This window comes from Sinohyriopsis cumingii, chromosome 17, assembly GCF_028554795.1.
Source record: "Sinohyriopsis cumingii isolate HCF-2022 chromosome 17, ASM2855479v2, whole genome shotgun sequence".
In the NCBI taxonomy this organism is placed as follows: domain Eukaryota; kingdom Metazoa; phylum Mollusca; class Bivalvia; order Unionida; family Unionidae; genus Sinohyriopsis; species Sinohyriopsis cumingii.
The window spans coordinates 115,247,090-115,391,268 of NC_142977.1; the positions used below are offsets into that span (position 1 = coordinate 115,247,090).

General features: G+C 40.1%; 1 protein-coding gene across 1 annotated transcript; it reads left to right on the forward strand.

The window, feature by feature from the left end:
- Positions 1–370: 370 nt before the first annotated feature.
- On the forward strand, positions 371–61,565 carry LOC149779709 (solute carrier organic anion transporter family member 2A1-like). Its single transcript, XM_089940562.1, has 10 exons — positions 371–608; positions 3,540–4,404; positions 5,225–5,311; positions 6,711–6,911; positions 28,531–28,695; positions 31,173–31,368; positions 31,694–31,841; positions 32,255–32,412; positions 33,835–33,899; positions 60,884–61,565. The coding sequence occupies exons 2-10, from the start codon at positions 3,663–3,665 to the stop codon at positions 61,240–61,242; spliced, it is 2,121 nt and encodes a 706-aa protein (XP_089796688.1). The 5' UTR covers positions 371–608; positions 3,540–3,662; the 3' UTR covers positions 61,243–61,565.
- Positions 61,566–144,179: the final 82,614 nt, after the last annotated feature.

Sequence of the window (144,179 nt, forward strand, 5' to 3'; positions counted from 1 at the left end):
TCATTTTAAATTCATACAAAATGCGTGAAAGGTTTCACCGATTATTGCTAATTATGGCGGCCTTGTAAAAGCCACCTGCCTTAAGTATTAATGAGGCTAAAAGGCGACACAAGAATATATCGACGTATATCTATCAAGATGCAATGCAATGCTAACTACTAATATCACGACAATGACCCCACCCACCCTACCCAGAGTATAGAATTACAGGCACAACAGCGGTACCCACATTCGGGTATTCCCAATCTCACTAAGAGAACACACATAAATTATGACCTGACAGACACGTGATTTGTTAACATGCATAAACAGTGTCTCTTATCATAATAACACTGCCCTAGGTCCCCTGGTGCCTAAAGGGTAAAATATGGTTCTATGTATAATGTCATTGCCCCGAAAGATTAGATTTCATTTAAGCCGTTCATCGGTAAGATTTGTTCTATCTGCGGATAGCTTTCGTGGAGTATGTTGATTGTATAATCGTAAGAAGCTAATGTAGTCGACAGCGTAACTAGCACTCGTGTTCAACAATTATTTTTCTTGCACATATGCACTTGTGCAGAAGGATTGAAGCTGCCCAACGTTGAAACAGTACAAATACCGGAAGGGTAAGCTCAGAGTACGCAAACCATGTAGATCTCTCTCTCTCTCTCTGTGAATAAGTATATCATCTGTACTTATAGGTTACTGCATGGGAAAATATGAACGAGTTTTTCGGATGGAATACTGCACGACCCATGGAGTGCAGTATATCCATCCGAGAAAACGAGTTCATATTTTCCCATACAAATGCAGTAACCTTTTTATTATATTCTCATTTTCTTATTTTACCTAAGGTTCAATTATATAAACAAATACTCTACAAGAAACAATGTAAATGAATGTATGCCGTATTCAAAACTAAATACACAAGCGCACATTCATCATTACACAGCAACAACATTATTAATGCGCACATAACTCCGTCAAGATAAATTTGAACTTTTCGCGCGCTAGACATACGTTTCGAAAAAAAATGGCTTTTTTTGTCTACTTAAAATTGAAATTTGGAGTCATATTGTGAATGAATGCGCATTGCAACAAGTTTTCCATTTGATCTGGATGAATAGGTTTTTTGTGTTTTTGTCGATTCTACGAAATTTCGTGATTGTGGACTGGATTCATTTGTGCAAATTGTACATGAAATACATCGGATTGAAGCAGCGCTTGAGATGCGTGTTGACATCTGCAAGTGCGTTTGTTCTGTGATTGACTATTTGAACTAATAATGTGGGGAAAATATGAAGTCTTTCAGTTGCAATAATCAAAAAGCCGCTATTGAATTTAATGTTTATTTCATTTTGAGTGCAGTAAGGATGATATAATTGCACTTGGAATATAGTCCAAATTACAGTACAATTTCGAAATGTGTAATTAAGCTCGAGAACTCGTGATATGGTTCATGTAATTCGGATTTGCAGAACTAAGAAAGTACATTTTGAGGAAATTCAGGATGTAAAATTGTAAGCATTTTTTTTTTGTCATTCTTATTACCAGCTAAAGAAGACAAGTTTATGCCTTGTCACTTGTATGTTATTTGTAAGGACCCTGTCTTGCGTCTACTGTATACCTAGCTTAAATCCGAAACATTGTATCAAAAAATTTAACGCGGAATCTTCCAAAGCAGCTGGTATGTGGCAGTCCACGAAACATCTGCTTTACTCCATTCAGAAAAAAGTTTCATTAAACAAAACGTAAAGCACCTACTACGCGAGTGTACATGATTTGTTTACAAATTAAAAGTGCTGGCTTCTGCGTCCTTCTTTTTGTGTACAAGAGAAAGTAGCTCCTTTATGCACGTGAATGCAGTATGGAGGTATGCAATATCGTAAAATACTGAACGATTCTGATAATGTAAAGCTAACAGAGAAAAAAATGAGCATAAAATAAGTAAAAATTTTACCTCTCTTTATCCCTCATACATGTTCAACTAGATTTATTTTCACGTATGTTACATGTCTTACCAACGTCAAGAATCTGATTTTGTAAAGTAGCCTTGGGTCGAAAAGTCCAAGCTGTTAAACTAAAGCCCAAGCACGACAATATTGTAGAAAACTAAACGGAGTCATTATTGTGCGCTAGAATAGAACTAAAAAAACTATTGGTAATTTTGACATGACGTCATCCCTAGCATTCAACCAATCAAAGACCGCTAGGTGACTCGCTCGAGTACGTGATTGACTCAGTTTTTATCCTTTTTAGTCCCTTGTCCATGAAAGCGAAGAAATTCCTTCTAGTCTGCTATTTGTTTTAAACTAAATATTTTATCCAATAACATGGTGAAATGTATTCTCAAGATTTTCCAAGATACACTTTAAGAAACTATATGATGACGAAATTAGACATTCGTAAGGCAAGATAAAGGATAAGACCTGAATAAACCAAATGTTTTCCCCTACCGGAACCGGGCGTCAAGACTGTTGTAGCGCATATGTCGAAATTATCAGTTCATGTGTATTCAGTATCCTACAACATGAATAGAGGAAAAAATATAGAATTTAGTCTTAAAAATGCAGAGGAAGGACAAGTCGATAGAGATTTGTTATTGTGTCTCTTTATGTTTTACCTTTTACCATTTGTCAAAGAATTGGTTATAAGAAGCAGCTAGCTAGTGGGGGCTCAGTAAAAATACAATTTTTTTAAAAAGATTGTGGGTAGTTGACTGAATTAAAAATGCGAGAAAATTGTATGACAGGAAGTGCTATCACCCCACCCCCAGCCCTTATGCTAAAGCTTTTCATAGAGTTGGAAGTGAAGGTGATTTGTAGGAATAAATTTTTATTATAATTTTTTTTATGGCGACCCCTTTTACCGATTTACCCTATTAAGCGGACGGGTTCTTTATCATAGTTAAGAATGTCGGATGGATAAAACAAAATGTGCTGAAAACTTTCATGATTAGAACAAAAAATGTTAAACTGAAAATGTATATCGACATCCTGCGCATGTGTTGATTTTATTTTAAGATATCTCTATTATTTAAGATAATGCGAGCAGGATCACAGATATATCATAGAAATGATAGATAACACGATATGTGTGCTTCTAGTATCATTACTTTTGTTGATTTCCTTTAAATGTGATATTTCTTTCCTAACTGTGGAATAAAATAATGCCACGCTTTTGCGCAAAATCTGTAATGAACCCGTATCCCCTCTGCCAGAAATAATTAAAATGTCTACTTTTTATATCTGTTTACAAATGACCTGAACAAACGCAAAACAACTCTCGTTGGAAAGGATGATTTAGAACTACTGAAGGTACATGTTTAATTCATATTTCTCTTCGTACAATTTACCATTCTGTTCAGTCAACTAAAGGATGTATTGGACGACAGTCGTCATTAGCCCCCTCCCCTTTGTGGCTATGCGCAAGAATTCTTGACAAATTTGTTATTGTGTTCAGTAACTGAGGTAAATGCATTCACTAAAGAGAACAGTTTCCATATTTGACATGTTACAAAGAGTTATCTTCTCTTAATATAAACTACTTCATTTCAGAGATGTAATATTCTACTGAAACAACTATCAACAATCAAGCTGGACACATAATCAAAAGGTAGAAACGTCTTTGTTTGTGGAGCAAATTCTCAAAACAAACTACAAGGGAAGACTGGCTTGTTGATGGATCGTCCAAACATTGAGATGATTTATGAAGAGAATGAAGAAGATACTAGATGCGGGATCGGAGGATGCAGACCAAAATGCCTCCAGATTTTTGCCAAGATGGCCGCCTTTGTTGGGGTGTACAGCATTTCAAGTCTCCTGACCTCTACACTCAATATTTATATCGCCTCGCAGATCACTACGCTGGAGAAGCAGTTTGGATTAAACAGTGCTCAGACTGGTTTCCTTCTAAGCTGTAACGATATCGGCTACCTTTCTACAACACTTTTTGCCAGTTATCTAGCCAGAAGAGTCCATATTCCCAGGATACTTTTTGCAAGTACTGTGTTCTACGGTGTCGCTGGAATTGTGGCGTCTACCGCATATTTCGTTTCAAAAGGCTCTTTGAGGAGAAATATTAGGTCATCTCCGAGTTCAGAATTTTTCAACATCTCTTTAAATAACAGTTATGCATCTACAAACACTTTCCAAAATGATAGTAAGACACCAGAGAAAGGTATGAATTTTCTCCCATTTCCTGTACCGATGTGTTCCAGCGACCCAATGAATTCCGGACTAAACTGTACCGAAAACATTGGGAAATTCTCCATCGGACTCCCTAATGAGTACACCCTGACAGTCACGGTCCTTATAGGTGTCGGAATGATACTACAAGGGGTAGGAAAGGCCCCCAGATACCCACTGATAGCCTCATACATAGACGACAATGTCAAGCAAACGAAGACGCCAATGTTTGTCGGTGAGTTTCGTTGCCAAGGTATTGTTCTTGATACGGAACTGTGATGGGAATGTGGAAGTAAACTTAAGTGGGCATAACATTTTTATATCAATCTGTCTGACGTAAAATGGCCACGAATTAAAATAAATTGTTGTTTTGCATAACGAGAAACGTATTTTGACTTGGATATGAAACGTGGAAAAATAATCACGAGTCCACGAAGCACTGGCTGACTTCTCTTGATAATTATCACATAAACTAGTATTCCGTTTCATTTCATTTTGATAACATTCTGGTGGTTACAATACAATCTTGATGTTAAAATCCGGAAAGTGATTGGTTGATTAATTTTCTGACTGGCCCAAGAATAAATAATGTATTTAGAATATACAATATAGACTGGTCCAAGAATAACTAATGTAATTATAATATACAAGTATGGATGCATTTGGATCTTACGCCACGTCATAACACTACGGGCATGGGGTGTCAGATTTGGATCTTACGCAACGTCATAACACTATGGGCATGGAGTGTCAGTTGCAACTAAAGAGATATCATGGTAGAAAGTTGGGAGGAATCTTATATTTTCATGATATAATTTAATCTAAATATTACATGACATTCTGGGTGATTGAAGGATCAATTAATTTGTCTGCTTATCAATATATTGATTTCATCTACTTGATAATTAGCAACTGTAATTTAATCCGTATTCAGTCAAAAAATCAACGCTTTGAGATCAGAACATTCCGGTTTTACCATAATACGTACCTTGTCGATTGATTGATTGATTATTGATTGATTGATTGATTTGCGCCTATACTTTTATATTTAACAGGAATCACAACAGGAATTGGCATATTTGGTCCCGCAATAGCTTTTGCTTGTGGTGGCCTTTTCAGCAACATCTATGTCACATTGGAGGGTATATACGTACACAAAATCTCTCTCTTTGTCTCACTGTCTCTCCCACTCTCTCTCTCTATCTGTATACGTACACTAAATCTCTCTCTCTTTCTCTGTCTCTGTCTGTCTGTCTGTCTGTCTCTATCTCTATGTCTCTCTCTGTGTCTCTCTCTCTGTTTGTCTCTGTCTCTGTCTCTCTCTATCTCTCTCTGTGTCTCTCTCTCTGTCTGTCTCTGTCTCTCTCTGTCTCTCTCTATCTCTCTGTCTCTCTCTGTGTCTCTGTCTGTCTGTCTTTGTCTGTCTCTCTGTCTCTCTGTCTATCTCTCTGTCTGTCTCTCTCTGTGTCTCTGTCTCTGTCTCTCTGTCTCTGTCTCTCTGTCTCTGTCTCTCTCTATATATATATCTCTGTCTCTCTCTCTATTTGTCTCTGTCTCTGTCTCTCTCTATCTCTCTCTGTGTCTCTGTCTGTGTCTCTGTCTCTGCCTCTCTCTCTCTCTCTCTCTCTCTCTCTCTCTCTCAGTGACGTTATGTCCACGAGCCTCTTGTTTCTTTGTCAATATCATATACTATATTGGAACTATTTATCAGCATGATTGGAATTCTACAAGGTAAAGCAAATGCAATAAATGTGATGATACATTTGCCATTGCAAAATAAAATAGACATAATATCATCACCTTCGATCATATGTATTTTGCTTGCACAAATAAAAAAAATACTGCAAGCTCGATATTCCAGTTTGACTTGTCGGTTGTATTGAGGTATTCGGTGTCGCAGACAAGATAATACACTATGCCAGGACACAGCAGACATTTTGAGCTATAGCTAATATTTGCACGATTCTTGTTTGAATTAACTGTGATGAAAACGTAGACAAGAAGAAGAATTTATACGGTTCGTTGTGTTGATATGTATATTGTGATCTTACTTTCTTTTGCAATGAAAGCTGGACTTTTCATTTCACAGCTGAAAACACATATACATATTTATGTTTTGACCTCTTGACTTTTTGATTAAATATATCCTTTATTTATGTTTTATATCTGAAGGCCACACATTTACAGTCAAACATTTATTTTCCGACCTAAATTACCGCTGTTTGCAATTCCTGAACTTTAACCTATGTATTTCTTGACATTGCAATTCCTGACCTTTAACCTATGTATTCACTGAAATCACAATTCCTGACCTTTAGCCTACATATTCCCTGACAATGGAATTCCTGAACTTTAGACTACGTATTCCCTGACAATGCAACTCCTGAACTTTAGACTACGTATTCCCTGACATTGCAATTCCTGACCTTTAACTTACGTATTCCATGACATTGCAATTCCTGACCTTTAACTTACGTATTCCATGACATTGCAATAAAAGTTTCACTATGCACATATTACCGTCAAATTGATTTACAATAGATACTGGAATGACACCTACCCACCCTGAATGGATAGGGGCCTGGTGGCTGGGTTTCATGGTTTTTGGCGTGCTATCCTTAATATCAGCCATACCTCTACTCTTCTTCCCGAGGAGGATGAAAAGGACTTCCCCACTCAAAGAATGGCAAAAACCACAGAGAGAAAAGGCAAAACCATTTAATTTTAAAGATACAGTGAAAGGTAAACAGCGTCAGCAAACGCATTATGATGAGACATTATCCTCGCGTCATTTCGTGATAGAATGCAAAGATCGTTCATGTTCGACGTTAGATATATTTCGATTAAAACGTTACACAGACATTATCCTCACGTCAGTTCGTGATAGAATGCAAAGAGCGTTCATGTTCGACGTTAGATATATTTCGATTAAAACGTTACACAGACATTATCCTCACGTCAGTTCGTGATAGAATGCAAAGAGCGTTCATGTTCGACGTTAGATATATTTCGATTAAAACGTTACACAGACATTATCCTCGCACGTCAGTTCGTGATAGAATGCAAAGAGCATTCATGATCGACGTTAGATATATTTTGATTAAAACGTTACACAGACTTTATCCTCATGTCAGTTCATGATAGAATGGAAAGGAAGTTCATGTTCGATATTAGATATATTTCGATTAAAACGTTACACAGACATTGTTTTCACCCTGTAGTTCATGGTATAGTGCAATATGGGTTCACATTTAACATTAGATGTTATTCAATTAAAACGCTAACAAGTGAATCACTATTTTATATAATTTTATTATAAATTTATAAATTTATTTTACAAAGGTCATCCAGTCATTCAACAGGAGTGAGTCACTGATAACAGTCTCAAGTCACGTGTTCTACATTCTCGACTTGACTTCTTTTTGTAATATGTTGTTTTATGAGACGTGAATTCTTTGTGTTTTATGAAATCTACCTAGAGTTCTTCAGCTGAGACTACAAAAAATTAATTGTAATGTTTAACATCAATCACGTGATCATAGCAGTAGTATAGGGGGTAGGATTAGCGTCAATGGGAATTAGCATTAAAAACACCCTTGGGTCACTTTAGCGTCAAGGGAAATTTAACATGGAGAAAAATCGTGGGTCTGATTAACGTCAAGGGAAATTAACATGGAGAAAAAATCTTGGGTCGGATTAGCGTCAAGGGAAATTGAACAAGGGATTTTTTTTGATTTTTTTTTTAAAAATTTTTTAAATTTAAAAATTTAAATTTAAATTTTTAAAAAAAGGGGTAGGCAATGGAAAGGCTATCTCTTTTCGAGAAATATGGGGGCCCTGAAAAGGGCCTTTGGGTTTTCTTCTTCTAATTTCTTCTTTTTCTCCACCAAGTTCTTATTTTATCTCCTACACTCTTCTTCCCTTTTTTTTTTCTTCTCCTCCTCTTCTTTCTTCTTCTCTTCCTCCTCTTCTTTCTTCCTCTTTTCATTTTCTTCTTCTTTTTCAATTTTTTCGTTCCATGTTCTTATTCTTATCTTTTCCTCTTCATCCTCCTTCTCCTCCTTTATTTCCTTCATCACACCACTGATCATGTGCTTTGCTTTTCTTAAGTTGTTAATTTCCATTTTTACACGATGGGGACTATAGGAATAATGGTCTTCAACCAGTCTTATTAGCATCTGTTCCATTATTCCTAAGTTGTCTAAAACGTCTTGCAAGGTTTGTATTTTGTCCATTTGGTTTGACGCCATCTTCTTTTTATTCTTTGCAGAATGGTTTGAACGACGAACACTGTGGGTTCTTATAGTGAAAGCGCGTACGTGAAGGAAAACATCCCCCTAAAACATAAAATGGATCTTACCTAGATCATGACCCAACAACGCGCGGACGTGAAGGAAAACATCCCCCTACTATATCATTTCATATAATATAACCCTAACTATACTCTCTACATGCACTAAGAATCAATAAATAAACCCTTAATCTACTATTCACACGAACTTAATTCAGCATTTACAAACACCAACACAAACACACAAACTTACTTCAGCATTTACAAACACAAACACTCAAACACATACACTTCCACTATTCATAAAGAGTTAGTGTTTATTTTCACACTACTCTACCTACACACATTGGCAAATGGATCGTTATTTCTTTTCTAGAGTATTGGGTAGCCCTTAAAAGGGCTGGTTTTTTTTGAACTCCTGATGCACCTATCTAATGGTTGCACCTTCCTGGCCTGGCGCCACACACGCATCTTCTTCCCCAGTCTTCTTTTACCTTTCTTCTGGGGAGCGCAGAGGGAGGATGATTCGCTTCAACACCCCAATCCTCTGTCTCGGGAATATTGAACGACATCCTCTCTTCTCTTTTCTTTTCCTCTTCTTCCCTCTCTCTTCTCTCCTCCTCTTCTTTTTTCATTCTTGCTTCTTCTATGATAGCCTCCGCTGATAGTTCGTTTACTATGCGCCTGGCATATTCCAGGTGCATCTGGAGTTCTAACAGTTTCACTATTCTGCTATTCATTCTTCTGGCTGTGTTGATCAATCAACAAGGGTAGCTAGACTGCCCAGCGAGTTTCAAGTTATAGTGAAAGCGCGGACGTGATGGAAAACATCCCCCTAATAACATAAAATTGATCTTACCTAGATCATGACCCAAAACAACGCGCGGACCTAAAAGAAACACTCACTCACTTTTTTTTTGCTACCCATCACTATTGTAAAATTTTTATAAATCACTTCAATAGACTATCCACATACGCAAAGCAATCCAATCTAACCCAAATTATACACCTCTAACAGCCAAAAAAACAAACATCATTTTAATCTACTATCCATACCAACTTACTTAACCACTTACTAACACAAACACACAAACACATACACTTCCACTATTAATAAAGAGTTATTGTTTATTTTCACACTACTCTACCTACACACATTGGCAAATGGATCGTTATTTCTTTTCTAGAGTATTGGGTAGCCCTGAAAAGGGCTGTTTTTTTGTTTGCTATGGCATTCTTTTTTAGTTTCTAAGAATGCGATGTCCTCTGAGGATAGACTTTCTGGCGATAGGTCTGCTTCTTCGGAAAGAGAAGAAGAACTCTTTGGTGTCGATACGACAATCGACAAAGCCTCTGTCAGCTTCAGGTTGCTGCTGCTGCTGCTGTTGTTGCTGTTGTTGCTGCTGTTGCTGCTGTCTCTGAAGTCTGTACTTCTCTGTCCATTCTTCTTTTTCCCCGTTCATTTCTTCTCTGAAGAGCTCTTCTATCAGGTCTTCAGTGATTTTTAACATTCTCACATTTTCTATTTCTTCTGGCTTCGGTATCAGACTGTGTCTGACCCTATGCAAATTCACGTAGGCTTCGTTTAGCTTAGCTAGTTTGGAGCACATCTTCGTAGGAGGATGAGTCGACAATGGATGGTTAGACTGGGAACAAACCGGTTCTTAAAGTCAAAGCGCGGACGTGAAGGAAAACATCCCCCACACGGTTTTTCGAGCCGCAACGTTCATGAGAGGGATAGTAAGAAATGAAAGAGCATCAATCCAACATTCTTATAGCTAAACAAAAGACAAAAGCATTTTTTTCAAAACACAACATTTTTTATTCAAAAATCACTTAACACTAAACAACAACAACTCTAACATTTTTAACAATAATCCAACACTATAACATCAAACAATTTTTTTCAAATCACAAACATTCTTTCTCAATGGACAATCTACTTTAAACAGGGCTGACAACGTTGTGAATGAAATTGTGATTTCCACTGTTGGAAATCATTAGGCCATTGATTGACACTACGTTTCCTAGCTTGAGACAAAAGATAAGCATAATGGTCACAAAACCATCGATCTACTTTCACATCGTTTCTAGCAGAAGAACGAGGATCGAAATGAGTCACTAAATGTTCTAAGGAATAGCCCAGGCTGCGATGATGCAGAAAATACACACAGTACTGTCCACACACCAAGGAATCTGTGCCTTGTAATTTCACATTATTGAATCGGGTGGTTTGAGCATTTCTTCTCATAAAGTCGATGATATCGTCTTCCAAAGGGGGCAATCCGTACGAATCGAAATATTCCACACATCCTTCTTGAGGAAAGTAGACGGCTACCCAGTGGGTTCCTGGGAGATGACTGTCGTCCGTGTTGATCACGTAAGCTTGATGGTCTTTAGGTTTGCGATGAGGGAGTTCATCTTTAGCACAGACGACAGGATTCCAAGAAGCCGTATACGAACTGTGGTTCAAAAGGTAATAAAGTTCCCAGGTATCCATTGTTTTGTGTTTTTTCTTCTTCACAGGTAATAATAAGTCGTCAATTCGATCCTGACTTTTTGCTTGAAAATGTCTGACGAATAAACGGTTATTCGTTCTGTTTCCTCACTCTGATTCAGGAGAGCTTCGATACGATGGATCTCTTGAGTGGTTAATGGTGGACAAGAATGTTCACGCAAGTCTTTATACCACTGATGCAACACGTCTTTGTTCGAGATGAGACTCCAAGCTTCGTCCAGATACTCGTCCAATTTTTCTTCTTGACTCAACATCAGGCATTTATCGTGTTGAATTTGACTGGGATGATCGTTTTGACATCCATAACAATTTTTCTTGATCAATTCCGTCATTTTATCGACCAAGTGTTTGGCAAAACAGGAGACTAAATGGGCTTCTTGTTCTGGCCATCTTGATTTCATCATGATCACTTCTTCTTCTTTTTCTACGGTCTCCTCACATTTCATGTCCAAAGTGTCTCCACTAGGTAAAGAGGGATAACAGTCTTCCATGGCTTCTAGTAATCTAGAATGACTTCTCTCAAACTGTTGATTTCTATCGTATTATCGAATTCTGCATACAGGATGACGTTCACTGTGTTATCTGCACGTAAAGCTTCTGCAAACTGAATTTCCACACGAATCTGGCCAGATTTTATAGGGTGGAAATGTCCCTCGTCGCTGCCTTGGTCTGGAGTGAAATCGAAAGCCCACAAAGTGTAGCCTCCGTCATAATCGTTGTACTCAATGCCGTGACTGGTGTTGGTCCCTAACTGACCGGTGGCTTCGTACAGGGACAAGTACGATCTCAAGTAATTTCTGTCAGCAAAGTTAGGCTCGAAAGGTCGGGTACACAAATTCTTGCCGTCGCGACTGACTTCGATCTTGGACACATTGTAATGTTTAAACTCAAAAGGATTTTGATCGTAGGCTCCGTTGAAGGCTGAATTCTTGATGATACCAACAATCAAACGTTTGGGTAACTGTCCTTGGAACAGATGATCTTGGATCATGGATCGCTGTCCAGCAGGAATGGTGAAGGTTTTCACTTCCACGCGTCGTATGGGATACTTGGCGGTCGTTCTGCTCAACGTTTGACTGATGTCGTTTCCCACTTTAGGCAACACTTCCACACGACGCACGTAGAGTCTGGCTTCTTGAATGATAGTTTTGTAAGAAGGGATATCATCACCAATATGAGCCATCAAATGGAAAGTGGCACTGCTACGATTCAGTCTCAGATGGATATCCACGCCGTTCAGCAAATACTTTTCTTGTAACCACATGTCCAAATGCAAACGATCCATCAGTTCTAAACTTCGCCCTTGCAGAATTTTAGTTCTACGTGTGTTAAACCCCACATTGTGAGCATTCGCATTTTCTGTCAGGGCTGTGTCGTTAAACGTGTTTGCACCGGCCGTGTCAGGTTTCCATACCACGCAAGCATCCAGATGAGTATTCTTGGCTTCTTTTCCGTACGTCTTGAGATTTTCCAAGTAGGCACGATACGGGTAAGTATCCATGCTGCTGCTGACTAGTTTGTTATTCAAGTACAAGTCCACTTCACTGAACAAGGAATGCATGAAATTGTTGACAGGAGCTACTCTAGCATCGACTGCAGGATTAGTGTTGTCCGCCACTTTGACCACTTTCACTTTCAAATACAAGTAACTGCTATTCAGATCGATGTAATCTTCGGGCTGTCCTTTGATTTCAAACTCGATGGGAGCGGAATCAGTCAAAGAGGAGATAGGAAGAAATTCCACCCATTGGGATTCTTGCATGGTCATCATGGTGGGGGGCATGGCAAACAGATCCAGTTCCGTCTTGGAACAAGCACATGACTCTCGGTGCATCATTTTTTTTCTGTTCTTTCTCACTAATCGAAAACGTCTAAGTCTCGAACGGTTCTTCTTTTCTTGGCCTTTCTAGCTTGAAGTCTGGTGAAAGGGTGTTTTCTTCTTCGTCGTCTCTTTCTGCCTTGTCCTTGCTGAATGCCTGATTCGGTAGCGTGCAGGGCATTTATAGGTGTGTCTCGTCGGCCCAAAATGTCTTTACCCGTTTGCAGCAAGACATTTTTGCCTGCCCTCATGAAGGCTTCTTTAGGGTTTTGTTTGTCGATGATGACATTTTGGAGAAATTCTTTGCCTTGCGTCAGTGCCGCATCTTTCAAGGCGTGCAATCCGCGTGTCACCATCGGTTTCAACACAGGGGCCACCGAACGAAAGGCCGATTTTAACATGTCTCCTAAACCGTGTCCTCGTTGTCGAGCCACCCCTCGGTACACTGGATACATGACTTGCTTACGAGTCGTGAGAGAACCGTTTTCGAAAATGGAGCTTCACCGTGACTTTTCCTTTGGTGAATGCAATATTTTGTCCCAAATCTCCTTTTATAGTAATGTTGACCGTGTCCAAATACGACTTGCTGACAGGTAAATAGTGAGGATGGACAAATTCGCGGTGGACGTGATAAGTGTTTCCACCTTCCTCGTCAGCGTTTGTGGCAGAATCCACTTTGAAAGGAATGACACGCAGTAACGGCACGGAGGTGTGTCCCACCACGTTGTATTCCACCACATCGGAATACACAAAGATCAAATTCAGTCCTTGGTTCAGTTCTACCGGGGTACGAAAATACTTGGCAAAAGATTCGTTGTCATAAATGACTGGTAATTCGGGGGATTTTTTTTGTTCTCCTTTCTTCGTCATCTCCGTGTCACCGCCCAATATGTCAAACAATTCAGGACAAAATAAGAAAGACATGAATTTTTTGGACCCCTCAGAAAATTTCATCAGAAAGCGACGAGCTATTTTGTGGTATTCCAGGGTGACACTTTTTTGGACATTCCCCAAAGCTTTATGGAACACGCCATTAAACTTGGAGGCTATGGCGCTGACCAAATGATGACCACTGAAATAATAGCCTGGGAGAATGAACAAGTTGTAGGTCCACGTTTTAGTTTTCTCATCATAGGTTCTATTGCTATATGTGCCAATCTTATCCAACTCATCTTGCAATTGTTTGTCATGAACTTCCACCTTAAAATAATTTTGATTGGGAATGACATTGTGGACTTGGGTTGGGTGAATCATTTCCACTAAAGCCACTTCCCAATGGGCTTCGTGATCTAAGGGGATGGCTTGAGGTAATTTGGCCGTGTAACAGCACAACGTGTTGTTGGGAAACACCTCCATGGAACTGTCACTGGGTAAGGTTAAGTAAAATTGGTTTTGGTGACTCATAATTCTAGAGTTCTGTGGCTGTCCGAGGGGATATTAATGGACGTCAGAGGCGTGTCTCCGCCCAAAATGGGTTTCTGATTCTGGTTGGACTGGTGACTGGCACTGACACTGGCACTGGACACAACGTTCCCGTTCGAGGAGAATTTCAGGGAGGGATTGGGAAGCAGGTAACCGATGCAACTGCTGAATAAAATGGTCCACAATTGTTTGTCTCCTTGTTGCAAACTCAAATTGGCGATGGCTGCCCCGATGACACAATACACCACGAAGATTTGGCAGAAAAAGACGATTTGCGTTTTAGGCACACATTCTCCACACCACACCCACAAGGGTTGTTTTTGTAAATCTTGCACAGAAGAACTAGGTGAAGAAGGACTGGTCGACGTAGCTGCGTCTGCTGTGTGAAAGGGCATGATGGTCACTTCTTCTTTTTATAGTCGATGACTTGCGAAGCGTCGATCCAAGAATCGAAACTGGGTGGATATCCTTTCCAACGTACTTTGACTTCTTTGACACGTCGTTTGCCCACTTTACGGGTTCTGCGTTCGAGAATGCTTTCGATGTCGTACACGTCGTCTTCTTTTTTGGTGACACGTTGTAACTCGGGCAAATAAAACGTTCCTTTGAGTACTTCTCCGTTCATGTCTTCCAATTTATAGACGGTAGGATGACGGCCATGCACTCGTCCAGTGACGCGAAACAATTCGGTCGTCCAGTTAGGTAAGTAACCTTTGTCGAAAGTGCGTTTGGTTTTGCCAATGCGCACCCAATCTCCTACGGCCAACTCTCCACTTTTCTTGGGGACAGCCCTCGTCGGGGACGTACCAAACAGACGCTCAAACACCAGCACTTCGTTGTCGGGAGTCACGTCTTGCGGGTCACGTCCGATGCTTCGATGGTAAGATTGGTTGTACGCTTGCACCAGGTGCGGTAAGATGTCGATGTACTTCAGAGTGTGGTGATGCGTAAAATATTTCCACATGCGTTCTTTCAAAGTGCGTTGAAAACGTTCCACGATGCTGGCTTTGGTTTCGGGATTCTCGGTGGTAAAAAAATGAATGTCACGTTTCTTTAATTCTTTTTGGAAAGCTTGGTTCAGAAATTCGGTGCCTTTGTCCGTTTGCCATCGAAGAGGGCGACGACCGCTTTGTTTCAACACCCGTTGCAGGGCTCGCACTAACTCGTTGCTCGATTTGGAAGTCAAGGGCACGACCCAGGCAAATTTGGAAAAGACGTCGATGACACAAAACAAATATTTGTAACCACGATTGTAGCTGGCCAAATGAGGGACATCGGCTAAATCGGCTTGCCATTGATGATCGATGCCTTCCACTCGGGTGCGACTTCTGGCAAACTTGCGTCGAATGGGTTTGTGTAAAGTGTAGGTAGCTTGTTCTTGTAACCATCGTTGCACTTGAGGTAAACGGAGACTTTTCAGTCGCGTTTTGGCAGCACGATACAATTTTTGAACTCCTGCGTAACCTGCAGGATGGGAGGGATGGTAGTAAATGCTGGCTAAGACTTTTTCCATTTTTTGTGTGTTAATAAGTCACCCACTCTTCGGTGATGCTACTTTGGGTGGGTCGAAAGGGTGGTTTAGAAACGGATTTACGTGTCCGATGGGCTACGGGAGTAGAAGTCGAAGGTAGTAGTGGTGGTGGTGGTGGAGGTGGCAATGGAATGGCTTTGGTTTTCTTTTCTTTTTTCGCTTCTGGTTTCCCTTCTTTCTTTTTCACTTCTGTCGAAGGAGGCGTGGACATCATCTTTTTAACCCAAGCTTTCATTTCTTCTCGTTGGGGTGTGGGGGACGGGGTCAACAAGGATGCTGCAATCTTACTCGAAATGGGAGCTGCTGACGGTGTTTGAAACACCTCGCGCATCTCTTCTTCCTCAGGTCTTTGTGGGGTAGCATCTCTGGTGACCGTTGGGGATGGTATTGGTGGTGGTGGTAATGATGATGATGATGGTGCTGGACTTTTCATCATGGTCTTAAAATCTTTCAGAGTGGGTAAAGCTGTTTCGTCTAAAGCTTTCTGGTGAAAGAGTTGCAGTCGTTGCAAGAGTTGACCGTACTTTTGCGATTTTTCTGTTTCGGACAAATCTTGGCGATCCATCAAGGATTGCAATTCGTGTTGTAACTGGGACATCTCGCTCAAATTGGGATTGGGAGGTAAATGCGGGGTGCGTTGTTCTTGCCACCGATGGTATTCCATCCATCATTTGTAAGGCACTAAAGCTAGTTTTCGTCCTTCCATGGGGTTGTCAGGGGTCAATTCTGAGATCTTGGGACTTCCGAGGGCCTTTTTATCTTGCTCCCACCAGTCCTCCCAACATGGTTCCCAAGACTCCTTTCAGTATGGGGCCTAACAAGAGAGGTAAAATGCCTCCACGTTGGACCAACATCTTCTTTTTTTGACGAATGGGAATTTTCTTTTGAACCATTTTCCGAAGAACGTGACGATGTTTGCCTAAGCATTGTTTCTGGTGTTTGGACAAAGGGATCGTGCCTTTCAAAACGTTCAAACAACATTCGCACACGGTATCGATGACCTCTTTGGAGGCCGTTTGAATGAGTTTTTTTCGTAGGGGTGGAGAAGCTTTGGACACGACAGATAACATGTCCCCATGTTTGGCTAAACGTGGTGGTAGTCCTTTTCTTTTCTTTCCTTGGGGTTTTCTGGAGGGTGACATCTTTGCTTGTGGGTTCCGGGACATTCACCAAACAGACACTAACGTCGATGACTTAACACACACCCTTTTATCTTTTTTCTGGGACTATCGCTTTGTCATAAAGGTGACAATGTTTTTCCCAAAATCGCCAAGGAATCCTCCCCTTTGTTGACGCCTCTTTTTCTTGGAACGACTGTGTCTTTTTTTGGCTTGGCTAAGCGCTTTGTCGGATGACGCGTCTGCCTTTGTCTCTTTCTTTTGTGGCTTCTTGGAGGTGACATCTTTTACAAGTTCACTGATACCCCGACTTGGTCACAGGTCTTTTTATACTGGAACGCGTCGCCACTGATTGTCTTTACGTCGTATCAGTTTGAGGACAGGCATGACACGTCGTGCAGGGGTACGCAACGGGCTAAATCGAGCCAGTTCTTGCTTGGACAAATCCAGTAAACTTTGTAACATGCCCGATCTTTCATGGACTTTGATTTTGGGAGAAGGTACTTTGTGAGCAGCAGCCACTGCCGCTAAATTGGAGGGTCCTGCCACTGGGGAAGTTCTTTTGGGGGTCATCAACGGAGAAGTTCTTGGTGTGATCAACGTCTCCAAGTACTCTTCAGTTCCTGGTGACATCAACGGAGAAGTGGACAAACGTGAGGCTGCCGGAGACGCAGTCACCGCTGTGGCAGGTCGTGGTTTGCGAGTGTAAGGTTGCGTCCTGGCCGAAGTGCCTCTCTTGCGACTAGTTTTCTTCTGTGGACTTTTCTTTTTCTGAGGACTTTTTCTCTGTTTCTTTTTCTGGGGGCTTCTTTTCTTTTTCCGGGGTGGTGTCTGGTAAGAGGAGGGTCCCGCCACTGGAGAAGTTCTTCTCTTTGGGGACCTGGTCTTTTTCTTTTTCTTCTTGGGGCTTCGTTGGACTTTTGTCTTGGGGACAACTTTGGGGGCATTAGGATCCCATCTTAAGAGTGAGCGAATGATGACCCCTCCTAGAGTACCGCTCCCTCCAGGTTTCAAAATGATTTGTTTTTTGGTTTGAGTGTCGATGCGGGGATCGGCCAGTTGGACCAAAGCGACTTTGTTCCGATCGAAAAAGCGTTTGGTTTGATGAGGAATCTGAATGATTCCTTGGAGTATTTGACGTGCCGTCACCGTGAACCATCGTAAGACTTCTTTGAGACTAGCTTCTAAGACACGAGCTCGTGTTTGTGGATTTTTTTTCTCGACTGATGCCATACAAGGCACGAATCAATTTGACGGGAAGATGCGACTGAAGGGACGTCATGTTCACACTGTGTGAGACAGACGAAAAAGGGTCTGAGGATTTTATAGATTTTTTCATGGGGAGTGAAATGAAGTCGAGGACGGAGACGTGTACAGGACAGGCCCTCCATCTTGGCACCAGTGGTGAAACAAGTGGGTACGAAATCGCAAATCCTCGGGGGTCGTAGGTTTCAAATCGACGAGTAAATAGGCGTGTGGCGTTTGAGTGGCATCGTCGTACGCCTGAGTCAGCCAAGGCGTTCCTAACTGTTTGGCTAAGACTTGCACTTGCGATTTATCTCGAGGGCTTTTAAACAAGACCACGTAATGCGCATTGAGACTGATGGTGCGATGGGCTTTACTTTGTTGAAACAAATTTTGGGTGACGTAAACGACACTGGCATTACGGTGATGCCCTTTGCGCGTGAACCACAATTTAATTTCTTCTTCGTCTTCTCCTAACATGTCGTCGAAAATGACCAAATGGGTTTGACGGGAGTCAGAGACGATGCCGTCGTCTTCTTTAGGAATGCCTTCCACAAACACGATGGAATCGCCTTGACTTTCTCGCAAGAGGCTGTACGCCGATTGCCACTCTTTGTAACACCACACGATCCGTTGAGGGGGCCGATCGATCAAATGATGTTTATGTTCGATCAAACGTTTGACGAATTCGGTTTTGCCTGAACCGCTAGGTCCAGCAATGAGCATGTTAAAGGGATGGCGAAGATACAAAGCCTCCCAACTGGCACGATCTAAGTGTTCGTCGATGACTTTGACAGTAGAGGAAGAGGGAGCAGAGACAGCAGAGGTAGCCATGGTGTGAGAAATGTCACTTGTGACACGAAAACAAACAAGACAAGAGTTTATATACTTTTTCAGAACACGTTTATTGAATGTTTTTTTTAAACATGAATACGAAAGACAAAAATACATAAAAGCCAAATGCTTAAGTACAAGGATAAAAGGCACATGATAACTATGAACGTGGAATAAAAACAAGTGTCTGTACAACATGTTTTGGGTAAAGTTCTAACCAGTTCTATAGTAGGGGGTAAGGTCACACAAGTGTCCTCCCGAAAGGGTCTTTCAGGTCTGTCCACGACAGTCCTGTCCTGGGTGACGGGTTCTTCTGGCACCGTCACTAACACGGGTTGAAAAGTAACTTTTTTCCTTGAACAACTCTCGTGCATACTGGGCCACTTCTTGGGTCCAAGCCTCAAAACCCCATTCTTTCCAGGCACGGACATCTGTCCAATGGGGATGTAAGTCACAAGCTACACACACATCGTCATACACGTCTTGGGTAGCTAAAAGTTGACGAATCTTTTTTTCCTGTTGAGGTCGAGAAGTATCCAGATGAAAACGCAAGGCTTTGAGCAAAAGGAGTTTTTCGTGACCATTTAAGGCCATTGAGGTGGTAAATACTGATCGTAACCATAATCATGAACATGTCGATCATTAGCGACCTCAAAGTTTTGAACAATGTCTGACGATTGAAAGAATTTCTGACGAATCAGTTCTCTTATACCATTCAGGTACCAGTGGTTAAAGATCTGGTGACGTATCGGATGCAATTGTTCTTTACGTTTGACTTGTATTTTGACCAGCTCTCGGTAAATGCATTCTCTCAATTCCACAGGCAAGGCACGAATGTTCTCTAGCAAAGTATCCATGAATAGGTCATACTAAATCCTCTTTGGTCTGACACAAGAAATGTACTGTTTGCACAAACATGGTTTTAATTCATTGTCGAATCTAAATCGTTTCACCACTAATCTACACATTACAATTCGTCCAGAAGTTTCCTCTTTCACCAAGTTCACATTGCATGAAAGATGTTGGTAATTCGTTAACTCTTCCTCTGGAATTCGATGCAGTACGTTTACAATGTAGTAGATAGAATCGTCAATACCAAACCATTCCTTTTTATAACCAGGAGGTCGTTGATCAATGTCTGTCCAATGGAACAGTTTCAGCTCAATCAGTCCTTGTATAGCCTTCAGGTACCAGTGGTTCAAACACCGGTGACGTAACGGATGCAATTGTTCTTTACGTTTCACTTGTATTTTGACCAGCTCTCGGTAAATCCTTTCTCTCAACTCTACAGGCAAAGCACGAATGTTCTCTTGTAAAGTATTCATGAATAGGTCAGTCCGTACAATTCACAAAAGTAATCCACATAGTGAGTAATTTCTGACCACTGCCATTCAGGGTAACGTCCAAGAATGTCACTGAACTCTTTTGATGTAAACGGTCTAAAGCGATACAATAGGAGGAATGCACCCTTGACCCAAAGAAATCTAACACACTGGTTGACTTTTTTCACTTTCCTCTTATGAATTTCTCGACACAAAAGTTCTACAGTGACCCATTGAGATTTCACTCTGGCAAACCCCTGCCAAACTTCCTTGTAAATCTTCTCTTGTAGTTCTTTAGGTAATGATTCAATATCGTTTTTGAAATGAAGTTTAAATACTGGTCTCGGTGATGTCCAACATTTGACTCCTAACCAATCTGGTTTCTTCTTCGTCAACGACATGGTAAGTTACTTCAATGTCTCGGTCCCACTAAGGGTAAGTAATGACAATTCGGTGACCATCGAGCATGTTCAACGTAGGCCGAATCTTGCGGTTCCCAGTGGTGAAGTGACACACCGCAACTGAAGCACTTGACTTTATCTCCTTCGCCCAAGTAGAAAAATCCGGCTCTGGCTAATTCTTCAGGGGTCGGTCCTCCCAGATACTTAGGCCATTTTCCTTTGAACGATTGAAGACGATTTTCAAAGTCGCAGTATTCCGACAAACGCACAGGAAACGAATATTCGTCTTTCACAGGTTCGTTTCGATGAGGGTTGAGTGACATGGGTAGGAGTTTGCTCAGGGCTGGATGACATCCGTAGGGGGGTAGACGTGAAGGTGAACATTCCCCTTTAAAACGAAACCCAGTAAAATGTCAAAGAGGACGAGCAGCATCGCTTTCGCATCCCACAGGTTTGACACGCACAGCATCACTTTCCATGATAGGGGTAGGGACACTAAAGTTCCCATGATGCTTTACGGCATCGCTCAGATCACAACGTACAGCATCGTACCCATCGCAAGGCTCACAATCGCATTCCACTTCCGAAGCCTCACACTTGAATTGTGCCCTTCTAAACAACTTGTTCTGTGTTTCTCTGAAAGTACTCATCTTGTTCGTTCGGTCTTGGTAGTCACAATGAACTATCGATCTTGACCATAGCCCCCTTTTTATACTAGTCGCAATGCAGTCTCCAGCTTGTACATCTTTCCTTTTTTACGTTTTTTATGTCCTGTTCTGGAAGGTACCGTCTCTAAGGTACCGTCAACATTGTACCGTAGTGTGATGGGTGGAAAGGCCATAGAAAGGTAAGGGCAGTGCGGAGACCATTGAGTATGTTCCAGAATAGCTGAATCTTTATAGATACATAGATCCATTCGTAACTTCAGTCCGCAAGCGAAACACTGTACCTCGTATCCCAATCCTGACTCAGGTCCCAAGTAGACAAATCCTGTTCTAGCTAAAACATGCGAAGAAGGTAATCCTTCCCTATCTGTAGGCCATTTCTGAAACGTGTCCAATCGACGGGCACAATCACAATAGTCAGGTAAGAAGACTGGAAAATGGTAGGGTTTGAACTTGGAGTTCTCATCGGGTTTCTCACTCGATTCTTGCTGTGGCGAAGTCATCTTTCTGGTGGGTGACTATCCTCTTACAACCAATGTTTTATACCAACGTGTCCATACGGTAAGGTAAAATGATTGGGAAGTCGAACTCGCTTCTGGTACACGATTTGATAAACTTTTTCCAAAGGTCGACTGACGATGTGGTGAGTGGGTAAACGTACAATCTTGTTCGGTTGGTGAGTGGTCACTTTAAAGTTTCCATCCTCTCCCGATTGCAAGGCTTCTTTCAATACGTCAAAGTTGACCACACGACTGGTACGATGATTCAAAGTCAGTCCTTTCACTTTGCACGTCGTGTGCACTTCTCCTTGTTTGTCCCGGTATTCGTAGCCGTAATTTTTGGGACCGCCACTGACGAAACTTAGAATCTTGTCGTCGGGATGCTCGTCTGTCCAGGCTCCTAAACGGTCTCCTTCGATGTCAGGGTGATGTTGAATCGGGTGATGGATGTAAATGCAACTGTCCGTGTCAAAGTACAGGACGCGTTCCCCTAACAGTTCTAAAGCTTCGTACAATTTTAAGCGAGCATGAGCTGTCACGTAAGCCGCAATGATGACATTTCCAAAAGGGTCGTCTTGTACAAAGTCCAGATCTTCTTCGTAATTGACCAAGATTAAATTCTCTCGAACGACGTCCACGTGTTTCACGTATTTGGTTTTGTCGTGAATCATCTGGAAGTAGCGGGAAGGTTCTGTCAAATATTCCGTCTTGGGTAAACACGGTCGTTGTGCCATTTTACCCCACAAGCAATTTAACATCACTTTGGCAAACGATCGCCTGCCTTCGTTTTTCTCGATGTGGTCTAAAGTGATGCCTTCTTGTTCCCGATATTTCTCTTTGAATTGTATTTGGTCTTCGGGAGTGTGACACCAGGAAGGATAGCCGCTGGCTTCTTGTTTCAGTTTCAAAAAGGCATCCACGTAGTCGGCGAAAATGCCTTTCTGAGTAGGGTCACCCTTGTGGTACTGTTGTGTCTTGGGAAAGTGGCAAATTTCGTACACTTCTAACAGTTGGTATCCCATGTCCAGAGCTTTGAACAATTCTACGCTGACCCAGGTTCCCGTCAAGGCCCGTTCATCCTGGCTGTGATGGCAAGGTTGGTCCTGGTTGCACGTTTCGGCACAAGTACGGCACAAGGGAAACATCAGTTTGCCTTGACAATGGTGAGGTAAGACGGGATGGTATAGGTTCGTGGGAGGCAAAACTTTACACTTGATCAAACCTTCGTATTGTCGAATGTTTTTCAGGTCGATGTGTTCCGTCAGCAATTGCGGGTGCCCTACAGGAAAGCGACAATATTTGCACACGTAGGGATACAGCGAACACACGTCCAAGTATTTGATTTCTTCTCCTTTCTCTTCGTCGGCTTGGTACAGCAAACAGGTGGCATTGGTCCTTCCTCCGTACAAACTATCCCTCGGGTTTAGGGGGTCCATCAGCTTGTAACTTTCCACGGCACGTTTAAACTCGGGATCGGTTTTCATACGGTGATCGTATTCGTGTTCCCACATTTCCACCACTTGGTATCCTTCCTGTTCTAACTTTAAGCGTCGCTGACAAGTGTCCTGGTACAAGTCTTCTATGGTCCGTTGTAAAAACTGATTTTTAGTGTCACGGTCAGGGTAACAAACGGGACATCCGTGAAATAAGCAACCGTTAAACTCGTACACGATCTTGGGGTTTTCTAAGTCCCAGCCATCGACCGAATACGTTCCGATGGTCTTTTCGCCCCCTCCGTTGCGGGCATGCTGAATCCACTTGTCTTCCTTGTCGCACAAGTAATGTAACCAACGTAGGGCTTTGACCGAGTATTGACGTTTGACATAGTGGGTCGTTTGAGGACTGATGACATCCACGGTCTTTTCAGGCATGAATCGTTGGCGGTACACTAAGGAACACGCTTTGGCAATGGTGCAAGCTTCTTTCAAAGGATCGACCCCTCCGTGTTCCATGAACAGTTCTCGAAATTTTCCACAACAACGCCGTAAAATGTCCACGTCGGAACGACAATACTTTAGCATTTCTTCCTGAAAGTCGAAGGGGTCAGAGGCGTGAGCCTGGTACCAAGCGTAGAAAGCTTCTCGTTGTTCGGTACGCATGTTGTCGGGGTCGTAATAGTGAGCCTCTGGTAAATGGGGTAGAACAGCATGTTGGTTGGCTTCCGTATTGAAAAAGTGTGGAAAGTACCCTTTAGCCATTTCTGTCATTCCAGACGTTTTAGGCATTCGACTCAAAGGCATGGCCAAGTAACTCATCGAATCTTTAAACTGTACTTGTCCCACTTGCATGAAAATGATTTTGGCTCCGTTCAAAGTCACTTTAGGACGCTCGGTGCCTTGTTCCGTATAGTACCTCAAAAGAAACTGTCCATCGTATCCGGAGAAATTGTGAGCCATCACCGTGGCATGACGATGACAATCTCCGTAACGTTCGATGTCCTCTTGGCTCCACGTCTTGTCGACGGGGTCTAAGACCCATTGGGCAAAATCGGCTAACGTGTTCGGTCCTCGAAAGATTTTTTCACGCCCTCCGGGAATCTTGCTGCAGTGAGGGCAATGACTGAAGATAGGTTCTTGAATGCACTTCTCGCACGCTCGATGAGCCACGCAGAAATTAGGAATGTGAATGCCAGTCTCTTGCATGCATTCGAAATCGAAAAAGATGAAATTGCCTTTTTTATTTTTGTGACCGTCCTCTTTCTCTGGTGGGGGTTGGTATTTTTGCACGTAACATTGGTGTTCCAAGTCGACGATGTGGTGACAAATGTGACATTTTTTCTTTCCTGAACATATGTGTGCCTTGGTATTATTGGTACGTATGACTTGTTCACACGTAGGGCACAATCTCAGGAGTTTTCAGATGTTGTTGGTAACAGGTAGGGCTGACAAACGTGCGCAGACAAGTGGAACAAGGCACTGGTTCTTCGCTCAGACAGGGTGAAGAGGCCAAACATCCTGGGCATTTCGATCCACAATGTTTGTGTTGCTCTCGATTATTATAACCACGGTCACATTTCTCACAATAATAAACATATCCCAGGAATCCAGTGATACTGGTAATGGTATCGAAATGGTCATCGTGATGATAAAGGTGAATGTATTTTCCGTCCTTAAAGTCTTGGCCTCGAAACAACAGAGGTCCGCGCACTTCTTGAGGGTGTACTTTCAAGGTGTAGCGTGGAGCTAGGACATCTTGCAATTTTTGCATTTCAGGAATGCCACAGGGTATGTCTTTGGACAGGCCGGCTTGTTGCAACAGGAGTTCTGCTTCGTTTCGTTGTTTGGCTCGATCGGATTGTTGAATAGTTTTCCAGGTTCTTTTCCATTCTACCGTTTCGTTCTTGTTGGCATAGGTTCGTCCCACCACGATGGCACGGGCTAAACACATCTGGTCTTGAGGGTTGTGAATTTGGACGAGGCTCTTTTTGGTACTGCGAAGTTCGTTCACCAATAACACCTTATTGCGTTGTCCAGTCCCTTGAGGAAGAGAGACGTGAGCCATTTTCAGTGTGGCTTTACCATCGGTGATGTCAAACTGGTCATTAGATTGTTGCACGTGTTGAATCTTGTCCATGATTTTGGAAGGGGTTAGTTGTGCGGGTCTGCTAAACTCAATCCAAACAGGGGATTTCAAACCGTCGTGATCTATGGATAGTGTCAAGCGATCGTCTTCTTTGGCTTGACATTGTCGCTTGAGTGAAGTGAGCAAAGAATCCCACATCTCGGTGATGAACCCTTCTGCTTTCTCCAAGGGTACGTCGGACTTGAAATCTTTAAACTTCACCGTGTAGGTGTAAGCCGTGGTTCTAAATTTTCTAGAGGAGCGCTTTTCCGTCTCTCGAATGGAATAGTATTTTTCAGGGTTGAGTAAGGGTGACGAACTTGGTTTAGAGGGTTGGGATTCTGGTTCACTCATGTCCTCTTCAAAATCACTGGCATGAATTTGTGCCAAGATTTCAGCCCTGGTACGAGGCGATAGATCACGTTTCTGCCTCTGACTTTCTTTTTCTTTCCTCTCAAATGAATAGGATCGTTTCATCTTGAGTGAAAAACGTCAAATGACTCAAGTTCAAACACCATAGACTAATTTATAGTCATGGCAGACTAGCGTATATAAAAGGGTGTGTGTCTTGTTCTTTCACTATTCATTTCACTCTCAAGCCGAGCACAACGATGGAAGAGACTAACCAAATCGAACGTTTCGTCAGAGCTTTGCGAGGGGTCATTAGAAAATTCTCTTCAGACCAGCCTACGGACTACTCTCCTTCCTTTCGAGATAAAAGTCAGGATACTTGCTATATCTGTCAGAAGAAAGGGCATTGGTCTTCAGAATGTCCAGACCGTCAAAAAAGAAAAAAAACAGGGGATAAAAAAGACAAAAGTCAAGATACCTGTTATTATTGTAAAGAAAAAGGACATTGGTCTCCAGATTGCCCAAAAAAGAAACAAGAGGAGTCAGAAGAAAAGAGGAATTCTTCAGAAGAAGAGAGGGATTCTTCAGAGGAAGAGAGGGATTCTTCTGAGGAAGAAAGAAGACAGGTGAAGAAAAAGAAACAGGAGAAAAAAAGAAGAAGGGAAGAAAGCGAGGAGGAAGAAGAAGAGGAAAAGAGTGTGACGGTGAAGAAATTCAAAAAACAGTGAGACTAAACAGGAGAAAAGAAGAAATCAATGAACTTTTAATTAAAGTGTTGTGTTATGAATTGTGAATTGGATTGTAACAATGATAAAAGAATAAATTAATGATATAAGGTAAGTGTCTTTGAGTTTTGATTTTAAAATAAGAACGTACACTCACGCACTCATACACAGACACGTACTATAGGGTAAAATGGGCTGTTGAATATTTTTTTGAGTTATTGGCAATTTGAAATTGTATATCTTTTCGAGAAATGTGGCTGGCCCTGAAAAGGGCCTTTTTTATTTCGGTGCAGGGGTGAGTTTAACCAATCAACTTTAACTGCCTTATGCCTTTGCCACGGCCAAGGCCTACTTCTGAACTGCGTAATGTTGATGATGATTGGGTTGAAATCACTAAGGGTGGTACGGTAGGCTTAGTCACAGGGTTGACGTGTTTAGCTCGGGAAGGTAGTATTCTCTTCGGTCGTAATAAAGAAGTCTGATACATTTGTTTCAGACTTCTTAACTCCGCTAAAATGTCCAACAGTACCGTGACCGTTTGATTTTCACCCTCTTGTTTTTTTGCTGCTACTTCTTCTTGCTGTTGTTGCTGTTGTTTTTTTCTTACCTCTTCTTCTTCTTGCTGCTGTAGGAGAAAAGCTTGTTCCGCTTCCTTTTGTCGTTGTATAAATTTCTCCAATTCTTCTTTCTGTCTCTGTCTAAAATTCTCCACTTGCGGTAATGAAGAAGATAACGAAGGTTCCGGAACAAATTCTTGCGAGGAGAGAAAATCCACAAAATCCCAATTCACCTCTTCTGAACGTAAGTCCGGGTTCCCTTGGGCGGTCTCCCCTGTTGGTGCACCCCATTGGATCGTTTTCTGAGTTTCCGTCATGTTGAATCACTGTCGCATAGATTGACTGCACACAAGCGCTAGCGAATCTATATTGACTACGTGACGTCACAGACTGTTCTCTTCGGATTGGATGCGGGCTGACTGAATTCTGTAACGCGTGTTCGGATTGGTGAATGAACTCAATCCGTTTCAATCCTTTCTGTCCCTATAAATAAGCGCAGTTCAATGCATTGATTCACCTATTCTCGGAGCCTCAACATGTGGACCGACGTTGAATCTTCAACCCTTGTGTCAACAATGATGTTCAGGACGGACATGCTCATGTATGTCCGATCCAAGTGGACCGTTGTCCACAGGACCAGCAGCAGCCTGTGGATAAGAAGAGTCTATATAGAGAGACAAGGTTGCCTCAAGAGGACTCTGATGTATGGCCCTGCTGTAAGACGAAGTTTGAGGACAAGAAGATGTCGCAAATGCCCTTTATGTTAAGGGCATATTAACATAAACCAAAGGCCCTTTTCAGGGCCAGCCATATATCTCGAAAAGAGATAGCCTTTCCATTGCCTACCCCTTTTTTTTAAATTCAAATTTAAATTTTTAAATTTAAAAAATTTAAAAAAAAAAAAAAAAAAATCCCATGTTCAATTTCCCTTGACGCTAATCCGACCCAAGATTTTTTCTCCATGTTAATTTCCCTTGACGTTAATCAGACCCACGATTTTTCTCCATGTTAAATTTCCCTTGACGCTAAAGTGACCCAAGGGTGTTTTTAATGCTAATTCCCATTGACGCTAATCCTACCCCCTATACTACTCATAGCACGTGAGCCAGTTTAATGCCATCTGGTTTGAAATACAAGCAGCTGTGATGTGTTATCGTATCTGCTATGGTTATTTCAATGTTGTTTCTGCAATAAGTATTATGTGATGGAACTTACAAATATATTATATAACAAATATACCGTAAATGCCTTTAAAAACTCTATAAATATATTATGTAACAAATATACCGTAAATGCCTTTAAAAACTCTATACATATATTATGTATCAAATATACCGTAAATGCCTTTAAAAACTCTATTTACTCAGTATGTTCCAGAATTTATGGCACGTATTTGGGGTGATTATTTGTAAGTATTTTTTACGTATGTCGCTATCATGAAGATTTAAGGTATAATTGACAAAATAGTATGTGTTTGAATTTTGTTTCGATTTTTTACAAGATGTTGTGAAAATATTCCACCGACTTTCCTTCAACTCCATTTTCGTGCTGTTGATTCTGGGAAACTGCTTGCTGATGTTCAATGTGGCCGGGATGGTGGCATTCTCTAGCAAGTACATGGAAGTGGAGTTCTATGTCCCTACGTGGAAGGCAAACATTCTAATAGGTAAGGTCTTAAATATGGGATCATATAGAAATGCTTACTCGACAATAATTACATATTTTAGCAACCTTTTATAACAAGAATTTAGATCGGTTCAAATCACATCATGCCATGCCAAAGTCTGGAGGTTTTGCGATCATGACATCTTAAAGGAAATATTCATATAGTCATGCTCCATTGTTATGCGTTTGTTAGTATTTGTTTACAATGGCTACAATACAGGTATGTTACTAATTTTTTTAAAACTTACTATTTCATAACTATTGTAATAACCAGTGTGCTAACAATTTGTAATAACATTAGTGCTAACAATTTTATTATATGAATTAATTATTAAAGATTATAGGATTCAGAAAGCAATGAAGGCTCGCTATTGCCGTGCATTCCATTTTCAAGCCTCGCTACAGCGTTCATTGCCGTGTATTCAATTTTCCAAGCTTCATCATTTCATGAATCCTACAAAATATGAATTTCAGTTCTAAACAAAAAGAAGTTTAATAAGATGCTTGCAAGAATAAGTAAACTGTAACTGTATTATATAGCACGTTTTGGGGCGGATCCAGAAATATCCTTCAGTGAATCCTAAACGTGGTATGTGGGATAACACCCCTTGGTGGCGGTTGAAGGAGAGTGAAGCCTACAAAAGCTTCTGCACTATTAGAATTTCAACCTTCAAGCAAAAAGGTTTAAGAAAAACTTATTCTAGGAAACATTTTAACGACTGCGGCGAGGAAGGAGGGATGTAAGGTACGCTAACTCAGTCCCACCCATATCCCTCTGCATCCGCCATTGAGTTTCATAGATCCCGTATGAACACGAATTTATGATTCTCTGTAATGACAGGCATATAAATCAATTATCAATCATAAATGAAATATGAAAATAATGATAACAAGTATTAATAATCCCTATTTTCTAATGAAATTAAAATGGTACACAATTTCATCTGAATCCTTTCTTCTTTTTCTGTTTCTCTCTCCCTCTCGCACCGCTCCGGTGGCCTAGTGGTTCGAGCGTCCGCATCGGATGCGATACGTCGTGGGTTCGATCTCCGGTTGAGTTTTACCAAAGACTTACAAAAATGGTGCTAACAGCTGCCTCGCTTGGCGCTCAGCATTAAGAGGTCAGTGTAAGGACTGGTAGGCCTGGTGTCAGGATAATGTGACTGGTTGGGACATTATGCTATATGTCTGCGGCATGATGCCCCAGTGCTAGACATCACTGTAAACTGCCACATTGCAGACATCGTAGCCTATTTGACTGAAAAATTGTTAAAGCTACGTTAAAAATCCAAATCACATCACATCACATCACATCACATCACAGCACAGCACAGCACAGCACTCCATCTCGTGCGTAAGGGAAAAATACGCAAAAATCTTGAGTGAGAGAGAAAAACAAATTGCGCTGGACGAAAACCATAAAACATTAAAACCAACAAGAATATGGTTCGTCGTAACCGTATGTTTACACTTTGTTTGGGATCTATCTACAGTGTTCATAATATCAATGATACATAATTCCAACAGCCTGTCGATACGATAAGTTAAATTTGTCGGTTACGAGGTACACATACTGTAACGTATTTAATGCGCTGATGTTGTTCTTAACCCCCCCCCCCCAACCCCCAAACCCCCCCCCCCTCTCTCTCTCTCTGGATTATCGTAGCTAGATACGGGCGAAAATACATGAAAATATGAGCGTTGGCGATTTTCGCTTACGTCATACCTATTAATGATTGGTAAAGTTAAGTCAAACCGTCCAAAAGGAGAGAGAGAGAGAGTATTTATAATCTTTATAAGTGTTAATTAAGCAGAAAAATTACTTAGATCAACTGTAAATATATTAAAATAATTTAATTACCTCTTGTTGGTTCGTCATTTCGCTTAGTTTCTATTCCACGCTAATTTCTATACGCCAGAACGTGAATGCCTGAGAGTTCATGTTCAGTGTACAAAAAGCTAACCGTGTTTGTAGTTCACTGCTTTCTTCATAAAAACCAGCTTTCATCTTTAAATGATAAGTGGTTCCTATATTGATTTAATAAATGTGAATAACAAAAGAAACTAAAAAAGAAAACAATAAACTTAACAATTTGCATATGTAATTTCGAACAACAAGAAAATGCATAGAACTACATTTTTTAGCTGACACACTCGCAGGGATGAGAGGAGTTCATTCACTCGATCAATACATAGTTGACTGGAGCATATCGTAACTCCGTTGAAAGGGCAATATATATATATATATATATATATATATATATATATATATATATATATATATATATATATATATATATATATATATATATATATATATATATATATATATATATTATTTATTTATTTATATCACTCGGCAAATACTGTTCCTAAATGTAAAATATATGGATATACAAAATACATGAAATATTGTTGAAATGAATATTCATAGCTCTACCTGTTGCTATCACGTGTATATTGTTTTACTTCTTCCAGGTGCAGTTGCTGTGTTATCAGCATCTATGGGCACAGTGATTGGCGGTTGCGTCGCAACAAAGTTCAAGCTCCACCCAGTCACGTGCTTTAAGCTGCTTATCTTTTCGCATTCTGTCGTAGTTGCTCTGAATTGTGTAGGTTTCTTCTTGGGATGTCCAACACCGTCACTCGTGGGATTGAACAAGGATTATGATGAGTACGGTTTCATACTCAGATTTATCACGACAAAAATATTACCAATACTAAACTAAAAATAATATTCCTGTTGTTACTACTACCAATACTACTACATTTGTCATCTCTTCTCCCACTATGACCGTGGAGCGATACTAGTCATTATATAATTAATTGTGTCTTTTTATATACACATTAATACGTTTTAAGATCGTTTTAGATCCTTTGATACTACAGATTGAAGGATATTAATGATTGGAAAATGGAATAATTAATTCTGTCATATATTTTCACATACGTTTTTAATTGGCAACCACATCATACCATTCAAGAATGTCTTTCTCCAGCCGGAAAGCCGTCAACACAACAGCTGCAACTCAAACCTGTGAAAGTATCTGTAACTGTGACAGTAGGGACTACTTTCCTGTTTGTGGATCCGACGGTATGAATTACTTTTCTCCTTGCTACGCCGGATGTGCAACAATGAATAAATCGGTGAGAGAAATTTGTGTTTCTTGCTAAATTGAACCTTGTGACCTGAAATAATGACCATTGCTCCCTGCTCCCGTTTTTCGCCAAACAATATGAAATATGATACCGTTATTTTAAAACGAACACAACTTGAAAAGTGCAGGAGTGTGTGATATTAAACGAATTATTTCTTTGTGAAGGATATATTTTGTGTTTAAAAGTTTTAATTTTAATGAAATTCTGCTTTTGCTGTTGTTTTTTTCCATTTAGACCAACGTGTATTAAACGTTACGGTGCCCATGTACAACCAAGGTTTCTAGAAATAAGACTATTTATTTACTCAAGACACAAAGCTCTTCCATTTCCCCTATTTCAGGCATATGGTAACTATCAGATACAAACTGTGCACGCCATTTTCTTTCGTTTACAATTTGCAGACCATTGAAGGCTGTTCCTGTATAGGTGTTAATGGTACCGCTATGCCTGGTCTCTGCAAGTCGGAATGTGGAATGCTGTTCCCGGCACTGGCAGTAGGGGCGATCACCAATTTTCTTTCTTCATTCTGTATTATGCCTATGTTTACTGTCCTCATCAGGTATTTACATGTGTGTGCCTTTATATGTGTTTGATTCTGTTCTATTATTTTCTGTATCGTCTATTTGTTTGTTTCAAATTGTGTATGTTATGGAATATTTCATACGATCATTGAGTCTACGTCAAGTGCAATTACAAAACAGAGACAAGACAAACAATAACACAAAATAAAGCGTTGAATTATGAAAGTTCAAAAGACTGTCAAATGAATGTATTGTTTGAAAAAGTTCTATGCCGCGTCTAACTGATTTCAACTTCACTGATAAAATGGGATGGGTATTGACTACCATTAGTAGGAACAATAAAAGCCATCAATTGTCTTACAATAAATTAATGCAAGCGTAGATTATATCCCGGGCATTGCATTATGTCTTAATAATGGAAATTACAACAACAATACTACTACTACTTCTACTACTACTGCTACTACTACTACTACTACTACTACTAATAATAATAATAATAATAAGAATAATAATAATAAGAAGAAGAAGAAGAAGAAGAAGAAGAAGAAGAAGGAGAAGGAAGAGAAGAAGAAGAAGAAGAAGAAGAAGAAGATGATGATGATGATGATGATGATGATGATGATGATGATGAAACAGTATTAATTATACGTGAGTGAGTGCTCAAGAACACAATGAACGACTTATTTAATTGAAAACAGTGGAGGCTGTAAACAGATGATAATCTAATTGCGTCTGAGTGACCTACTGAAGTCTTCTTGGTTTAAAATATTTGATTTCAGTGTTCAAAGTCGGCGTATCTAACAAGATTACATTTCTTTTGCCTGGTTTCCGAAATCCATTTGGGGTTGTCAGCAATTGCGTTAGTAGTTTACCAATGACGGTATGACTAGATCAAGAAAAGTGTTCTTCAACTTCTTCGTCATCCAATCAGATCTGCAAAGGTTGTATTTGCTTCAGCAAAGAGTTAGTGCGAGTCGAAAGAACCTAGGAAAGTTACAAACTTGTTGCATTCTTTCTATGGTTTGCAGATATCTGAATCAACCCCTGACACACGCAATCTCCTGCTGAATCCAATACGCTTGATAGAACTGCTAGTTACCATATAATTTCATAAAATAACAAATAAGCAGATTTTAAATCTTTTTTGACTATTGTATTTATACAATATTGTGTGGTTGAAGGTTTTAAACAGACGGCTTGTCATCAAGTGGTTCAAATATATTAATAGATACCTATCATATAGCTTTAAACATTCAGCGAGGATTTTGTAAACATTTTGAAAGGATATTTTGCCACGTCTCATTGTATCAGCTCTTTATAACAGCAACATATTTATTAAAACAAATGTCATTTTATAAAATATTTGAAGGTAATTTATTCTCGTTATAGAGATATCATTTACAGATTATTCAGGCAACTAATGAAATTCATTTTAAATAACTTGTATCTTTTTGCAGATGTGTACAACAGTCAGATAAAGCGTTTGCAGTGGGATTGTCTGCATTTCTAGCGACGCTATTGGGTAAGTAGGGTACAATAATGATTGTAAGTAAAGATTTCAACACACTCTTGGTCAGTGGGTACGCATTTAAATTTATTTGCAATCATCTGATTATACTAGACACGGCTGCCATCTTGAGCTTGATCATACAAAGGCTTTGGTGAATCTTTCCTACTAGAGTCAGTTTTTTCGTGTCTGATTTCCATCACATAAGAATGGGTCATATTGATCCCTTCTGCACGCAGTTTTCATGCCTGTTCTGGGTCACATATGAACAGGCATTACCAATCCCTTCTGCACCGAACTCTCGTGCCTGTTATATGTTACGTACCAAAAAGCAATATGCGTCCCTTCTGAAAGACTCACGGTACTAGTTCAGTTCCCATAGTAAACCTATGCAAACACAATGATATTAAAAATTCAGTAACTTAAAAGTTTTGAGTGCTCATGATCAAATCTATATTCATCAGTATAGATGAAGCTTGGATGTCAGTTTCTGTATTGAGGAAAGGTTATGAGCCACGGCATTTTCTGGACGTGCATGTGTTTGAAACATGTGCTTTCAATTCCGCACCAAAGAGTCAGATGCTAATATTAGTAATGAGTGTTCCAAACTCAAGACTGTAAAAGAACTGAAATTCCATCAATAAAACGATGTCTCTATCTTTTTCACTTACAACTAGGATAAGCTCTCAAACGATTTTTTTCCTAAAACATAACTTACATTATTAACCAATCCTGGTCATCAAAACTCATATATAATCTATGTTATATTCGCCCATTTCCAGGCTGGTTCCCATGTTTTCCATATCATTAGAACGGTGTTTCCTGAACGGGACTATTTATAATGAACGGTATTCCTGTGACTTTTTGGCAGCATGGATTCGTTTGGTAAAAGTGGACCCTTTCTAATATAAAAACATAACAAATTCTTGTGATATTTTCACGTATAAGCTTTTAGTAATTTGATATAAGGATCGTCGTATGTATTAGGGGTGTGTGTGTGTGATTGATATTTTTAATGTAGCTTTAACAATTTGATCATATCCCTAAGATGACTGCAGTGTAGCTGTTAATAGTGATGTCCAGCAGACATGTAACATCGTGTCACACCCAGTCACATTATCCTGACACCAGGCCGACCAGTCCTTACATTAACATCTTAATTCTGGGCACCAAGCGAGACAGTTATTACCATTTTTATGTCTTTTGTATAATTCGACCAGTGTCTGAACCCGCGACCTTCCGCATCCGAGGCGGACGTCCTAACCACTTAGGCCACCGAAGCGGTCTTGTTAGGTACGTTGGTCATGTCTTGTTTTACCAAGTAGTACACGCCAAAATCTACAACTCAGAAGTGCGTCCTCGTACATCATACGAATGTGAATCACGAGTCTCTGGAATGTTTGGTTGTTGTTGTTGTTCTAGGGCTTAACGCCATTTTTCAGCACAAGATAGGTTATTCATGGCGGCCAGTATAACTGGTGGAGGACGAACCCTGGAAAAACCAGGGAAGAACCACCGACCCACGAGAAGCTACTGGCAGGCTTTCCCACGTACCCACGCTAGCCGAGCCTTAGACTCGAATCCACGCAGACAGAGGTGAGATGGCAGTGATCCGGAACGGTGAGTGCTTTAGGCCACTCGGCCACTCGGGGCCCCTGGAATGTTTGGTCGTTCGTTGACTGAATGAAAACTAGTTGCGATAATAGTGCCTTTAACAAACCTGCAGTTCACAACAACTGGTGATTGAGGATCGACAAAAATAAGGAAAACGTTGACCTCAAGCCAGCCTCACTCAAGTGTTCGAGATTGTTCTCTTCACTTGGACGTGACTGCTGTTAGACCTCTTTGCTTGTTGCAAAAAAAAAAAATGTTATGGTGCCAGCGATGGGATATTGGATAGTTCAGTGATAAGTTTGTTGTTGTTTTGTTTTGTTTTTTTTTTTTTCTTATTTTTTTTTTTTTTGGGGGGGGAATGTCATTCGAGATTTGCTTATATCTGCGTGTGTGCTCGTAATTTGATTTATAAAATGCCAAAATATGATCCTATAGATGTCTTTGATTGTAGAAAGACTCTTAGTAAATGTGAGCAGACATATTCTTTTATGAGCCAATACTGTTATATTCCTGCCGGTATGATATAATTTTGGGGTGGAGTGGAGTATGTGTTATTAAGGGTCGACTGGATCCTTCTATAAGTGATCACGCATTTAGCAGACACGTCGCCTATTGAGATGTATTTTGAGCTAGAAAAAATGCTTCGAATTTGATAATCTTGGATTTATGAACGACAAACAACTTTTTTTAATAAGTTTCATCCTATTCATCATTCGTGATATTATTGTTTTCTTCGATGATTGGTAAAAGAATAACCTTAAGAGAGACTTTATCTCAAACTAACCCCACCCCCGCCTCATCCTAAAAGCTCAATTTTACAGTTCTGCGCATGCTTTGAACAGTACTCATTATTAGTCATACTAATAATCGTTTATTTTTCAGCGGGAAAATTAATTTAATGGTGGGTAATTGCCTTATCTTGTTAGCAGGTAAATGGCTGGGTTAGGAACTGGTCATTGCTGTCAAACGGATTGAATCCACAAAGTCGAAATAATATTGGGGATAGTTTCGTGCACTATGAGCGATATATATTTTGCAATTAGTTTATTTGATTCTAAGATTCTTATGTGAAGGCATATATCACTTGGAAAATACTTTCGGATTAATCATGTGCAGTACCAACTTCGGTAAGTATTGTCAGAGGACGGACACGTATTTCCTGCTTCAAGCAATATTTATATAAGTTAGGATTGGCTGGTGTGTTCTTAGAGAGACCGTCAAAAACTAAAAACAGTGAAGTTTTGAAAGGCCGATTAGTACCGTTCGTATATTTAGCTTTTGCATCAGAGCTTGTCTTTGGAGTTGCTTTTGCATCAGATTTTGTCTTTGGAGTTAGTTATAAGAATGAAATATGACATAGTTATAAGAATGCAATATGACATCTTAAGTTGTGTTTATTTAGATGTTGGTGAACGCGTTCTTTAGCTGCTGCAGTTGTGTATCAGTTGCGATGTAGAACGTGATAATACAATGTCAGTATGTATTGACTGATGGACGAAGTTGAATTAGGTGCTAAGCGACATATGGTCGAGATACGTTGTCCTGTAGGAAGCGTTATCACTGTATCTTATCTTAGATCTGTCGTAATTCGGCTGGGCAAGCCTGCGTTTTTGACCTGTTAGAGGCCTGCTTGTTGTGAACGGTGGCTGTAAGAGGGAAATATCCTAATGAAGCTTGTTAGCTGTCATGGTAACGTGAGACTATAGACGTGACATGGTCTGAATTAGACGAACTATATTTATTGCTGTTTTGTATGGAAACTCTATGTTTCGTTGTCTTCATTTTGGACGATTTGTGGCTGATTAAGGTGGCGCTCTACAGTTTCGTATTTTGCAATGGATTAGATTTTTAAAGAAAAATAAATTCTCAGACATTCCTCACGGGTTATCCTGGCATTTAAAAAAATGTATGTCTTGAGTATTGGCAAACGAATGTTTAATTCCTTTGATTTTGGTACATGAATGATGGGTAATATTAAGGTTACAGAATATATAGCTTGACATTGCTTCTTACCTGTGCTACTATCAAAACGGTGTAACCTCATACTGGTCATTTTCACTTTCTGGACATCAAATGTAAAACAAAACATACAATAACTTTTCAATGTTTTATATTTTGTAATTTATTCATTGCACGTTCAGACTGTGATATCGCCTACTCTGGCAAAAATATTTTTAAAAAAAATATAAATAACTAATAAAGGCAGTATACTTTATACTGATTCATGCTGGTTTTCGTGCGCATTGGAGCTGCCATTTCGGTTAGCTTTGCTGTTAGATCATGCACAGTTTCCATAAGTACAATAACGAAGTTTTAGCCACAGTACATGAAAGTACCATAGAGGTATGCGAACAATATCACTACTGTGCATGTTGTAAATTCAAACAACATCACCTTGCACCTTTTACACTCTCAGAAGCACGTATTATCTGCAGCGCGCAACTGGGATTATGCATTGTTGTCGGACTGTCAGCACTATGAAGTTGTCATTGTGCTACGGTTTCTCTGGAAAACTGCAGGAAGTGCCTGCGTGTTTCACCAGTTTTTTGGTAGCCTGGTCTTTTTTCGAAAGATATTTCATGCACAGGAAAAGTAGCATCAGGGAGAGGCTGTTATTGTAGATCAGTTACTTCGGTAAACAGGCAGTCAACTAAAAAAGAAATGCAAGTGACTTTTGAAATTGATATCTTCTTTTTCATGTTTAAATTTGAGTTTGCTTGATAAGAGTTTGACCCATTTGAAGTGATTTGAAACCTGTTGTTAATTGTTACGACCCTATGGTGTTTAAGTAATAGAGAAAACAAAACTAACAAGTTTAGTAAACTTCAACAAATAATTATAAAGTGAAAATTTGAAAGGATGTTAGAGTACTGTGAATTAAATCTCAGATAATCCTAAATGTTCTATCACATGTCCGTACGTATAGAATGTTACGAATGCATTCCAAGAATCTTGAATGTGCTGATGCACCAGTAGTCTTTAAGTATCACAAACATATAATCCAGAATATCTTTGAATGAGTTCTCAATAATCCCTAAGCTGTGTTCTAGGCCTAATGTTAATGAGCACTTTGTAATTAAAATACATACTTTAAATAAATAGTTCCTCAAACATTAAAACTAAACACAACTAAAAATGATTCCACTAGACTTACATTAAAATAGGAATGATTGTTTTTGTATCCTTCATTATTATATACATCCAAACTTGACCTGCGTCGCTGTAAAAATTTCTGATCAGAAACTGAATCATCTTAATGAAAATTACACCACATTGTAAACAAGACCTTAAAACAATAGAACGCCCAAGGATAAACCCATGGTTTTGAATTCATATCAAAGTAAACATGTTAAATGTGGACTTCAGTCAGTTAGGTCCAATCTCCCACCCTTAATTACGGACAAAGGTCAAACACACAACTTAACTTAAATATACATAATATTAATCACAACTGTTAACAGTTCTGAGAGCCCAGTCAACGCAATGTCGTTTGTGTTTGAATTTTAATGTAGTTTGTGATCGTTCATTTTAGGTTTTGAGTTGTTGAGTGGTTATACTTTATCTTTTATTTGATGGTAAAAGGCAGATTTAGAACATCATATCCATGGTTTCTGAGTCATATTTATATTCATGTTTGTGAATAAAGAATAGAGACAGTGTATGGAAGGTATTTCTAAAACAGGGTAATGTGTTAATTACTAAAAACAGGCGTTATAACGTGAAATATTCTCCAGGCATTATGGCAGTGTAGAGTATTTGCCTAAAATGGTGTTCTCGGGAAAAGTGTTTAGTAACTTGAAAGAAGACTAGTTTTCTGTATTAGCATTCCGGTCCTTATTTTTGTACGTGGCATGAATGCCGATCTAAAGCTTACAAAAGCATAATAATACATCATAGTAAAGTGAAGTAAGAAAAACCATGCTATTGTGCAATTGAAGTCTCGAGAATGTGTGGTTAGTATAAGTAGCGAGTATATCACCAACTCAAATGTACATATTTTGCATTCTGATTGGTTTATAAGAGAAATAAATCCTAAATCAGTGGAACAATATATTGATAATTGAGGAATAAGAGATAAGCAGCTTGCACGTAGTTCGATAACGCAGTGACTGCAGTCTATTTATGTATGTAACTGGACAACGCAATGATTGTAGTCTATGTATGTATGTAACTGGACTACGCAGTGACTGCAGTTGATGTATGTATGTAACTGGACTACGCAGTGACTGCAGTTGATGTATGTATGTAACTGGACAACGCAGTGACCGCAGTCTATGTATGTATGTAATTGGACAACGCAATGATTACAGTCTATGTATGCATGTAACTGGTTAACGCAGTGACTACAGTCTATGCATGTATGTAATTGGACAAGGCAGTGACTGCAGTCATTGTATGCATGCATGCATGTATGTATGTATGTATGTATGTATGTATGTATGTATGTATGTATGTATGTATGTATGTAACTGGACAACGCAATGATCGCAGTCCATGTATGTATGTAATTGGACAACGCAGTGACTGCAGTCTATGTATGCATGCATGTATGTATGTATGTATGTATGTATGTAACTGGACAACGCAATGATCGCAGTCCATGTATGTATGTAATTGGACAACGCAGTGACTGCAGTCTATGTATGCATGCATGTATGTATGTATGTATGTATGTATGTATGTATGTATGTATGTAACTGGACAACGCAATGATCGCAGTCCATGTATGTATGTAATTGGACAACGCAGTGACTGCAGTCTATTTTTGTTTGTAACTGGACAACGCAATGATTGTAGTCTATGTATATATGTAACTGGACAACGCAAAGATTGCAGTCTATGTATGTATGTAATTGGACAACTCAATGATTGTAGTCAATGTACATATGTACTTGGACACAGCAGTGACTGCAGTCTATGCTGTATGTAATTATACAGCGCAATTATTTCAGTCTATATTGTATGTACTTGGACACAGCAGTGACTGCAGTCTACGTACGTATGAAATTGGACTACGCAGTGATTACAGTCTATATTGTATGTAATTGGACAAAGCAGTGATTGCAATCTATTTATATATGTATGCATGTAATTCGCAGTCTGTGCGTGTATGTAATTGTACAACGCAATGATTACAGTCTATGTTGTATGTAACTGTACAACGCAATGATTGCGGTATAAGTATGTATGTAATTGGACAAAGCAGTGATTGCAGTAAATGTATGTGTGGTCCGCCCCTGTGGCCTAGTGGTTAGAGCGTCCGCATCGGATGCGGAAGGTTGTGGGTTCGTTCCCCGGCCAAGTCATACCAAAGATTTACAAAAATGGTACTAACAGCTTCCTCTCTTGGCACTCAGCATTAAGAGGTTAGTGTTAGCACTGGTCGGCCTGGTGTCAGGATAATATGACTGGGTGAGACATCATGCTACATGTCTTCGACATGATTCCCTAGTGCTAGGCATCACTATAAACTGACACATTGCAGACATCGTAGCGATATGACTGAAAAATTGTTAAAGTTACGTTAAAAATTCCAAATCACACACACACACACTATGTATGTTTGTAATTTGACAAATCAGTGATTGCAGTGTATGTATGTATGTAACTGGACAACGCAATGATTGCAGTCTATGTATGTATGTAATTGGACAACGCAATGATTGCAGTCTATGTATGTTTGTAATTTGACAAATCAGTGATTGCAGTGTATGTGGTATGTAACTGGACAACGCACTGATTGCAGTCTATGTATGTATGTAATTGGACAACGCAATGATTGCAGTCTATGTATGTATGTAATTTGACAAATCAGTGATTGCAGTGTATGTGGTATGTAACTGGACAACGCAATGATTGCAGTGTATGTGGTATGTAACTGGACAACGCAATGATTGCAGTGTATGTGGTATGTAACTGGACAACGCAATGATTGCAGTCTATGTATGTATGTAATTGGACAACGCAATGATTGCTTTCTATGTTGCCACATGTAAAACCGCTCCTGTGTTCTAGTATTAGAGTGTCCGCCTCGGATGCGGGAGGTCGTGGGTTCGATCTCCGGCCGAGTCATACCAAAGACTTACAACAATGGTACTAACAGCTGCCTCGCTTAGCGCTCAGCATTATGAGGTTAGTGTTAGGACTGGTCGGCCTCGTATCAGGATAATGTGACTGGGTGGGAGCATCATGCTCAATGCCTTCGGCATGATGCCCCAGTGCTTGACATCGCTATGAACTGATACACTGAAGACATCGTAGCGATATGGCTGAAACATTGTTAAAAGTAGTAAATGGGGTGAGATTAGCGTCAATGGGAATTAGCATTACAGAGACCCCTGGGTCAGAATAGCGTCAACGGAAATTTAACATGGAGAAAAATCGTGGGTCAGATTAGCGTCAAGGGAAATTAACATGGAGAAAAATCGTGGGACGGTTTAGCGTCAAAGGAATTTAAACAGGGTGGGACTTTATAGCGTCAAGGGAAATTGAACATGGGATTTTTTTTTTTTTAAATTTTTTTAAAAAAGGGGAAGGCAATGGAAAGGCTTTCTCTTTTCGAGAAATATGGCTGGCCCTGAAAAGGGCCTTTGGGTTTTCTTCTTCTTCTTCTTCTGCTTCTAGTTTCTTCTTTTTCTCCACCAAGTTCTTATTTTATCTCCAACACTCTTTCTCTTCTTTTCTTTCTTTTTTTTCTCCTGCTCTTCTTTCTTCTTCTCTTCCTCCTCTTCTTTCTTCCTCTTTTCATTTTCTTCTTCTTTTTCAATTTTTTCATTCCATGCTCTCATCCTTATCCTTTCCTCTTCATCCTCCTTCTCCTCCTTTATTTCTTTCAACAGATCACTGATGATTACCTTCATTTTTCGTAAATTGTTTATCTCCATCTTCACTCGATGGGGACTATAAGAATAGTGATCCTCGTTTAGGTTAACCAACATTTGCTCTATCATTCCTAAATTGTCGAGGACGTTTTGCAATTTTTCCATTTTGTCCATTTGGTTAGAAGCCATCTTCTTTTTTTATTCTTTGCAGAATGGTTTGAACGACGAATACTGTGGGTTCTTATACGAAAAGCGCGGACGTGAAGGAAAACATCCCCCTACTTTTTCATTTCATATAATAAAACCCTAACTATACTCTCCACATACGCTAAGAAACAATTAACAAAATCCATAATCTACTATCCACACAATCGTACGTGAGCGCTTACAAAACCCAAACTATACTCTCCACATACGCTAAGAAACAATAAACAAAATCCATAATCTACTATCCACACAATCGTACGTGAGCGCTTACAAAACCCTAACTATACTCTTCACCTACGCTAAGAAACAATAAAGAAACCCATAATCTACTATTCACATAGCTTAGCTCTTACAAGCACCAACACACAAACACATACCCTCACACTATCTTAAAAAAGAGTTAGTGTTTATATTCACACTACTCTACCTACACATTGGCAAATTGATGGTTATTTCTTTTCTAGAGTATTGGGTAGCCCTGAAAAGGGCTGTTTTTTTGTTTGGAACTTCATGGACACCTGGTTAATGGTGGCACCTTCCAGGCCTGGCGCCGCATACACATCTTATCCCCCAGTTACTTTTTACCTTTTGGGGGGAGAGAGCAGAGGCAGGATATGTCGCTTTAGAATCCCAATTTTCGCTCTCTGGGATTCTGAAATTTCTTCTTCTTCTCTCCTTTTCCTCCTCCTCCTCTTCTTTGTATCTTCTCTCCTCCTCTTTGTATCTTCTTTCCTCTTCTTCTTTATATCTTCTCTCCTCCTCTTCTTTGTTTCTTCTTTCCTCCTCCTCTCTTATCCTTCCCTCCTCCACAATGGCTTCCGCGGCCAGTTCATTTAATATGCGCCTGGCATATTCCAGATGCACATGAAGTTCCAACAGTTTCTCCAGTCTCGTGTTCATTTTTGGTGTTGATCAATCAACAAGGGTAGTTGGACTGCCGAACGAGTTTCAATTTATAGTGAAAGCGCGTACGTGAAGGAAAACATCCCCCTAAAAACATAAAATTGATCTTACCTAGATCATGACCAAAAAAAATAACAACAGCGCGCGGACCTAAAAGAAACACTCACTCACTTTTTTATTCTACCCATCACTATTTTAAAATTTTTTATAAATCACTTCAATTGACTATCCACATACTCAAAGCAATCCAATCTAACCCCTAAATCTACACCTCAAACACCAAATAAAGACATCATTTTAATCTACTATCCACACCAACGTACTTGATCACTTACAAACACACAAACTCACAAACACATACCCTCACATTTTTTAAAAAGAGTTAGTGTTTATTTTCACACTACTCTACCTACACACATTGGCAAATCGATCGTTATTTCTTTTCTAGAGCATTTGGGTAGCCCTGAAAAGGGCTGTTTTTTTGTTTGCTATGACATTCCTTTTAGTTTCTAAGAATGCGATGTCCTCTGAGGATAGACTTTCTGGCGATAGGTCTGCTTCTTCGAAAAGAGAAGAAGAACTCTTTGGTGTCGATACGACAATCGACAAAGCCTCTGTCAGCTTCAGGTTGCTGCTGCTGTTGTTGTTGTTGCTGCTGTTGCTGCTGTCTCTGAAGTCTGTACTTCTCTGTCCATTCTTCTTTTTCCCTGTTCATTTCTTCTCTGAAGAGCTCTTCTATCAGGTCTTCAGTGATTTTTAACATTCTCACATTCTCTATTTCTTCTGGCTTCGGTATCAGACTGTGTCTGACCCTATGCAAATTCACGTAGGCTTCGTTGAGCTTAGCTAGTTTGGAGCACATCTTCGTAGGAGGATGAGTCGACAATGGATGGTTAGACTGGAAACAACCCCGGTTCTTAAAGTCAAAGCGTGGACGTGAAGGAAAACATCCCCCACACGGTTTTTGAGTCGCAACGTTTAGTGAGTGTCATGAGAGGGATAGTAAGAAATGAAAGAGCATCAATCCAACATTCTTATAGCTAAACAAAAGACAAAGGCATTTTTTTCAAAACACAACATTTTTTATTCAAAAATCACTTAACACTAAACAACAACTCTAACATTTTTAACAATAATCCAACAGTATAACATCAAACAATTTTTTCAAAACACAACATTTTTTTTATTCAAAAATCACTTAACACTAAACAACAACAACTCTAACATTTTTTAACAATAATCCAACACTAAAAGTTTCTCCACTAGGTAAGAGGGATAACAGTCTTCCATGGTTTCTAGTAATCTAGGATGACTTCTCTCAAACTGTTGATTTCTATGGTATTATCGAATTCTGCATACAGGATGACGTTCACCGTTTCATCAGGGTCTCGGTCTTTAAACTGAATTTCCACACGAATCTGGCCAGATTTTATAGGGTGGAAATGTCCCTCGTCGCTGCCTTGGTCTGGAGTGAAATCGAAAGCCCACAAAGCGTAGCCTCCTGCATAATCCTCGTACGTAATGCCGTGACTGGTATTGGTTCCTAACTGTCCGGTGGCTTCGTACAGGGACAAGTACGATCTCAAGTAATTCTTCTTGGTAAAGTCAGGTTCGAAAGGTCGGGTACACAAGGTCTTGCCATCGCGACTGACTTCGATTTTGGACACGCCAAAGTGTTGAAAGTAGAAAGGATTTTTTTCAGCAGCTCCGTTGAAGGCTGTATTCTCGACGATACCAACGATCAAACGTTTGGGTAACTGTCCTTGGAACAGATGATCTTCGATCATGGATCGCTGTCCCTTGGGAATGGTGAAGGTTTTCACTTCCACGCGTCGTATGGGATACTTGGCGGTCGTTCTGCTCAACGTCTGACTGATGTCGTTTCCCACTTTAGGTAACACTTCCACACGGCGTACGTAGAGTCTGGCTTCTAGGATTTTGGTTTTGTAACCGTCACTATCAGCCATCAAATGGAAAGCGGCACTGCTACGATTCAGTCTCAGGCGGACATCCACCCCGTTCAGCAAATACTTTTCTTGCAACCACATGTCCAAATGCAAACGATCCATCAGTTCTAAACTTGTGTCGGCTCCCGTGATTCTCTTTCTTCGTTCTACAAATCCATCATTGTTATCTTTCTTTTCATCAGTTTCCAATATTTCAAACTTGGTAGGTTCGTCAGCTTCCCATACCACACAGGCATTGAGATGAGTGTTCTTGGCATCTATTCCGTACGTCAAGAGATTTTCCAGGTAGGCACGATAAGGGTAAGTATCCATGCTGCTACTGACCAGTTTGTTATTCAAGTACAAGTCCACTCCACTGAACAAGGAATGCATGAAATTGTTGACGGGAGCTACTGCATCATCGTCTATAGCACCTCCAGTCTTATCTAGAATTTTGACTTTCAGGTACAAGTAACTGCTATTCAGATCGATGTAATCTTCGGGCTGTCCTTTGATTTCAAACTCGATGGGAGCGGAATCGGTCAGTGAGGAGACGGGGTGAAATTCCACCCACTGGGATTCTTGCATCGTCATCATCGTGGGGGGCATGGCAAACAGATCCAGTTCCGTCTTGGAACAAGCGCAAGATTCTCGGTGCATCATTTTTTTTGTCTCTTTTCTCAATAATCGAAAACATCTAAGTCTCGAACGGTTCTTCTTTTCTTGGCCTTTCTCGCTTGAAGTCTGGTGAAAGGGTGTTTTCTTCGTCGTCTCTTTCTGCCTTGTCCTTGCTGAATGCCTGACTCGGTAGCGTGCAGGGCATTTCTAGGTGTTTCTCGTTGGCCTAAAATGTCTTTGCCCGTTTGCAGCAAGACATTTTTGCCTGCCCTCATGAAGGCTTCTTTAGGGTTTTGTTTGTCGATGATGACATTTTGGAGAAATTCTTTGCCTTGCATCAGTGCCGCATCTTTCAAGGCGTGCAATCCGCGTGTCACCATCGGTTTCAACACCGGGGCCACCGAACGAAAGGCCGATTTTAACATGTCTCCTAAGCCGTGTCCTCGCTGTCGAGCAACCCCTCGGTACACTGGATACATGACTTACTTACGAGTCGTGAGAGAACCGTTTTCGAAAATGGAGTTTCACCGTGACTTTTCCTTTGGTGAATGGAATATTTTGTCCCAGATCTCCTTTTATAGCAATGTTGACCGTGTCCAAATACGACTTACTGACAGGCAAATAGTGAGGATGTACAAATTTGAGGTGGACGTGGTAAGTGTTTCCACCTTCCTCGTCAGTGTTCGTGGCAGAATCCACTTTGAAAGGAATGACACGCAGTAACGGTACGAGGTGTGTCCCACCACGTTGTACTCCACCACATCGGAATACACGAACATCAAATTCAGTCCTTGGTTCAGTTCTACCGGGGCACGAAATAACTTGCTAAAAGACTCGTTGTCGTAAACGATGGGTAATTCGTTTTTCTTGAGCATGGCCTTTCTCATGTCCATGTCTCCGCCCAACATGTCAAACAATTCAGGACAAAATAAAATGGACACGATTTTACTTCGTTCAAATTTCATCAAGAAGCGACGAGCTGCTTTGTGGTACTCCAGGGTGACACTTTTGTTGACATGCTCCAAAGCTTTCAGAAACACGACATTAAACCTGGAGGCTATGGTGCTGACCAAATGTTGACCACTAAAATAATAGCCTGGGGGAATGAACAAGTGACAGGTGGTGTACTTTTGTGTACGGGTTTTCTTGTCATATTTGACATTGCTATCCATCCACTGTTGCATTTGCTCGTCATGAACTTCCACATCAAAAAAATTTTGATTGGGAAGGACATTGAGGACTTGGGTCGGGTGAATCATTTCTACTAAAGCCACTTCCCAATGGGCTTCGTGATCTAACTGGATGGCTTGAGGTAATTTGGCCGTGTAACAGCACAACGTGTTCTTGGGAAACACCTCCATGGAACTGTCACTGGGTAAAGTTAAGTAAAATTGGTTTTGGTGACTCATAATTCCAGAGTTCTGTGGCTGTCTGAGGGGATATTACTGGACGTCAGAGGCGTGTCTCCGTCTAAAATGGGGTTCTCATTGTGGTTGAAGTGGTGACTGGCACTGGCACTGGACACAAGGTTCCCGGGGTTCCCGTTCGAGGAGAATTTCAGGGAGGGATTAGGAAGCAGGTAACCGATGCAACTGCTCAATAAAATGGTCCAGAATTGTTTGTCTCCTTGTTGCAAACTCAAATTGGCAATGGCTGCCCCGATGACACAATACACCACGAAGATTTGGCAGAAAAAGACGATTTGCGTTTTAGGCACACGTTCTCCACACCACACCCACAAGGGTTGTTTTTGTAAATCTTGCACAGAAGAACTAGGTGAAGGAGGAGTGGTCGACGTAGCTGCGTCTGCTGTGTGAAAGGGCATGATGGTCACTTCTTTTTATAGTCGATGACTTGCGAAGCGTCGATCCAAGAATCAAAACTGGGTGGATATCCTTTCCAACGTACTTTGACTTCTTTGACACGTCGTTTGCCCACTTTACGGGTTCTGCGTTCGAGAATGCTTTCGATGTCGTACACGTCGTCTTCTTTTTTGGTGACACGTTGTAACTCGGGTAAGTAAAACGTTCCTTTGAGCACTTCTCCGTTCATGTCTTCCAATTTATAGACGGCAGGATGACGGCCATGCACTCGTCCAGTGACGCGAAACAATTCGGTCGTCCAGTTAGGTAAGTAACCTTTTGTCGAAAGTGCGTTTGGTTTTGCCAATGCGCACCCAATCTCTTGCGGCCAACATTCCACTTTTCTCGGGGACAGCCCTCATCGGGGACGTACCAAACTGACGCTCAAACACCAACACTTCGTTGTCGGGAGTCACGTCTTGCGGGGCACGTCCGATGCTTCGATGGTAAGATTGGTTGTACGCTTGCACCAGGTGCGGTAAGATGTCGATGTACTTCAGAGAGTGGTGATGCGTAAAATATTTCCACATGCGTTCTTTCAAAGTGCGTTGAAAACGTTGCACGATGCTGGCTTTGGTTTCGGGATTCTCGGTGGTAAAAAAATGAATGTCACGTTTCTTTAATTCTTTTTGGAAAGCTTGGTTCAGAAATTCGGTGCCTTTGTCCGTTTGCCATCGAAGAGGGTGACGACCGCTTTGTTTCAGCAGGGCTCGCACTAACTCGCTGCTCGATTTGGAAGTCAAGGGCACGACCCAGGCAAATTTGGAAAAGACGTCGATGACACAAAACAAATATTTGTAGCCACGATTGTAGCTGGCCAAATGAGAGACATCGGCTAAATCGGCTTGCCATTGATGATCGATGCCTTCCACTCGGGTGCGACTTCTGGCAAACTTGCGTCGAATGGGTTTGTGTAAAGTGTAGGTAGCTTGTTCTTGTAACCATCGTTGCACTTGAGGTAAACGGAGACTTTTCAGTCGAGTTTTGGCAGCACGATACAATTTTTGAACTCCTCCGTAACCTGCAGGATGGGAGGGATCGTAGTAAATGCTGGCTAAGACTTTTTCCATTTTTTTTTTGTTGGTTGGTGTGTTAATAAGACACCAACTCTTGGAGGATGCTACTCTTTTTCTCTTGGGGTATTTTCTTGGATTGCAATGCTTTGCGTGTGCGGCCAGCAATAGGTGTCGAAGAGGAGAAGGATGTCTGAGCGGGGGATATCGGTTCTTGTTTCACTTCTGTCTTCACTTCTGTCTTCACTTTCTTTTTCTCTTGAGAGGAAGAAGGGGTGGCCATCATCTTTTTAATCCATCCAATTCTGGAGGTAGGTGGTGTTGTTAACTTGCGTACTTTTTCTGGTGGAGTTTGAAACCCTTCCTCTTCTTCTCCTTTTTCTGTCTTGGTCACGGGTACTGGTGGTACTGGTACTGGTACTGGTACTGGTGATGGTGCTGGACTTTTCATCAAGGTCTTAAAATCTTTCAGAGTGGGTGGAGCTGTTTCGTCTAAAGCTTTCTGGTGAAAGAGTTGCAGTCGTTGCAAGAGTTGACAGTACTTTTGCGATTTTTCTGTTTCGGACAAATCTTGGCGATCCATCAAGGACTGCAATTCGTGTTGTAATTGGGACATCTCGCTCAAATGGGGATTGGGAGGTAAATGCGGGGTGTGTTGTTCTTGCCACCGATGGTATTCCATCCATCGTTTGTAAGGCACTAAAGCTAGTTTTCGTCCTTCCATGGGGTTGTCAGGGGTCGATTCTGAGATCTTGGAACTTCCAAGGCCTTTTTATCTTGCTCCCACCAGTCCTCCCAACATGGTTCCCAAGACTCCTTTCAATATGGGGCCTAACAAGAGAGGTAAAATACCTCCACGTTGCACTAACATCTTCTTTTTTTGACGAATTGGAATTTTCTTTTGAACCATTTGGCGAAGAACGTGACGATGTTTGCCTAAGCATTGTTTCTGGTGTTTGGACAAAGGGATCGTGCCTTTCAAAACGTTCAAACAACATTCGCACACGGTATCGATGACCTCTTTGGAGGCTGTTTGAATGAGTTTTTTTTCGTAGGGGTGGAGAAGCTTTGGACAGGACAGATAACATGTCCCCATGTTTGGCTAAACGTGGTGGCAGTCCTTTCCTTTTCTTTCCTTGGGGTTTTCTGGAGGGTGACATCTTTGAGTCTTCAGGAGCACCAAAATACACTGATACCCGACTTGGTCACAGGCCTTTTCTATACTGGAACGCGTCGCCACTGATTGTCTTTACGTCGTATCAACTTCATGACAGGCATGACACGTCGTGCAGGGGTACGTAACGGACTAAATCGAGCCAGTTCTTGCTTGGACAAATCCAGTAAACTTTGTAACATGCCCGATCTTTCTTAAACTTTGATTTTGGGAGAAGGTACTTTGTGAGCAGCAGCCACTGCCACTAAATTGGAAGGTCCTGCCACTGGGGAAGTTCTTTTGGGGGTCATCAACGGAGAAGTTCTTGGTGTGATCAACGTCTCCAAGTACTCTTTAGTTCTGGGTGTCATTAACGGAGAAGTGGACAAACGTGAAGCTGCCGGAGACGCAGTCACCGCTGTGGCAGGTCGTGGTTTGCGAGTGTAAGGTTACGTCCTGGCCGAAGTGCCTCTCTTTCGACTAGTTTTCTGTGGACTTTTCTTTTTCTGGGGGCTTCTTTTCTTTTTCCGGGGTGGTGGTGGTGTCTGGTCAGAGGAGGGTCCTGCCACTGGAGAAGTTCTCCTTGGGGACCTGGTCTTTTTCTTCTTGGGGCTTCGTTGGACTTTTGTCTTGGGTATAACTTTGGGGCATTAGGATCCCATCTTAAGAGTGAGCGAATGATGACCCCTCCTAGAGTACCGCTCCCTCCAGGTTTCAAAATGATTTGTTTTTTGGTTTGAGTGTCGATGCGGGGATCGGCCAGTTGGACCAAAGCGACTTTGTTTCGATCGAAAAAGCGTTTGGTTTGATGAGGAATCTGAATGATTCCTTGGAGTAATTGACGTGCCGTCACCGTGAACCATCGTAAGACTTCTTTGAGACTAGCTTCTAAGACACGAGCTCGTGTTTGTGGATTTTTTTCTCGACTGATGCCATACAAGGCACGAATCAATTTGACGGGAAGATGCGACTGAAGGGACGTCATGTTCGCACTGTGAGTGAGACAGACGAAAAAGAGTCTGAGGTTTTTATAGATTTTTTTATGGGGAGTGAAATGAAGTCGAGGACGGAGACGTGTACAGGACAGGCCCTCCGTCTTGGCACCAGTGGTGAAACAAGTGGGTACGAAATCGCAAATCCTCGGGGGTCGTAGGTTTCAAATCGACGAGTAAATAGGCGTGTGGAGTTTGAGTGGCATCGTCGTACGCCTGAGTCAGCCAAGGCGTTCCTAACTGTTTGGCTAAGACTTGCACTTGCGATTTATCTCGAGGGCTTTTAAACAAGACCACGTAATGCGCATTGAGACTGATGGTGCGATGGGCTTTACTTTGTTGAAACAAATTTTAGGTGATGTAAACGACACTGGCATTACGGTGATGCCCTTTGCGCGTAAACCACAGTTTAATTTCTTCTTCGTCTTCTCCGAACATGTCGTCGAAAATGACCAAATGGGTTTGACGAGAGTCAGAGACGATGCCGTCGTCTTCTTTAGGAATGCCTTCCACAAACACGATGGAATCGCCTTGACTTTCTCGCAAGAGGCTGTACGCCGATTGCCACTCTTTGTAACACCACATGATCCGCTGAGGGGGTCGATCGATCAAATGATGTTTATGTTCGATCAAACGTTTGACAAATTCGGTCTTGCCTGAACCACTAGGTCCAGCAATGAGCATGTTAAAGGGATGGCGAAGATACAAAGCCTCCCAACTGGCACGATCTAAGTGTTCGTCGATGACTTTGACAGTAGAGGAAGAGGGAGCAGAGACAGCAGAGGTAGCCATGGTGTGAGAAATGTCACTTGTGACACGAAAAACAAACAAGACAAGAGTTTATATACTTTTTCAGAACACGTTTATTGAATGTTTCAAACATGAATACGAAAGACAAAAATATATAAAAGCCAAAGGCTTAAGTACAAGAATAAAAGGCACATGATAACCATGAACGTGGAATAAACACAAGTGTCTGTACAACATGTTTTGGGTAAAGTTCTAACCAGTTCTATAGTAGGGGGTAAGGTCACACAAGTGTCCTCCCGAAAGGGTCTTTCAGGCCTGTCCACGACAGTCCTGTCCTGGGTGACGGGTTCTTTTGGCACCGTCACTAAGACAGGTTGAAAAGTAACTTTTTTCCTTGAATAACTCTCGTGCATACTGGGCCACCTCTTGTGTCCAAGCCTCAAAACCCTGGTCTCGGTGATGTTCAACATTTGACTCCTAACCAATCTGGTTTCTTCTTCGTCAACGACATGGTAAGTTACTTCAATGAACAATGAACTATCGATCTTGCCTAGGGTTCCTTTTTATATACAGACCAATACCGACGTGACCGTACGGTAAGGTGAAGTGATTGGTTAGTCGCACTCGCTTCAGGTATACAATTTGATAGACTTTTTCCAAGGGTCGACTGACGATGTGGTGAGTGGGTAAACGTACAATCTTGTTCGGTTGATAGGTGGTCACTTTAAAGTTTGCATCCTGTCCCGATTGCAAGGCTTCTTTCAATACCCCAAAGTTCACCACTCGACTGGTACGATGATTCAGAGTCAGTCCTTTCACTTTGCACGTCGTGTGCACTTCTCCTTGTTTGTCCCGGTATTCGTAGCCGTAATTTTTGGGACCACCACTGACGAAACTTAGAATCTTGTCGTCGGGATGTTCGTCTGTCCAGGCTCCTAAACGGTCTCCTTCGATGTCAGGGTGCTGTTGAATCGGGTGATGGATGTAAATGCAACTGTCCGTGTCAAAGTACAGGACGCGTTCTTCTAACAGTTCTAAAGCTTCGTACAATTTTAAGCGAGCATGAGCTGTCACGTAAGCCGCAATGATGACATTTCCAAAAGGGTCGTCTTGTACAAAGTCCAGATCTTCTTCGTAATTGACCAAGATCAAATCCTCTCGAACGACGTCCACGTATTTCATGTATTTGGTTTTGTCGTGAATCATCTGGAAGTAGCGGGAAGGTTCTGTCAAATATTCCGTCTTGGGTAAACACGGTCGTTGTGCCATTTTACCCCACAAGCAATTTAACATCACTTTGGCAAACGATCGCCTGCCTTCGTTTTTTTCGATGTGGTCTAAACAGATGCCTTCTTGTGCATAGTATTTCTCTTTGAATTGTATTTGGTCTTCGGGTGTGTGACACCAGCAAGGATAGCCGCTGGCTTCTTGTTTCAGTTTCAAAAAGGCATCCACGTAGTCGGCGAAAATGCCTTTCTGAGTAGGGTCACCCTTGTGGTACTGTTGTGTCTTGGGAAAGTGGCAAATTTCGTACACTTCTAACAGTTGGTATCCCATGTCCAGAGCTTTGAACAATTCCACGCTGACCCAGGTTCTCGTCAAGGCACGTTCTTCCTGGCTGTGATGGCAAGGTTGGTCCTGGTTGCACGTTTCGGCACAAGTACGGCACAAGGGAAACATCAGTTTGCCTTGACAATGGTGAGGTAAGACGGGATGGTATAGGTTCGTGGGAGGCAAAACTTTACACTTGATCAAGCCTTCGTATTGTCGAATGTTTTTCAGGTCGATGTGTTCCGTCAACAATTGCGGGTGCCCTACAGGAAAGCGACAATATTTGCACACGTAGGGATACAGCGAACACACGTCCAAGTATTTGATTTCTTCTCCTTTCTCTTCGTCGGCTTGGTACAGCAAACATGTGGCATTGGTCCTTCCTCCGTACAAACTATCCCTCGGGTTCAGCGGGTCCATGAACTGGTAACTTTCCACGAGGCGTTTAAACTCGGGATTGGTTTTCAAACGGTGATCGTACTCGTGTTCCCACATTTCCACCACTTGGTATCCTTGCTGTTCTAACTTTAGGCGTCGCTGACAAGTGTCCTGGTACAAGTCTTCCATGGTTCGTTGCAAAAACTGATTTTTAGTGCCACGGTCAGTGTAACAGACGGGACATCCGTGAAATAAGCAACCGTTAAACTCGTACACGATCTTGGGGTTTTCTAAGTCCCAGCCATCTACCGAATACGTTCCGATGGTCTTTTCGCCTCCTCCGTTGCGGGCATGCTGAATCCATTTGTCTTCCTTGTCGCACAAGTAAGGTAACCAACGTAGGGCTTTGACCGAGTATTGACGCTTGACATAAGGGGTCGTTTGAGGACTGATGACAGCCACGGTGTTTTCAGGCATGAATCGTTGGCGGTACACTAAGGAACACGCTTTGGCAATGGTGCAAGCTTCTTTCAAAGGATCGACCCCTCCGTGTTCCATGAACAGTTCTCGAAATTTTCCACAGCAACGTCGTAAAATGTCCACGTCGGAACGACAATACTTTAACATTTCTTCCTGAAAGTCGAAGGGGTCAGAGGCATGAGCCTGGTACCAAGCGTAGAAAGCTTCTCGTTGTTCGGCACGCATGTTGTCGGGGTCGTAATAGTGAGCCTCAGGTAAATGGGGTAGAACGGCATGTTGATTGGCTTCCGTATTGAAAAAGTGTGGAAAGTACCCTTTAGCCATTTCTGTCATTCCAAACGTTTTAGGCATTCGACTCAAAGGCATGGCCAAGTAACTCATCGAATCTTTAAACTGTACTTGTCCCACTTGCATGAAAATGATTTTGGCTCCGTTCAAAGTGACTTTAGGACGTTCGGTGCCTTGTTCCGTATAGTATCTGAGAAGAAACTGTCCATCGTATCCGGAGAAATTGTGAGCCATCACCGTGGCATGACGATGACAATCTCCGTAACGTTCGATGTCCTCTTGGCTCCACGTCTTGTCGATGGGGTCTAAGACCCATTGGGCAAAATCGGCTAACGTGTTTGGTCCCCGAAAGATTTTTTCACGCCCTCCGGGAATCTTGCTGCAGTGAGGGCAATGACTGAAGATAGGTTCTTGAATGCACTTCGCGCACGCTCGATGAGCCACGCAGAAATTAGGAATGTGAATGCCGGTCTCTTGCATGCATTCGAAATCGAAAAAGATGAAATTGCCTTTCTTCTTGTGACCGTCCTCTTTCTCTGGTGGGGGTTGGTATTTTTGCACGTAGCATTGGTGTTCCAAGTCCACGATGCGGTGACAAATGTGACATTTTTTTTTTCCTGAACATACGTGTGCCTTGGTACTATTGGTACGTATGCCTTGTCTACACGTAGGGCACAATCTCAAGAGTTGACAAGCACATTTCTGCTGTGAACCTTGCGTCTTCAGATGTTGTTGGTAACAGGTAGGACTGACAAACGTGCGCAAAAAAGTCGATCAAGGCACTGGTACTCCGCTCAGACAGGGTTGAGAGGCCAAACATCCTGGGCATTTCATTCCACAATGCTTGTGTTGCTCTCGATTGTTATAACCATAGTCACATTTCTCACAATAATAACTGTATCCCAGGAATCCAGTGATACTGGTAATGGTATCGAAATGGTCATCGTGATGATAGACATGAATGTATTTTCCGTCCTTAAAATCTTGGCCTCGAAACAACAGAGTTGCACGCATTTCTTGAGGGTGCACTTTCAAGGTGTAGCGTGGAGCTAGGACATCTTGCAATGTTTGCATCTCAGGAATGCCACAGGGTGTGTCTTTGGACAGTCCGGCTTGTTGTAACAGGAGTTCTGCTTCGTTTCGTTGTTTGGCTCGGTCAGATTGTTGAATAGTTTTCCAGGTTCTTTTCCATTCTACCGTGTCGTTCTTGTTGGCATAGGTTCGTCCCACCACGATGGCACGGGCTAAACACATCTGGTCTTGAGGGTTGTTAATTCGGACGAGACTCTTTTTGGTGTTGCGAAGGTCGTCCACCAATAACATCTTTTTGCATCCAGTTCCTTGAGGAGGAGAGACGTGGGCCATTTTCAGTGTGGCTTTACCATCGGTGATGTCAAACTGGTCATTAGATTGTTGCACCTGTTGTATCTTGTCCATGACTTTGGAAGGGGTCAGTTCTGCGGGTCTGCTAAACTCGATCCAAACAGGGGATTTCAAACCGTCGTGATCTATGGATAGTGTCAAGCGATCGTCTTCTTTGGCTTGACATTGTCGCTTGAGTGAGGTGAGCAAAGAATCACGCACCCCAGTGATGAACACTTCTGCTTTCTCTAACGGCACTTCAGCCTTGAAATCTTTAAACTTCACCGTGTAGGTGTAAACCGTGGTTCTAAATTTTCTAGAGGAGCGCTTTTCCGTCTCTCGAATGGAATAGTACTTTTCAGGGTTGACTAAGGGTGGTGAACTTGGTTTAGAGGGTTCGGATTCTGGTTCACTCATGTCCTCTTCAAAATCACTGGCATGAATTTGTGCCAAGATTTCAGCCCTGGTACGAGGCGATAGATCACGTTTCTGCCTCTTACTTTCTTCTTCTTCTTCTTTCTTCTCGAATGAATGGGATCGTTTCATCTTGAGTGCAAAACGTCAAATGACTCAAGTTTAAACACCATAGACTAATTTATAGTCTTGGCAAACCAGCGTATATAAAAAGGGTATGTGTCTTGTCCTTTCACTATTCATTTCACTCTCAAGCCGAGCACAACGATGGAAGAGACTACCCAGATGGAACGTTTCGTCAGAGCTTTGCGAGGGGTCATTAGAAAATTCTCTTCAGACCAGCCGACGGACTACTCTCCTTCCTTTCGAGATAAAAGTCAAGATACTTGCTATATCTGTCAGAAGAAAGGGCATTGGTCTTCAGAGTGTCCAGACCGTCAAAAAAGAAAAAAAAAACGGGGGCTAAAAAAGACAAAAGTCAAGATACCTGTTATTATTGTAAAGAAAAAGGACATTGGTCTCCAGATTGCCCAAAAAAGAAACAAGAGGAGTCAGAAGAAAAGAAGGATTCTTCAGAAGAAGAGAGGGATTCTTCGGAAGAAGAGAGGGATTCTTCGAAAGAAGAGAGGGATTCTTCAGGGGAAGAAGAGGAAGAAAGAAGACAATTCTATTTAAAAGAGGCAAAGAAACAGGAGAAGAAAAGAAGAAGGGAAGAAAATGAGGAAAAAACGGTGAAGAAATTCAAAAAACAGAGAGACTAAATAATGAGAAAGAAGAAGTGTACGAACTTTTTAAAGTGTTCTGTGGTGAATTGTGAATTGGATTGTAAAAAATGGATAAAAGAATACATGAATGATATAAGGTAAGTGTCTTTGAGTTTTGATTTTAAAATAAGAAGCTAAACTCAAGCACTGATACACAGACACGTACAATAAGGGTAAAATGGGTGGGGTTTATTTTTGAGTTATTGGCAAATTGAAATTATATTTCTTTTCGAGAAATGTGGGTGGCCCTGAAAAGGACCTTTTTTCTTTATGGTGTAGGAGTGAGTTTAACCAATCAACTTTAACTGCCTTAAGCCTTTGCCACGGCCAAGGCCTACTTCTGATGATTGGGTTGAAATCACTAAGGGTGGTACGACAGGCTTAGTCACAGGGTTGGCGTGTTTAGCTCGGGAAGGTCGTATTCTCTTCGGTCGTGATAAAAAAGTCTGATACATTTGTTTCAGACTTCTTAACTCCGCTAAAATGTCCAACAGTACCGTAGCCGTTTGATTTTCACCCTCTTGTTTCTTTGCTGCTACTTCTTCTTGCTGTTGTTGCTGTTGTTTTTTTCTTACCTCTTCTTGTTGCTGTTGCTATTGCTGTAGGAGAAAAGCCTGTTCCGCTTCCTTTTGCATAAATTTCTCCAATTCTTCTTTCTGTCTCTGTCTAAAATTCTCCACTTGCGGTAATGAAGAAGGTAACGAGGGTTCCGGAACAAATTCTTGCGAGGTAAGAAAATCCACAAAATCCCAATGTACCTCTTCTGAAAGTAAGTCCGGGTTCCCTTGGGCAGTCTCCCCTGCTGGTGCACCCCAATGGATCGTTTTCTGAGTTTCCGTCATGTTGAATCACTGTCGCATAGATTGACTGCACACAAGCGCTAACGAATCTATATAGACCACGTGACGTCACAGACTGCTCTCTTCGGATTGGATGCGAGCTGACTGAATTTTGTAACGCGTGTTCGGATTGGTGAATGAATTCAATCCGTTTCAATCCTTCCTGTACCTATAAATAAGCGCAGTTCACTGCATTGATTCACCTATTCTCGTCGCTTCAAGATGTGGACCACAGTTGAGTCATCCACCCTTGTGTCTTCCATGATGTTTAGGACGGACATGCTCATGTATGTCAGGTCCAAGTGGACTGTTGCTGATAGGACAGATACTAGTCAATGGATGAGGAGAGTTTACATAGAAAGACAAGGATGTCTCAAGAGGGTACTTGTGTATGGACCGGCAGTTAGAAGGAGTTTAAGAAGAAGAAGAAGAAGATGTGACAGATGCCATCTATGTTAATATTAATATTAACATAAACCCAAAGGCCCTTTTCAGGGCCAGCCATATTTCTCGAAAAGAGATAGCCTTTCCATTGCCTACCCCTTTTTTAAAAAAATTTAAAAAAAAAAAATATCCCATGTTCAATTTCCCTTGACGCTATAAAGTCCCACCCTGTTTAAATTCCTTTGACGCTAAACCGTTCCACGATTTTTCTCCATGTTAATTTCCCTTGACGCTAATCTGACCCACGATTTTTCTCCATGTTAAATTTCCCTTGACGCTAATCTGACCCAGGGGTCTCTGTAATGCTAATTCCCATTGACGCTAATCTCACCCCATTTACTACTGTTAAAGCTACGTTAAAAATCCTAATCACACACACATACACTCCATGCTGTATGTGACTGTACAACGCAATGATTGCAATTTATGTATGCATATAATTGGACAAATCAGTGATTACAGTCTATGTATGTATGTAAATATACAACGCAATAATTGCAGTGTATGCACGTATGTTTGTGGACAAAGCAGTGACTGCAATATATGTATGTATGTAATTGCTAAAAGCAATGATTCCAGTCTATTTATGCATGTAATTGTACAACACAGTGATTACGGTCTATGCATGTATGTAAGTGTACATCGCAATTATTCCAGTCTATTGTACGTATGTAAATGTACAACGCAATGATTCCAGTCTATGTATATAGTCTATGACCGCTCCGCTGGCCTAGTGGTAGAACATCCGCCTCGGATGCGGGAGGTCTCGGGTTCGATCCCCGGTAGAGTCATACCAAAGACTTTTAAATTTTTTACTAATAGCTGCCTCGCTTGGCGCTCAGCATTAAGAGGTTAGTGTTAGGACTGGTAGGCCTGGTCTCAGTATAATGTGACTGGGTGGGACATCATGCTACATGTCTGCGGCATGATACCCCAGTGCTAAACATCACTAAAAACTGTCACACTGCAGACATCGTAGCGATATGACTGAATTTTTTTTAAAACTACGTTAAAAATCTAAATCAGACACACACACAGACTATGTATGTATATAATAGTACAGAGCAATGATTCCAGTCTATGTATGTATATAATTGTACAACACTGTGATTCCAGTCTATGTATGTATATAACTGTACAAAGCGATGATTCCAGTCTATATATGTATGTAATTGTACAACACAATGATTCCAGTCTATGTATGTGTGTAATTGGACAAAGCATTGATTGTAGTCTATGAATGTATGTAATTTCACAACATAGTGATTACATTCTATATATGTATGTAATTGTACAAAGCAGTGATTCCAGTCTATGTATATGTGTAATTGTACAACACAGTGATTACAGTCTATGTATGTATGTAATTGGACAACGCAATGATTGCATTCTATGTATGTATGCCTGTAATTGAACAAACCAGTGACTGCTGTCTATTTATGTATGTAGTTGGACAAAGCAGTGACTGCAGTCTATGTATTTGTGTTATTGGGCAAATATTAGATTACAGTCTATGTATGTATGTAATTGGACAACGCAATGATTGCAGTCTATGTATGTATGCCTGTAATTGAACAAACCAGTGATTGCTGTCTGTGTATGTATGTAATTATACAATGCAGTGACTGCAGCCTATATGTGTATGTATTTGGACAAAGCAGTGACTGCAGCCTATGTATTTATGTTATTGGGCAAATATTTGATTGCAGTCTATGCATATTTATTATTGGACAACGCACTATGTTGTACTTAATTGAATAACGCAGTGATTGCAGTCTATGTTGTACTTAATTGAATAAATCAGTGATTGCAGTCTATGTTGTATGAAATTGGACAAAGTCGTGTTTGCAGTCTATGTTTTATTTAATTGGACAATTTATTTAGTGCAGTCTATGCTGCAGTGCAGTGATTGTGGTCTATATTATATGTAATTGAACAATGCAGTGATGGCAATCTATGTTGTATGAAATTGGACAACGTCGTGTTTGCTGTCTGTATTTTAAGTAACTGGACAATGTATTTAGTGCAGTCTATGCTTCAACGCAGTGATTGCAGTCTTTGTTATATGTAATTGGACAACGCGGTGTTTGCAGTCGATGTGGTTGCACGTTCCCGTCTCTAGAAAATGACTTCACATTTACTACTTCTAGTTTTAAATTGCTTGACGGAGATTCACTCTGTTAAAGTCGCCAAGGATCTCACGGTATACATTTTCTCAGTGTTGTTAAGTACTGTTACAATAATAATGTGTCTTATGTGAAATACATCTTAATTTGGGAATCAAACCATGAATTTTTTAAGTTCGAGAGATAACAATTTAATGCAAATTTTGATATTTCTACCAACCAAATACGTAACTACTTCATATGTCATTTATAAACAAGTTTTATACCGGCAGAGCCGGAAATATGTGCAAGAAAATTTCCATCGTTTTGCACAGATATAGCAGTTATGGCGCGACTGATATTGTTACCACACAATTGCTCAAAAGAACATACCGTTAATAGAAGAAAGTCTAAAAAATATAATCTGTCTTCAGCATTTACAATTTGCTCGGAATCTTGGCATTTACATGCATGTTCTGATTTGTCTCATTTTAGGTTGGTTTCCAGGTCCAGTGGTATTCGGAAAAGTTGTCGACACAGCATGTATCCTGTGGCGGAAATCTTGCCTGAGACAAGGCGCATGTGCACTGTATGACAACGATGACCTTCGATACAAATTTGTTGGACTCCAAGTACTGTTGAAAATTTTGCCGGTAATCCTGTTCATCATCGCTTTTACTAAGGCAAGGCAAAAGACTAACTGGAGTATAGGAGAAATGCGTTTAGAAGACGTGGAAACGGTTGTGTTTCTTAACGAGAAAGAAATGAAGAAAACTCCGACGGACTGGGATATGGAGCCAATCTACAAAGGGCGTGACCAATCAAAGAAATTCAAATCATTCAGTTACCAGTGATTAACATTTGTAACAAATTAAATAACATATGTAGCAAATAAAATAACATTTCTTGAAAATTAAAAAACATGTGAGCAGTAGGGATGGCGAACAGACTTTAATTGATTTTTTTTGTGTTGAAAAAATTGTTATGAAGAAGCCTTGTTTGTTAAAATATCTGCTTTCATGACGATTTCTTTATATCAGCCCTGCAAAGACAAAAATCTGAAAATACATCGAAGACGAAGGTCCTCCCTGCTGCTATTGGTTAAAATATTTTATCAAGACCGATTTGTAAAAAATGTATCATCATAAATTAAAATTATTAAGATATCAATAACAAATGGTTGTTGTAAAACCACATTCTGCTAGATTAGCACGAGAGCGATTAGAAGCAATGAAGAAATATCTTCCAGTGAGAGATTCTGTCAAACTAAAAATATGAGCACGAGAAGAAGCAGAACGAGGTTTTGCGGAGTCATCTGAGTTGTTATTCAAACCCATAACTAAAGCTGCTGAAAAAGGCGCAGAAACTACTGAACGAATTTTACTGGGAGATGCTGCAGATCCTGAAGAAAGGAAAAAAGGTATTCTTCCAGTGTTAAAAAAAACTGCATCAAGGACTAAAAAAATAAAAGATATTTTACGATATCTACCAGCTGACATAGCTGCATCTCAACTTGAACCTCAACTTGTATTTCAAGCTCAAGCTCAAGTTCAACCTGAAGAAAAAGCCGAGGATGTAGATATAATAGACGATGATGATGCAGAACAATACAGGTTTAAGGTTAATGCGATCGAAAAATTTACCGAAAAAAGTATTAACCGTATAAGACCAATTGAAAACGTTGATGATTTAGCTGAGTTTGCTGTAGTGATATATAATCAACGAGAAAATATCCTAAAGCCCAAATATGCTAAAAAATTTGTGGATCGTGAAAAATGGCACAATGGATATATTATGTGTATTATAGAATTGATCAGGCCAGAAAAGCTGATCCTAAATTTGATTCATTTAATTTAGCAATGAACATATATTATCGTGCACAATTACAACAAAAACCTCCACCTTTACCAGAGCAACAACCTCCTCAACAACAACCTCAACATTTACCAGAACAAGAACCTCATCAACAATAACCTCCATTTTTACCAGAACAACCCATAGAGAGAGTAAAACTTCCTTCACTTTTGCGAAAAAAAACCAACATCGATTTACATTACCAACCCAACCTAGTGAAATGTTTACCAGTGATACCCTTAATACTTTCAAGAAAAGAAGTAATTTAGTTAAAATTGCTGCGTATGGTTATGATTATGAAGATAAATTTCTAAAACCACAATTTGTTGGTAAAATACCTGAAAAAAAAATGGGTTCGTTCAGTATATTTTGCTTCCGTGGGGAAGGAAATGAATATGCCGGATCCGGAATATGATAAATTTATGGATGAGGTAAAAGAAATTTTAGATGAGGAAATACGACAAGAATCTCAACCAGAATCTTTTGGCGCTACCGGTAGTGGTTCGGAAATAATTATATTTGTCCTGACAATGTTGTCAATGATGTATCACGATTAGAAGTTCTTATTGGAGGAAAACGGGCTGGAAATAATTCATCAGAAATAATTAACGAGGCAACTGATATCTACCGAAGACTATTTCAAGGTGGTATCATGGATATTAGTGTTTATCGAAATCTCATCGATGAAATCATTGACGATTACAGCGACTAGTTGTTAAATAAATACATAATTAAATAAAATGACCGTGCACAAAAATCATCGTAAACCTGTTCGAGTGATAAACGCGCGGTTGCCGATGTATAAAGTCACTTACGGAAGTGGATTTGGTGATGTTAAAGGTTTTATCACAAGAATGGCTCCTAAAGCGGGACCTATCGTGAAACAGTTATCAATGAAAACTATGGACTTTATTCGTGATAAAACCACTGCTGGTGTTGGTAATATTGCCAGCAAAGCGTTTAACACCATCAAGGACAGAATATTAAATTTAATACGCAGACAAAAACAACCGGTCGCTAATGTTCCGGTCAAATTACCTAGTACCTCGGTGATGCCAGTGATGTTAGGTAAAGTAATAAATGATGCGGCAAATCAAAAACTAGCATCGTTGATAAATCAAGAATCAGAACGGATGAATACAAGTCTGATATCGGGAAATGGTCTTCGTTTTAGAAGATAACCTTTATAATAAAATGTTTAATCGAATATCCAACACAGCTTTCAGCATGGATGAACCGATAGATAAAGATGAATCAGTGCGCGATTATCAATATTATTCATATGATGCGGTAATACCAAATCAGGATGGGCGAATTGAACTACGAGTTCATGATACAAGTAGATATTTTCTACCCTGTGAAGCGTTTATCGAAGTTGTAGGTGAAATTGTAACAGACGACGCCGCTAATACACAATACGCAGCCGGCACCGTAGCTGGTTTTGTCAATAATGGTGTTATGGCATTATTTAAGGGTGCCATATACATGATTGATGGAAGAGAAATTGAATCAGTTCATAATGATGTTGATGTTGCCACAACGATTATAGGTCTGGCGAGATATTCGGATGATTTTATCAGATAAGCTGGTCCAGGTATGATGTTTGTCAAGGATAATTCTAATCACGCTAATCAAGAACCGTTTCTTAAAGTACAATTGGATCAGGCTGCCGGGGCTGCTGCAGTACGTGGAACGATAGCTCAACCAGCTGCTGACTTTTCGGTGTCACAAAGTCCTAATCCTAATTTTAATTTTGGGTTTGCCACGCGTAACAAAATGTTGGCAGGTGATCGTAAAAGATTTTCATGTGCAATTCCGTTATCTCATATTTTAGTATTTTGTAGAGGTTTTAGAAAGGTTATTTTTGGGGCTAAACACACAATTGTTCTTAATCGAAAAGGTAATAGTAATGATGCTCTCTGGATAGCACCTGGTGCCGCTAATGGTAAGGTAGTATTATCTAAACTTACACTGTGGATGCCAGTAATGACTCCATCAATATCTGAAGAAAACAAAATACTTTCCTTTATGGATCAAGGTGGTAAATCAGTAATGTCATGGCTAACAACAACTACTGATAGTACCACTAGTAGGGTAAATAATATTTTTACTTGGCAAATATCATCATAACAAGGTTTTTCTGCACCTAGACATATCTTTATTGCTCCTCAAAAGGCTGATCGATTAAATAGTCAATTAGAAATTCAAATGATATTTGACAGATTTGGTGTTTCTGAGGTATCATTGAGAATAAACGGACATCAAGAATCATCTGAGGAAATATCGTTAGATTTTGAAACTAATTTAGTAGCACGTGCATATCATCTGTTGCTGAGTTATACGGGACGAGATCAAAATGTTGATACCGGTTTGCAAATATCACAGTTAGATTTTACAAGTTTGTATCCGATTTATTATTTTTCATTAGAACATATTGATTTAACGAAACAATCCGTCGTTGATATACACTTTAAAGCTAAAATAAATAATGTAGGTGCTATTGAAGTTAGAGCAATTTCTGTCATACTCAGCGATAGAACTATGCCTCTCGAAGGTATTGGTGGACGAATGAGAGTAATTGATGCTCCGGTGGAAAATATGTAAGATTAATTTAAATCAATCGCACTATTTTAAACAATGCCATGCGATCATGTTAGTGTCTCCGGGTCAGGTAAAAAAACTTCAATCAAACACAACAAAAATCTGCGGAGTAAAAATAACGTTAAAAAATAATCAAATTCATGGTGGTCCAAATAAATTATTGCTAACTAAAACTCTACAAAACAATTTTAGTAAAGCTAAATCAGCAAATACTGGAATTCAAATTGATCTTTCTCCGGGCGCCATCAAGGATATGGTTAAAGTAGGTGGTTTTTTCTCACTTTTAGCTGCGTTACCAGCGTTAATAGCTGCTGCTGCTCCGGTAGCGGCAAAAGCAGCTGCGTTAGGTGCTGCTGGATACGCCGGTAGCAAAATAGCACAAAAAATGACAGGGAGAAAATATGGTAAAAAAAGGACGCGGCTTAAGTCTACCAGGAACACCGCCATCGTGCTACGGAAAAGGCCTTCGATTACCAGGAACACCTCCGTCGTGGTACCCAAAAAATTTCTTACGGACATAATAAAGATCACACCGATGTCAAATTTTGATTTAACCGATGCCGCAAAAAATCTAAAAATAAAATTCTTCCGAGGTGTGTTTATGCGGGATTAGTTACCGGAACAACCAAATCGTAATGAAACAGGAACTATAAATCTTGATTCATGTAGCGGTCCTGGAACACACTGGGTTGCTTACGCGATTAATCCACGTGAAATTATTTATTTTGACTCGTACGGGTTAGCGCCACCACGTGAGTTTTTAAATTATGCAAAACAATCAAACGTTCCAATTTGATACTCAACGTTACCAATGCAAACACTAATTGATCCGCCGATATGTGGCCGTGAAGCAATTAATGTTCTTGATGCATTATCAGCATCAGCTAAACCTTATCATAAAGTCGTTCACTAGTACACATCTGATAAATTAAATCAATCGCTGATACATAATGGTTGATATTTACGGAAGATCTCTGCTATCGCGAACGTTAAAAAAAAAACCTGACGTGGATTTATCGAAATATGCAACAAAAGAGGACGTTAACAATCTTTTAGCGTTATCAGGAATAAATCCTGACGAGGTTGTTATTTTTCAGGATCAACACCGAAAATTAAAAACAAGTAATATCAAATTAAATGATATAATTCGACGGACCGAGTATAACGCTCACGTGGTTAATTTTAATATTCTCCAAAGAAACTATTATGTAAAAACCGATGACATTACTAAAACTGTTACTGAAACCACTACAAAAATAGATGAAATTAACAATAAACTCACTGATATCAGGACAACCGTTGATACGTTCAAAGGAACTGAATTACTGATTCCTGGAATTACTGGAAAAACCGGCTTTATTAAAATTCCACCAGGAATAACCTCATCGCAGGTCAATAATGTAATATTTACGACGTCGACGGGATCATCAACGTGGACGCCAGAAAATAATAGTTTCAAATACACCGCAACAGTCACTGGCGCACACAGATTAAATACTTTTAGCCCTGTAAGATTCAGAATAATTACTAAAGAATACCACTGGCGACATTCGAGTGACAGATTTCTTGGATTACTGACTGTTTTATTAAAAAAGGCGTCGAAGAAATGTTTACGCTGGAACATCCTGATAAGAAAATACCAACAGACCCAACATCATTTTGGTGGTGTATAGAATTTATATCTGAATCACCTCAATTATTTATTAGGTAGAACATAATGAACGATGCATCCCAGTACAGATACAATCAAGCGCGTGAGTGGCAATCATCGCTGAAAAATATTATTGATATATACACGATAAAAAATACCAACGACGACTAGTTATCGTAGATGTAATTGTTTATTCGGTATCCGCGGCTGTTGCTGGGGCTGGAATAGTATTATCCGCGGTGACGATGATGGCACCGGTAACTGTGACTATTTGTATTTCCGCGGCAACAAAGGTCGCAGGTGTCCTTAATATTATTGCAAAAAACATATGTTGATGTACGAGTGAAAAATTATCCGAGTACGTGATTAAACTACACACGGCAACGGTCGCGTACTCGAAATTATCCTCGCTGTTATCAGAGAGTCTCGGCGACGGAATTATATCCGATTTCGAGTTTTCATCGATGATGAAAATTTATAATCAAGCTGATATTAAAGCTACAAATATAAATAATGGCGGAATTACTTCAGCAGATCGTGACAAACACAATTCCATGCAAAACCACGATGATCTCGGTAAGTTCGACTAAGCCAGAAGTTAGTGTTGATTTTCCAACTGAAATTTCCATAGATGAAATTGCGCTAGCACAATTGCGAGTTTATCACAGCTGGCCCAACATCAGATCTAAATCATCTGGTGGATTACTATCAAATAATTCGTTTGTATTTGCTAATAAAAATAAACCCGACGATAACCCTGATTGGACCGTCGTTGGATTACCAACCGGTAGTTATCAAATTGAAGAAATTAATGATGAATTAACACGTAGAATAAAAAAATATAACAGGAGAAGAACCTGGAATAAAAATATCCGCTCACGAACCAACGCTAACTTCGGTCATCAAGGTAAGTTCAAACTACACCGTAGATATTTATCAGTCCACGATAAGAACCGTCCTAGGATGGCCTAAAATTCAGCCACCAGCGCCACCAGCGCAACCAGAACCTAAAAAATCTGATTATACTTCGGATATTTCATTCGGTGCCACAACGAGTCTCACGATATAAATATATGAGATGACAGCTAGCGACTTACCTAGTGAATTTATCATCAGAGGAAACGACGATATGTTGTGGATTTTTTATGCTAAAAAATATGAAGACGCAGCCAAATGGTCTGATGTATTTCTTGGATTATCTGATATTAATAAATGGTTTAAAGAAATTAATCAAAAGCATAAAGAACAATTACAGTTACTACGGCAGTATTTTCAGGAATGTATTTTTAATGTATCAAGTTCATGTGACAGAATTATCAGACGCGTACAAGCACTAAATGATCTCGCAGGCGAAATGGAGTATATTCACGCACGCTTGATTCAGACAATAATCGATAAAAAAAGACGATAAACAAACATTTTTAACCGCGTATTCGCTGACTGAAGCGTCGCTGCCAGATTATAAATTTCCCGGATATAACGCACCCGAATTAAGAAAATCTGTCAGCGATACCATTGATGAGTTATTTTCTGAATTACTATCCGCGTGGAGAAAAACATCACCGCCACCAGCTATACTTAGACGTGATAATGATCCATCTGGTCACCGATGTCATATTTAACCAGAGCCAGTAAATATAACAACCGTAGTCGCGGTTAATCTTGGTTGTGACATCGTTTTCACCGAAAGACCCACCTGGATTTTTAATCGTATAGGAACCAATCAATCCGATTTATCTGCGATGTTATAATCCTCTATTATCAAGAATAAATTTCAGATTGACAGATCAGTCTGGAAATTTACTTGATCTAAGGAACGAACGTTAAGTATTAATTTACTCATAAAATCATAGATGTTTCCAACCTCTATACGTAAAAAAACCCACAAAAAATAGATAAAAATCAGTAAAAACTAACAAAATATTTTTTTTTTAATTTTGAGTAGTAATTGGGAAGTCAAAAGTGTGCAGATTGTTTGATTTTTTAATTCTGAGTTTTAATTTAGTAGTCAAAATTATGCAGTTTGTTGAATTTTATTTTTCTGAATAGTAATTATCTGAAATTTCAGTAAAAAATAAATAATTCAGTGAAAATAAAATAATTCAGTAAAATAAATTATTTTTCGTCGTTATCCAGTATTTTTCTTAGTTGTAGTACACGAGTATTAATTATTGTTTTTGCTTCATATTCGCTAGATAATTCTGATCTAATTTCTCAATTGCTCTGGACAAATTAACAAATTCTTTTATTTGTGTTTCATCTACGCCAGCTAGTGACTGATACATCGCTGATTGAATTTTTTTTATAAATCTGTATTCGGCTGGTAGAATATATCTTCCTTCGTGTTTGTTTTGTGCCAATATTTCAAAATCAGCGATGATCTTCTCAGTGGATAATTCATCTGATATGTTTATTTCACGGATTTTTAATATTTTAATAGCGTCAATTACATCGTTGATATTTTCGTCATTTATTATATACTAAATATCATGTTTCTAAAAGTAAAAAATATGAATAATGACTAAAATAAATAATTTGATAACTGAAATGATTTTAATCTAGTATCAGAGGAACATAAGAAAATGAGATACAGCTTCCAAATTTATATGAAAAAGTTGATTTATGTATTTTTTCTGCAACATGTCGCACTGAATCCCGATCAATACCAAAATATTTACCAGCAGCGTTCATCGACTAAAATATTATTTCCTCATCGGTTTCTAAATTCACCGATTTAACCTCTCTGGGATATTTTGAGTTTATTCCAGTATTTCCCCGTGCAGAATTCTCGCTCTGCGTGATCGCCTGGAGATTAAATAATTTATTATTTAGCTTGTTTCCGTCGACGTGATCAATCACAAGACCGTCTTTGATTAATCCGTGAAAGCACTCGTACACAAAACGGTGATTGAGATAATGTTTCTTTCCAGTGTTAAATCTGAGATAACCAGTATTTATAATATTACCAACTGAATTTTTTGATTTGCAGTGTCTGACTATGCCATCGAAAGACGCTTCGTAGTTTTTAATGATTGGATGCTTCGTGAATATTCCATCATATAGTAATTATTATTTATCTAAATCAAGATTTGCTTGGAAACCTATTTAGATAATCCTCTTCTCCCCTGATAGCGCAGTCATTCTTATTTTTTTTTGTCATAATATATTTTAAGTTCTGTATAGCGTAGACTGTAAATGTTGCCCGCAGAATTCACTTCTGCATGATTTTCCACAAGTTAACGAACCGACCATTAACCATTTGCACTGATTCATTATTTATTTAGATATTTGTCTAAAATATAACATGAATTTATTTTGATCTAGATGATACCGAATACAATCTGACTGAGGTAAAAGGCGCCAAGAAAGAGTTTTACGACGACGGAGCATCTCATGTGTGGTCGACGTGGAAAACTGTCGGCGTCGATACAACCATGAACGATACACGAGCAAAAAAAATAATCGATTATATCAGCAGTCATGGTGATAAAAAAATTATCTTTGGAATAAAATTTATCGAGATGAACGACAACGACGTGTGGATTATTCGTCATAAACGTGATCCTGTAATTGGCGGAAAAAAACTGTAACTGTTAGTGATAATTCTAAACCTGGTTTATTGCCAGGCATAGACAAACCGTATTATGTGCGATCTTATCCTGTGACGGCTGTTGTTTATGGATTTTATCAACTACGTGATAAACCTAAAATTGACGAACTTGCTCTGATGAAACTTTCTTCGGGAATATATTGCGTGGCTGAACGAGTAATGGAACATTTAAAAAATACAAAACGCGGATCAGGTTTAACCGATTTAAGACTTAAAAAAGTAAACACGTGGGCGGAATCAGTTACTGAAGGAACATCAGTAAATGATGTTGCTAGTTATCAAGTAAATTAAAAGTTCCAATGACGGTAAAAACATTATCGGGGGAAATTTTATAGGAATCAGCATATAAATCTAGAGCAGCACCAATTATAATTATTGATCATAATTCTCACGCGTGGACGTCCGCGGTAACAATATTTCCGAGAGATCGTGTTGTTAAATTTTATTCGTCAGAAAATTCTGGAAATATGTTTGATTTTATTTACAAACTAAGTAAATCCGATCCAGTATCAGTGTGGTTATTTCGATGTTCCGAAGACAAATACGATCAGTTTGTAAGACCTAATGGTGATTTATACAGAAACGAATCATTACAGGACGAAATGAAAAAGCTAGCAGAAAAATATTCAGCAAATTCTGAACAATTATTAATTAACTGTTTTACTGTTCCATCGGTTGCTGCTCACGCTGCTAGGGAAAATAATATTTGGAGGCCAACACGGGGAGAATTTCTCAAAGATGTACAACAGAGTTGTATCGAATACGGACACGGTGGTTTATGGAACACTAAATATAATTGCATCGATATGATATCCGTTGACATGGTCGGGTGTTATCCTGGAAGTTTTCTAGGATACGGCGAGTGCGCTAAATATTTTGCGCAATTTGGACATCCCACCGACGAAATGACGCGATTATCAATTAATGGTCCGTTGCCGGATTTTTCTTTGACGGGATTCGCTCGTGTAGTATCATTTGAATTTGCTAAAAATCTTCATAAAATCTGTTATGTTTGGTTTGGTAGACATTTTTCAGAACGACGTTGGGTACCAATAGTATTGTTACGATACATGTCTGATTCTGCGACGCTAACGTCGTTGATGGTCAGTGAATCAATTATATCATATAAAAGACAAACAGTTTGGTTGCCGACGGAACACGACGACACAAAAGATCTTGGTAGAAAAATAGTCGGTAAATTTACTCAAGGTGGCGCATATGATCATCAGCGACATCATTGTAGATTAATCATGGACGATGCTGAATTAGATTTTATAATTGCTGATACCACATCGAGAAATATATTTTGTAATCGAGAAAATATTTATTTATCTGACGGAGCAAAATTAGGTACCGTCGTCAGTTACATCGACTGAGAATCTCCTCAATATACTCATTTAAGATCATCGATGCTCGCATACGTTTCTATAAACTTACTATCGATGATAAATAAATTTCCCAACGACGCAGTTAGAGTAGCTACTGATTCGTTTTATATTGATAAATAACACTCAGCGCTGTTGGAAAAATTAACTGGTGATGGTTCATGGGGTTCATGGAGAATTAAAAACGAAAACATTTTAATCATTGTGAATCAGCTAATGTTAAAACTAAGGATGAATATTATCATGATGAAATATCAGAAATTTCGTCGTCGCCGTGCGTGTATGATCCAGCATCGCGATATAAAACAGTCTACGTGAACGGGCCAGGAAGTTCTGGTAAAACGACGCGAGTAATAGAATTAATTAGAAACTCTGTCGTGATCGTGTTGACGCCGACACATAGACTATCAAAGGAAATGAAACATCGAGGAGTTAATTCATGTACTTATTAAAGTTTTCTTTTCAAATATAGCGGTGGCACATGGACTTCTTCGCGAATGGGGGAAAATATATAAATAAAGTTATTATTTGGGATGAGATATGTACTGTTTCGTTAGAAACGTTAAAAACATTTCTCGATTGGTTACTGATGAAAAATACCGCCGTGATAATGAGTGGCGATCACGGTCAACCTAGTCCGATTGATGGAACATCTCCACATGATTGGTTGAAGAACTCCGTTGATTACTACGAAGACGCTGATACCGATTACAGATCACCTGATGTAAAATTAAGCGAATTTAAAAAATTAATTCGGTTAGAGCCAAATAAAATTCAGTGCACGATTATGCGTGAAATAATTTCAGAAACACCCATGAAGGATTTTTTAAATCTATGGAGGCCAAATGATTTAATAGTTGCCAGTAGAAAAATAGTCAGAGATATGATTCAACGGGAATTGTTTCAGTTGCAACGAGAAAAATTTCCAACGTAGCCGGTGCCGTTATGTTATCGACCAACTGATACGTGACGACAAAATATCGACGTTGATGTGCCAGGACAGACCGAGTCAAGGAAACAGAATTTAGTGTTAAATGATATTGTTGCCGTTGATGTTGATGCTGTCGAAGAAGCGTTAAATATGGAAAAATCTCAGTGGACGCTAGGATATGCGATGACAATTCATTCATCACAGGGATTAACAATTTTTGATACAGTTGTTTGGATTGTTGATGATCGCATTGAGTGGTCAAATTTAGTTTATTTAGCTGTATCTAGAGTTAGAAAAATATCTAAATTACGGATTAACGATGAAATCGACGACGACGTAATAAAAAAAGAATTATCCAGCTACAAACAATTTGATAAAAAAAATAATTACAAATTTGACCTAGATGTTGAGTTTATTATGTCGCTGAAACAACAACAAAACAATCACTGCGCGATTTGTAATTGTATAATGTTATGGCGGTATCAGAAAAATGATTCAAGGCAATTTACCGTGGACAGGAAAAATAATAATCGAGGTCATACACGAGAAAATGTCATATTGGTGTGTTTGGAGTGCAATCGGCGTAAAGGAGCCGGTGTTATTTAAGTGATTTAGGTGGTAATTGAGTATCAGCAGGAACTGCTTGTAGTTCTACACGTGTAAATCCGCGCTGAGGAGCAAGTGAATCAAGTACATAAATTGCTGGTCTGCCAGTGGATCTTGTCACGGTGGATATTTTATGTGTCATGATACTCCAAATAGGATCTGTTGCTCTTTTTCTGCCACCTTCAGGTTTACCTGGTTTATACAAATATCTCACGATCATACTACCTAGCACTGGTTGTGTTGAAAAATCATGTGGTCGGATTGGTATAATGGCTTTTGTGATCGCGATGGCTGGTTTCATATTTATTGCTCGTGTTGCTTCATTATTTATTGCAGATATTACATTTGGTAATCTTTCGACCCACTCGTAGGATCTCATATCCTGAATAAATTCCCTCGCATACTGATATCCAAATAACCGCCCAGCGAGTGTTTTATTGAATCTTTCAACAATTGCCTGATCACGATGAATTCCAGTATGTCCTCGCCGTATTTTAACGTTATTTTGTTTCATTAAAAACGATACCGCAACAAAAAGACTCTCTACCTGGATCAACCTGAAGTAAATTTGGCCATCGAAGACCACCTTGTGGTGTAGATCCTCGTTGATAAATTTTCCTAAACTCATCTGCGACGTCAGTGGTGGTTTTTGTCGATAGAGGTTCCGCTTCTTTGTATCTACTTGCAATATCAACTACCGTCAACACGTATTTGCATGTTTTTTGATCAACAATATCCGTAGTGAATGGGGACACCCTAGGGACTAGGGGAGTTCCATGTTAAAAAGGCAATATCCACTCTGGGGACTATGGAAAATTTAACATGGGAGAAAAAAATATCCACTCTGGGGACAAGGGAATTTAACATGGGAGAAAAAAATATCCATTCTAGGGACAAGGGGAATTGAACATGGGAGAAAAAATATCCATTCTAGGGACAAGGGGAATTGAACATGGGAGAAAAAAATATCTATTCTAGGGACAAGGGGAAATGAACATGGGATTTGTTTTTTTGTTTTTTTTTATAAAAAAAAAAGAGGGTTGGCAATTGAAAGTCAATCTCTTTTCGAGACCTATGAGTGGCCCTGAAAAGAGCCTTTGGGTTTATGTTAATATGCCCTTAACATAAAGGGCATCTGCGGCATCTTCTTGTTCTCAAGCTGCGTCTTACTCGAGGACCATAAATCAGTGTCCTCTTGAGGCAACCTTGTCTCTCCACGTATACTCTTCGTATCCACAGACTGGTGTCTGACTTGTGGACAACTGTCCACTTGGATCGGACATACATTAGCATGTCCGTCCTAAACATCATTGAAGAAACAAGGGTGGATGATTCGACTGTGGTCCACATCTTCAGGAGCCGAGAACAGGTGAATCAATGCAGTGAACTGCGCTTATTTATAGGGGTAGGAAGGATTGAAATAGATTGAGTATATTGACCAATCCAAACACACGTTACAAAATTCAGTCAGTCCGCATCCAATCCGAAGAGAGCAGTCTGTGACGTCACGTGGTCTATATAGATTCGCTAGGGCATGTGTGCAGTCAATCGATGCGAGACAGTGATTCAACATGACGGAAACTCAGAAAACGATCCATTGGGGTGCACCAGCAGTGGAGACCGCCCAAGGGAACCCAGACTTACTTTCAGAAGAGGTAAATTGGGATTTTGTGGATTTTCTTACCTCGCAAGAATTTGTTCCGGAACCTTCGTCACCTTCATTACCGCAATTGGAGAATTTTAGACAGAGACAGAAAGAAGAATTAGAGAAATTTATACAACGACAAAAGGAAGCGGAACAAGCTTTTCTCCTACAGCAACAGCAGCAAGAAGAAGAGGTAAGAGAAAAACAACAAGGAGAAGTAGCAGCAAAGAAACAAGAGGGTGAAAATCAAACGGTCACGGTACTGTTAGACATTTTAGCGGAGTTAAGAAGTCTGAAACAAATGTATCAGACTTCTTTATTACGACCGAAGAGAATACGACCTTCCCGAGCTAAACACGCCAACCCTGTGACTAAGCCTACCGTACCACCCTTAGTGATTTCAACCCAATCATCATCATCAACAGTACGCAGTCCAGAAGTAGGCCTTGGCCGTGGCAAAGACTTAAGACAGTTAAAGTTGATTGCTTAAACTCACCCCTACACCAAAAACCAAAGGCCCTTTTCAGGGCCACCCACGTCTCTCGAAAAGAGATACACTTTCAATTTGCCAATAACTCAAAAAAAAAAAAAAACCTTTTACCCCTATAGTACGTGTCTGTGTATGAGTGCGTGAGTGTACGTTCTTATTTTAAAATCAAAACCCAAAGACACTTACCTTATATAATTAATTTATTCTTTTCTCAACACTTACAATACAATTCAAAATAGAGCACTTTAAAAAGTTCATACACTTCTTCTGTCTCATTGTTTGATCACTCTGTTTTTTAAATTTCTTCACCGTCACAGTCTTTTCCTCTTCTTCCTCCTCCATTTCTTCCCTTCTTCTTTTCTTCTCCTGTTTCTTTTTCTTCACCTGGCTGCTATCTTCCTCTGAAGAATCCCTCTTTTCTTCTGACTCCTCTTGTTTCTTTTTTGGGCAATCTGGAGACCAATGTCCTTTTTCTTGACAATAATAACAGGTATCTTGACTTTTGTCTTTTCTAGCCCCTGTTTTTTTTTTCTTTTTTGACGGTCTGGACACTCTGAAGACCAATGCCCTTTCTTTTGACAGATATAGCAAGTATCTTGACTTTTATCACGAAAGGAAGGAGAGTAGTCTGTCGGCTGGTCTGAAGAGAATTTTCTAATGACCCCTCGCAAAGCTCTGATGAAACGTTCGATTTGGCTAGTCTCTTCCATCGTTGTGCTCGCTTTGAGAGTGAAATGAATAGTGAAAGGACAAGACACACACCCTTTTATATACGCTGGTCTGCCATGACTATAAATTAGTCTATGGTGTTTAAACTTGAGTCATTTGACGTTTTTCACTCAAGATGAAACGATCCTATTCATTCGAGAAGAAAGAAGAAGAAAGTAAGAGGCAGAAACGTGATCTATCGCCTCGTACCAGGGCTGAAGTCTTGGCACAAATTCATGCCAGTGATTTTGAAGAGGACATGAGTGAACCAGAATCCGAACCCTCTAAACAAAGTTCACCACCATTAGTCAACCCTGAAAAGTACTATTCCATTCGAGAGACGGAAAAGAGCTCCTCTAGAAAATTTAGAACCACGGCTTACAAATACACGGTGAAGTTTAAAGATTTCAAGGCTGAAGTACCGTTAGAGAATGCAGAAGGGTTCATCACCGGGGTGTGGGATTCTTTGCTCACCACACTCAAGCGACAATGTCAACCCAAAGAAGAAGATCGCTTGAGACTATCCATACAACACGACGGTTTGAAATCCCCTGTTTGGATCGAGTTTAGCACCCCTGCAGAATTGAATGCTTCCAAAGTCATGGACAAGATTCAACACGTACAACAATCCAATGATCAGTTTGACATCACCGATGGAAAAGCGACACTCGACATGACCCACGTCTCTCCTCCTCAAGGGACTGGCCGGAAAAAGGTGTTATTGGTGAGCGACCTTCGCATCACCAAAACGAGCCTCGTCCGAATTCACAACCCTCAAGACCAGATGTGTTTAGCCAGGGCTATCGTGGTGGAACGAACCTATGCCAACAAGAACGACACGGTAGAATGGAAAAGAGCCTGGGAGAACATTCGAAAATTGAACCGAGCCAAACAACGAAATGAAGCAGAACTCCTGTTACAACAAGCCGGACTGTCCAAAGACACACCCTGTGGAATTCCTGAGATGCAAAAATTGCAAGATGCCCTAGCTCCACGATACACCTTGAAAGTGTACCCTCAAGAAATGCGCGGGCCTCTGTTGTTTCGAGGGAAGGACTTTAAAGATGGAAAATACATTCATGTCTATTATCACGATGACCATTTCGATACAATTACCAGTATTACCGGATTCCTGGGATACAAACATTACTGTGAGAAATGTGACCGTGGTTATAACAATCGAGAGCAACACAAACATTGCGGATCGAAATGCTCAGGATGTTTGGCCTCTCTGAGCGAAGGACCAGTGCCTTGTTCAACTTGTCTGCGCACGTTTGTCAGCCCTGCCTGTTACCAACAACATTTGAAGACGCAAGGTTCACAGCAGAAATGTGCTTGTCAACTGCTGAGATTGTGCCCTACGTGTGGACAAGGCATACCAACCAACAGTGCCAAGGCACACGTATGTTCAGGAAAGAAAAAATGTCACATTTGTCACCACATCGTGGACTTGGAACACCAATGCTACGTGCAAAAATACCAACCCCCACCAGAAAAAGAGGATGGTCACAACAAGAAAGGCAATTTCATCTTTTTCGATTTCGAATGCATGCAAGAGACTGGCATTCACATTCCTAATTTCTACGTGGCTCATCGAGCGTGCGAGAACTGCATTCAAGAACCTATCTTCAGTCATTGCCCTCACTGCAGCAAGATTCCTGGAGGGCGTGAAAAAATCTTTCGGGGACCGAACACGCTAGCCGATTTCGCTCGATGGGTCTTAGACCCCATCGACAAGACGTGGAGCCAAGAGGATATCGAACGTTACGGAGATTGTCATCGTCATGCCACGGTGATCGCTCACAATTTCTCCGGATACGATGGACAGTTTCTTCTCAGATACTATACGGAACATGGCACCGAGCGTCCTAAAGTGACTTCGAACGGAGCCAAAATCATTTTCATGCAAGTGGGACAAGTACATTTTAAAGATTCGATGAGCTATTTGGCCATGCCTTTGAGCCGAATGCCTAAAACGTTTGGAATGACAGAAATCCCTAAAGGGTACTTTCCACACTTTTTCAATACGGAAGCCAATCAACACGCCGTTCTATCCCATTTCCCTGAGGCTCACTATTACGACTCCGACAACATGCGTACCGTACAACGAGAAGCTATCTACGCTTGGTACCAGGCTCACGCCTCGGACCCTTTCGACTTTCAGGAAGAAATGCTAAAGTATTGTCGTTCCGACGTGGACATTTTACGGCGTTGCTGTGGAAAATTTCGAGAACTGTTCATGGAACACGGAGGGGTCGATCCTTTGAAAGAAGCTTGCACCATTGCCAAAGCGTGTTCCTTAGTGTATCGACAACGATTCATGCCTGAAAACACCGTGGTTCTCATCAGTCCTCAAACGACCCACTATGTCAAATGTCAATACTCGGTCAAATCCCAACGCTGGTTATGTTACTTGTGCGACAAGGAAGACAAGTGGATTCAGCATGCCCGCAACGGAGGGGGAGAAAAGACCATCGGAACGCATTCGGTCGATGGCTGGGACTTAGAAAACCCGAAGATCGTGTACGAGTTTAACGGTTGCTTATTTCACGGATGTCCCGTCTGTTACCCTGACCGTGGCACTAAAAATCAGTTTTTACAACGAACCATGGAAGACTTGTACCAGGACACTTGTCAGCGACGCCTAAAGTTAGAACAGCAAGGATACCAAGTGGTGGAAATGTGGGAACACGAGTACGATCGCCGTATAAAAAACGTTCGCGAGTTTAAACGCCTCGTGGAAAGTTACCAGTTCATGGACCCCCTGAACCCGAGGGATAGTTTGTACGGAGGAAGGACCAATGCCACCTGTTTGCTGTACCAAGCCGACGAAGAGAAAGGAGAAGAAATCAAATACTTGGACGTGTGTTCGCTGTATCCCTACGTGTGCAAATATTGTCGCTTTCCTGTAGGGCACCCGCAATTGTTAACGGAACACATCGACCTGAAAAACATTCGACAATACGAAGGCTTGATCAAATGTAAAGTTTTGCCTCCCACGAACCTATACCATCCCGTCTTACCTCACCATTGTCAAGGCAAACTGATGTTTCCCTTGTGCCGTACTTGTGCCGAAACGTGCAACCAGGACCAACCTTGCCATCACAGCCAGGAAGAACGTGCCTTGACGGGAACCTGGGTCAGCGTGGAATTGTTCAAAGCTCTGGACATGGGATACCAACTGTTAGAAGTGTACGAAATTTGCCACTTTCCCAAGACACAACAGTACCACAAGGGTGACCCTACTCAGAAAGGCATTTTCGCCGACTACGTGGATGCCTTTTTGAAACTGAAACAAGAAGCCAGCGGCTATCCTTCCTGGTGTCACACTCCCGAAGACCAAATACAATTCAAAGAGAAATACTATGAACAAGAAGGCATCACTTTAGACCACATCGAGAAAAACGAAGGCAGGCGATCGTTTGCCAAAGTGATGTTAAATTGCTTGTGGGATAAAATGGCACAACGACCGTGTTTACCCAAGACGGAATATTTGACAGAACCTTCCCGCTACTTCCAGATGATTCACGACAAAACCAAATACATGAAACACGTGGACGTCGTTCGAGAGAATTTGATCTTGGTCAATTACGAAGAAGATCTGGACTTTGTACAAGACGACCCTTTTGGAAATGTCATCATGTCATACGTGACAGCTCATGCTCGCTTAAAATTGTACGAAGCTTTAGAACTGTTAGGGGAACGCGTCCTGTACTTTGACACGGACAGTTGCATTTACATCCACCACCCGAGTCAACAGCACCCTAGCATCGAAGGAGACCGTTTAGGAGCCTGGACAGACGAGCATCCCGACGACAAGATTCTAAGTTTCGTCAGTGGCGGTCCAAAAACTTACGGCTACGAATACCGGGACCCACAAGGAGAACTGCACACCACGTGCAAAGTGAAGGGATTGACTCTGAATTATCGTACCAGTCGTGTGGTCAACTTTGGGGTATTGAAAGAAGCCTTGCAATCGGGAGAGGATGAACACTTTAAAGTGACCACCTATCAACCGAACAAAATTGTACGTTTACCCACTCACCACATCGTCAGTCGACCCTTGGAAAAAATCTATCAAATCGTGTACGAGAAGAGAGTGCGACTGCCCAATCATTTCACTTTGCCGTATGGACATGTTGGTATAAAACTTTGGTTGTAAGCGGATAGCCACCCACCAGAAGGATGACTTCGCCACATCAAGAATCGAGTGAGAAAGCCGATGAGAACTCCAAGTTCAAACCCTACCATTTTCCACTCTTCTTACCTGACTATTGCGATTATGCCCGTCGATTGGACACGTTTCAAGCATGGCCTACGGATAGGAAAGGATTACCTTCTTCGCATATTTTAGCTAGAACAGGATTTGTTTACTTGGGACCTGAGTCAGGATTGGGATATGAAGTACAGTGTTTCGCATGTGGCCTGAAGTTACGAATGGATCTATATATCTATAAAGATTCAGCTATTCTGGAACATACTCGATGGTCTCCGCACTGCCCTTACCTTTCTATGGCCTTTCCACCCATGACATTACGGTACAATGATGACGGTACCTTAGAGACGGTACCTTCCAAAACAAGACATAAAAAACATAAAAAAGGAACGATGTACAAGCTGGAGACTGCATTGCGACTAGTACAAAAAGGGGCTATGGTCAAGATCGATAGTTCATTGGGACTACCAAGACCGAGCGAACAAGATGAATACTTTCAGAGAAACACAAAACAAGTTTAGACAGGCACAATTCAAGTGTGGGGCTTCGGAAGTGGAATGCGATTGTGAGCCTTGCGATGGGGTACGATGCTGCACGTTGTGACCTTAGCGATGCTGTAAAGCATCATGGGAACTTTGTTCTCACTACCCCTATCATGGAAAGTGATGCTATGCGTGTCAAACCTGAGGGATGCGAAAGCGATGCCGCTCGTCCTCTTGGACATTTTACTGGGTTTCGTTTTAAAGGTGAATGTTCACCTTCACGTCTACCCCCGTACGGATGTCATTCAGCTCTAAGCAAACTCCTGCCCATGTCACTCAACCCTCATCGAAACCAACCTGTGAAAGACGAATATACGTTTCCTGTGCGTTTGTCGGAATACTGCGACTTTGAAAATCGTCTTCAATCGTTCAAAGGAAAATGGCCTAAGTATCTGGGAGGACCGACCCCCGAAGAATTAGCCAGAGACAGATTTTTCTACTTGGGCGAAGGGGATAAAGTCAAGTGCTTCAGTTGCGGTGTGTCACTTCACCACTGGGAACCGCAAGATTCGGCCTACGTAGAACATGCTCGATGGTCACCGAATTGTCATTACTTACCCTTAGTGGGACCGAGACATTGAAGTAACTTACCATAATCTGTTCATGGATACTTTACACGAGAACATTCGTGCTTTGCCTGTAGAGTTGAGAGAACGCATTTACCGAGAGCTGGTCAAAATACAAGTCAAACGTAAAGAACATTTGCATCCGTTACGTCACCAGATCTTTAAGCACTGGTACCTGAATGGTATAAGAGAACTGATTCGTCAGAAATTGTTTCAGTGGTCAGACCTCGTTCAATACTTCCAGGCCCCCGATGATCCACGTGTTGATCATTTTGGTTACTTCGAGATTCACCTAGTACAACACATTGAGGAAGACAAGGTAAAGGATTACCGACATATTTTACGTGGAATCTACTTAGCGGAAGACGAAACTTCTAAACGAAGTCTAACGTTTCGGTTACAGTATGCAACATGTAAATTCCCCACTGGAGAACGAAGATCTCTGGCTAGAAAGTACGTGTATTGTTTCCGAAACATAGAGACTATAAAAACAGGCTGCCATGCCACGACTTTTATCGCATGTAATCCAACAGATTCCGTGGAGGGAACTCAATGACCATATTCAAACCGCGGATCATTACCATCGATTATTACAAGAACTGTATCCATTCAATTTGGGTCGACAAGTGGTGTGTGTCTTAGTGACTTGTTTTCTGGGATTTCGTTTACCAGCCTATTCCTCGTGGACTCTTTACGAACAGTATTTACCACCCATTCAACATGAAAGTGGTGCCTTTAAATGTTCACGAGAGACTCCTTTTGCTCAAAGCCTTACGTTTTCATCTGGATACTCTCGCCCACTACGGAAAAAAAAAGATTCGTCAACTTTTAGCTACCCAAGACGTGTATGACGATGTGTGTGTGTAGCTTGTGACTTACATCCCCATTGGACAGATGTCCGTGACTGGAAAGAATGGGATTTTGAGGCTTGGACCCAAGAAGTCGCCCAGTATGCATGAGAATTGTTCAAGGAAAAAAGTTACTTTTCAACCCGTGTTAGTGACGGTGCCAGAAGAACCCGTCACCCAGGACAGGACTGTCGTGGACAGGCCTGAAAGACCCTTTCGGGAGGACACTTGTGTGACCTTACCTCCTATAGAACTGGTCAGAACTTTACCCAAAACATGTTGTACAGACACTTGGTTTTATTCCACGTTAATGGTTATCAGGTGCCTTTTATCCTTGTACTTAAGCCTTTGGCTTTTATGTATTTTTGTCTTTCGTATTCATGTTTAAAACATTCAATAAACGTGTTCTGAAAAACGTATATAAACTCTCGTCTTGTTTGTTTTCGGGTCACAAGTGACATTCCTGACACTATGGCTACCTCTGCTCCCTCTTCCTCCACTGTCAAAGTCATCGACGAACACTTAGATCGTGCCAGTTGGGAGTCTTTGTATCTTCGCCATCCCTTTAACATGCTCATTGCTGGACCTAGCGGTTCAGGCAAAACCGAATTCGTCAAACGTTTGATCGAACATAAACATCATTTGATCGATCGCCCACCTCAGCGGATCGTGTGGTGTTACAAAGAGTGGCAATCGGCGTACAGCCTCTTGCGAGAAAGTCAAGGCGATTCCATCGTGTTTGTGGAAGGCATTCCTAAAAAAGACGACGGCATCGTCTCTGACTCCCCTCAAACCCATTTGGTCACTTTTAACGACATGTTAGGAGAAGACGAAGAAGAAATTAAACTCTGGTTCACGTGCAAAGGACATCACCGTAATGCCAGTGTCGTTTACATCACCCAAAATTTGTTTCAACAAAGTAAAGCCCATCGCACCATCAGTCTCAATGCGCATTACGTGGTCTTTTTTAAAAGCCCTCGAGATAAATCGCAAGTGCAAGTCTTAGCCAAACAGTTAGGAACGCCTTGGCTGACTCAGGCGTACGACGATGCCACTCAAACGCCACACGCCTATTTACTCGTCGATTTCAAACCTACGACCCCCGATGATTTGCGATTTCGTACCCACTTGTTTCACCACTGGTGCCAAGACGGAGGGCCTGTCCTGTACACGTCTCCGTCCTCGACTTAATTTCACTCCACAAAAAAATCTATTAAAACCTCAGACCCTTTTCGTCTGTCTCACACAACGTCAACATCACGTCCCTTCAGTCGCATCTTCCCGTCAAATTGATTCGTGTCTTGTATGGCATCAGTCGAGAAAAAAATCCACAAATACGAGCTCGTGTCTTAGAAGCTAGTCTCAAAGAAGTCTTATGATGGTTCACGGTGACGGCACGTCAATTACTCCAAGGGATCATTCAGATTCCTCATCAAAGCAAACGCTTTTTTGATCGAAACAAAGTCGCTTTGACCCAACTGGCCGATCCCCGCATCGACACTCAAACCAAAAAACAAATCATTTTGAAACCTGGAGGGAGCGGTACTCTAGGAGGGGTCATCATTCGCTCTCTCTTAAGATGGGATCCTAATGCTCCCAAACTTCTCCCCAAGAAAAAAGTCAAACGAACCTCCAAGAAGAAGAAAAAGACGTGGTCCCCAAGGAGAACTTCTCCAGTAGCGGGACCCTCCTCTTGCCAGACACGACTCCGGAAAAAGAAAAGAAGCCCCCAGAAAAAGAAGCAGAGAAAAAGTCTCCAGAAAAAGAAAAGCCCACAGAAGAAAACTAGTCACAAGAGAGGCACTTCTTCGGCCAGGACGCAACCTTACACACGCAAACCACGACCTGCCACGACGGTGACTGCGTCTCCGGCAGCCTCACGTTCATCCACTTATCCGTTGATGACACCAAGAACTGAAGAGTACTTGGAGACGTTGATCACACCAAGAATTTCTCCGTTGATGACCCCAAAAAGAACTTCCCCAGTGGCAGGACCCTCCAATTTAGTGGCAGTGGCTGCTGCTCACAGAGTACCTTCTCCCAAAATCAAAGTCCAAGAAAGCTCGGGCATGTTACAAAGTTTACTGGATTTGTCCAAGCAAGAACTGGCTCGATTTAGTCCGTTGCGTACCCCTGCACGACGTGTCATGCCTTTCCTCAAACTGATACGACGTAAAGACAATCAGTGACGACGCGTTCCAGTATAAAAAAGGCATGTGACCAAGTCAGGGTATCAGTGTTTTTGGTGCTCCTGAAGACTCAAAGATGTCACCCTCCAGAAAACATCCCTCTTCTAAACAACCCCAAGGAAAGAAAAGAAAAGGACTGCCTCTTCGTTTAGTCAAACATGGGGACATGTTATCTGTCCTGTCCAAAGCTTCTCCACCTCTACGAAAAAAAACTCATTCTATCAGCCTCCAAAGAGGTCATCGATACCGTGTGCGAATGTTGCTTGAACGTCTTAAAAGGCACGATCCCTTTGTCCAAACACCAGAAACAATGCTTAGGCAAACATCGTCACGTTCTGCGCCAAATGGTTCAAAAGAAAATTCCCATTCGTCAAAAGAAGAAGATGTTGGTCCAATGTGGAGGCATTTTACCCCTCTTGTTAGGCCCCTTACTGAAAGGAGTCGTGGGAACCATGTTGGGAGGACTGGTGGAAGCAAGATAAAAAGGCCCTCGGAAGTCCCAAGATCTCAGATTCGACCCCTGACAACCCCATGGAAGGACGAAAACTAGCTTTAGTGCCTTACAAACGATGGATGGAATACCATCGTTGGCAAGAACAACGCACCCCGCATTTACCTCCCAATCCCCATTTGAGCGAGATGTCCCAGTTACAACACGAATTGCAGTCCTTGATGGATCGCCAAGATTTGTCCGAAACAGAAAAATCGCAAAAGTACGGTCAACTCTTGCAACGACTGCAACTCTTTCACCAAAAAGCCTCAGACGAAACAGCTCTTCCCACTCTGAAAGATTTTAAGACCTTGATGAAAAGTTCAGCACCATCACCAGTACCACTACCGCCACTACTACCAGTGACCAAGACAGAAAAAGGAGAAGAAGAAGAAGGGTTTCAAACTCCACCAGAAAAAGTACGCAAGTTAACAACACCACCTACCTCCAGAATTGGATGGATTAAAAAGATGATGACCACCCCTTCTTCATCACAAGAGAAAAAGAAAGTGAAGACAGAAGTGAAGACAGAAGTGAAACAAGAACCGATATTCCCCGCTCAGACATCCTCCTCTTCAACACCTACTGCCGGTCGCACATGCAAAGCATTGCAATCCAAGAAAGTACCCCAAGAGAAAAAGAGTAGCATCCTCCAAGAGTGGGTGCCTTATTAACACACAAACACAAAAAAATGGAAAAAGTCTTAGCCAGCATTTACTACGATCCCTCCCATCCTGCAGGTTACGCAGGAGTTCAAAAATTGCATCGTGCTGCCAAAATGCGACTGAAAAGTCTCCGTTTACCTCAAGTGCAAAGATGGTTACAAGAACAAGCTACCTACACTTTACACAAACCCATTCGACGCAAGTTTGCCAGAAGTCGCACCCGAGTGGAAGGCATCGATCATCAATGGCAAGCCGATTTAACCGATGTCTCTCATTTGGCCAGCTACAATCGTGGCTACAAATATTTGTTTTGTGTCATCGACGTCTTTTCCAAATTTGCCTGGGTCGTGCCCTTGACTTCCAAATCCAGCAGCGATTTAGTGCGAACCCTGCAACGGGTGTTGAAACAAAGTGGTCGTCACCCTCTTCGATGGCAAACGGACAAAGGCACCGAATTTCTGAACCAAGCTTTCCAAAAAGAATTAAAGAAACGTGACATTCATTTTTTTTACCACCGAGAATCCTGAAACCAAAGCCAGCATCGTGGAACGTTTTCAACGCACTTTGAAAGAATGCATGTGGAAATATTTTACGCATCACCACACTCTGAAGTACATCGACATCTTACCGCACCTGGTGCAAGCGTACAACCAATCTTACCATCGAAGCATCGGACGTGCCCCGCAAGAAGTGACTCCCGAGAACGAAGTGTTGGTGTTTGAGCGCCTGTTTGGTACGTCCCCGACGAGGGCTGTCCCCAAGAAAAGTGGAAAGTTGGCCGTAGGAGATTGGGTGCGCATTGGCAAAACCAAACGCACTTTCGACAAAGGTTACTTACCTAACTGGACGACCGAATTGTTTCGTGTCACTGGACGAGTGCATGGCCGTCATCCTGCCGTTTATAAATTGGAAGACATGAACGAAGAAATGCTCAAAGGAACGTTTTATTTGCCCGAGTTACAACGTGTCACCAAAAAAGAAGACGACGTGTACGACATCGAAAGCATTCTCGAACGCAGAACCCGTAAAGTAGGCAAACGACGTGTCAAAGAAATCAAAGTACGTTTGAAAGGATATCCGCCCAGTTTTGATTCTTGGATCGACGCTTCGCAAGTCATCGACTATAAAAAGAAGTGATCAGCATGCCCTTTCACACAGACGCAGCTACTACGGCTACCAATCCTTCACCCAGTTCTTCTCTACAAGATTTGCAAAAACAACCCTTGTGGGTGTGGTGTGGAGAACGTGTCCTTAAAACGCAATTTGTCTTTTTCTGCTAAATCTTCGTGGTGTATTGTGTCATCGGGGCAGCCATTACCAATTTCAGTTTGCAACAAGGAGACAAACAATTGTGGACCATTTTATTGAGCAGTTGCATCGATTACCTGCTTCCCAATCCCTCCCTGAAATTCTCTTCGAACGGAAACCACGGGAACCTTGTGTCCAGTGCCAGTGCCAGTCACCACTCCAATAACAACAACAACGACCCCATTTTAGGCGGAGACACGCCTCTGACGTCCAGCAACCCCTCGGACAGCCACAGAACTCTGGAATTATGAGTCACCAAAACCAATTTTACTTAACCTTACCCAGCGACAGTTCCATGGAGGTATTTCCCAACAACATGTTGTGCTGTTACACGGCCAAATTACCTCAGGCCATCCAGTTAGATTACGAAGCCCATTGGGAAGTGGCTTTAGTGGAAATGATTCACCCTACACAAATCCAAAACATCACCGAAAAGCAAAACACTTTTGAGGTGGAAATCCTGAACGAACAATTGCAACAACCCATGAATGACATCGTGTTTTCAGGGGACACAAGACCAGCCAGCAATCCAGCCTTCAGTATCTGCACCTTGAAAATTCCTTCAGGGTTTTACTTTAGTGGTCAACATTTATTGGATACCATTGCTTCCAGGTTCGAGTTCGCCTTTGGCAAAGCCCTGAACAGAATCAAAAAAAGTGTCACCCTGGAGTACCATAAAGTGGCTCGTCGCTTACTGATGAAATTTCAGCATACCCAAACGTTGTCCATCAGTTTTAATCGTGACTTGTTTGATATTTTAGGTGGAGACACAAAAATGGCTCCAAATTTTAAACCGAAGATCAACAGCAATATGGAATTTTACAAGTTTCTTCGATTCCCTGTAGAACTGAACCAAAGACTGAATTTGATGTTCGTGTACCCCGATGTGGTGGAGTATAACGTGGTGGGACACACCTCCGTGTCATTACTACGTGTCAATCCTTTCAAAGTGGATAGTGCCACGACCAGTGACGAGGAAGGTGGAAACACTTACCACGTTCACCGCGAATTTGTACATCCTCACTATTTGCCTGTCAGTAAGTCTTATCTGGACACGGTCAACATTGCTATAAAAGTAGATTTGGGACAAAATGTTCCATTCACCAAAGGAAACGTCACGGTGAAACTCCATTTTCGAAAACGGTTCTCTCACGACTTGTAAGTCATGTATCCAGTGTACCGAGGGGTTGCTCGACAGCGAGGACACGGTTTAGGAGATATGCTGAAATCGGCCTTTCGTTCGTTGGCCCAGTCTTGAAACCGATGGTGACACGCGGATTGCACGCCTTGAAAGATGCGGCACAGACGCAAGGCAAAGAATTTCTCCAAAATGTCATCATCGACAAACAAAACCCTAAAGAAGCCTTCATGAGGGCAGGCAAATATGTCTTGCTGCAAAAGGGTAAAGACCTTTTGGGCCGACGAGAAACACCTATAAATGCCCTGCACGCTACCGAGTCAGGCATTCAGCAAGGACAAGGCAGAAAGAGACGACGAAGAAAACACCCTTTCACCAGACTTCACACGTCTAAAGCTAGAAAGACAAAGAAAAGACGAACCGTTCGAGACTTAGACGTTTTCGATTATTGAGAAAGAGACAAAAGTAATGCACCGAGAGTCTTGCGCTTGTTCCAAGTCGGAACTGTATCTGTTTGCCATGCCCCCAACCATGATGACCATGCAAGAATCCCAATGGGTGGAATTTCACCCCGTCTCCTCATTGACCGATTCCGCTCCCATCGAGTTTGAAATCAAAGGACAGCCCGAAGATTACATCGATCTGAATAGCAGTTACTTGTACTTGAAAGTCAAAGTTCAAGATAAGGATGGAAATGCTATAGACACTGAGCCAGTAGCTCCCGTCTAGAATTTCCTGCATTCCTTGTTTAGCGGAGTGGACTTGTACTTGAATAACAAACTAGTCAGTAGCAGTATGGATACTTACCCTTACCGTGCCTACCTGGAAAATCTCTTGACGTACGGAATAGACGCCAAGAACACTCATCTCAATGCCTGTGTGGTATGCGAAGCTGACGAAGCTAACAAGTTTGAAACATTCGAAACTGATACAAAGGATAAAAATAAATCAACAAATGAGGGATTTCTAGAACAAAGAAACAGAATCAAAGATGGAAAGAGTTTAGAACTGATGGATCGTTTGCATTTGGACATGTGGTTGCAAGAAAAGTATCTGCTGAACGGAGTGGATGTTCGCCTGAGACTGAATCGTAGCAGTACCACTTTCCATTTAATGGCTGATAGTGGCGATAATTACAAAACCAAAATCCAAGAAGCCAGACTCTACGTACGCCGTGTGGAAGTGTTACCTAAAGTGGGAAACGACATCAGTCAGACGTTGAGCAGAACGACCGCCAAGTATCCGATCCGACGCGTGGAAGTGAAAACCTTCACCATTCCTGCTGGACAGCGATCCATGATCGAAGATCATCTGTTCAAAGGACAGCTACCCAAACGTTTGATCGTTGGTATCGTCGAGAATGAAGCCTTCAACGGAGCTATCGCTAAAAATCCTTTCTACTTTCGACACTTCAACGTGTCCAAGATCGAAGTCAGTCGCGATGGCAAGGCCTTGTGTACCCGACCTTTCGAACCTGACTTTGAGAAGAAGAATTACTTGAGGTCGTACGTGTCCTTGTACGAAGCTACCGGACAGTTAGGAACCAACACGAGTCACGGGATTACGTACGACGATTATGCAGGAGGCTATGCTTTGTGGGCTTTTGATTTCACTCCAGACCAAGGCAGCGACGAGGGACATTTCCACCCTATAAAATCCGGCCAGATTCGTGTGGAAATTCAGTTTGCAAAACGAGACCCTGCTGATCCAACGGTGAACGTCATCCTGTATGCAGAATTCGATGATACCATAGAAATCAATAGTTTGAGAGAAGTCATTCTGGATTATTAGAAGCTATGGAAGACTGTCATCCCTCTTTACCTAGTGGAGAAACTTTAGACATGAAATGTGAGGAGACTGGAAGAAGAAGAAGTTATCATGATGAAGTCAAGATGGCCAGAACAAGAAGCTCATTTAGTCTCCTGTTTTGCCAAACACTTGGTCGAAAAAATGACGGAATTGATCAAGAAAAATTGCTATGGATGTCAAAACGATCATCCCAGTCAAATTCAACACGATAAATGCCTGATGCTGAGTCAAGAAGAAAAATTGAACGAGTATCTGGAGGAAGCTTGGAGTCTCATCTCGGACGAAGTCGTGTTGCATCAGTGGTATAAAGACTTGCGTGAACATTCTTGTCCACCATTAACCACTCAAGAGATCCATCGTATCGAAGCTCTCCTGAATCAGAGTGAGGAGACGAAACGAAGAAACGGTTATTTGTCAGACATTTTCAAGCAAAAAGTCAGGATCGAATTGATGACTTATTATTACCTGTGAAGAGGAAAAAAAAACACACAAATGGATACCTGGGAACTTTATTACCTTTTGAATCACAGTTCGTATACGGCTTCTTGGAATCCTGTCGTCTGTGCTAAAGATGAACTCCCTCATCGCAAACCTCAAGACCATCAAGCTTATGTGATCAACACGGACGACAGTCATCTCCCAGGAACCCACTGGGTAGTCGTCTACTTTCCTCAAGAAGGATGTGTGGAATATTTCGATTCCTACGGATTGCCCCCTTTGGAAGACGATATCATTGACTTTATGAGAAGAAATGCTCAGACCACCCGATTCAATAATGTGAAATTACAAGGCACAGATTCCTTGGTGTGTGGACAATATTGTGTGTATTTTCTGCATCATCGCAGCCTGGGCTATTCGTTAGAACATTTAGTGACTCATTTTGATCCTTGTTCTTCTTCTAGAAATGATGTGAAAGTAGATCGATGGTTTTGTGACCAGTATGCTTATCTTTTGTCTCAAGCTAGGAAACGTAGTGTCCATCAATGGCCTAATGACTTCCAACAGTGGAAATCACAATTTCATTCACAACGTTGTCAGCCCTATTTAAAGTAGAGTGTTAATTGAAAAAATGTTTGTCATTTGAAAAAAATGTTTGATGTTATATTGTTGGATTATTGTTAAAAAATGTTAGAGTTGTATGTTAGTGTTAAGTGATTTTGTAATAAAAAATGTTGTGTTTTGAAAAAAATGCCTTTGTCTTTTGTTTGGCTATAAGAATGTTGATTCATGCTCTTCGACTTCTCTCTATCTCTGTCATGACACTCATTGAACATTCCGGCTCGAAAACCGTAGAGGGACGTTGTCCTTCACGTCCGCGCTTTGACTTTAAGAACCGGGGTAGTTTCCAGTCAAACCATCCATTGTCGACTCATCCTCCTACGACGATGTGCTCCAAACTAGCTAAGCTAAACGAGCCTACGTGAATTTGCATAATATCAGACACAGTCTGATACCGAAGCCAGAAGAGATAGAGAATGTGAGAATGTTAAAAGTCACTGAAGACCTGATAGAAGAGCTCTTCAGAGAAGAAGTAAACAGGGAGAAAGAAGAATGGACAGAGAAGTACAGACTTTAGAGACAGCAGCAACAGCAGCAACAACAACAACAGCAGCAGCAGCAGCAGCAGGAACCTGAACCTGACAGAGGCTTTGTCGATTGTCGTATCGACACCAAAGAGTTCTTCTTCTCTTTCCGAAGAAGCAGACCTATCGTCAGAAAGTATATCCTCAGAGGACGTCGCATTCCTAGAAGCTAAAAGATTGCCATAGCAAACAAAAACAACAGCCCTTTTCAGGCCTACCCCAAACTCTAGAAAAGACATAACAATCGATTTGCCAATGTGTGTAGGTAGAGTAGTGTGAATATAAACACTAACTCTTTTTTATGGTGAGAGTGTATGTGTTTGTGTATAGGATTGTGTGTTTGTAAGTGCTCACGTACGTTTGTGTGGATAGTAGATTAAGATATGGTTTTTTTTTGCTGTTTGAGGTGTGGGGAGAGTAGATTTGGGGGTTTGATTGGATTGCTTTGCGTATGTGAATAGTATATTATTGGTTTAATAAAATTTTTTAGAATAGTGTTGGGCAGTATAAAAAAGTGAGTGAGTGTTTCTTTTAGGTCCGCGCGTTTTTTGGTCATGATCTAGGTAAGATCAATTTTGTTTTAGGGGGATGTTTTCCATCACGTCGGCGCTTTCAGTATAAATTGAAACTCGTTCGGCAGTCTAGCTACCCTTGTTCATTGATCAACACCACCAGAATGAACACCAGACTAGCTTAACTGCTTGAACTTCATGTACACCTGGAATATGCCAGGCGTATAGTGAATGAGCTGGCTGCAGAGGCCCTAGTAGAAGAGGGAAGGATGAAAGAGGAGGAGAGAAGAAGCAAAGAAGAGGAGGAGAGAAGAAACAAAGAAGAGGAGGAGAGAAGAAACAAAGAAGAGGAGAGAGGAAATTTCAGAATCCCAGAGACAGAAAATTGGGATTCTGAAGCCACTTATCCCGCCTCTGCTCTTCCCCCAAAACGAGTGAAAAGAGACTGGGGAAGAAGATGTGTGTGTGGTGCCAGGCCTGGAAGGTGCCATCATTAACCAGGTGTCATGGAGTTCAAAAACAAACAGCCCTTTTCAGGGCTACCCAATACTCTAGAAAAGAAATAACAATCGATTTGCTAATGTGTGTATGTAGAGTAGTGTTAATATAAACACTGACTCTTTTTTTCTAGTGTGAGGGTATGTGTTTGTGTTTGTGTTTGTGTGTTTGTAAGCGCTCACGTACGTTTGTGTGAATAGTAGATTATGGGTTTGTTTATTGTTTCTTAGCGTATGTGGAGAGTATAGTTTGGGTTTTGTAACCGATCACGTACGATTGTGTGGATAGTAGATTATGGATTTCGTTTTAATGATTTGCGTGTGTAAATAGTAGATTTGGGCTTTGTTTATTGCTGGTTCACGTATGTGGATAGTAGATCATATGAAACGAGAAAAGTAGGGGATGTTTTCCTTCACGTCCGCGCGTTGTTTGGTCATGATATAGGTAAGATCAATTTTATGTCTTAGGGGGATGTTTTCCATCACGTCCGCGCTTTCACTATAAGAACCCACAAGGTTTGATGTTCAAACCATTCTACAAAGAATAAAAAAGGAAGATGGTAGTTGTAACAGAGTTATTCAACAATTTGAGACACAGTTATTTTTGGATAGTAGATGGAGTATATGTGGTGGAAAGAGTAGAAAAGGAATGGAAATATCCAGTTACAAGGGATTTTGTGACCAGACAAGTGAGGAGTGTGAAACTAGCTATGGATCTCCTTGACGGTATGTTAGAAGAAGAAGTGAAGAAAATAAGAGGATTCATTGACCCTCCCTATGTAAGAGTAGGTGGCTTGAAGGAAGCTCTTGATAATACAACATTAGTAAGATGCTTCCTACAAGATATCTTAGTATGGAGTGAGTGGTCTTTTGTGAAATGGGGTGTTGACCAACTTATAAAAGCCGAGGAACTTATGAAACGAGTGCTGACCCAAGAAGTAGAGAACATAAAGGAAAGGTGGACTAAAGAAAGAAAGGAAGAACAGAATAAGAAGAAGAAATTAGAATTCGACCAACTGAATAACAACTGGATGAAGATACAGGCCAAGTTCCGAGCCATGGGTCACCCGGACTGGATACCGGAAACAGAAAAGAAGAAGAAAGGAATGATGGAAAAAATAAGAGGATGGATAAAGAAGTTAAGGAGTTAAAAGAAGAAGAGGAAGAAACCCAAAGGCCATTTTCAGGGCCACTCATAGATCTCGAAAAGAGATTGACTTTCAATTGCCAACCCTCTTTTTTTTAAAAAAAAAACAAAAAAAACAAAAACAAATCCCATGTTCATTTCCCCTTGTCCCTAGAATATATATATTTTTTTCTCCCATGTTCTATTCCCCTTGTCCCTAGAATGGATATTTTTTCTCCCATGTTCAATTCCCCTTGTCCCTAGAATGGATATTTTTTTCTCCCATGTTATATTCCCTTGTCCCCAGAGTGGATATTTTTTTCTCCCATGTTAAATTTTCCATAATCCCCAGAGTGGATATTGCCTTTTTAACATGGAACTCCCCTAGTCCCTAGGGTGTCCCCATTCACTACTAATATCATGTGGCAAAAACATAATATCAGCTTGATGAACTTCATTAGGAACACTAACATCAAAATGTGCATGTTGGATTCGTTTAGGCGGCGGTAGATAAATTTGCCACGCTGCCTGCTTGGATAACCACGACGCGGCAGTAGATTGTTTTACTTTTGCAGCGCTAGCAAGTTTGCCAGTTGCTGATTTACCTTTCCAAAATCCAACTGGAGAATAATAAATCGATTCCATAATATTATTACCAGCACCTAGCGCTAATTTACCTTTCATTGCGGTGTTAATTAACCAACTAGCTAATTTTTCCCTGATTGATTTACCAGGAATAGAATTTAACGTGTGAATCAATTTTACATCCGCAAGATGCCTTTGTTGCAGATCATTACTTCGATAGGCAATATCATGAGCGAGACACGCTTTATCGATGGCATTTATCGGATCTTCATTTAATTTCGGTTGATCATGATTGTCAAGTCTGATATCAAGTCGGGTTCCAGGACCACAATAATTATACCTGGAAAGATGTTTTTCTCCGGGATACTTAGACCAGGGTATTCCGGGTAATTTTGTTAATTTTGCTGCAATATCACCACCGTGTTTGTTTTTAAATAATTTTATCTTGGTTGGTTTTTGACCAGATGAAATAAATCTAATTGATTTTTCCGCCACAAAAAAACAGGAACCAGTTAAACATCTTGCAGCGCTACCTAATTCTATTAGAATGATCATAATAGGTCCATCTGATAGTGGAAAAACACAGTTGTTGCTTAATTTGATAATGAGATGGTTGAAATGGGATAAATTATATTTGGTTGCACCATCTGTTGATGATCAGCGACGTTACGAAGTACTAAAAGATTTTAACGAAAATGCATCGCTATTAAGTGAGCGCGGTGATAATATTATCGAATTTATCACTGATATCGATGAAGCACCATCGGTAGATTCTATTGACGGAAGTGTCAATAATTTAGTTGTGTACGACGATGTAATACTGGACCAACAAACAAATCCTGCCAGGATATTTTCTCGTGGCAGACACAAAAACACTGATGTCATTTATGTCACACAAAGATACACACAAATTCCAAAAGTAATCAGGGATAATTGTAATATTCTGGCTGTATTTAACGGCGTTGACACACACACGCTGAGAAATATTCATAAAACTTTGTGCAGCGGTGACATGGATATTATTTTATTAAAAAATTTATTTAGTCGCGCTCAGTTAACTCCGCATGGATTCATAACGATAGCGCTGCATAACCCTCGAACACGATATCGAATCGGTCTTGATAAAATATTTTAACCAATAGCAGCAGGGAGGACCTTCGTCTTCGATGCATTTTTAGATTTTTGTCTTTGCAGGGCTGATATAAATAAATCATCATGGAAGCAGATATTTTAACAAACAAGGCTTCTTCTTAACAATTTTTTCGTGGAAGCCCTCTTTGGTAAAAACCAAAAAAAAAAATCAATTAAAGTCTGTTCGCCCTCCCTGCTGCTACATGTGTGTATAAGATATCCTAGCAAAAGAATTTCGCCTATGTTAGAGAAGAACTTCATAAAAGCTCTTAAAGCGTTGGTTTAAAATAAAACAACTCCTTTTGCAACCACGGCACATCGTACTTTAAATGGCGACGGAAATATCGACTTGTTGAAGGAATTCTGGGTAAAATTAATTATCCAAACTGCATTTAAGGCCCTGGGTTCGCTCTGTGGTTCAGAACCGTGTAAAGATTTAAATGCGGATTAGTTATTTTCTCATTAAATCTGAAACCAGAATCAAACTCTGTTCGAGAACGGCAAGTCGAATTTGCAAACATAAAGCCGCTCCACATTTACGACAGGCTTGGTTTCCAATGCTTGGCAATAATACGATTTGCTTATTACTTCTAGATCCTAACCTAGTTACGGGTACATTCAAAACTTATCGCGAATGTATTCGGACTAACTAGGCTGTTTACGAAACAAGGATTGACCGAGACTTTGCGAATGCATCGAACTGTGTTTTCATTCGTAGCTAATTGGTCAATCCAAGCATAGAAATCTGACTACGGGGGGGGGGGGGGGAGGGGTAGCGTATGGGGCTACATAAAATGTTTAATCCTATTTGTGTCTCCCATAAATGGGCAGGTGGTGATCATGTAAAACTAGCAATCATGTACAATTTACAGAGTGCAAACATTTTTTGGTCGCACTCAGTAAGACTTGGAACTCTAGAGCTTAAACTCTTCCTTCATTGTCAGGTAAACATTTGCATTTGCACGCAGCATACCGTATACCGCAAATGGTCTGTGTGATAATGAGTGATCTAGATAGACATTCTGGGCGATTTGTGTAATAATGAGTGATCTAGGTAGACATTCTGCATGATCTGTGTGATAATGAGCGATCTATATAAATATTCTGGATAATCTTGTGATAATGAGTAATCTAAATAGATATTCTTGATGATCTGTGTGATAATGAATGATCTAGATAGATATTTTGCATGATCTGTGTGATAATGAGTGACCTAGATAGACATTTCGCATGATTTGTGTGAGAATGAGTGATTTAGGTAGACATTCTGGGCGATCTGTGGGATAATGAATGATATAGATATACCTTTTGCATGATCTGTGTAATAATGAGTGACCTAGGTAGACATTCTGCATGATCTATTTGATGAGGAGTGATCTAGATAGACATTCTGGAAGATTTATGTGATAATGAGTTATCAAGATTGACATTCTGCACGATGTGTGTGATAATGAGTGATCCAGAGTGACTTTCTGCAAATGGTCTGTGTGATAATGAATGATCTAGATAGACATTCTGGATTATCTTTGTGATACTGAGTTATCTAGGTAGACATTCTGCATGATCTGTGAGATAATGAGTGAGCTACACATACATTTTTTAAGATCTATGTGATAATAAGCGATCTGTATAAATATTCTGGATGATCCGTGTGATAATGAGTGATCTAGATAGATATTCTGGAGGGCCTCGAGTGGCCGAGTGGTCTAAAGCGCTCTCCGTTACGGATCACTGCCATCTCACCTCTGTCTGCGCCGGTTCGAGTCTCGGATTCAGCCAATGTGGGTATGTGAGAAAGCTTGCCAGTAGCTTCTCGTGGGTCGGCGGTTCTTCCCGGGGTTTTTCCGGGTTCTTCCTCCACTATTTATACTGGCCGTCATGTATAGCCTATCTTGTGCTGAAAAATGACGTTAAACCCCACTACAACTACAACAACCAGTATGAAACAGCAATCCATATGTGAAGTATGTCTGAATTAGTATACAAAATTGGAATGAGAACATAAAATAAACGAACAACGTTAACCTTGACCTTCTGGCACGTTATGAGATGTTATTCTTGGGTCTGCACAGCTCGCAGTAGGGTTCGTTGCAGACGAGGCAGCACAGCAACGTTAATGTATTTACATTTATGATCATTATTTACTCAGAAAAGTGTAAACTCTTTGTATGCAAAACGGAGAAAAAGTACGATACAAAATAATAAAAATGTTTCCCTCATTCTGCTAGTGTTATTCATTTGTCAACTTTAGAGTCTGTGATAACCATTTTACTTCACTTTATGCAACTCCCATTTAAGGGCTTACAATATGGACTCTTCATCTACAGTTTAGGGTCATGCAATGTGAACTCTTCAACTACACTTTAGGGACTTACAATATGGACTTTTCAACTACGGTTTAGGGGCATATAATGCAAACTAGTCAACTACAGTTTAGAGGCGTACAATATGGATTCTGTGTACGTGTGTGTGATGTGGATTTTTAACGTAGCTTTAACAATTTTTTAGTCATATCGCTACGATATCTGCAGTGTGGCAGTTTTATAGTGATGTCTAGCACTGGGGCATCATGCCGCAGACATGTAGCACGATGTCCCACCCAGTCACATTATACTGACACCAGACCGAACGGTCCTAACACATACCGTTTAATGCTGAGCGCCAAGCGAGGCAACTGTTAGTAACATTTTTGTAAGTCTTTGGTATGACTTGGCCGGGGATCGAACCCACGACCTCCCGCATCCGAGGCTGAGGCTCTAACCACTAGGCCACCGGAGCGGTCAATATGGACTCTTAACCTATATGTTAGCGGACATGCATTGTGGACTCTACAACGACAGTTTAGGGGCTTGCATTGTGGACTCTTCAGATATACGTTAGGGGATTGCAATGTGGACTCTTCAACTGCAGTTTAGGGGCATGCAATGTGGACTCTTCAACTTAAGTTTAGAGACGTACAATATGGACTCGTCAGTTACAGTTTAGAGGCATACAGTATGGACCCTTAAACTACATGCTAGGGACATACTGTGTGGCTCTTCAACTACAATGTTGACTCTTCGACAAAAACTTTCGAGCATGCTATGTGAGTAGTGATATGTGGCGCTTGGGTTCAATGGGATTTTTCCGTAGGCCTAAGTCTGACCTCAGAATGCGCTACTCTAGGTAAGTACGGGAAACTCTGTGTTAAATGCATATAGCCTCCAAAGGTTTCATACCCTCAGAAGGGTTTATAGCCTCAAAAAGATTTATAGCCTCAAAAAAGGCTTATAAGTTCAAAAGGTGTTTATAGGGTGACATGGGAAGGGTAGCATTAAGGGCTTTTAAGTTAAATTTGTTAACATTTATACAACACAAGATCAAATAACCTTTGTAAGCAAGAGTCAAAGAGATTATCTTTTCGAGGCAAATGAGTGGCCCTGAAAAGGGGCGTTGTGTCTCTTCTACTTTCTCTCTGCCCTCCAGGTCTTTCACCATTTCCTCAGTTTTTGCAGGAAACTATTCTTCTTCGTTTCTTCCTTGGGGATCCAGTCTGGATACCACATGCACCTAAACATTTCCGGAACCTTTATCTAGTTCTCATTCAGCCTGGCAAAGTCTTCTTTTCTCCTCTTAGTATCCTCTTCCATCCTTTCCTTATCCAGTAAAGTTTTCATCTTCCCCTTTTCCTCTTTCATTACATAGGAAAAGAGTTTATTCGCTCTTTTGAGGGATGTAGCCTCTTTTTTCACTCTTGCATAGGTATACCATGAAACCTCTACTTACTCAAGTATCCTGCTCGATGTCCACCAGGATGCCTATTGAGTCTTGCAACTTTATGGTCAAATTTTCCTCTTTTTAGATTGACGATAAATGGTACGATAGACGAACTCTCTGCCTTATGTGCCTTTATATGAACGTGAAGAAGAACATCCCCACTCACAAAATACATACTACACACAGAATATACAAAAGATAACAGTACTGACCTAACAAACACTATCTTTCAACTTTCGTTTTACAAAGAAACGCATTTTACTTCATACAAACATACAGTTTTATGAAGCAGACTTTGTAGTAAAGAAGCAGCAGAGGGACTGAGCCCACCAACCTTAAAGTCAAATAGGACCATCTATCAAAAACATTTCCGATAGAAGGTCCTATTTCGCAAAATAAACCCTTTCAGCCAGAAACTATGATGACTAAATCCTCTTTTCTGGCCGGAGGGGTTATTTCGACAGCGGCGAATAACTCGCTATAAAAAATAGTTTCTTCACGGGGTGACGTCGACGAAACACTTTGTGGCGTAGTCCCTCTGCTGCTAATCATTTTAGGATTTCTGTTGTGAATTAAAACTTCGGGTTAACAATAATGGCCAACATTGGAGAATCACATTCCGCTAGACTAGCTCGAGAGCGACTAGAAGCAATAAAAAAATTTCTTCCTGTGCGAGATAGTGTCAGAGAAAAATTACAAGCACGGCAGCAAGCACAAGTTGAATTTGCAACAGGTGTAGAACACTTATTTAAACCCGTTACAACAGCCACTGAAAAAGCTGCGGTGGTCACTGAGCGAGCTTTACTGGGAGAACCCAAGACTTTTGAAGAGGTGGCGGATGTTGCGGAGCGACAGCGGCGGTTGCGAGAACAAGAAGAACAACGAAAACAAGGTATTCTTCCAACGATAAAACAAACTGCTGCGGGGACTGAAAAAATTACTAGAAGAACCAAACAAATAAAAAAGACTTTACGAGATCCAACAACTCAACCTCCATCCGCCGTCGGAGAAATACTTGAAGGTATTGGGGAAATTCGTGCTGAACTCACGTCCAAACCAATAAGGGAAAATTTTGGACTGATTGCAAAATTTAGAGAAGGGTTTGTTGAAGATATCAGAAATACTCCAAGAGAAGAACTGCCCAGAAAAATATTAATTGGTATATTTAATAAATCTAGTATCTTAAAACCCGGTTTTGAAACCGTGAATGATGATAATTTTATTAAATGGATATATCGTATATATAAAAACAAAAAACAGGCCAGAGACGATGATTTAGAATACAGAAGTCTCCTTGAAGAAGTAAAAGAAGTTTATAACGAACAGGTAGAACAACTAGAATCCTCCCAGCAGAAATCTTCTGCACCTTTACAACAACAACGGCGGAGGATAGCAGATACTGACCTAGTCCCGTTAAGTGAATATGAGGTTGCATCTGAACAAGGTCCGCGTGGTCAAAAATCCAAGCCAACTAGGTCGCCGATAATTGGTTTAACAACGTCTCCTGAAGGTTTACCGCAAGATGTTTTAGTTCCAAGAATTTCAGAACAACAACCAAAAACCGGATCTGGTCTAGCTGTTTGCCCTGATAATGTTATCAATGATGTATCGCGGCTAGAAGTTCTCATCGGAGGAAAACGTGCCGGAAATAACTCACCGGAAATAATTAATGAAGCTGCTGATATCTGTCAGCGACTATTTCGCGGCGGCATCATGGATTCTCACATCTATCGAGAACTTATTAACGAACTCGCAGACGGTTATTACAACGACTAATAATTTTAGTTAGAGAAACAATAATTAAATAAAATGATACTACACGATTCTTTTCGCAGACCAAGAATGGTTAGAGTAGTAAACTCACGATTACCAGTATACGAGGTTGTTTACTGAGATGGAGTCGGTGATGTTGTCAGAGATTTAGTCACAAGGATTGCTCCAAAGGCGGGACCGTTAGCAAAACAGTTCGCAATGAAAGCTGTTGATGTTGTCAAGGATAAATCCATTAGCGCTGTTGGCAGTCTTGCCGGGAAAGTATTTCAATCAATCAAAGACAGAATAGCACAACTGATACGAAGAAAACCGCGTGTGGTTCAACCGCCAGTAAAACTACCATCCACCGAAGCTATGCCGGCAAGTGTTAGCAGCGTAATAAATAAGGCTGCAAATCAGAAATTAACTGAGCTCGCAACAACGGGAATTACCTCCAAAGCGCTGCAAGATAGTTTAACCGCTAATTTGATAGCCGGTAGTGGTTTCCGACGACGATAACATTTTTTTATTTAGACCGTTGTATTCATAATAAAATGTTTGTACACAAATCCAATGACGCGTTTGATATGTCCAAACCAGTACTTAAGGATGATTCTTTACGTGATTTTCAATATTATTCTTATGATGCTCGTACTCCTGATCAGCGTGGGCGAATTGAACTGCAAGTCCAGGATACAAGTAGATATTTCTTACCCGCTGAGGCTTTCACAGAAGTCGAAGGTAGATTAACAAAACATGATAACACCCTTTATGACGCAGCTGATAAAGTTGGTTTTGTTAACAGCGGCATCATGGCGTTATTTAAAAGCGCCATTTACATGATAGATGGAAAAGAAATTGAAACAATTCATGATAACGTCGACGTTGCCACAACAATTATCGGTTTAGCAAGATATTCGGATGATTATACTAGATCAGCTGGACCGTCAATGATGTTTGCAAAGGATGCCAGGGACGTTGCTGATCAAAGTCCTTCTATTTTTAGACAACCACGCAACAATCTTGGAGTCGCTGATGCTGATGTTGAAGATTTATATTTTCCAAACCTGAATCATAATCTAGGATTTGCAGCGCGTAAAGCTATGCTAAATGTTGCTGGTCAGTTCTCATGTGTGATTCCGCTGTCTCATATATTTGGATTTTGCAAAGATGTCCGTAAGGTTATATTCGGCTCCAAACACACAGTTGTACTTGTACGAAAAGGTGGTGATGATGATGCTATCTGGCGAAATGCTGATGTTGCTGACACTGGTAAAGTGACGTTAACTAAATTATCGCTGTGGATGCCAGTGATGTCTCCGTCAATCGCTGAAGAACAACGACTACTTTATTTTATGGATACAGGTGGTAAAACACTACTGTCCTGGAAAACGACAACCACAGACACTCTTCAGGGCGATAATACTGGATCGTTCACGTCGCATATTTCATCGCAACGTGGATTAGCAGCACCACGACATATCTTTATCGCATTTCAGAATAATAATAGATTAAACAGTCAGCAAGAAAATCCGATGGTATTTGACAATCTTAATGTCTCTGAAGTCTCGTTGAGAATAAATGGGCATCAAGAACCATCCGAAGATATATTAATAGATTACGACGGTAATCGTGTTGCACGTGCGTATCATCGTTTAATGTCATTTATGGGACGCGACCTTAACGTGGATACTGGTCTGCAGATATCACAAAAAGATTTTACAACGTTGTATCCGATATATTACTTTTCGTTGGAACATCTTGATCTTGTTAAACAATCTGTTGTTGATTTACATTTCAAAGCTCGTATAGGCGGTCCTATACCAGCTGGTGGTTTTAGAGCAATAGCTGTCATACTTTCCGATAAGGCAGTGTTGCTTGAGGGCGTTGGCGGCCGAATGAGAGTCGTCGATGCACCAGTAGAAAACCTGTAGTTTTCCGAAAACTTGTAAACAATTAGATTAATACCGTATTAAATAAAATGTCATACAGTTATGTTAATGTCACTCTGACTCCTGGTCAGGCGAAGAAATTACAATCGAAAAACGCGAGTATATGTGGGGTATCAATAACGTTAAAACACGATCAGCTAGCGGGTGGTCCAAACAAGCTGTCACTAACTAAAACTCAGCTAAAACATTACAACAGCGCGAAGCAGGGCACGACTGGAGTTCGACTTGATCTCTCTCCGGCCGCGGTCAAAGATATGGTTAAAAAGGGAGGTATATTTCCTCTTCTCGCAGCAATACCAGCACTGATAGCTGCTGCTGCTCCCGCAGTCGCAAAGGCAGCCGCGTTAGGAGCAGTAGGAACCGCAGCTGGAATGGCACTAAAGAAAGCCACCGGGAAAGGATACAAAAAAAGGGATCCGGTCTAAGACTACCGGGAACTCCAGCGTCATGGTACCCAAAAAGGTTTTGAAAACACTTCCAACGACGCAGTCTCCGTTGAGCAATTTTGATTTACTTGATGCTGCCTCACGGTTACGTATAAAATCCTTCAGAGGTGTATTTATGCGAGATAAATTACCAGCAACACCGAATAATCCAGAAACAGGAATTATTAATCTCGACAACAGGGAAGGTCCTGGAACTCACTGGGTTGCTTACGCGATCGATCCACGTGGAATTATCTATTTCGATTCGTACGGGCTAGCACCACCAGTTGAATTTCTCAGGTACATAGCGAGATTTTCCAAGAAATCCAAAGGATTTTCAATTCCAGTTTGGCAGTCAACGTTACCAACACAAACATTAATTGATCCTCCGATATGTGGTCAAGAGGTTTTGAATGTTCTCGCCTCGATAACAAAACATCCAGCGATTCCTCCTCACAAGGTCGTGCATGAATACACGCTGAAAAATCATCAATGATTTTTTCAATCAATGATTTCCAAATTTAAACAACCCCATAACAGATAATGGTTGATATTTACGGAAGATCAAGCAGAACCAAGGAAGAAAAAAAAGATATCGATTTATCGAAGTATGCGACCAAAGATGAAATTGATGATCTTTTAAATCTGACCGGGATAGACCCAGATGAGGTTGTTATTTTTCAGGACAGGTACGGCAAACTAAAAACCAGTAATATTAAGTGGAATGACATAATTCGCAGGGTTATTGGAGCTGTCGCGGACAACATTGTTGTATTCACTGACAGCGGCAGAATCAGAGATTCGTCGATATCAATTGCGATGCTGCGAGATGATGCACGAAAAGTCGCAGCGACGTGTGTAGCGAAGATCGGTGATACAATGACAGGTGAACTGAGCATGAACGGCAACAAAATAACCGTTCTAAAAAATCCGGAAGGTCCCGAAGATGCCGCAAACAAACAATACGTAGACACCGTTGACGGTAAACTAGCCACGTTGCGGGCAGAGTATGATGTTCACGTGGGCGCGTTTACAAGATTTCGCAGAAATTATCAAAAAACCAACGAGACCGTGGATAAGTTCTTTGGAGCTCCTTTGGTCGTCGATATGAAGCTTTCTGAAATCAAAACCAACATTGACACGATCAAACAAACACAGCAGGATATCGTATCGGGTATTCCTGAGATCGTTAACAAAACCAGTCTGATTAAAGTCCCCACTGGAGTTACCCCCGGGCATATCACCAACATCGTATTCACGGTATCATCGGGATTCGCAACATGGTCCCGACAAAATAGCACTATCAAATACACAGCAACAGCCACTGGCGTGTATAGGTTGTCTGTGTTTTCAGCCGCTAAATTTGAAATCTTCACAACATATCCTTGGAGACATTCCACCGATAAGTATTCCGGGGTTGTAACTGTAATACTAAACAGCGGAACCGAAGAAATATTTATACTTGAAGCCACAGACAAGAAATTAACCGCAACATCTTACTGGTGGTGTTTGGAATTCGTCGCAGAAACGCCTCAATTGGTTTCCGCGTAATTGAATAATGAAATCATCATCAACGACAACATTGAAATCCGAAGGATTTCCAGATGCTCAACAATATCGATATGATCAGGTACGCGAATGGCAATCAACGTTGAAAAACACCATTGACAGATGCGCAACAAAAATAAAAAAATACAAACGCCGTGTGACCGCGCTGGACATAACAGTGTATTCGGTATCCGCGGTAGTTGCATCCACTGGTGTGCTGTTGTCTGCGCTAACTCCGGTGACAACTGCAATCGCGATCACAATCACAATTTCAGCATCAACGACGATTGCGGGAGTCGCCAACATCATCGCGAAAAAAATATCCTCGTGTGCGATAACAAAATTACACGAGTATCAGCAACTAGCCAACGCGGCCAACAGCGCCTACTCGAAATTGTCCTCGTTGATATCATCCAGTGTAGACGACAACAACATATCAGATTCTGAATTCACGCTGATGTCCGGTATATATAACGACTATGAGCGGGGGGTAGAAACCGCAAACGGTTTTCATTTGAAAACCAACAATAACAATAACGATGGAAATAATTCAGCGCCAAGCGTTGCTCGACATAGCCGCGAATACAACTCCGACAAGGACCACAATGATATCAGTGTCCTCGACGCAACCAGAGTTCAGCATTAATTTTCCAACTGCAATTCCGGTCACCGAAATCGCGTTGGCACAATTACGAGTATATCACAGTTGGCCCAATATCAGGTCGACATCATTTCACGGACAATCGCCGAATAACTCATTTGTATTTTCATATCAGAATAACGCTGATGGAACCCCAGATTGGAACGTCATTGCGTTACCCACTGGGAGTTATCAGATAGAGGAAATCAACAAGGAAATAGAGCGTCAAATAAAACGTATCACCGGAAAAGAAGCAAAAATATCAATCACTGCACACGAGCCAACGCTGTCCACGATCATCGAAATCTCAACACCGGGTTACGCCGTTGATATCTATAACAGTTCAATCAGAACAGTATTAGGATGGCCTCGAAATCCACCACTGATACCACCGATACCACCTGCACCAGAAAAATCCGATTATATCACTGACGCGAAGTCATATCACGGAATTACACCAGGTTATAGGGCGCGTCTGGATGATATAAAAGGTGCAACGGTGGATAGGTGGATTCCGCCTCTTAGTGACGGCGGCGATATTGTGTTGACTTTTACTCGTGCAACATATTCAACGGGAGTGGGAGGATTAGGATTTCGTGTTTATCTAAGCGAAATTACAGAATTTTTTAAAACTATTAATGTGGAGCACCGCGCGCAACTAGCGCATCTACGGCAACGCTTCCAAGAACACATTTCCGATGTAACAGGTTCACGTGGAGAAATTATTAAGCAAATCGAAATATTAAATCAGATTGCCGCAGATATGGAATATATTAACCAACGAATGATTCAGGTAGTAACCGACAGTAGCTCCATCATTGAACAACAATTTTTGGATAAGTACTCGCTGACCGAAGCTGAACTGCCGAATTTCAAATTACCAGGATATGTTTCCCCGGTCATCTTGCGAAAATTCGTCACTGATATCGTCGATGAATACTTCGATGACATCCTTGCACAACACAAACGAATACTACCAGAACCCGTTATCTTAGCACACAATAATTCCACAGCGAGCGATGGCCGGCATATTTCTCCGGGCATCGTAGCAATCACTGATGTCGTCGCGGTCAATCTTGTATGTGATGTCATCGATGGCAGTTACAACATAGACACGACAACATCGAATCAAGCCCAGCAAGGGTTTATACTGTATTCATTTACTCCTAGAGAGCCACCTGGATTTTTGATTGTGCAAGAGCCAATCAATCCAGTATCGTTGCGGTGTCATAATCCGACGCTGACAAGGATAAATTTTAAAGTCACTGACCAACAACATAGACTGTTGGACCTGCGTGGGGAGACTGTTAGTATTAATCTGCTGGTAAAATCTTAAGATTTTCATCGTGAAACGATTTCCATCGTAAAAATACAAAGTATTTTTCAAGGACTTTCAATTAATAATATCATATCATAATAATGTCCAAAAAATCTTCGAATTACCAACAGTATGATGATGACGAGGATGTCTCTGACAGTGATTTTGTTGTCAGTGATGAAGATGATGAAACACAAAGTGTTTCCACTGACAGTGATTTCGCTGACGACGACGATGATAGCCCGGTTGGCGTAGAAACACAAAGTGTTTCCAACGACATCACCATCAGCGACAGCACTGTCACAATAAATTATATTAAATGAACGCGAATAACATAGCAAATGTATCAACACGTGAAATGTTCCATAGTTGACAAGCGTGCGCTTGAAGAATTCATCCGAAAAATATTTACCGGAAATCATCCGCCGGGCGTTGTTAAAATAATCATCGATAAACACGGCAATGATGACTTTTTACTGACAGATTTTCAGCTGAAGCAACTCCGCGAAAACAATATCACGATGATTACTTGTGATGCAGACCAAATCCTCAATGTTGCTCACTCGTGCATTTCACGGGATCATCTCGATAAGATCCTGCAGTGAAAATTCTTTAAAAATATTTTTTTACCACTGTCCATTTTCCTCGATTTCATAACGGTATTTGCTAGTAAAAATCAACGAAATCGGACAGTTGCATAATTTACACAGTAAAAAAAAAAATATTACTTTTTTTTACTTTCGATTTCACTTCCAGGTAAAATGCAATCAAGGTGAGGTATTTACTTCCCGTTGACTTCGTCAAGGATGACTTCGTCAAGAATGACTTCGTCATCGGTGACAAAGCTATCATTGCTTTCTAAATTCTCTGGATTTTCATCCTTGACCCTGTCAAAGGACATACAATGCTTTAATTTCCGGACCCGATTGTTAATTATCTTTTTAGTTTCATACTCGGCTGCCAGTGCCAGCCTGATCTTTTCGATTGCACGTGACAGTGGAACAAATTCATTTATTTGTGTCTCCGCTACGCTGGCTAGCGATTTATACAAATTATTTTGGATCATCTTTATGAATCGATATTGAGCAGGAAGAATATAACGCCCTACGCGTTTAGCTTCGTATAATGATTCAAAATCTGACAGAATAGTTTCAACATTTAGTAATATTTTAAATCCTTGTTTTTCTAATTTTTGAAAGCATCAATCACATTATTGATATTTTCTTGATTCATATATATATATATTTTTAAATCTTTAAAATGAAAAAAAACATCACATCTCCTTTGTGTCTCTAGGGTGTCTTATGACATCCTACCAAACTCAGGAGGGGGCGGAAACACTTACCCCCGATTGAGCCCCTAAACTGCCAAATAACAGTCTAGAAGGCTCAGAGGGATGTTTGCGAAACGATGAGACATTCCCCATTTGTGAACCTCCTAGCTTACCATTTGATATGCTAGCAAGGCTCATATGGGGATAACACATAACACATAACTTAATTCTAGGGACGGCACAAACATATAGTATTTACAGTAGAAGCTATTTACATCAGCAGTTGTATTTACAGCAGTAGAAGCTATTTACAGCAGTTGTGTTTTACAATTGTATATATAACTTATCTTAGGACGGTACAAACACGATGCGGGGTTATAATTCTACATCCAACAAGTTGCACACGTACCCCCTGAAATCAACCCTGTTTCCGGGTAAAAGGTTACCCCGAAACGGGGGCGATAACGGAGAACGTGTGCAACTTCGTTGGGTTTCGAAACCCCAATATAGTATTAGGACGATATTGTATATAAACTGACTGATACTTGAAAGTTCAGAAATAGCTCAGCGTGATTTGTTTAAAACGTATTTTCTTAAATATGATCATGTGGAAACTACAGATGAACCATAAACCCGAACAAGTGTAATAAAATAGCGATATTGTCTGTGAAAAAAAGATAAAATCGCGTTTACCTGATAAAATCAAAGGGATAAAATCATTCTTGCGCTGTCACTTGACTTGTCAAGGGGAAAAACAAGGGGAGTTATGTACTTCCTTGTGCAGAAAATCGTCTGCTCGCACCTGTAAAGTGTTATAGCGCGCTGGTAACATCCTTGACAAAGTCAAGGGGGAAATAATTATATCATTGACTTGAAAAATCCTTCGGATTTTCACACAGTCACTGCAGAGTTATCTCCATTGGAAAATTCTCTCGATTACAGTAAATTACCTAACAATAACGAAATATAATTTTCTGATTATTATATGTTTTTGACAACGCGGATTTGGTAATATTTTCTGCAACTTTTTGTACTGAAGCCGCACAAATACAAAAATACTTGCCAGCTGTATATATCGATTGAAATATTATTTCTTCATTTGTATCTAAATTTATAGATATAACTCTCCTGGCGATCTTATTACCATGACCAGTATTATCAGCCTTGCAATTTTCGCTCTGCGTCACAGCTCTCAAATTGGATAAATTATTATTAAGTTTCTATCCATCAATATGATCAATTACAAGACCTTTCTTGATCTCTCCGCGGAAACACTCGAACACGAACTTGTGATTAAGATACTTCTTTCTCCCAACAGTAAATCTAAGATAACCAGCATTATCAACAACACCAACTGGTTTTTTCAACCTACAGTGTCTGACTATTCCCTGTCGTGATGCTTCGTAATTCTTGATTGTGGGATGTGAGACAAATTCTTGGCTCATTTATATAATAATATATTTGTCTAATTTATAATTTGTCTGAAAACCTAGTTATATAATCACTCTCGGATTTTAGCGCGTCTCCGTTATTTTTTTTATTGTAATATCGCTTGAGTTCACGGTATCGTTTCCCCCCGCACCCCGCACATAATTGTGTTTTACCCTTGACACCAATGCCACATCGCAGGCAGCGAATAGGTCCTGTACTTCCTCGTTTGATGCTCTGTATATGTTCACCGCAGAATTCCTTCCTACAGGGCTTACCACAGACTGTTACAGATCCAACTTTTAACCATCTGCAGTTGTTCATTGTATATATAATATTTTCTTATTTAAATATTTGTCTTAAATATAACAATGGAGGAGTTTTCTAGGCTAACCGCAGTTGGCGCTGGGAGATTCGATCTTGACAGGCTAAACCCGGATCCACGACGACGGCATCTAACTGATCTGTTCGATATTATCAACGAGGGTAAGAAAGAATTCCGCGACGACGGCGCATCTCATGTATGGTCGACATTTAAAATTATCCGCGACGAGGACATCATCGATGCTACAATGACTGATGCCCGAGCAAAAACAATTATTGATTATATTCATCAACGCGACAAGAAATATTTTTTCAGAATAAAATTTATTGTCAACGTCGACGACGATACGTGGATTATCCGTGACAAACTCGACCCTGTTCTTGCTAACGGAAAGACCGCTCTGTTAAGTAGCAATTGTAAACCAGGAATACTCACCGGGATTGATATACCATATTACGCTCGAGCGTATCCTGTAACCGCAGTCATTTATGGAATATACCCGGTAAAAAAAAACAAAAATTGATAAACTTGCTCCGATGCGATTTGGAAACGCAAGCGTTTCTGGTAATGCTCGCATTTCTACGCTGAATTGTGTAGCCGAGCGAGCAATGGAACATTTTAAAAACACAAAACGAGGAAACGGTTTAACCGACCTGCGACGTAAAAAAATAACATCATGGGGTGAATCGGTTAAGGATACCGGGGCAACAATAAATGATGTTGCTGCGCTATCAAGTAAATTAAAATACTCAATAACAGTAAAAACACTAACCGGGGAAATATTATACAGTTCGAAGCATTATAAAAAGTCAGGAACACCGATTGAAATTATTGATCATAATTCGCACGCGTGGACTGATGCGGTTACAATATTTCCAAGTTTTATCGTGGAAACATATACGAGGTTATTTACGCGCTGAGTAAAACCGACCCTGTGTCGGTGTGGTTATTTAGGAGCTCTGAAGATGGCGACTATGATCAATTTGTGAGACCAAACGGAGAATTATACAGAACAGAATCGTTGCACCAACAAATGAAAAAACTCGCAAAAATGTATATGAGAGATGCTAGCGATGAGCAATTATTGATTAATTGTTTTACAGTTCCAAGTGTTGCCGCTCACGCCGCCAGAGAAAGAAATTCGTGGAGACCAACCCGAAGTCAGTTTCTTTCGGATATACAATTAAGTTGTGTCGAGTATGGTCATGGCGGGTTGTGGAATACCCGGTATGACTACCGGGACATGATTTCCGTGGATATGATTGCCTGCTACCCAGGAAGCTTTCTCGGGAACGGCGAGTGCCGCGAATACTTTGCGCGGTTTGGACACCCCACGAACTCGATGACACGAGTCGGCGTAAACGGCGTTTTACCCGACGCTGACCTGACAGGATTTGCTCGTGTGACTTCGTTTGAATTCGCCACGGGACTTCATCCGTTCTGTTATGTTTGGTTCGGCAGACACTTCGTCGAAAAGCGCTGGGTACCAATAGTGTTATTGCGATACATGATTGACAGCGGCATACTGGTATCGTTGACTGTCAGCGAAGCAATCATATGTTATCGACCGCAGACATCAGTTTGGTTACCAACACCAGAACGTGTAACTCTCGAAGAAGTTATCGGCGAGTATGCACGAGAGTGTCCAAATACCCCGATGGATGTCAATGTCAGTGAGGCTCCTGAAATTCTCAAGATTAGGCTCAAAAACAGTGAAATCACAGCGAAAGATCTTGGACGAAGAATAATCGGTAAATTTACTCAGGGTGCAGCATTTGATCATAAAATGCATCACTCGCGGTTGATTATCGATGAAGCTGAATTGGATTTTATAATCGCCGACGCGGTTGCCAGAGACATATTTTGTAACATGGAGGATGTGTTCTTGTCCGACGGGAAAAAGTTGGGCACAATTGTAAGTTATATCGACGGAGAATCGCCTCAATACACACATTTGAGATCTTCAATGCTGGCTTATGTTTCTATAAATTTGTTATCAATGGTAAATCGATTTCCTGGCCGTTACCATACTGGTATGGCAGTCAGAGTTGCCACGGATTCATTTTACATCGACAAGAAATATTCAGAATCACTGACCGATATAATGAAATTCTGCGGCGGAGATGAATGGGGTTCGTGGAGAATAAAAGCCGAGATGTTGCACGAGTATTGTGAATCCGCTGGTGTTGCAATCGAGGACGATTATTATAAATCAACAATGCCAGAAATATCTTCCGCACCGTCTGTGGATGATCCAATCACTAAGACATAAAACTGTTTATTTGAACGGGCCGGGCGGGTCTGGTAAAACAACTCGAGCGATTGAATTATTTCGGAATTCAGATATGATTGTGCTAACACCTACACACAGACTTGCCAGAGAGATGTAACAGCGAGGAGTCAATTCTTGTACTTATCACAGCTTTTTCAAATACAGCGGTGGTACGTGGACGCCAGATCGAATGGGAACAAAATATATCAATGATATAATAATTTGGGATGAGATATGTACGGTGCCGCTGGAAACGTTAAAAACATTTCTTGATTGGCTGCTAACGAAAAATACCGCAGTGATTATGTGCGGCGATCACGGTCAACCACCTCCGTTTGTCGGCGCATCTCCCCATGATTGGCTGAGGAATTTTGTTGATTATCACGAAGAAGTGTCTGATGATTACCGAGCACTTGATGCAACGCTGAAAGAATTTAAAACACTAATCAGGCTACAACCGAATAAAATTCAATGTGAAATCATGCGCGAGATGATTCCTGAAACTTCGATGAGTGACTTTTTACGCGTGTGGAAACCAGACGATTTGATAGTGGCAAGTAGAAAGATAGTCAGAGACACACTTCAACAACAGCTATTTCGGTTACAAAAAATAAAGTTTCCAATGCTGCCAACGCCGTTATGTTATAGACCAACTGATACGCGGTTACAAAATATAGATGTTGATATTCCAGGAAAGACAGAGAAACAGAATTTAGTATTGAATGATATTGTGTTAGTTGACATCGATGCTGTCAAAGATGCACTAGCGATGAATAAATCCCCGTGGACGCTAGGATACGCAATGACAATTCATTGTTCTCAAGGACTGACTATCTCTGATACAACTGTCTGGATCATTGATGATCGAATCGAATGGTCCAACTTAGTCTACTTGGCGGTGTCCAGAGTCAGAAGAATATCTCAACTGCGAAGAATTGTCTTGGAAAATCCTTCGGATTTTAAATCAAACGCTGATAGCGATGAAAACAACAGCATCACCGATGGTGATGTAATAAGAAAAAAACTCGCCGGTTACAAACAGAGTGACAAAAAAAATAATCGCGATTTTGATCTTGATGTTGACTTCGTCGTTGCGCTGAAACAACAACAGAATAATCACTGTGCGAGCTGTAATTGTATAATGCTATGGCAGTATTCGAATAAAAATTCAAGACAATTTACCGTAGACAGAAAAGATAACAGTCGCGGTCATACACGTGATAATGTCATGTTGACCTGTCTTGAGTGTAATCGACGTCGGGGTGGCAGCGCTAGTTAAGTCACTTCAGTGATTTTGGCGGCAATTGTGTGTCCTCGGGAATTACCTGAAGTTGCTCACGGGTGAAGCCGCGTTGAGGAGCAGTTGAATCCAACCTGTAGATTGCTGGTCTGCCAGTGGATCTTGTCACGGTGGATATCTTATGTATGGTAACACTCCAGATGGGATCAGTCGCTCTTCGTTTACCACCTTCAAGTTCGCCTGGTTCATATAAATATCTTACAGTAACATTACCCAGTATCGGCTGCGCTGAAGAATCACGTCGTACGGGTATAATTTTTTTCGTGATCGCGATGGAAGGTTTCATGTTGGTTGTTCGAGTTATTTCATTATTTAGCGCAGTTATCACACTTGGTAATCTTACAACCCATTCGCGCGATCTCGTATCTTGAATAAATTCCTTCGCGTATTGATATCCAAATAACCGCTCAGCAAGTGTTCGATTGAATCGCTCAACAATTGCCTGATCACGGTGAATTTCAGTGTGTCCTCGTCGTATGGTGACGTTATGTTGTTTCATCAACGATGATACTGCACCTTGAAATTCTTTGCCAGGATCAACTTGTAGCAGATGTGGCCATCGTAGACCACCTTGTGGTCCAGGTCCTCGCCGATAAATTCTTTCAAACGCAGAAGCAACCTCAGATGATGTTTTAGTCGTTAACGGTTCCGCATCTTTGTATCTACTGGCAACATCAACTATGGTTAACGCGTACTTGTATGTGCGTCTTCGGATAGTATCATGTGGCAGAAATAATATATCAGCCTGATGAACCTCATTTGGTACACTAACATCGAAATGCAAGAAGTGAATTTGTTTGGGGCGCGGTAGATAAATTTGCCATATTGCCTGTCGGGATAACCAATTTTTGGCAGTAACCGCCGTAACTTTTGCTGCTTCAGCGAGTTTACTAATTGTCGCGTTACCTCTCCAGTATCCGCTTGGGGAATAATAAATCGACTCCATTATATACCAGTACCTAACGCTAATTTACCCTTCATTGCAGTTTTTATCAACCAGGACGCTAACCTTTCTTTGAAAGATTTATCAGGGATGGCATTTAACGCATGAATTAATTTCACGTCCGCGAGATGGCGCTGTTGCAAATCCTTGCTTCGGTAAGCTACATCATGAGCATGGCACGCTGCATCGATAGCGTTTATCGGATACTCACCTGGTTTGGGTTGATCCTGAGCATCAAGTCTGATATCAAGTCGGGTTCCTGGACCACAGTAATTATATCCTGGAAGATGTTTTTCTCCTGGATATTTAGCCCACGGAGCTCCTGGCAGCGCTGTTAACTTGGCTGCGATATCACCTCCCCTTTTTTTAATAAATCTAAATTGTTTTGTGCCACATCGTTCACACTTACCCGTGAGCGCTTGTCGATTATTTTTTGTTGTAATTGTTGTCGTATCCGTAGTTGGGGTACGTGCTCGGCATCTCACACAATATAAATCCATATTATTTTATGATATATCTAATGGAAATCACTGACTTTTCCGCGACAAAGCGACGAGAGCCAATCAAGCATAACTCAGTGTTACCAAATTCAATCCGAATGATTATCATAGGCCCATCTGGGTCGGGTAAAACACAGCTATTGTTGAATTTGATAATGAAGTGGATGAAGTGGGATAAATTATATTTGATAGCCCCGTCTGTGGACGATCAGCGATGTTATCAAGTGCTAAAAGATTTTAACGAGAGTGCAAAAACAATCATTGGAAATGCAAGCATTTCTGAGACCGACGAAAACGTACTTGAATTCATAACTGACATAAATGATGCACCCGGCATTGATGACATCGATGGATCAATTAATAATCTAGTAGTGTACGATGATGTCATGCTGGATAAACAAACAAACAAACCCTGCGAGAATATTTTCCCGTGGGCGTCATAAAAACACTGATGTCATTTATGTGACTCAACGGTATACACAAATTCCAAAAGTGATCAGAGATAATTGTAACGTTCTTGCTGTGTTTAACGGAGTTGACGAACACACGCTGAGAAATATTCACCAAACCTGGTTCAGTGGTGACATGGACATCAATAAATTCAGAAATTTCTTTAGTCATGCTCAACAAAAACCACACGGGTTTGTGACGATAAATTTACATGATCCTCGGACACGATACCGAGTTGGGTTAGATACATTTTTTAACTAAAAATCCTAAAATGATTAGCAGCAGAGGGACTACGCCACAAAGTATTTCGTCGACGTCACCCCGTGAAGAAACTATTTTTTATAGCGAGTTATTCGCCGCTGTCGAAATAACCCCTCCGGCCAGAAAAGAGGATTTAGTCATCATAGTTTCTGGCTGGAAGGGTTTATTTTGCGAAATAAGATCTTCTATCGGAAATGTTTTTGACAGATGGTCCTATTTGACTTTAAGGTTGGTGGGCTCAGTCCCTCTGCTGCTAAAGACGTTCACAAACACACTTTACAAACATATATTATAGAATGGAAGGCAGACTTTCAAATGCAAATACAGTCGCGCACTATCAAACAAACAAGTTTAGTGTTTATAGACACACCAATAAATCTTCACATACAAACATACAGTGGTTTAAGAAAAGGAATGTTTTGATGGTGGAAAAAGACAGACTCATACATACACAAACAAATTGTTTGTGCCATTTGATCAGTTTCTCTTTTCTAGAGATCCGGTAGGCTCTTTCTCCCAAAGAATGGTAAAATTAGAAAATACAGGGTGGCTTCCGAGTCCCAATCCACTGCTGCGTGAACTTTCAAGATTCTACCCCTCTGACGTATGCGATGAGAAAAGAAAAGTGGTATGTTTTGACGTTGATTGCAGAAGTTGGTGCTGCGGACGCTGAGGTTCCTACTCTTGGCGCTCTTGCTTCCAGTTCAAGGTCCAAGTTCTCAATTTGAGGGACAGCAACCATTTGTTCTGATAGTTGGCTCTGAGTCATTAACACAGGCTTGATGTCACTTTTGCTAAGTTCGAAAGTCGTGTATAAACTAAGGTATTAGTACAAACTATGGCTGCTGTCTAACCATTTTCGCAGGCTAGTGATAATCTCTTAAACAAGGTTATGGTGACATGAGAGAAGATCCGACATCTTGAATCGGCACAGGCGTTAGATAGCGAAACTTCCCACCTAGGTGTTATGGGTTTGTCCTAGATCCGAGGAACCGCGAGGGAACGGGGCGTGTTATAAATCCGTCGCGATGTGAACAGACAGCGAGAAAAACATTGTCCACTAAGTTTGATTGGATCCAATCAAAGCGACATCCAATCGGAATTGAGACGAAGTGTGTGATAACAGTTTCGATCCGAGCTATAACTTCTAACTAGCAAGCGAACATTTAGTTATCCTGGGAAGATTGCTGAGCAAATAGGATTACTCCTAGAAAGCCACTCGTAATGTGGCTGTAAAGGTTAGAGAGAGGTGATTCGAACGAAAGCCAAAGCATCGTCAAGAAGCTTTTTGGGAGACAGATCTTCCGCTTCAGTTTAGTCCTGAGTTTCTAAAATGCGAGACGGAAGTGAGACTAACAGTGCAGTCGGAGTCGACATGTCTAGTTGGTGGAGAGAATCGAGGAGGCGGAGGAAATGGAGTCGAGGAGGAGAAAGTGGGAAAGGAGTATAGAGGAGTCGAGGAGGAGAAGGAATTCGGAGTAAGTCGGGAGGAAGAGGAGAAGGAATGGGAGGAATAAGAGAGAAGAACACACGAGTAGAACAAAAGGACAGGTGAAAAGCTATCTCACACTACTAATCTAATGATGCAATAGGCTATCATTGTGTCGATCCGAAAGAGAGAGTACGTGGGAAATTTTAATAATTTGATTATTGAATTGTCATGAAATTGTTATTAGTTGAATTTCATTTTCTTTTGTATATTCAGTCATTTAACCGTTGGCATTGCTGACTGGGGGCTCGGAGCTTTACATCTATCTTTCACTAATTTAACTTCCAAACAAAATCGAGCCTGGATGGGGCTTCTAACATAATTTAAATAAAATATTGGAAGAACCCCACACCTACCACTGTGATGGTATAACAAACGTCTCACGCCTTATATGACCTCGCAGGTCCGCAGCATCATCCGATGGGTAGAATCGACCTTTTTTCTTTTTCTCCTTTCTATTTCATTCCTCTAGATTACCGCTTCTTGTATTGCCTGCATAGACAGTTCGTCCAGGACGCGACGAGCATAATTTAGGTTTATCTTGAGCTCCCAAAGTTTCTGTAGACGGCTCATTTTTGAGTGTTGACGCGTAGAAAATGGGAACCCGATTGACGGACGCTCTTGTTTATATTCTTAAAGCACCGACGTGCGGGAAAACATTTCCTTACACAAACATATCACACACAAACCATCCAAAATAGATAATAGCGCGGACCTAAAATAAACTCTTTCTCAACTTTATTACACACAAACACACTTTAAGTGAGTGAATTATTTTTTAAGAAAAACAAAATCAAAAAGACAAACACACATGTACCAAACTTACAAGAAAGCCCACATACATTTCATAGGCAAAAAAATAAACGTTTATAAACATACTACCATACATATCTCTCTCTCTCTCCCTCACACACACATACACACACACACACACACACTCACTCATTAATAGACACAAGGTATAATGAGTTTCTTTAGAAAGATATACAAATAACAAAACATACAAACATACTAAACACATCTTGTACAAATGATCAGTCTTTCTTTTCTACATATCTGGTTAGCCCTCAATAGGGCTGTTTTGTTTTGGAAATTCCTTAACGTCTGAGAGGTTTGCCCCTCTCACTGCAGGATTTCCCACAGGATACGACCTGCTTCTGTGGAAGGAGAAAGAAAAATCCCTTGGTGTCATCTCGATAATCCAAACTCCTCTATCTTCCAGCTGCTGCTGATGCTGCTGTCTCGTCTGTTCCTCTTGCTTCATTATCTGTTGAAGTCTGTGTCTTTCACTTTTCCTCTTTGCTTCACTTCCGCATGCAAGATATTTTCTATCAGGTCTTGGACCATTTTTCAGATTCATGTTCTCCAATTCCTCTGGCCTTTCTAATCAGGGTTTGCCTGACACAATACAAATGAACGTGGACTTCGTTAAGCTTTGCTAAATTCAAAGGCATGATACTGGTTGAGGAGTCAACGATGGGTTGACATTGTCATCCTTTCTTTGCTTAGATTAGAGTCGCTTTTGCCCCATGGGCATTTTCGAATAATGACATCTTTAATTGATCATTAGCTCTAAAAAGGGCTGATGTTACACATCAGGTGGCAGTGACAGAAACTGTAGGATCTCTATTCAGATACACTCATGAAAATTGGCATGCGAGGTCAGCTGTAATGGAATATCTCTTTGCAAGACTCCCATGGCCTGACAGCATCAATTTCTCCATACCATTATGTTCATTATTGGCTACTTCAGAATCTGTACGCTTTTTGGAATTGGAATTTGATACTTACAATTAAATGCCTGGCTGGTGTTTAAAGGTGCTTACAATTAAATGCCTGGCTGGCGTTTAAAGGTGCTTTCTTGTGTGAATCTCTCTATATACACTGAAAAATGTGAGCTTACCATTAGTAACAACCTAGTAAAAATCCAACTGGTGATAACTGTTCACAAAAAACAGACTTGCATGCACATTTTTAGAGCTCTGGTAGCTTGGTTTTGTACATTTTTAACTTGTAATCTAAGGGTTACTGGTTCACTACCCACCCAGGCCAGCCTGGATTGGTTGCCTCAGTGTGTCTTTGGCTAAGGTAGTTAGCTTCTAATTCCTCAGCATGATACAGCTATTAATGTGTTAAAAGTGCCTTTTAAAGGAAGCAAGCAACCAAACAACTAAGTGACATATACTGTCATGGTTTAATCCTTGCTGGTTTTGACTAAGCTGACATCGGTACCTTTATTATTACAGTAGCTATATTGTTTTCTGTAATTGTTTTGAATTGGCAGGTCTTTGGAGTTAGTTTGAATGAAAACACTTGCACAAAAACTCTGCAGTTTCATATCATCAGTCTTTGAATTTAATACCTAATTACTTTCGAATTACTAAAAATGCAGGTTTGTTTCTTTGGCAGTTTACTAATATGTAACCCCCAGTAAAAACGAAACAAGTTGTGGAAGATATCTTATTTTTTATTATTACTTACAACATTCAACTTTTGACCCTCACTCATCCCACCCCTATCTTGGGGCTGCATCTTAAATTTAAATCTTTGTGGTCACCTGTTCCATGCAACATTATGTAAATCAATTCATAATAATGCTTTTCTCAATTGCACACGTAGAGTTAAGAGTAAAAGGTTGTATTGCATCCTTGGGAAACATACCATTCAACATGGATATATTCTTATAACAAGAATAATACCCAGGAACTCTTAAAATATCTGGTTTGTTTGGCACATGATTCTTTGTGTATTTTTTCATCTCATAGAATTAGAAATATAGACTACATGATGGAAATACTGCTATTACTCTAGGTGTTATAAAAGAATTTTCAGTACCTTATTTACTTGAAGTGGAGCTCTAAAAATGTGATATAAAACTGATATAAAACTGTTTAACAGTTTTATAATGTGATTCATAATTTACACTTAAATCATTTATAAAGTGCATCAGATTCTTTGCCAGAAGAGTTTGTGTAATAGCCTTTCATCCAAAAGCTACAGCTTGAAAACTACTGGAAGGATTGCCATGAAACTTAACAAGGCATTTACCCAAGGCCTAGTTGGTCCTAATAAAAATTGGACATTAAATATGCCATCATGACTACTATTTTAAAATTGTGTTATTGTACTCTTCTGAACAGATGGTAGTAAGTGAACACGTGGTTTTCATGAAAACACTTATCATCAAGTTGATTCTAAGTGAAAATAGTGCCATGCAGAAACTTCTCTTATAGCTGCTTATGAACATATGGTCATATTGATTATTACACCACTCCCTCGATAACTCGCGCCCTGATAACTCGCGAACCTGCTTATAACGAGGTGTCAGTTATGGATCCCATTTTTTAAACCCGAAAATACCCCCAAATATTATCCCTATTTGTTGAACTTGAAGAAAATCGCGATCAAAATTGGTAACGGAAACTTTGATGTATCGCTCGTTTTATTGTTGAAACTTTAATCACACTATGAAATATCAAATTTAAAAATAACTCGTACAATTTTTTACTTTTATTTTCCAAACGACATTCCTAGTACACCGCAATTAACGATATATAAGGAAATTTCGATCAATGAAAATGTCACACGCCGAGTGGAGGCAGTACTTTAATAAATAAATACAAATTAAAATTTTTTTCAATTGAAATTTGTGTTCTAGTTCCATCTTTTAGTTCCTTTTAAGTGTAATCGTCATCAGTTTAATGTGTCCTCTTGTAATTAAACGTAAAATGCGTCAATCTACAGTAACAGCTATGTCCGCGAGCGTTTCTCTGAGAACCTAATTAAGTGCCGACCGTGTTTTGATAACTGACTTGCGGAAGTATTTGTTGCATTGTTGCACTCAATTATAGGATGACCTCCTTTATATTATCACGTTAATTATGTCTTTTGAATAAAAAGGAGGTGGAATAAAGGAAAAGTTAAAAGACACAAAATTCGGACTAACTTAAAATCTAGCGGCCTCGGTCGTATGTCGGGTGAACTCACTTCATTTGATCAATCGAACACTGTAATAAACGTTATTGTGTATGTAACAGAAACTACCTTAAATTAACCGACTCTTTCATAACTGTGATCAAAGATAACACGGCAGCTAAGCGAAAAGAATATTTCGTAAAATAAAGAGCTTGATTTCACAGATACGGACCATTGTGGGCAAGCGAGTTTCAGAGAATTCTTCAACTGGCATTTTGAGATATCCTCAGGGATGATAAGAAATTTCATTATTACCTCCAAAGAAATCACGACATTAACATTGTACTAATGAACAACAAAAAATTGAGTTTCGACAGAGACGTGTCACGAAATAAATGTCGCGTGTTTTTGAAAAAAAAAGGAATCTTGTTTGGTGGTGTATCAACAGTTAGTCTAGTTCCCAAATTGTGGACTACCGATTTGGCAAGATACTATTAAATACCACTACGGGAACCAGACTAATCAAGAAAACAAAAACCAGTGACGTAATACACATTATTTTTCGTACACGTGATGGTTGTTCAAACCAGGTGGAACGATTTTTCATATGTTGGATATTTTTAGAAGAAAATGTTATTTAAACAGAATAACGAATAACTTCATTAGAAAAAGCACATTATTAAAAAGTGTTATCGACGTGATTGTAAAATGAGGATTCAGTCCTTAAACAGCCCAGTTCCCTAACGTCGCCCCCACCCCCACCCCCCACCCCCACGGTTTTCTCGATGTCAAAGCGATTTTTTAAATTTTTGGAGGTCTCTCGGTAACTCGCGCTTCGCTTATAGTGCGGTCTATGTTTGTGAACCCCGTTGTGTGCGAGGTATCGAGGGAGAGGTGTATTATGATATCTTGTTGCTCCTGAATGAAAATGATGCACAAATGTGACCTCCCAAAACATGACAAATCTTCTAAAGGTCCTTTTATAATTGGGAGGTCATCACCAACATTTTTTTAAAATAAAATTACTTCCTACTTGCAATACATAGTTGTTCCTGTAATAAAATGATGCTGATAAAACATGGTAATCATGAAACTCTTTCTATGGTTTCATCCTCTGGAAGGATAGCAGTACTGACATGGGGTTTTCACAGAAACATTATAGTAGTATGTAACTAGTTCCATTGAAATTGGTGCTACTTCTGCATCCAACATGGCACCATATCAATATCAAAACGTTTGTTATCACTGTTTAACGGGTGGGTGGGTGGGTGTCATTCAAACACTTGCAGTGTTTAAGTGGTTTTGAGTGAAAATGGTGCATATCTGACTCCCATCATATCTGAACTTTTATGAAAACCAGACCAAATATCAAATGCATTTTTGTACTTCAGTGAACTTATTATGGTTCGTACAGGTCTTGAAAAACCACTGAGACCGCTCCAGTGGCCTAATGGCTAGAGCATCCGCCTCGGATGTGGGAGGTCGTGGGTTCAATCCCCAGTCAAGGCATACCAAAGACTTATAAAAAAATGGTACTAACAGCTGTCTTGCTTAGCGCTCAGCATTAAGAGGTTAGTGTTAGGACTCGTCAGCCTGGTGTCAGGATAATGTGACTGGGTGGGACATCGTGCTACATGTCTGTGGCATGATGCCCCAGTGCTAGACATCACTGTAAACTGCCACACTGCAGACATGGTAGCGATATGACTGAAAAATTGTTAAAACTACATAAAAAATCCAAATCACACACACACACAAACCATTGAATTTAATTTATGGTGTTGATAAACCCTTAAAAATTAGAAAAAAGTTGAAAAAAAAACTTGAAAAGTCTTTACATTTGCTTTGACAGCCCTCAGAAACTCTTGAATTAGCTGATATTTAAGTGACCAATTATTTAATGGGGGGGGGAGGGAGCCTGATTTTCTTTATAGCGTGAATATTTTTCTCTTTTACCAGAAGGGAGGTCACTGGTTCGAACCCCAGTCGAGTTAAACCAAAGACTTATAAAAATGATACTAGCTGCTGCCTTGCTTGGAGCTCAGCATTAAGAAGTTTGTGTTAGGACTGGTCGCCCTGGTGTAAGGATTATGTGACTGGGTGAGACATCATGCTTAATGTCTGCGACAGGATGCCCTGGTGCTAGACATCACTATAAACTGCCACTGCAGACGTCATAGCAATATGACTAAAATTGTTAACCCGTGACCTCATGGAGTGTATGTTTTTTTAGCCCTTTGATATGCATGTAGCAAAGTTACCCAGTGCAGTACGCTATAAATAGAACGCCTGTTACCTATTTGACTCCATACAAATAAACCTGCCTGCTAAATGTTAAGCAGTGTAGTATATGTTACGTTTAACATCAATTTTAACCATTTTACATTTTTGGCTCACATATGTTATGTATAGAAAGATTTAAGAGTAAAATCCGATCGTTATAGCTGTATAATTATTTTTCACGGATTTTTTTTATGTGTGAGAGAACTCATTTACCGTAAAGTCAATGAAGCCACGTGACCAACCGTAGCTGCCATTTCTCATACTTGAAATTTACAAGTTCTTTGCATCTACATTACTAAATCATATGAATGGGATAATTTATAAAACCTAATTGCTGCCTACATCAATATCATGTTATTGAAACTTTTATAGTTGTAATTCTAATTGTGAAAACTCTAGTAAGTACTGAACAAAATCAGCAGCCTCCATTTTGGAGAATCAGGTAGAGGCGTCCAAAGGCACTTGCATGAGAATGGAGTAGAGGCGTACAAAGGCGCTTCCATGAGAATGGAGTAGAAGCGTCCAAAAACGCCTGCATGAGAATGGAGTAGAGGCGTCCAAAGGCGCTAGCATGAGAATGGAGTAAGGCGCTTCCATGAGGTAAAGGGTTAAAGCTGTGTTGGAAACATACACACACAAACTAATATGATTGACAGAATAGGTTCTTTTTTCAGCATGTTAACCAATCATAATACCTTAGGAGAACAACTTCCTTGCAAATCCAGCTGTCTCAGATTAAAACCTTTTAGCTAATAACACTGGACAACAAATTTTTACAAAAGTCATGTTACTGAAATAAAATTAGTCAATTCTTATCAATTTTTATGTGCTGAACACGAATATGACAGTCAAATTGCAAAACTGGCTCTAGTTTTTTTGTAATCTGCAAGAAATTAATGTTTACATAACGAAATGCATTCCAATAGTAAAAGGTCAACTGTAATAGCCTACCTATAAAAAATCAAGTCATTGACTACATCTTAGATTTCTTCGCCTGTCTCTTGTACAGCTGCTCGGGAGCATCTCTGAGGAGTGTCCAGCAGTAGTCAGCCAGCATTGTAGTGGACCATTTTCCCTGGTATCTTTGTTCCATTGTTGCGATATCTTGATGAAAACGTTCGCCGTGTTCATCACTAACAATACCACAGTTGCTAGGAAAGAAATCCAAATGGGAATGAAGGAAGTGAATCTTTAGAGACATATTGTAGCCAAGTTTCTTATAATTCATCAACATGTCTTCTACTAGTTCCTTATAGTTTTCTGCCCTAACATTTCCGAGGAAGTTTGTAGAAACTAGGCGAAAAGCATTCCATGCTTGTTTCGCGTCACCTTCCAGCAAGTTGTTGAACCGGTCATCTTTGAAAAGCTCTCGAATCTGAGGACCCACAAAAACTCCCTCTTTAATCTTTGCTTCGCTGAGTCGAGGGAATTTTTCATGCAGGTATCGGAATGCTGGCAAAGTCCGGTCAATGGCTTTCACGAAGTTCTTCATCAAACCTAGTTTGATGTGAAGGGGTGGTAGCAAGATTTTCTGAGCCTCAACCAGAGCTGGGTGTTGGATATTCTTCTCTCCAATGGCTACATTCTGCCTGTGAGTCCATTCCTTCCTCATGTAGTGCATTTCCCTTGCTCGGCTATCCCACTCGCATAAGAAACACATGTATTTTGTATATCCTTGCTGCAGTCCCATTAAAAGGGCAACTACCTTCAAATCACCACAGAGGTGCTAGCTGTACATGTTATACTCAATGGAATTCAGTAGCTGCCTTAAGTTATCGTATGTCTCTTTCATGTGGACAGCATACGCTACTGGAATAGATGGAAGAATGTTTCCATTGTGCAAAAGCACAGCCTTGAGACTCAGTTTCGAAGAGTCCACAAATAGTCTCCATTCTTGTGGGTCATGAGTGATTTTTAAAGCATTCATGAGGCCCTCAATATCGGAACAGAATATCAGATTACTTTCCTTTCTGAAGAAAGGCTCCAATTGCTGGTGGCGCTTTCGATATGCAGTAATTGTGACATCTTCTTCTAGAAGATTCCATTGTTGGAGTCTTGATCCTAGCAATTCTGCCTTGTTCTTTGATAAGTCCAAATCACGAATCAGGTCATTTAGTTCTTCCTGTGTTATTCTGTGTGGGGTTGATGATGCACCACAGTGAAAATCTGGATCACTGCATGCTGATGGACCAGGAGAAGAACAGGTCGACTCACCTTTGTCTTCGTCAGATGAATCAAGAGAATATTCTGCTGGAGGTTCTGGAATAGGAAGTCCCTCACCATGTGGAACTGGTCTCAATGCAGACGGAATGTTTGGGTAGACTATTCTCGACTTCTTTCGCTTCGTTATTCCGCCGGAAAGAGGAGGAACCAAGCAGAAGTAACAGTCATTTAGGTGGTTGCTTGGCTCTCTCCACACCATTGGGACTGCAAACGGCATTGATGACCTTTTGCAATTCAACCACTGTGAAAGCTGTGTTGTACATGTAGCACAGCATATATGCGGAGCCCAAGGCTTGTCTTGGTCACCAACCTTGCATCCGAAGTAAAGATGATATGCCTTCTTCACTTGAGAATTGATACTTTTCTTCTGGTTGGCAAATGTCACTTCCCCACAAATATAGCAAAAATTGTCCGCGGTATTAACACACTTTCGAGGCATTACTGTTCTTTATTGTACGTAAATGGATAAAATAATAAGTTTTATGTAACAGTAGCTTGAACTGTCTCGCACAACGTCTAAAATATTTTAAATGCTGAACCTATCTGATTGGGCTTTATATAGTACACTGCTTACGTCAGCTTCAGCAGCCGCCTGGCATTAGTATAATAGGCCTACACATGTATAGTACACTGCTGACGTCAACTTACTTCAGCAGCCGCATGGTATTAGTATTGCATTGCATCAGAAAATGATGCAATCAACTGTGGATGATGTGAGCATGATGGTATTATGCAATGTTACATCATTATTCCGGATGTTGCTGCAGTCCTACTGGAGAAATTTACACAGTGAAACATAGAAAATGAGGTATATGAATATCTTCAAAACGAGAGCCAATACAAATTTTTCACGGTTATATTCGTGTTCGGCACACCAAAATACTACAGATTAGGGCCTTTTCAAGTCAGTAATGATTTCACTGTTGACCAGTGTAAGCTAAACGTTATCAGCACATCATGGATTAATCTAACGCTTCACTTGTTTTCAAGTCTTTACTACTCAAAATGAGCCTATACTTAACAACAGCCTTAAGTCCATTTTGCATTACACATGTCCAGTGATGTTGGATCCTTCCCCAAATGGAATCTATTATGCATGCTAACCTTGCTGAACAAGAGTTTCATTGGTTTAGCTTTTATATAAGACCTGCTTCCTCACTTCAGTAACAAACAGCAGGCAGAGTCAGTGAGACACATGCTCTGTCAATGGACCTGTCCACATGTAATTCCAACAAGATGGGTCAGTATTGGTTATGATGACCCCTGCTTTCATTGTCAAGAACAGGATTACATTCATGAGGAATTAGACTTTTGTAATGAATTCCTGCCTGCTTTGGACACTTCATCTCAAGGTCATCTACAGGACCCATTGTGAGCTCTGAAGTACTACTTAAGAAAGACTGAGCTCCTGTATTGAGGGAGATTGTGCCTCCTCTTAGCCCTCGCAAAAGGAAAGGATGGCAACCAAAAGCAATGTAAACTTTGCCTTCTGCTGTTGGGAAAGTGACAACAACTTCACTCTGACTTTTTAGAGGTACATTGAGTGACTGCATTTTTCTAGATGCTCCCTCGCCTTCGGCTCTTTCCAATGTTTTGTTGTAGCTGGAGATGAAATGAAGGCAAACAGCTGGTGTTGATATCAGTTGTGCTGACAGAAAACTCTTGCACAATCACAGGTATGTGTTTTGATAGCTGATTGACCATTAACACTTTCCCAAGTAAGCTGGCAGCGATCATTGCCCAATTTCTGCAAATTATCCTTCAGTGATAAAAAGGTACAGACTTGTGTTTTGAAACTTAGACAATAGTATGTATATAGCAATTTGTGTTTTAAGAATAAAATCGGTGATCTGAATATTTTATCTGCCATATGTACATTATTTTCTTCAATTTAAAACTAAGTGAACCTGTAATGGGGAAATAATGGCGGACGTCGTTTTGTCAAATGAAGTATCACTTTATTAGATGGTCTGTTTTTGTAAACCATTGGGCAGATGTATTCAGGAAAATATGCAATTCATAGAAAACAAAGTCTAAATACTATGTTATTGAAGATTTATTTTTCAAATGCATTTAGGGCTGTTCCAATAAAACATATATCCCCACGGGGACGGCACTTCAAAAAAACTTCTGTATGAGGTCGTGTTTCAAACTATTTTGATTCTGACAGTAGAAGGTTGGTTAGAAAAATCACTTCTTTTTTGGGTTGTATTAACCAAATGAGAAATCGCTGGTGGGGTTGTCAGAAGAAAAAAATGAATATTTATTTAAAATCACATCTAGCCCCCTCCAAGCGGTCTAACTAACGTGAATAAAACGTTGCGTCATAAAATGATGCCAGTACATGCAACATCGGATACTTCGGTTCGACATGAATGGCTGTTAAAATAAATTTGATTGGTTCATTGGGTCCTCGAACAAGCATTGTATGGTAGTTTTAACCTCATTTTCATCATGGAAGTTTTACAACTGAATGTTTCGAATAAGGGCCACACAGGAAACCAAAATGGCTGAATCACAACATGTTATGTCTTCAGACGATGTTTTCAGTCGGCAAATACTGGCTGGTGAAAATGTCAGTGGAAATACCAGTGTGTGATTTTGAGCCCAAAATTGATGTTGAGTGCGAGTCCGATGTACATGTTGGATGGACAATATGCCGGTTATATTGAACAAGCAGACTATGGGAATGTTGGACTTAAAACCCTAATACAGCATTATGGAAGAGAAAAAATCTGGCATAAGAGGCAGCAAAGCACTGATTCAAGGAAGTAAATCTTTGGCAGAGTTCATGTTAGTGTAAACTAAAGAGGTCTCGGAAATGCTTAATCACGCGTATTTGGATGTCAATTTTTTATTGGGGACACAGAAAATCACTTAGGTGAGAGTCCTCCGTACTCATGTAATAGGTGGGTGAAAAAATTCAAAGACTTCTCAGTCCTGCTTCAGCCACCTGCTGAGTGGGAAAATATGTTGATCATTTAGCTGTGCTGATATTTACAATGACATAATTTAGTGGCTGAAAGCCCCCCCCCCCCCCACCATGTACATACAACAATTATGATAGTACGTCAAAAGAACATGCTGCAATAGCTGGGCGGCAAGATCAAAGGATTTGACTGGCAGCTGGGTGGAAATATCTACCGATATTTACAGTGCTTGAATTTAGAGGCAGAAAGACCCGGAGATGTACACGTCGTCATTTATAACAGTACATCAAATAAACAGCTGTAGCTTTCATTATTGTGTTCATTTCTGAATGTAGCGGAATTAGCAGTGCACGTAACCTAAGAACCATGACATGTTGAGACTTAGACTTGAATAAGTATTTAGGGGTTCTACGGTAAACTGACGAAGATTGTGACGAAATCCAGGAGAGTGCTAAGGTTGCTAGAACTGACAGTTTGCATTGGACAGTAGCCAAGTGTAAGAAAGTATATGATGCCAAGCTTAGTGCTTTGAATAAGCCCTTACTTGGATTTTCAAAATTCAGACTCGCTCTGATGGACAAACAAGAGCTATGTCAGTGTTATAAAGAATGTAGGAATTACACTAATGGTAACCAATAGTTCTTATAATTTGCATAGTTTTCTGGGAGGGGACTGTAACATTTGCTGGTGGGATTCCTATTTTTACCAAAATGGGAATTCTTGTCTCCTACTTTTAAAATCCTAGCGAGACCTCTGGAAAACTTTTCTTTTTGGAACAGATATATCCAAGAGACAGGGTTCCCACGCTTTCGGGAAAAAGTCGGGAGAATTGATAATTTTTTTTTCCTGACCGTGAAAAGTCTTTGAATTTTGCAAATATTGACGAAAGTCGGGGAAAAACCCGAGAATTTCTCTCCACAACTTACGCCCGAAACAATTACGTAATTGAGTCTTAACTGAACTGATCGTGAGTTAAATTTATCGAGTTCTAACCATAATATTAGGAGGTTGCAGTGTGGATCATTTGGGTGCCTGCCATAAATATATTTCTTGAGACAATCCAGACTCAGTGGATTAGATTCATCTAGTAGACTCTTTGTTTCACAGCTCGATATCTGTATTTTTGTTATATTGTTATGGAAGGTATGAAAACCAGTCTAACATCACAAGAGGCTAACATGGTGGCGTTAAAGCATAACCACTTAGGTGGCGCTCTACAGTTTCGTATTTTGCATAGGGTTAGGATTTTAAAGAAAAAGCCGATAACTTTTTTTACATTTTATATATTTGGTAAATCATTCATTGCACTTTTAGAAGCTGGTATTTTGTCTAGTCTGGCAAAATTCATTTTCCCTATTTTAATAGCTGTTATTGATAGTGTACTTTAGACTGATTCAGGTTGATTTTTTTGCACAAGGGAGCAGTCATTTTAGTTATCAATGTATTTAAATCATGTACAGTTTCCAAAAGTACAATATCCAAAGAAATATCATCCACATTACATTAATGTAGCATTGAGGTATGCCAACATTCTCTGCATTGTGCATGTCTTAAATGCAAACAGCTTCACCTTACATACGTCACTCTCTCAAAAGTATATAGTAACTGGTGAGCGCCCCCTTAGTAGTCCTACATGTAAGACATGACGCTGATATTTATGTTGTGGGTGTCAAGGTCTTACAGCCTAACTGACGGCGCTGTGTAGCGTGTTTTGATATCGACTACCATTGTTACGAACGTCAAAATTTTCCGGAATATTTCAAACAACTGACAGCTAAAATAACAACGCTTTTCTACAAAGTAAAGTCATAATGTTTTAGTCAGACTTTATTTACTCTCACAAAAGAAATGAACCTTTGTTTAAGTGTCGTTGGCCTACATTTCAGTTAGCTGGAAAGCGATGAAAGCCGGGAATGCCGAAATCGGGTTAACTTGAAATATTATTCTTTACCGAAAGGAATAAAAATATATTATACGTATTGGAACTGTAAGCAACCGTTCGTTTCGTTCAAGAAACTTATCACCAACATGTACCTACTTGAACTTACTTCGGCATACCTCGACTACTGTCGCGTTGCAACAAATTCAAATGTATGTAAACGGAACGTGAAAATGCGTCCATTTGCTAGTATCATATTTTCATTTCACCAGGATAAAGACAGCACAGTAAGTATATTAATTACACATAAATTAGTGGAAAAGTGTCGACATAGGCTGCCAAGTGTGTGAGATGTTCCCGGAACACGCTATACAAGACCGTTATTTGGATAGTAAGACATAGCACCTAAACAAAATCAACATGTGCTATGTCTTACATGTAGGACTATGCCACTTAGCAAATGGCTAGCAAACTTAATCGCTGTTAAATCGATTTATACCTGCATGAAATCGATATGAAAACTATTTATTTTCTCAGAAATTGCGAGTATTAATATCGTTATGTCTTTAGTCTGCTGAACGACGATAAAACTAATGCGTTGATGAAATTTGAGCTCGTGTTAGCAATTTCGATTACTAGTCGCACAGGAACAAACAATCTCACAACCGTCATTTTCAAATATTGTAGAAAAAAATTAAATGCAAGTCGTTGAAATAAAAATACAAAGACGAAAGGGCACAAGATTCTCTATATTTATTCCGAGACCAACTTCCGGAGTTCTGTTATATCACATGACTACCACGTTGACATGTGCTCTCTCACGCATGGAATATACAAGGCAGGGAACCAGACTACTCTGCTTGATGAATCAGACTGGCCAAGTTTCTCGGATTCGGCTAATGTGGGTATGTGAGAAAGCTTGCCAGTAGCTTCTCGTGGGTCAGTGGTTCTTTACGGGGTTTTCTCGGGTTCTTCCTCCACCATTAATACTTGGCGCTATGTATAGCCTATCGTGTGCTGAAACTGGCCAAGTTTCTTGTAGTTCTCGAAATAAAAATGTTGAGAATTATATGTTCATTTTTGTTTTTTACAAAAGGTATCACCTTTCATTTAATATAATTGAAATTTTGTACAACAACATTGAAAAGGAGTTTGTCGTTGATATCACGTGATTTTTGGACTTCCCATGTCGTTGTTCAAGATTTGTGAAGTCGTGACTTTTAACGCAAATGGCAAGTACCGGGTCAAGATTCATCTATGCTGAGTTTCTTCTAGTCTGTCAGCGGATTAAAGACATAACGATTATAATACTTGCCATTTTTGAGAATATAAATAATTTTTCTATTGATTTCGTGCAGGTATAAGTCGATATAACATAGGTTTAAATTTGCTAGGCCCGCTGGCAAGCTATCTTACGGTGGTGGCAGATTCCAATTTTCTATATGTAATTGATCTGAACCCACACTCCATTCTAAATGTCCATATGTGAAAAATGGGGTTGGAATATTCGGAGGAAACCCGGATTAGAGACATGTTGAAACTCTGAGCTGAACTTTGGTGCGAAACTATTACACAGTGATTTGTAGCTTGAAGCATTGATTTCAGATCTTAAATAGAGCTGGGGAAATTGTCATCCCTTTTATTATATATTAAGAAACGATAAGAGCCCATGTATCAATACGGGTTTGGGGACTGGTTATTAAACTACAAGAAGACAAGTTGATTTTACAGAACATTCAGCCCTTATTTATACAACAGTGTATCATTTGGAACGTAATTTGTCAAAATTTAAATCAATCCTTTTGTAATTGTCTTTACATGATGGATTTTTTTTTTAACCAAATCGTCTTAAGGATTTTAGGTTGGTTGAAAAATCATGATTTAGATTTTATTGGCAGGGTTAAACTTTTTCGTTACAAGATAAGATTATAATACTTTGAATTTATCAGGCTTTTTTCATGCTTTTACTTTGTATAACATGCACATATATCGTACTAGATTTCTTTAGAAGTAAAGGTTTGAAAGGAAACAAAACAATTTATGCTCATTATGTTGTTCCCACGTAGCAGCATAATGCAGGTCGGCAAAGTAAAGTTAGAATTTGTATTCTGTACATTGAAATGGCTGTAAATGCCAATTTATAGGAATATAGTCATATTTGTTTCGTGTGACCCATTTTGTGGTTTTGCACATGATCAGTTCTTTTCTGCCATACATGTTTTGGAGAGTCTTGAAAGAGAAACATCTTCAGATTTGGAAAAAGCATGTTTTATAGTGCTGATTTGATAATTGTGGCAATTCCAGTTTCTTTATTCGCAATAGTGGCATTATACCAAGACCCCTTCTGTCGCATTGGGTTGTACACAGACAGAGCTCCACTTATAAACCCGCTGTTCAGTTATTTTATTTGTGTTCCGAAAGTGCAGTTCTCAATAGCAATAAACTTTACAGATGCGCAGGCTTATGCAAGAGATTAAAACTAGACCATGTTCATTGAAGAAAAAAGATCATATGATGTTACTGCCAAATGAAGTGTGTCGAAGACGTTAGAGCGGCCAGAAAATGTAGTTATCGCGGTCAGCACTGTATGCATTTGAGCGCACAAACAGTGCGCAGCTTGTCTCGAAGACTTCTAGGTTGCTAGCAAGGTTGATGGTTTTTGGTTGCAAAAAGAGATGAGCTTAACGCTAAGGAAAGACGAACAATATTGGCTGGTTGCTATAGTGGACTGACATAATAAGCGGATACCTTTAGATTTTTCTGCTCGTACGTAAGAATGGCTTGGTAGGTCGTTCCATGAAAACGGAGGAATTCATTTTCTTTGATTGATTTGCCAGTCAGAATAACGTCAGTATGAAAGTCTACTTTGTGCAGTGTAAGACTTGCCAAGGCTGCCAGAAAGCGTTTCCAGCCAATTCTGTTTTGTTTTGTTCTTACTACCTTTATCGTGTATTTGGCCTTCAGGTTACCGGTGGGTGGGTGGGTGGAGAGAGTTGAACGAGACCTTTTCCTGGGGTGGGGGTGGGGTTACAACCCTTGGTAGTTTGGCTAAAAGGGGCTGGAATGTAGATGGTGGCCATTATCACTATCTGTTTAGAGGATGAGAGGGTCATTCATATAAGTTTTGGAAAGCCTATCCGGTTAGCGCGCGGTTGTCAAAATAGGACTACCATTGTAACTGGGTCAATATGAGCACTATTGATAGATGTATTACAGGAGTAGGAGCATTTAAAACATCCCCGTGTGAAAGCCTTCTAGCTGAGGCGAATGAACCACCGTTATCGCATCGTAGAGAAATGCTTTCCGCACAGTATGCTCTGAAATTAAAATCAGACCCTCTGAATCCTGCTTTTTCGGCTGTTTTTCAACCCAAATACAAAACTTTATACGAAAATAAACCAAACGCCATACCTTCCTTTGGCATTAGAATATCATCCAGCCTTGACACTACAAATATAGATCTTTCTAAAATTCAGAAAACATCCATCTCCGAAACACCACCCTGGCTAATTAAACAACCAAAAGTACGTTTTACGCTACACGATGGAAAAAAATCCGAAACAAACCCTTCTATCTTCCACAACTCTTACCATGAACTCCTCACCGAATTTAAAAACTACACCAGAATTTACACTGATGGATCAAAGGATGAGGAAAAGGCTGCTGCAGCCTTTGTTTGTGGAAATCACACAACGCAAGTTCGCTTACCAAATGGAGCATCAATTTTTACAGCCGAAATCAGAGCAATAGACCTTGCTCTGCAACATATAGAAAAGAACCGTATTTCAAACTGTATCATCTTCTCCGACTCGCTATCAGTACTCCAGTCACTACACAATAGAAAACTGGAGAACCCATTATTGAAAAACATACTTGTAAAAAATACCGAGTTGAGTGTCTCCCACAATATAATATACTGTTGGTTACCTAGCCACATTGGTATTAAAGGTAACGAAAAAGCAGATCGCGCTGCTAAAATGGCCCTTTCTCAAGAACCATCTGATTTTAAAATACCATATACTGATTTTAAACCTTGTATCAGAAAGCTCTTACGTCAGAAGTGGCAGGCATCATGGAATGATGCTGTAAATAACAAACTTCACGCAATCAAACCAACTCTAGGAGAATGGACTCCTTCCTACAGAACCATTCGTAGGGAGGAGGTAGTCATTGCAAGAATCCGAATTGGTCATACTTATATCACCCACACCCACATACTAAAAGGTGAAGACCCACCAGAGTGCGTTTCTTGCAATGAACCATTCACTGTCAAGCACTTTGTGATAGAGTGCTTTGACCTACAACCTACGCGCGATCGTTATTACATTGTGCATGACATGAAAGAACTTTTTGATAATATAAACATCACTCGTATTATAGAGTTTCTGAAAGCCGTAAATATTTACTCTAAACTCTGACTTTTATGCTATCACCTTGTGCAGTTTTATGCAATATATGTACCGTCCCATTTTAATACCTATTCATCTTTTTTACATCTCCCGTTGATCGGGAAGCTTTATTTTGCACCGTTGCCATCTTACTGTTTTTAATTTCAACCATTTGTTCTTTTATATCGCTGGTCGATATAGGACCTTTTATAAGTTTTAAAAGATTATACAAATAACACTTTGTTTGGCGCTAAATAGCCTAAAAGTGCTGATGCGCCGTTAAATAAACAATCAATCAATCAATCAATCAATCATTACAGGAGTATTCTCTGGTTTATAGAAACAGGCAAACCAATCCGGTGTTTTATAATGAGTTTATTTTGCCGGAAAATGTAATATAAATCATGACATTATTTTACCCTGAAAATAGAAAAAAACTACATTTAATACAAATATACATGACAACCAGCATCAGCGCATTAGTTACTTTTGCATTGGATTATTAATCTATTTGCCATATATTTAATAAGTGTGACTTAATTTGTCGTATTCTTTAAATTTCCATTTAAAGAGATAGTGAAACAAATACATCGAAACGCAGCGGTACACATTACAGTAGTAAATGCGATCAGGCACATCGACAGAACGGAAGGACCAGGTAACAGTAAGCAAATTTATAGCCCAATAAGTGTACTCAAAACTGAATGACATACAGTAATTCCATTTGAATCAATAAATATTCTTTATCATATACATTTCTGAAAGAAATATACAGAATGCATGAAAACTGATATATCAATCATGTATATTATACACGTCATAGAAATCTATGTAGCTTATTATTTGGGACAAATGTCTTATTTCGAAGAGCACCTTCGAACAAAGAGCAACTCTCATCTGGGAATGCAAACAAAATTATAAAATAATAATTACCAAGCATGTATGTTTTTTTACTGCCCAAATAAGTGGCGCAGATTTTACGATTACCCATCAATGATACTGTTCAAGTTGTGGTAGCCATTTTGTGGCTTGACCTATATATATATATATATATATATATATATATATATATATATATATATATATATATATATATTGTAAAAGAGTACAGCACATGTCCGCTATGTAATATTTATTAAAAAAAAAAAACAGATGCAGTTTTCATGGTCGTTGGAAAGCCTTCTAGCAGATGACGCTACTGAAGTCGGTGTAATCATTTAAACACCATATATAATGCTTGCTTTAACCAAACTTTTCACAGGAACCTTAACCACCTGGCAGCTGATACTTTATGGCTCGTCAGGGGATCCGCTACCAGGTAAACCATCATTCTGAACTTCGCCCATTTTCCTTTCGAAATTTGAATGGCATACCAATTATTTTTCCTGTTGAAAAAATTACGTAATTTTGCTGGAACGGTTTTTCTCCTGATCTTTAAAGTAATTGACTTCCAGTGTTGATTAAATCTTGATTAGCCCATCGTTCGTTGAACCAAAGTTTTATAATTTGATTTGAATATAGTTTGGTTGACGAAACATAATATATTTAAACATACTGGGTCAAAGGGATAGCCAACCCACGTATGTATGCGCCTATTTCACCGCATATTCTGTCATAAAACCTGCATTATGTGTACTGGCAGTTTCTATTAAACTTTGTGTATTATAATTCTTATAATTGTCTGGTTTTTGAAAATTTAGCCCATAAAATGTGTTGCAAATATGTAATTTATTTATTTATCAGGCAAATCATGAATTTGATCTAATTTTTAAATACCTTTTTAATATTTTAAATATAATTTTGTCTCTTTGATCCCTAAAAGGTCGATAATCCTAACACGTCTTTACATTTATAAAAAAACATCGGCCCTTGCTCAATAATATCTAATCTCCCTCTCTATTTTAACGTTTTGTCATAGGTTAAACTTTTCTAAATGTTAACTATAGTAGACATTTTAAAATTGAAATAAAATTAAACACGGTTGGTAAAAAAACAGATGCAACGAATGGTAAGGTTGTGTTATAGTGCTTCTGCATATACGATAAAGTGTAACGCATATATGTCCACTGTAATATGAATATAATGTCATGTGGATATGCTAAAATAGTTTTTCGTTTTTATTGGTCATTAGGGGTTATTTATGAAGGTGTTTTATCTGAACAAAAGAGAGTCAGAATTTTATTTTTATCATCCATGAAAAATTGGACTCTTTTCACCCCACGTTCATCCATTATGCTAATAAAGGTATTGTTATGAAATAGTTTTGCTGGAATTAGTACATTTCATAGTCGCGCTTATGAACTAACAGTGCATACATAAGAAAGCTAAAGTGCGAGCGTTTTATTTCTATTCTGCTGTAAGACACAGTATAAAATAAATTCTTTCCATGACTCCAAACAAATAGAATTGGGGCTAATGTAATTGAAAAGCAACACAACAACTGTATTTCATCGCATGATAAACTCCGTGTTTCGGGAGATATACTCATAATTTATATTCAATTTAGGCCTGAATCGTTTCAAACTCGTAATTTTGAAGCGCGGGTGGCCGTTTAGATCTCAAAGTAATTACCCATTATTGTTTTCATTCTCTTGTAAGTGGGCATTGAAGGTGCAAAAATACATGGAGCACATTTTGTTGTCACAAATGTCAAATTGATTCCTTACCTGGTGCAAAAGGTATTTTGTTAGGCATTTCAATTTTTTATTTACACAATAGGCTTGAATAAAGACATTTATGGGTCAGCTGGTATTGATCAATTTCTAATAGATTAAACAGTTGTGTTAGGAAGAAATTATTGTTCACGAATCCAATTTCCTTGCGGATGGTGTTCCTAACTCGAGTGTCAACATGCCTAGCTGATGCTGCACTTGAGTCCTGTGCATAGTGTCATAAATACATTGAGACGCAAAGTTAACAGCAACTAGCATAGACTTTCTATTTGCTAAGAAAATATATGATACTGTTCATTTCTCTCATAAGCCAGTCATAAATTAAAGCAATAAAAGCGTCCAAATAATCTTAAAAGCAAATGGTTTGTTAAAAACAAATAGACGACTGAATGGCGGAGTGTATATGAAAAATAAAGAGTTGTTAGCGAGTTCGAATCTTGACGCCTCATCAAACTCGTCATGAATTGTCACGATAGGGTTTGCACATTTTATACCCTTTTCAATACATAGTTCCCGAATGACATCATCAGCTGCCATATTTGTGGTCAGCGGGCAGATTTACCGTTGACTTTATATGGTGTTTGGAAGTTGAAATAAATTCATTGATTCTCAAGAGACCTTTACGAAAATTACATATATAAACAGAACGCAAATCAAGCTTTCTGTTAGTATCTATATTTATAATTTATAAGTTGACTTTCCTTCAGTGTGCCTTGTTAAAAATAGTAAATTTTAGTGATCGTATATAGGAGAAACGTCCATGTTGCCCATCGTCCTGGTAAAATGGGCAGAATATCGTCTGCTTGTGACCTTATCGGGAAGTATCTATTGGTCAACTACAATTAAAATTAGGTATGGCGCTAGTGTAACTCTATTATTGGTATGAAATTATTTTTACTCATTTATTTAAACCTCCATTTGTTTCAAAGAACATTAACAAGAAAAGGAATAGCAATTTTGGAGTACTTTGGTATTTAAACATCCAAACAATTTAAACATAGTTAGGAAACAATTCACACCACATAAATACCACATTCGACTGATATGTCTTGAACCAGGGGAGGTCATTCCGAATGCATGTATCGGTGACTACGTGCAAATCACACGCACATATGCTCTGTATAGTCAAAGGGAGCTGTTGTGGGATTAACGCCATTTTCAGCACATGATAGATTTACATGTGTGATGTGATGTGATTTGGATTTTTAACGTACCTTTAACAATTTTTCAGTCATATCGCTACGATGCATGCAGTGTGCCAGTTTATAGTGATGTCTAGCACAGGGGTATCATGCCGCAGACATGTAGCATGATGTCCCACCCAGTCACATTATCCTGACACCAGGCCGACCAGTGCTAACACTAACCTCTTAATGCTGAGCGCCAATCCTGTAGAGCTGAATACCATTTTTGTAAGTCTTTGGTATGACTCGGCCAGGGATCGAACCCACGACCTTCCGCATCTGAGGGCGCTCTAACCACTAGGCCACTGGAGCGGTGATAGGTTTACATGGCGGCCAGAATAACTGGTGGGAAGAAGAACCTGGAAAACCCCGGGGAAGAACCACTGACCCACGGGAAGCTACTGGCAAGCTTTCTCACATACCACATAGGCCGAGCCCGAGACTCGAACTATGTGGACAAAGGTAAGATGGCAGTGATCGGTAAAGGCGAGCGCTTTAGACCACTCGGCCATCACGGGCTCCTACAGTCAAAAGAGATTAGAAAGGTGTAAAACAGATTTTGAAAACGATTTTGATTAATGATTTTAAGTTTATATCCAAATTTAAGTTAAAATGTTAAAAAGAAAATGTTTGCTTTGCAAATTTCCACAAGGAAAGGTTGAACATGAGTTTAGCTGGAAAAAATACTTCGTTATGTCTTCACTACGGAATATAAGTGTTATTGAAGCTACAACAACCTCAAGAATTGAGCCGATCTATTATGACAAATAATGTTTGCACATTACTTACTTTACCAATATGAAACTATTTTATAAACTGATGATAAGCCGGTACTTATTTCTTTTTCTGTCACTTGAAATACACACATGCGACGAATAACTAGACTAGACCAGAGCGGTCGCAACTACACCTCGGATTCAAGCATAACACATCTAACTGCACGTGCGCCCCTGGGTATAAAGGGAAAATATGCGAGACGGGAACTGCATACAAATATCCCGTTCAACTGCACATGTAACATTATTGACTGCATTAAAAACATCACTGGGTTTGCTATATTTAGTCACTAAATGTATATATTTACAATGTGGGGTTAATGAGTAAAACCATACATTCGATATACATGTCGTTTCTGGGGATTGAAAGCTTGGGTAAACGGACAGGAATTCACAGAACAAATAGTCATGAAGAAAGAGTCATAAATACAGATGAAACTGACAGTAACATACGCACACAGGACAGAAAGTTACAATGTGAATTATTATTTTAATGGTAGACATGTTTTACAAAAAGTAAAAAAAGTCACACATCTAGATCTTAATAATCCTGTAGAGCTGATTAAGACTCTTGATGACGAAACGCGGATAATTTTGATTGATGTCAATGGTTCTGATGCATGTTAAAAATGAATTGCTTTTGCTAGGGAAGACAGCCCACAGCCTTTATCTGCAGCTGAACAGTACCTTTGACACTGCTCCACCACAGATCAGGTCTAAAACTTCAATGTTACTAGTGTCTTCTATGACTGAAGACAGTATGCTGAGAGTAGTATCTGCCATATTTGGACGTCAGATGGAACACACAAGCTGTTTCAGTCATCTAAAGCAAGCAACATGGCATAAGATGCAGACTCTTTGACTAATCAACCGCTACAGGGGTGATCAAAATTTAAAATTATTCTGCAGCCAGCTGGATGCCATAGTACTTTTGTTACCAATACAACAATTGCCAGAAGGTTTAGAACACATCCGTGCAATGATGTCAGAGGATCCACCAAAGGCTGAAGCACTTGTGAACCCTTTCGACACCTTATACGCTACAGCTTGGTTTATACGTCTTGAGAGTTGTTGTTGTTGTTGTTGGTTTAACGCCATTTTTCAGCACACGATAGGCTATACATGGCGGCCAGTATTAATGGTGGAGGAAGAACCCGGGAAAACCCCGGAAAGAACCACCGAGCCACGAGAAGCTACTGGCAAGCTTTCTCACATACCCACATTAGCCGAATCCTAGACTCGAACCCACGCAGACAGAGGTGAGATGGCAGTGATCCATAACGGACAGCGCTTTAGACCACTCGGCCACTCGGGGCCCCACGTCTTGAGAGAGAGAGAGAGAGAGAGAGAGAGAGAACACAGATATACACATCTGGCATCCTTTAAGGCAAGAATCAAACCAAGCAATCGAATTATCACATATTTTTGTCTCCGTTGAGTGTTGTCATAAATATTTCATGCTCTACTAAACCAAACGATTTTTAAAATAAATATTACTACTGGTTATTTTCCTTTTTATATAGCTGCCATCGGCGTGATTTTTGAAGGCAGATTGGCATTAATGCTTTTCTCTTCAACCTGATTGTGAGTTATGTAGAAGATTATATTTATTTAAAAGTCAGCGATTTTCAAAGATGATGCGGTTTTCAAAACCTTTAGATAAAGTTGCTATCCATAGCATAGAATGAAATGAAAAGCTAAAACAACCATCAAACAATCCAAGTTAAATATACATAACACATACTCTCATAAATAAAAAGAATGAATTATTCAATAAAACTTTATTTTTGGTATCAGTCAGGAATTTTATCAATAGGATCAACTTTCTGATCCAAACAAGGCTTGTCAGTTAGTTATAAGTGGATTAACCACAACCAAATCTCCATCTATATCATAGATCAATAATCTGAGTGGGTAATGACGACTGTCAGGGGTCCTGAGACTATGTTTGATTACAAATTTACACTCTGGAGAGGAACATTAACAATGCTGCGCTCTACTCCCGAATAAGAGCACTCTCAGTAGAAGAAGACTTCTCAGAAAAGGGCAGTGTACTTGATAATAAAAAACTATGAGAGGTTCCTGTGTCCTTTAAAGTTTGCATAGGGATAGGATTGGCATAATCACACAAGAGTGTCATAGAACCGTTCGACATGAATGGTTCATAATTCTACATAATACAATCAGACTGGGGTTTGTTTGACACAACAAATATATTGCATTCAATACATGGTCGTGACCGTGACCTCGTAAAAGTTAAGTACATTTGGAATAGGCCTGTCTTGCCTATTTTTCTGATGTTCCGATTTGTAGCAATCGGAAACAACGTGTGATTTGTTCTTGCAATAGGTGAACGTAGGAAAAGAAAATGATTTCTGATTAGTCGTATCAGAAGTTTGATTCCTAAAAGTTTTACCAGACTGGATTTGGAAGTGCATGTAATAGACGTAAACAATGTTTTACCACAAGACTGCTGAGTGGAAGACTTAACAACGAAAGAAATTTTATAAGCTAAGGAATGCTCGTCAGCTGTACGAGCAGCAATTTCTAAAGTTTGAACCTTGTGCTCATCAAGGGAAGTCTTAACGTCACTATGGACACAATTCGTGAACTCTTTAACTTTGTCTCTATCCTCGTAATGCAATTGCTTTTGTTTGTTTCTTTCTTTAGCTGCACTTGTCCTTTTCACCTCTTCCTGAAGATCATACTTTCCTAACTCGCTTTTAGTTTTGTGTTTTATTTTATTGCTTCGCTAAAGAAGCTTTTACCACACAAATATATTTTCTGGAAAGCTGGAGCAATTCATCTTTTTTCAAGGAGTTTAGCCGTTCCTGAGTAGGTTTGAAATACAATTCTTTACTTTAGATTACATTGTTAAAGCTTGTTGGTTTCACTATATATTTCTAAAATATAAATACTATCTGGAACTTAATAATAAAATAAATCCAACGCCGCAAGTGTTGATGTGCCTGTGGTGGCACTTGTCGTGGTGAAGTGTCAACATTTTTTTTGTTGAATCACAATAATATAATACAAAATAAATCCTTATTTGAAATTCCATTAGAAATTGATGATTATATTTCCATCAATGTAAGTTTTGAGTACTTTGTGTTTCCCATGAATAAATGATTTGAATAAATAAATTCCAGCCGAAATGAATTGCCGGACAATACAGCACGAATAAATTATATTTAGAAAAACTAGTTTATATCGTCCTCTACTTGAACTCCGGTCATAATTATTATTTTCTAAAAAAAATAACCTAAGATTCTAAACATTTACAAGATAAAAATCTTGGATATAATTAGAAAGTCTAACACTACAGTTATAATATAAAATCTGGTAAACACAACGTTCTTGACAAAGCCAAGAAAATAATTCTAGTAGTTAACCCATACTCCTAGGGAATATATTTGCTATCTATTTGTTGTTTACAGAAAAAATGTCAACGATTCAAAGTCAAGTTGAAAATAATCTTGATTTTGGACAAAGTCAAAGTCAATTATCCATTGCATATAATGAAATAATAATAATAACAATAGTAATAATAATAATAACTGACAATTCAGATCAAGTATACATAACAATATGCTTTCCACCTCATGTTTCCGACAGGCTAAAATTATCTTGCACCCGCAGTGGTCAGAATTTGTGATTACGGTAACTTTTATTGATATCAATCTTTAACACGATTATATCGAGAAGATTCCGAGATGGACATAATTTTGATTGTTTAGACAACATATATATTTTATATTTAGCCATCTCGTTGACAAAATATCTTTATTTTTGGAATGGTGTAATCTACAATCGTGAATCGTAATTTGTTAGATAGTTCAAATGCATTGCGGTTACTTGATGAACATTCATTCCTGATTCAGCATATATATCTGTTTATCACCATCAACTGCGACCTCAGTGGAAACAACCGAACGATTTTGTAAACAGCCCAATACCAACTCTTGAGGTTAGACGTGAACTTGGGAACTGAATACATTATGCATGATAGTCAACGATGGTATCAATAAAACTTGCTTTTTGTTTTGCAACATTGTTTTAGGGTTGTGTATATGTTCATTAAGAACAATTGAGTACATTTGACACCGGTTTTCATTTTAATGAAAATAAGGTTTGATTATGTCTAGCACCAACTTGCTTGTCAAAATATTACCAGAATATACACAAAAGGTCAATTTATGAATTTTCTAATCATTTTCTTCTGAAAAACTAAGTACACACTTTGCATGCAGTATCAATAACCGCACAGCAAATGGATAAGTCTATCACCTGTATGTCGATTATATATTTGGCAATAAATAAACAAATAAATAAATGAATAAGCAAACAAACAAACAAATAAAGAAATAAGTAAATAATTTCAAAAGAGTCTCTCATTTTCAATGCATGAATGATTATATGTAAATTATATTGAATGCATGTGAAGTGTAATGTTTGAACTATAGCCAGGCAAATAATTAACATTGTAAGTTTGATAAATGATTACCACTTGGAAAAAGTGAACTTTATATTACAAGAAGCCGTCTGACTTGGAACGTTGCATTTACCAGCTCCAACTGTAGCCCAAGAAGTTACTGGGGAAGTGTGGTAATCGATTGATACATGTCCGCATTAAAAGAAGAAAAGATAGCAGTTAATTAAATTTTATTGCTGTAAAGAATAATAATATGGGAGAAATTGTCAGATCTTCAAGATTAATCTCTCTCTCTCTCTCTCTCTCTCTCTCTCTCTCTCTCTCTCTCAGATCAGGGTCCAGGGTCCCCAAGAGCTGATATTATTAGCGAATTCCGGGGAGTGAGAGATAGCAAGACCGCCAGTCCGACTCTGGCATGAATTCATCTATTGCTGTTGTAAGTCTGCATATATGACTCTCTCTCTCTCTCTCTCTCTCTCAGAACTCTGAGGATTCGTTAAAATGTATTTTATGTTGACTCGTAGCTGATAAATAAAATCGATACTATTTTTTATTCTATTTTAGTTATATTGCGATTTCCACTAGTTTAGCCCCGTCATTAATCCTACACTTTCAATATTTGGTCTCTGTTATTTTCGCTGGTTACCTCTATATATTTCTACAACCATGCTAAGTTTAATGTAATGAAACCCTTTTTAGCTGTAATTTCGTAGCCTTCAGCGCATTTTCAGCGCGCGCTCACAACATACACATAATGGCTTACGTTATCCGTTTTGTGACTTGAACAATGT

Bases quoted from the DNA above. Each gene is read 5' to 3' on its own strand.
- LOC149779709 (XM_089940562.1), top strand. From the start codon at position 3,663: ATGGATCGTCCAAACATTGAGATGATTTATGAAGAGAATGAAGAAGAT. The intron at 5,312-6,710 runs GTATATACGTAC...GATTTACAATAG, and splicing joins CATCTATGTCACATTGGAGG to ATACTGGAATGACACCTACC. The intron at 28,696-31,172 runs GTAAGGTCTTAA...TACTTCTTCCAG, and splicing joins GAAGGCAAACATTCTAATAG to GTGCAGTTGCTGTGTTATCA.